At 28.2% G+C, this 132073-nt stretch overlaps 3 protein-coding genes across 9 annotated transcripts; all 3 read left to right on the top strand.

The window, feature by feature from the left end:
- Positions 1–9097: 9097 nt before the first annotated feature.
- On the top strand, positions 9098–90084 carry lilli (lilliputian). 6 transcript variants are annotated; one of them, XM_065502386.1, is made up of 12 exons: positions 9100–9550; positions 57373–57435; positions 73254–73922; positions 79140–79884; positions 79970–82681; positions 82749–84290; positions 84352–84959; positions 85142–85336; positions 87699–87779; positions 87891–88056; positions 88139–88289; positions 89494–90084. In XM_065502386.1, the coding sequence occupies exons 4-12, from the start codon at positions 79141–79143 to the stop codon at positions 89613–89615; spliced, it is 6321 nt and encodes a 2106-aa protein (XP_065358458.1). In that variant the 5' UTR covers positions 9100–9550; positions 57373–57435; positions 73254–73922; position 79140; the 3' UTR covers positions 89616–90084. The 6 variants fall into 6 exon arrangements, with proteins under 6 accessions (XP_065358454.1, XP_065358453.1, XP_065358458.1 ...); XM_065502383.1 differs by lacking the exon at positions 57373–57435; XM_065502382.1 differs by lacking the exons at positions 57373–57435; positions 73254–73922 and having other exon boundaries at positions 9098–9550; positions 87891–88044.
- Positions 90085–108456: 18372 nt separating this feature from the next.
- LOC135952446 (ELAV-like protein 2) lies at positions 108457–114817 on the top strand. Of its 2 annotated transcripts, XM_065502389.1 has the most exons (9): positions 108457–108620; positions 110354–110523; positions 110610–111162; positions 111235–111338; positions 111581–111734; positions 112099–112116; positions 112381–112654; positions 114267–114444; positions 114518–114817. In XM_065502389.1, the coding sequence occupies exons 3-9, from the start codon at positions 110907–110909 to the stop codon at positions 114677–114679; spliced, it is 1146 nt and encodes a 381-aa protein (XP_065358461.1). In that variant the 5' UTR covers positions 108457–108620; positions 110354–110523; positions 110610–110906; the 3' UTR covers positions 114680–114817. The 2 variants fall into 2 exon arrangements, with proteins under 2 accessions (XP_065358461.1, XP_065358462.1); XM_065502390.1 differs by lacking the exon at positions 112099–112116.
- On the top strand, positions 114767–115492 carry LOC135950915 (putative uncharacterized protein DDB_G0277255). Its single transcript, XM_065500439.1, has one exon. The coding sequence runs from the start codon at positions 114767–114769 to the stop codon at positions 115490–115492; it is 726 nt and encodes a 241-aa protein (XP_065356511.1).
- The last annotated feature ends 16581 nt before the right edge of the window (positions 115493–132073 follow it).

The following is a 132073-nucleotide window of genomic DNA, read 5'->3' on the forward strand; positions in this document are numbered from 1 at the left end:
CCACCATAGTGGGGAGAGTATAATGCGTTTGTGCAGATGTTTGTAACGCCCAAAAATATTAGTCTAACACCCACCTTAAAGTATACCGATCGACTTATAATCACTTTCTGAGTCGATTTAACGATGCCCGTCCGTCTGGCTGGCTGGTTGTCTGCCCATGTAAACCTTGTGCGCAAAGTACAGGTCGCAATTTTGAAGATATTTCGATAAAATTTGGTACATATAGTTTTTTCGGCCCAAGAACCAAGCCTATTGAAAATGGCCATTTAATCGGTCCATTATTTCACATACAAATGGCCTCCCGAAATTGGACTTTATCGCTCATAAATGTTTAATTTATATATGTATCTACACAAATTTCGCTACAAATATGTTTTATACATACGAAATTCATGTCACTAAATTTTGTTATGATCGGTACATAATTAGTCGTAGCTCTCATATGACCCGTTTCCGATAATCACTTTAACGTGCATAAATCTCTTAAAAATGTTGGTATACACACAAAATTCAACATAAATAACTTCCATATAGATATAAATCAGGTCCCATATAAGGCCCACTTCCGAAAATCAGTCTCGAATATAAATTATTGATATTTTAAAAGAAAAATGTTTTTGCGCAATTACTTAGTGTAGGGTATTATATGGCCGGGCTTGACCGACCATACTTTCTTACTTTTTTTTCTGTTAAGGGAAGGGACTTTAAATTCTGGGGTGTATAGGTCACCAGCTTCGCTAAAATCACTTTTTCTGTACCTATATCAACATTTTCTGAAGTGCTGTCATATAAATTCAAAAAGGAATTTTTGGTTCACAATATTAATAAACATTTCCATATTATATACCATATTAAAGGTATTTTGAAGCACTATTCAATGATACCCATATTGATCAGATTATTTTCCAAATACATGAGAAATTTACTATTATATATATTGACTTTAAATGCCTATAACTCTTAAACTAGCTGTCGACGTCTTGTTACTTGTTAATGGGTCTGTGCGCGAGCAAAATCACAAGTAATTGAAAATTTGCAATCACAAATCAGACGAACAAATCATTTAAAAATGATTTATAAGCACAACAATTTTAACATTTTTGTGCTTATAATTATGAGAGCTATAAACAAAAAAAAATTATTAAAATGCAATCTGTTTCGATGATCTTGATTTATGCCAAAAATAATAATAAACAATTGCCATTTAAGAAAAGAAATGATTAATTTCATATATTATTTCATATTTCTTATATCACTCAGTTTTATGGCAGAGAAGCAAGCCGTCTTATTTTTTCGGCGGCGGCTGAAGGGGTAAAAATTGTCGACGGCGGCGGCTTGTCGGCTTAACGCCGAGTTTTTACCGGCTTAAATTTTTTTTCGGCAGCGCCGAATTTAATGAAATATTTTTTTTAATTAGCATGTATTGCTTTTATATAGCAATGCCTATTTTTTACTATTTTATAAATCGGAATTGTTTTCAATATATAATTCGGTTGTATACCGAAATTTAGGGATATTTATCAGAGGAAATGTTCAATATTAAATCCTGCATATTAATACGTTTGAAAAATAAAACAATATTAAAATCATTCGGCATATCCAGAAATCATCTTAAAAAATATATTTCTACACAGTTTAATAACATTTTTATTTTTGCTTTATAAAAATGCAAAGTGTTACAGGAATTTTAATTTGTTCCAAAAATATATTTTGTATTATTTCCAGTATTATATATACGAGGTGCGGGTGTAAATAGGATATTACCCCCACCGAAATGTTTTCATATAAATATGGAAAAAATGTAAAATAAATTCTACTTTATTTTCTTTTCCTATAGTATTATATACTAGGTATGTATGGATAATTAAAACCTAATGTGACGAAAAGTTAATTTGTTTAGAAGTTGTTTCGGTAAATAAAATAAATAGCCTGTTTATAGAGTACAATTTTCCTCCATATTACACGATTCTGCTCTATAAACATTCTGAATGTCTTTCTAAGCTAATACTATAAATGAACCAAATAAATAATAAAAATCCATCAACTTCTAGAAACTATTTCCAAGACTGACAATTTCAAAGAAAAATATCTGATGAAAAAACTAATGCTAGTTCCTAAGGTGTGTTTGCTAAAGTTTTAGAAGAACTGTTTTCAGAACCATTCCAAGTAAAGCTTCTTAAGAACGAGTTCTCAATGTTTTAAAACAAAAATCGTTGGCCCCAACATCTAACTAGAACGAGTACTGGCTATAATCATGCATTTTAGAACTAATCAATTTTTCCTGGGATATATAATTCTTCCTGTTAATAGCCTGGTAAAATTTAAAATAATTGAAAAAAAATATTTTAGTATTTAAATACTAGTTGTATTTAGTGATATTATAAAACAGTGTGAAATACTGTAAAGATGCTGAGTATACATAGTTAAATTTACAAAAAAGTACTTAAAAATCGAAATCAGCTAGAAAATAAGCCGCCGATGAGCCGGTAGTTTCGGCGCGGCTCTTAAAAATTATCGGCTGCTCGGCTAGCCGCCGGTCGCGCCGTTACGGCTTGCTACTCTGTTTTATAGCCATGTACTATTTTGACTGTGTTTACAATTAGTAGTAGAAATAAATTTGTTCGTTTTTAAGGTAAATGCAACTATGAAGTAAAATACAACCCTTCACTTAATATAACAACAACAAATTCTAGTTAGTGGTGTAACAACGACCTTTTTCGCCATACGAATTAAAGCACAAAGAGGAGACATCCAAAAAATAGAAAATGGCGAACTTCGGTTTGATTTTCATTTCGGAATTTCACGTTAATTTTTTTGTTAAATAAAAATTCTACAAATGAAAATTTATTGCAAATTATAAAAATCAAACAATTAACAATAAACTAATGGACGCGAACTGAAAATACTGAAAAATTGGTGAAAGTGAAACTATCAAAATTGATTAAGCAAAAAGTGAACAAAAAGGAAATTTTTTTTGGCAAAAAATTTCAAGACGAAAAATTGTCATGAAGTGAACGAACCTCAAAAAGGAGGAATAAGATCAAAAGAAAAAAATTAAAAGGCCAAATTAAAGTCTTGTGTTTTGCAATTATAAAATAAATTAATTTTTTTCTTAAAAATAATAAGTATTTCAATTGACTGTGTGTACAATAGTGTTTAAATAGCCTTCTAGAAACGAATAGGCAAAAATTAACATTTGTTGCTTTTTTCTATATGTTAAAAAGGAAATTTCATGACGAATTGTACATAAAGATTCAGTCTACTACAGTAAGTATATTCTTTTGGACTTTTTCATGTATTTTTTAGTTTTTAAAAATTAAGTATTTTTAATTTTGGTTAAACAGAAAAGAAAGATTTAAATTTTTTCAATTCCTTTTATTTTCTCATTCACGGCGAAATTTCTTTTTTGTTCGTTTTAGTTGTTTTTGTTTTGCTTAAAAATGGGAAATTCACACGAAAACATAATTTTTGACACTGATGAGATGAAGAGAGAAAAAGAGAGTGCATGATATATATTTTTCTTTTTACTGCTGTTTTTGTTAATATATGGAATAGTTAGAAATACTGTAATCTTCGAGTCAGATAAGAGGTTTATAGTTCAGAAAGAGATAGTTATAATGATGAGACACAATGTTTTGATTTTTTGCAATACATCCAGTGTTGCATTTTCTGAAAAAATATATAATATATAAATTGTGATTAATATATTTATATTAATAATACACATTGAAGAAATGAGTTTAAGTTAAATATTCACTTCAGTTTTAAAAGTTTAATTTTTCCTTTTTTAGACAGATAATATATCTGAAAATATGTATATCTATGTATAAAAATGTTTTTTTTATGGACTGAGTAAAATCATTTTCTAATTTACTTTAACTAAATGTCATATTTGTGTTGTGTTAATTTCATTTAATTTAAATTAATGGTGTAATTTAACAAATGATGTTTTTTTTATTCGCATATTTTTACTATAATTTATTTATTATTTTTTTTTTGACATCACTTCATTTCTCTCGTTCACTGACAGTTCGTGAGAGAGCGCAGAAGAAATTTTTCGATAGACTTCAAAGTCGTCGAAAGAAGTAGTTGTAGTTTTCGTACATGAAGTGGCTCGTCTTACGCGTTGTTTAACATAAATTAAAAAAAGAAAAATATATTACAGTAATAGTAATATATGGTTTAAAAAAATAAAGTGATAAGAAAAATATGCAAAATATAATTTATATTGCTAAATTTATATTATACCTCTTTATAAGTGCAATTGTGATTTTAATACCTATAATTGCTTCAAATTAAATAAATTTAGAGGCGAGCACCATATAAAGTAAAATAATCAAACAAACAAAAAATACCTATAACATCTAAATTCCTAGTACGCGAAAAAATAAACATACTTATCTTGTTTCAATTTAATTATTTTTGTACTTCTATATGATATTTTACTTTTGTTATAATACTTAACTTTTAATTTACTGCCCCCTCTTCGGACAGATTGTAGTAAAAAATCGTCATCATCTACTTGAAAAAACATTGTCGTCGTTTGTTTTTTGTAGTGTCGTGTATTTTTCGGTTGTTGCTGTATTATTTCTTTTCTTTTTTTCTATATTTCCTACCCGTGTGTGTGCCGGGCTCTTTTATATGTATTTTTTCCACTACTCTTCTAATACTATTTTGCAATAAAAAATCATTTTTATTCAGTTTTTCTGCTCCCTGACTTACCCCCCTTTAAACGCCTTAAAATAATAATAGAAGCAACAATAACAACAACGCCTTCGTTATCATTCGTGTATATGCAGCAAGCAGCAGATTTTTATTAAGCACCATTAGTTTAGCAGAGAGAGCATACAGAGTCTCCAATAAAAAAAAAAATGAAAATAAAATGAATAAGAAAAAATATCTGTATATTTGGCGCTCAGCAACAAATCTAAAAAAAACCAATCAATTAAAATAAGCACACAAGAATTACAGCAACAACAAAATAACAAAAGCAAATAATATAAAATAAATTGTTAATTTTTATTAACGCCATCATATTAAATAACACAAAAACACAAGGTATTGTCACTTTTATTAAATCTAATTCACATTTAGTATTTCTTTTTTCCATTAGCTTCTTGTTTACTTTCCTTTCTTTATAATTCTCTCGCTCTCCTATTTATGAATAATCTATTGTCATTTTTAGTTTTTAAAGTGAAATGTATTTCAACAAATTTATTTTCATTGACGTCGTTGGGACAAAGTTCAAAATAAATAGTAAATTCATATGTACATAGGTATTTGTAATCAATAAAATAGTTACACCAAGCTTGATTTTGAAAATGTCGTAAAATAATTGTCTAGGCGTTGAATGTTGTATTCGCACTTGATCACATTTGCCAAACAGTTTCTTATCTTTTGTGCGAATAATCCTTGTGTATTATGAAATTTCTGCACACAATTACACTTGTAATATTATCAAAATAGTTCAGATACATTTTATTATTTTTTTTTTCCTAGAATACGAAATATGTATATCGCAAATCAAATCGCTTATTATTAAAAACTGTGTTTGACTTTTCAAACTACATACATACATACTTTTCTAGCTCAAAAGTGGTCTAAGCTTCAGACAGGAATTATGAAAATAATGGGGGTTTGTAATTCTATGAATTTTAGATCACTGTACGTGACATTATTTTATATGTATTTGACTTTAGTTGCAATGTTATCTGATGATTCGTGAAACAAGAGGTTGACCGGTTTTGTATTCAATTTTAGCAAGTTTTAAATAATTTGTCGTAGATAAGTCAGGTTATGAAAAATATAGTGTTAGCCCACTTTTGCGCTTAGGGCCTAATATATCGTTACCTTAATATAGAAATGCCTTAACTCGTGTTTTTTAAGTACATACATATATGTATATTTTTTGGCTAAATATGATATATGAGAAAATCTGGACTGGAAAAAAAAACACGAGTTAGTGCCTTTCTATATTAAGGTAAAGATATATTATATATTATCTACCTATACATACCTATAAAACCAACTGATCAAGAGAGAAGAATCGAATAATATCAGTACTTTAATTACACATCAACAGAACACAAAACTCGGAATAAATTAAATTTTTTATTGTAGTCAGCCTAGAACCATATGTCCTTATGTCAACGCTCTTTCTCTATCGACTTTCCTTTAAGCATGAGTAGAGATAACTGTTCTAGTGTATTTCTGGTGATATTGTCAACGAACGTGTCAATAGTTTGGTTTTCTTTTTATTAAGCTGTGTAGTCAATTGGTATAGAAAATAACTACCTAGTCAGTAGTGCTACAGTCTATAGAATATTACATTGGATGGGGTACATCTTTGGAATAAAACGCAAAAATATTTTTAATTTTCTGTATTAAAAAAATAAAATATAAGGGCCTCATTTTGTAAAACGAAGCGTTCAGAAACGTAAGCAATTTTTATGAAGAATACTGGGAAAATGGTTTGAAACTTGAATATTTTCCATACAAAATGTCTTTAACGTTTGTCGTTTCGTTTTACAAAATGAGGCCCAAAATTTGTTTAACGTTTGTCGTTTCGTTTTATAAATTCGTTTATTAAAATTCAAAAAAAAATTTAAAAAAAATTCAGGTTTTCAAAAATTTAGTTTGTCCTGGTTTTTCCTCATATCTCAGCCATTTGTGGACCGATTGTGCTAATTTTAAATAGCAAACTTCTCGAAAGCATGTCTGAGAGAATTATTGAAGATTTGGATCCCGAAGATATCTGCGGTCTTCAGAAAATTAATTTCAACAGACAGACAGACGGACATGGCTTAATCGACTCCGCTATCTATAAGGATCCAGAATATGACAAACTTATATATGTATACCCTTATCACGAAGGTGAAGGGTACATACAAATTTATTAACAAAACCACAAACTTTCTTTATTGTTTTTAAGTTGAAATAGCATACTATTGAAAATCTTTATTTCAAAGTTAACAAATAATTACAATAATGGTCTAACTACTTATAGTCCACCAATTTTGGATCTTTTTTTTTTATTAAATATTAAAATTTGAAAACACTAATACATACTTAGCTAACTAACTACGGAATAAGTAAAAAACTTATAAGTTTTGAAATATCGCATAGTGATGTATAATTTAATATATTTTTGCCTAATACCAGTTATTATGTCGAAAGCTTTATTTTTAACATTCAATTAAGTGCCACTTTGGACACATTTCAAGCCAATGTGCATCGAATAAGATAGAACATGCAATTCCATATTTTCGATTTTACAGTTTATTACAGTTGTGGATATAAATTTGTAACTATGTATTGTTAAAAAAGTTACATTTTTTTAAGTTTTTCTAAAATTAAAAAAAAAAATATTTTTTTAATTTTTGTGCTGTTTCTGCCTTTTGTATTTAAAATGCTGAATCATTTTAGAAATTTGTACTTAAATAAATATATGTATGTACTTACTAATAACTTCATATATTAAACATTTTCTTATTTTTCATCGTGTTAAAAAATCAGCAGGTGTTTGTTGTCAGCATGTGTGTGCTAATGGAGAGTTTTTGAACTTGAATGAACTTCAGGCTGTAATGATCTCCAACCAATTAAACAGTTTTTATTTTACACAATCAGTGTTTCTTTTCCAGCAGATGTGTGTGTAAAATATGTAAAATGAAAACAAAGTAAAAAATCAATTCAATAAAGTGTAGTGTGTGCGTGTCTGTGAAATAAAAATAATGTTTTTAAAAGCAAAGTACATACTTTGTGTTACTTATTATTTATAGTGTATATGGGCATTTCCACTCTTCCGATCTCGAATTTTGTTTTTCTAATTTACATTTTTTGATATCATATTTGTGGCATTGTTTTAGTGCAATATATAGATTTTGTCGATTAGTTGTTTCCAATATATTAGCAATAAACAATGTATCCGGAACGAGGACAGAAATATAACTCGCGAATCGGATTATAATTTGTTAAAGAAAATACTAAACTAATAACTGGTGGTTGACATAAAGATTTTATGGAATAATTGCAGGAAATGTTATTAATAGCAACAGAAAATACATTTGCAGTGTTCAGTACATTTTTCTCATATCAACAAAGATTATCTAAAAATACTCTATTATAAAAAATTTTTCATTTTGTTAATATGTATGTTTGAAAATATCATTTGTTTATGAACATTTCTATTTTAGGTGACGTTAGACCTTTCTGTAGAAATGCCCATATGTATTTCTTATTTTGATACCCTAATTATAATAATATATTTCTTTTGAAATGACGACAGAAAAGTTCATTGGCTTGTAATGTGCTTTATTATCCACTGTTGTTTAATAAATAACTCACAAAATGTCAACCAACAATAGCATTTTTTTATATTGTAAACATTTGTTTGTTTTGAAATTATTCTTTTACTTTTATTTTATTCTTTATATAAAACATAAATATGAAAATATATGTCATATATTCGTTTATTCCATTTAAAAATAATCATCATAAATTACTTTTCATTTCAGCTGGAATATTAAAACCAAAATTTAATTAAAAACTAAATTACTGTAAAAATTTAAACAAACATAAATAATTAATTAAATGCCAATTTCCAAAATTATAAACTCCAAAACAACACAACAGTAAATAGTTGCCTAAAAATAAGCAATAATATAAATATGATACAAAATAATACTATTAATATTAACATAAACATAAAGAAGCCTGCATTCTAAAAAAAAAACTAAAAAATATGTTTTTCATTAAAAAGAAAGTCGAAAAAATATATTAAATATAAATAATATAATATTAACCAAGTGCTTACTTATGTAAAATTTAACTAAAAAAGTTATTAATTATAAAATATTTAAAAAAAAAAATCAGTTATCACTGAGCAATTTTTCTTTTAAACGCTTTTGTAGCATTATTTATAAATACATACTATAATATTTACAATAAATATTAATTTCAATATAATAACATACATAAATAAATAAATAATTATAAAAAAACAAACAAAATCAACTTAATAATTAATTAAGAAAAATATATGAAATTAAAAAATATATATATATATTATTACTTTAAAACAACGGAAATTAAAATAACAACAACAAAAAAATTCAATTACTAATTAAGCATATACATATACATACTTATAATTAAAAGAAATACTATAAATACAAAATTAATATAGCAAAAATATTTAAATCTATCAAAACCACAAAAACATTGTGGCTATTCAAACAATTTTCTACTTTTACTAATTAAACAAAAACATACAAACTTCAAATCCCTTTTGAAGAAAAACCGTTAAGCAAATTAAAGTGTCTTCGACAAAAACATACCCCGTTATTCATGTGAAATCATACAATTATTTATATAAAACGGCAGAGGCAGCTTTAGAGAAGAACGAAGATCCCAAACAGCAAACAACCAAAGTCTACTGCAACTTTTCTCTAAATCAAACAACCTAACAACATGTCTACTTGTTATGCGAGATATTAGTAAAACGTTTACTAAAACCAAATGCCATGGATATGAAGAAAATATCAAAACCACGGTAAGTATTATTTATTAAAATACTACAATACAATTTTACTGATATGCTAAATTCATATCGAAATCATATGAGACAGTATTGCGCATGGTCTCATATTCATTAGATTTAACATGCATTGTTTTATTTCTATTGCCTTCTCCATAAGTGATAACGCTATAAATAAATTTGTCAATTCGTTTGTAATTTTTACAATATTCATTTCCGACTCCATTTACAAAAAATGATTTTATATATCTATTATAGGCATTTCAAAGACCTTTCCAATCTTCTATATATATAAAAATGAAATGGTCCATGTATGTAACGGCTGGAGCGAGTTGGCTGATTTTTTTTATTCGATTCGAAATTTTCAGGAGAATACTCGGAAATTCTTTTTTTGTGAGTCCAGTCAACTGTAATAAAAAAGCTCCCTAAAGTATGCAGCACAAATTTAGATATTTTATTTTCAAATAAATAAGAACAGGGTGGTGTGCGTGGGTTGGAGAAACTTGAAGAACTAACATTAGTAAATGCTACCGGGCGAAGCCGGTGCGATCAACTAGTAACATATAAAGGCCATAGATTCGGACCGGCAAATTTTTTTCACAAAAAATGATACATTCTATAAATTATAATAAAACATGATTTTCAATTAACCGCTTCGAAATTGCGGAAAAACACTGGCGCATATTCATAAACGATCACCAAGTGTTGACTTTTTTAAGTACCTATTTAAGTTATTCACAATTGGTTACTTTCAGCACAATTAGTTAGCACTTAATCATGGGTAAAGTTGTAACTAAATGCCAACTACTAATACATTCAGCAAAACAGCTGATTGATTTCATTTTAATACATGTATACAAAAAGAAAATAATCTAGAGATGTGTTTTTTTTTTTGTCAACAACATTCTATTGAAAAATTTAATTTTACATGCTCTTATTTTAATTGATTTACATACAAACTATAACTATAAATATTGTATGTACTTTTTAGAGAACAAAAATAGTTTTTTAATAGCTTTATAAGCATTTTAATTTATTACAGTATATATCGATCAAAATATTATCGACATTTTGTTTTCTCTACATGTCAAAGCAGTAACTAAGCTAGTTATGAATTGTGAATAAGATCTACAACTATCTATGAACTATTTTTTAGTTTCTGTTTTACTGGTTCCGACTTTAGTTATGATTTATGAATATGCGCCACTGTTTTTCGGTTAATAGATTTATAAATACCAGTTAAAAAATGTTTAGTTGCTTTAAAGATAGAAATATTTATGTTTACGGCATTAATATGAATTATTAAACTAATTAATAAAATTTAATCAAAGCAGCGTCCTCGATTACTAATTCTAATTTTTTTCCCAATAATTTATAACAAAGTAATATCTAGTTGAATCACACAGAAGTCAAGTCTAAGCAAACAAAAGCGAAGACATACATAAAATTTCCTTCCGCATATCCTTTTTATCCTTCCGTATACACTTAACATAACATCCGCTATTACTTTGGGTGGCTACAATTGAGGGTGTTATTGGAGAGTAACAGCCAAGAAATGATATTGTAAAGCAATAGTGTAACTAGAAAAAGAAAAAAAAACACAGAGTAAACAAAGGCCATAAGATGAATGAATATATGTATGTATGTACCTTGTATGTATATTTCAACAGCAAAGAAGTAAAGTGCTTGTCAAGGAGAAGAGGGAGTAGAATAAAGTATGAATTAGAAAAACAAAAACAAAGTTAAGTCTATCTGTTCAATGGTTTATTCGAAAGTTGTTTTTGTAACAAGCGCAAATAAACAAAAGTCAGAATATAGAGTAGTGTTGTCAATTTAATTAAGACTAAATAAATGATGGACGATAGAAACTCATGCTGTGCTGGAAGAAGGCAAAATCCATTTATATCCCTTCACCATGGGCGGTAAGTTTGTCATTCATATTGTTATTCCTATAATTTCCATTTTGTTCCATAAGGATTAAGACAGCGCGGACGAGGTATATCTTCAGATGATCTCAAATTACTTTGGAACATGAATGGATATGGTGTTTATAACCATAAACAATTTCAATTTCGAACATAAAATAAAAATTTAAATAAAATGTACTATATTTTTATTTATTTTTTTTCATACAAATTTATATTATTGAGCTTGATACGTTAGTTTGGTTTCAGAAAATAACAAGTCCAAATAATGCAATACACATATAGTCAATGCACAGGGTCTCCTATCCTGTCATATTGTCATAATGTCCTAATATTTCACAATGGTTTGAAAACATGACATGATATGATATTACGTTAATTTTAATTGTTAAACAAATAATTTTAACTTAAGTCTTCTTTGTTCTAAAAATAATTTCACCGATTACCCTAGTTTACAAAGTTTTTGCTCATGAATTGAAACATATGGGGATTTGTGAATTTTGGTCTTCTAACTTCGGAAAAAATATTAAAAAAATGCTGGACGTCAAACTTTTGAGATATTTATTAAAAACGAGACATATAAAAATGTACATTAAATTAGAACAAAAAAATTAAAAGTGAAGTCCTCTTTTTATAATTATTTTCATTTGTCTCCCTCACGACACTCCAACAGTATTCTCCTAGCATATTATGATCCCATAAACCTTAATAATTCCTCTCGAAAAACTTCAAAGCTTGATGGAAACGCTCTTCATGTTCATCACTCATGTGTCCGAGGTTTTCCGGGAAAAAATCCACATGAGAATGTAAAAAGTGAATTTTGAGCGACATATTTACACTCATCAGTTCAAAATTATGTAATAAATTCGAAACATTGGCCCATAATCAAGTCTAACACTAAAGTCGGTTCTTTTTAAAAACAACTTTAAAATAAAAACCTGCCTTTTATTAATTTGCAACCATAGTCAAAATTAAAGTATGTTTTAAATTGAACCGACTTTAACTGGGTACCACCGCAAATGTAGAAAATGTTTTACATTTATACAACAAAATATACAACAAAAAACAGACAAGTGGCAACGCTGAACAGCTGACATACAAAATTAAAAAAAAATCCAAAAAACGTAAACAATAAAAGTAACCGGGACATCTAAAGAAAGAAAGTTGTTTGTTGTGGAAAAATGGAAAAGATTAATATCATAATTAGGATATTTTGGTACTAATTTTATTGATAACTGTTCAATAATTGCAAAATCTCTACCAATATTTTGTAACTTAAACATTTTTTACTTTGTGACGAACTTTTTTACTCGGCGAAGAACAGCTGATGCTGTTGTTAAACATTCTCTCATTCTTTAGGACACATTCTATCAAATCTATCATTCCCATTAACAAAATTCAAAGGCTTTGATTACAATAATACATTTTATTTTAAATAATTAGTTTTAAGTTTTGTATTTTAGGTGAAAAATGTAAATTTTATTATCTTGTAACTGTTTTTTTTTAATAAAATAATAAGACATATGGATATGCAATTATTATTGTAGAGTCCTTTATTTTAATACTATTGTTCATCTTTATAACGAATCAAAATAAACATTTTATGAAAAAAAAAGAACGAAAGGCTAACAAATATTATAAATGCAAAACTGTAACAAATATTGTGACACTACAAACACTATAAATTTTTAATAAACAAAATATTGTAATATACAGTCGTATTCATAAATATATACATATGTACACAGTAATACTGACTGATATAAATATGTATGGATGCATATTCGTGTCTGTATATAGACAAAACTAAATACACACAGTTGAACAAAACACTCATCTACAACCGCACTTTACACTCCATATAATGTGGCTACAAAAGGTGAATTCCTACAATAAACTTACCTGGTACATACCACTGTTTATATTTGTTTATACACATGAAAATATATTATGGCGGCCCTTATTTTACGATTCTCGATTCTCCCAAGGTATAAATTGTTTTCCGTTATGTAAAAATCAATTGCTAAGAATTTGAGCAAAATCGGATAAAGTGTAGAGTTTAAATAACCCACTAAAAATTAATTCATACATTTTTAACATTTATAATGGGGAAAACAAATTTGATTGCTTGAAAAAAAGAAGAAATATATGATACGAAAAGTCATAACCCCGATTTAACTAAAAAACACGTCAGCTTCTTGAGTAATAGATTCTCTCAATTTAGAGTTATGTACAAAAAAGAGCAGTTTCAGCTTCGAGAAACCATTTATATAGCAGAAACATCGTAAAGCTCACCTTAAATTTGCTGGAGAACAATTATAGACCTTGAGAGTATCGAAAATTGAAAAAGTTTACAATTAGGGCCACCCTAATGTACATAATATGTACATTAGGGTGGCAGAGACGAAATGCGCAATATAGGATTTGATTTCAGACCTATGGTTTCTTGGGGAAAATTTCTTAGAATGCGTTTCTGCTATACGATTTTTCGTAAAAAAATCGACTCACCCTAATGAACATACATACATACATATATATGTATGAGTGTATATGTATGTACTTTAGGAAAAAAGTATATGTATCCCAGCAGTTCTAGGAGACAGTACCGGACTAGTGATTTTACCTATCATTTAGGGTGGGAGCCAGTTACTTCAATAACCACGTGACTAGTCATTTTAACACGGACATGTCCTAAGCAGGGGCACGCAGGCAACGCATTGGATTCACATACTGGTTACATAACGTCAGTTACCTCAACAGCTTTGTAACTGGTTACTTGATAAGCTACGTGACTAGTTATTTTAATACGTGCATGTCCTAAGCAGGGGTCAATTGACCATTTTGATTACAATGTTACTATCTGATAGCTGATCAAAAGTAGTCAACGCTTCTGGTGTGTAAAATAAAGTGCAGTGCAATAAAAGTTTGAACTGACTTCACCATAGTTTACTAAGAGACACTAAAGTGACTATTGACTTCATGCTATGTTACATGGGATATCAGTATATTTAATAGGGTAATCGAATTATTCCATTTTTCTTTTGTTCGAATAAAACGAATAATTCGAATAAGAGATTTTAACTTGTTCGAATAATTCGATCAGACGTTTAAAATTAATCGAATTATTCGAATAATTTAATTTTTTTTAAAAAAGTAAAGAATGTAGTTTTTTAATATTTTATTGTTAAAAAAAAACAAAAAAATAACGTTAAAGTTAACAATTCAGGTATTGATAATGTTAAAAAACATTCGAAAACAAAGTTCATCATTAAATTTTCATCAGAAATATTCTGATCAGATTAACTCCCGAACAATCTACAAAACAATTGACTAGCAAAACCTTTAGTTTCCGATTTGGAGCTATGCTTTAAAAAAAATTGAGCTAGTTGGACATGGTCCTGAATTCAAATACAATATAAACGTATTAAGAACTTTTTATGTCGTTCATTAATTCGGGTTTTAAATTGAGGAACTAATTCTTTAGTAAATTAATTATTCACTATTTCTAAATTATTTATAACAAATTGTATTATACATCAAGCTCTATCAACGTTGCCGAATCTTTGCTTAATAAAGTTGTCTTGGGGAATTACACAATAAAGTGAATCTGTCCAAAGTTTGATATCATTGTCAGTGAACGTGGCTAATTTGAAGACACGCAGTGCATGATTGACGCATTTAGAAATATGCAAACATTTTATTACCATATTAGACAAAGATCTTCAACGATGTTCAAAATCATGTATAAGACGAACTCCATGCTTTTCTTGCAACAAAGCGTTAATTCGCAATATTTGAGTTTATCATTCGATTTATTAAATATTTTGCAACACTTACGTACGCGGTTAATAACATCACTTATATACATACATATATTCTAAGATCATGGCCTTCATCTATTTCAATGTAATCATTATAAATACTCAATATCACTTTCGATGACCGTTTCTAAATCACATTCTCCATCACATTCAACTCCACTTTAATCTAAGTTAATATTTTGATTATTAATTGCGATTCTTCTAATATTTCGCCAGCTAAATAACAAATATTTTATTTCGTACCTTTTATTTTCATTGGTTCAAGTCCTAAGTTAAACATTTTGAAAGATTTGTTTTTATAATTGTAACTTCTTGCAATAATATTGATATATTTATAGAAGAAGCTATCGGATCATTAATCTACAGTGATCGAAAGTCCCTTTGTCTTTAGATATTTGTCGAATTTCAGAAATCATACAATTTTTGTGAGTCATTATTACTTATTTAAATTTGGAATTATGAAAAATTCCAAATAAATTTAAATTTATATGAACATTTATTCGTTTTATTCGATTATTCTACATAAAATTGTTCGAATTATTCGTTATTCGAAAATGGCCATTTTTAAATTGTTCGAATAATTATTCGTAAGAAATTCATTAGTCGAATGAATACCCTAATATTTAAGCAAAAATAAAAATAAACTGTATGAGAATTATATCAACACAATTGGTATAAAACCAGTTTGTACGAATTACTCACAAAACGTTTAAAGTGACTACACTCCAGATTACTTAGAGACACCTAAGTGGCAATTATCTCCACGCTTGGGATGTATAAAGTAACCAATTGTCTTCGCTATGCACTATAAAGTGCACACACGTGTCAAATGACAAAAATATATAAATTGGAGTCAGCCAAGTGATAAGACATTTGTGACAATTACTGTCTTTAAGGGATACATTGACTACTTGCTTAACTGCTGGGATATTACAAATAACGATAACAACTCTAACTACTCGTACTTCTTTCTACCCCAACCTATAAATAAAAATAAAAACAAGAACAACCTTCATCGTTTTGTTAGATACGACAATAAAGGATCCTGAAGTTCTTATATTTCTTTTTTCTTAAGTCAAATTCTATGTTTGTGTATGAGTGTGTCTGTAATTGTGTTACAAGTTAACTTTTCGGGATGTACATAGGTGTGGGGAGGATGTACAAGTAAGATATTGTGTGTGTATTTCTTATACATGTACAAGTTTGAGTTGTGTCAGTTATATTTTTTTTGTATGTACATATGTATGTATATTTTTTTTATTAAATTACGTGTTTGATACAACTTTGTTAAAGTCCTCGCTATATACATATAGATATGGGCAAATATATAATTTTGTTCAAATTTGCGTAAAAAGTAGTACTTTAGTCTAGTTTTCAATACTACATGCTTTTTAGAAAAGATGAACGAATTTAAAATTTTTTTTTTTTTTAAATTTTGCTGAATAATCATATTCAGCTAAATTTTATCGACTCACTAATCGGTTTAAGTTTTAATATAAATTATACAAAGACGACTTTTATACTACGAAATTATTTTTTGTCCTTTAAAACTGCAAATTTCGAAAATTTTTAGAGCAACCTCGATTTTAAGAAGAAGTGTATCAAGAGTCTACTATTGTGTTCAGCTTAGAAAACTTTCACAAATGAAAAAAATTGGTGGAACAAAATTGGTTGAAAATTTTGTTAAATTTTTTTTTCTGTAAATAATATTTTATAGACAAACAATATCTATTCACACAATAAACTAGTCTATTTTACTTATGCCTGTATCAGATCTGTTATACAACTCTATATCCAAAATGAAATTTTGTGGTTTCTTTGTTCGTTTCAATATTTTTTTTTTAATATTTTTGAAATTTAGGAGAATATAATAAAGATTAGACTTTCGATTTTAAAATTTTGTTGCTGGTAGTGTTATTGGCAAAAATTATTAGCTTTTTGTCAAAATCCTAAACACTTAAGAAATAATGAACAATTAAGGTGTGTTTCATTAATTTAAAAAGAAAAGTGTTTTTGCCCATATATTTGTTATTTGTTTTGGAATAGTTTCTATGTATATATTTGTTGTGGATCTGGAAAGCTTACACTTGAACACTAGCACATCCTTTGTAGCTGTTGCAATATTTCAACTTAATTTGAAATAATTTTTTTTCATAAAAATTTTATATTGCTATAGATAATATGTTGATTACTCTTAACGTTTTCACTCTCAAAGACGTAAAGTAACGGTACACATTTGTATTGTAGTTAATCGGAGAAAATTCAAAAAGTTTATATTTTTATTAAGAGTCCCGACTTAGTTCTATTAGGAAAAAATGTGTAATATGCTTCGACAGAAAACTTTTTAAAATCAGAACGTGTGTAAATAAATTTAAACCACTAATATTGGTCACTAAATATTATTTTCTCCAAATATTAATAAGCTTACAAGTTGTAATGTTAACCAGATTAATAAATCCTAATGCCCATTTGATTTTTGAATATTTAAAATATTTATTTTACCTTTATTCTTCAAATAATTGCTTTTCAACATACATACATATTTCGCTCCTTTTATTCGATTGAATTAATAAAATATATATATGTATATATTAAGTTGAAAGATTATTATAAAAGTTAATTTAATGATAATTTATTTGTAAACAGTTAGGAATATACTTTAACTTAAATTTATAATTAAACCTAGGTTCTTCTTCATATGTAATTGCAATACTTAATGTGCGATTACATTTACTATTAATCGCGATTACGATTAAAATCGATTTGGAATTCCTAGTGGCGGTGGTTGTCCCGCCAAAATTATATACTCCACAAATAATGCATTTCTTATGATAAAAAGCTTTTGCTAATCGTAGATATTAATTAATCCATGTTGACTTTTTTAAATCAAAATGAAATACCCGATATATTAGTTTTGGCTTATAATAAATACACATTGGCAATACGTCAGTTAAAATTTTTAACAATATTTTTTTAAAAAAAAAAACAAAACAAAACAAAAAGCTTTAACAATAAAAGATTTAAAGGCACAGCATATTTAAGTATGTAAATCGAAATATTATACACCAGAGAAAAGAAGAGAAAGTGATATATTGAGCTAAAACTAAGAATTGACTAGAGTGCTGTAGATATCGGAATAGGAGGTAAAGAGCAGACACTGAAAAAAACAAAATATTTCTTTTTCTTGTATATAATACTTAACACAAGTTGATACAAAGTATTTTGTTGGTACATAAATGAAAGTGTAGAAACATAGAAGAAATAAAATTATGCAAAGAAAATAAAAGCTCTATAGGTATTATATTAAAACTAATGAAACTTTTTTCTATTACTATTTTTTCTCTTCTATTATGTATGTATGTATGTATGTATGTATGTATGTATGTATGTATGTATGTATATGTTTTGATTAATGAAGAAAATTTTGTGAAGTATATAAATATTTTAAAATGCCTCGTTATTAGGACAACAAAACCTACAAAGGATTTAAGAATATTAAGTCATAACGAGTACCAATATGACGAGTATTATTCTTAAAATGGTCTGCCTGCTTTCATTTTACATTTCACATTATACTACATACATACATATTTCTTGGGAAATAATTTCTTATTGTTCAGTCTTATAACTGTGGGTAAGATACAACAATATATCTAAAATAGATTAAATTGTTTCAAGTCATTTCTTTCTTTTCACTATAATTTATTGTTTCTTTTTAATTTCTCTTTAACGTTTTAATGAAATCTGATGATTTTAATAACGACGGTCATGATGATGATTTTCTACATTTTTGCACGTATTATTCGCCAAATTTTTTTCTACGCATTTCTACAAGAATATTCGATAGTTTTATTTGCTTATAATCTGTTCACTTATGTATGAGAGCGGGTCAATAAGTTCGTGAATTTTTTAATTTCCCGCCCCTTAACTGAAAAGCCAACACTGCTCCTGGCAACAGGCATTGACTCCTGTCAAAATTTAACCAAGCTGCGTCATTTAGTTTGTGTTTCACTGTCACTATCAAGACTTGAGGAGAAATTGGAAAAAGTGAATTTCGTGTGTTTTTTACTTATTTTTTGTTTAAGTTTAAAAAAAAATTGTTTTTTGTGGAAATAAAATTCGTGTTAAAACAAATTTTTTCCGATTTTGAGCCATTGTAGAAAACTTACTATGGTATTATATACGTCGTTGCAAAGGTCTTTGAAATATCTATCATTAGATATCCATATTGTCTAAATTAATGACTTAGTAATGCAGATATAGGTCAAAAATCGAGGTTTTTTCCTCATATCTCAGCCATTTGTGGACCGAAGGTATAAAAAGAGCTGATCCCTCCTGAATATATTCTAAAACTAGCCAACTTAGAAACCCCTAAGAAACGTATTGCGACAGTTACTATGTTACTACATATATAATTTCAACAAAAAAATGTAAATCGTAAATATCGCCTCGACTTTCTTATATGAAACAGAAAATGTTCCTAGTCCCAAAAAAGTACCTATAAGGTGCAAACGCACTTCTTCTTAACTGTGATTATTTGTCATTATAAATCAAACCAAATCTATATACATATATAAAAATGAAATGGTCCATCTATGTAATGGCAGGTAAAACTAGGAAATTTCTTTTTGAGTCCAGTAAACTGTAATAAAAAATGCCCCCTAAAGTATACAGTACAAATTTACATATTTTATTTGCAAAGAAACTAGAACAGGCAGGTGTATGTGGGTTTGAGAAACTTGAAGAACTAACATTAGTAAATAGATACCGGGCGAAGCCGGGGCGGTCAACTAGTAAATAATAAAACTGCATTAACAGATTTTACTAATAAAGTCAAACTAAGTTTTTAGCCTAAACTTCTTGAATTAAGCGGAATTTAATTTTAATTATTAATAGTTTCATTATTATCGTTTTATGATCAATTCTAATAAGAATATAATAAGTGAAATGTTTTATAATACATTAAAAAATGGTTATATAACATAAACCGAATAATGAATTTTTAATCGAATATTCGGTTTTGCCAGAAAAACTGGTTTCGGTCGTACTCTATTAATGATGTGTGTGTGTGTTTGTTTGTTTTTGTTTGTTCGTTTGCATTTATTTGATATTTTACGTCATTTAACGTGTTTTGTTGGAATTTTTTGTAGTTTCTTTGTTTGTAACCGCGTTTTTTCCAATTTGTATGTAAAAAATTATTGTCTGTCTAAAAAGCAAACAAGCAAATAATAGAAATGCTAACTGACTGACTGACTGAGAATAAGAAACAGAACAGACCAGACCAGACCGACCGATACACATTTCACATATTTGTGTGCTTTGCTTTTATTTTTCTTATTATTATTATTATATCTCTGCCGTATTCTCATCTTCTTGGTCACCGTGTGCTTTTGCAGTTCATCGCAAAGTGAGTTAGTTAATACAGTAGTAGTAATAGTAGTAGTACGAGTAAGTTAACAAGTAAAAATGACAAAAATTCCGCAAAGGCATAGAAAATGTATGTCATTGCTCATTGGTTGAATTTTTTACAATGATTGATTAGGTTCCAGCTTATATGGATGACTGGCAGCCGTAATACGTACAATTCTTCTGTGATGAATAAATGAAAGCAGTTAATGTCATTGGAATTATTTTTTCTGTTCTTTTACTTTTTGTGTTCCATACAAATAAGCAAAAGAGTGTGTTATTATTCGGATTATTTTATGTGTTAATTTTTTTTTTATTATTTTAGTTTTGGATTACATTCTTTGCAATTAAACTGTTTTTATTTCACTTTGTGTTTGAGTTAATTTGCTGTCAAGGTTATTGAGTTTCGCATGATTTATTTTATTATTATTTAGTTTAAAGTAAAAATACTAATATTATTACATATAATCTTGTTGGTTAAAAGTGCGATTGAAAATCTCTAAATCTGGCGCAAAAAGCGTTAATATTGTAACTCTGAGTTTGGGTGTGTTTTGTTCTTCAGTGCTTCGAGAAGATGCTAAATTTTCAATATACTGATAAATATCGTTGAGATTCATATTGTCATATCCGCGGTCCCGAACTCGACATTCATACGCTTTTAAAGTGAAAAAAATAATGAAATCTTAATTTTTTTCTTTCTTATTTACATTTTTCAATAGCATAATGTTTAGTGCTAATAGATTTATTTTTAATCTATTGCCTGTAAAAATGATATCCCGAACAAGACAAAATATATAACTCTCGTTCGATTGTCTCTCGAAAGATTAAAAAGTCAGCGATCAGTTCCAAAATTTCTTAAAGCTTTTATTTTTTTTGTAAATTAAAATGCAAATGTAGAAACCTATTGAAAGTTGTAGTGTAGAAATGTTTGCATTGGTTTTATTTATTTGTAACGCGACATATTTTTCCGGTCCTTTTTATATATAAGTTTGTCATTCCGTTTGTAATTTTCACAATTTAATTTTCCGATCATATAAAGTATGTATATTCGTCTGTCTATCTGTTGAAATTAATTTTCTGAATACCCCAAATATCTTCGGGATCCAAATCGTAAATAATTCTGTCAGACATGCTTTCGAGAAGTATCCTTTTTAAAATCAGCAATATCGGTCCACAAATGGCGGGTATATAGATTCGGCACAGCCGAATACAGCTCTCTTACTTGTTATAATATGGATTGCATCAATTAATTTCAACAAAATCTTTATTAAATATGTACTGCAAATTTATTTATTATTTATTGGTTCGGCATAATTTTTAAATAGTAATTCAATAACTTCAGCTTTCAATCTTTAACTTCACTTTTTCTTTACCATAATTTTTCTTTCCATCCCGTATATTTTTCTAACTTATGCATCGAATTGTTATCGAAATATTATTTTTACATTAGTGGATATCTATTAATGTTTTCCAAGTAGTACCGCATCTTACGGAACACTGATAACAAGCGATGATTTAGGTACAGGAACCCGATATTTGAACATAAACAAAATCAAATGAAAAATGTACCGTTAATCGGGCTTTGTTCGGCCTCTTTTCATTTGTTTGCATTAGTTTGTTGTTGATGGAACGATTTCAAGATGAGTACATAGTACATATGTGAATAATAAATACTAAAGAAAATAAATTTTCAGTTTTCATGTAAATTTTCACATGATAACAATTAAGATTATCTGACAAAAAGATGATATTATAACAAATATGAATTTATTTTAATAGAATATTAGAAAAAATAATTGTCTGTTCTGGTGGACCTTTCTGTGAAAACGGCTATACATATGTGTTAGTTTAGGCAATTTTTATTTCTTAAAGAAAATTTAGTTGTACTTTCTAAGATTTACAAACGAAATTTGATATTACCATCACATTTACCATCACTAACAGCCAACCAAATAAATAATATAGAAAACATTTGTATAATTTGGCGTCAAAACTGCTCCAAGTTGAAGCAATAGCTTTGGTTGTTGTGACAGTATGAGCGAGAGTATGAATTTAAGACATTGCATACTTTAATAATCCATTAAATTGTTTCATATTTTAATCTCGAATATTATATTATGTCATATAAAGTGAGTGTATACCAAAAGTTGTTTTAAGTAGTTTTTAATTTCTTGTTTCTCCAGTTAGTATTTGTTTTTGGTGTTAATTTATACTTCCCTCTGCTTCTTTCTTTTCTCCACTTCCAACATATCATAATTACTGAGGTGTTAATAAATTACATTTTTACACAACACAAACAAACAGACATACAGTAAAAAAAACTGCAATTTACTTTTTGTGTACTTTTATGTAAAAATCTACAAAGAGAAGAGCAGAAAAAAAATTAAATAAAAAAGGGCCACAAATAAACAATGGAAAAATAAATAAACAACAAGAAAAATAAAATGCAACCCAAAACAAAATAAAACAAAACCAAATGGAAAAAGAAAAACTAATATCGATCGTTTTGTTCGTAATGTATGAGAGAGAGTATTTCCATACTTTGTATTTCTAGTTCGGTTGGATGTGGATGACGACAACAACATGGTCAGTTTAAAATGGTCATAATAGTAACAAAAACACTCTCAGTTGGACTATAGTAATAATGTAAATCGTATCGGTGGCATAAGCCAGTAATAGAAGTGTCGTCTGAAAATATGTACATATCTATGTATGTGGCAATGTCTGTCTAATGTACATATGTAGTATGTTGCTCCGTGTGAGAGGTAGTGTGAGTAAACACATGTGGGTTAAGGAAATGTGGTAATTTCCTGTAAAAAATATACATAACAGTAGTAAGGAGTAAAGTGATTCAAAGAAGAGGGAATAGAAGGGTAATATACATAGTAGGGCATTCATACGAATAATCTAACAATTAATTTCTTAAGAATAATTATTCGAATAAACTATTGACAGATTTTAAAATAGATTTCAAAGTTAAAGGAATCGTGTGGTCAACTTATGACGGGGCGACCGTAATGCGAAAATATTTTGGTGAAATATTGGCAGAATCGCAATTATGTATTGATAACGGTATATACATATACAGTAGAAGACAAAAAAAAAGTGTTATTCAATATGTATATGAAAATGATTAATTCATTTTAAAAGAGTATCAATTTACTAACTTATATAATACACAAAATCTAAATTTAATAATTGGATTAAATACAATATTCTACATTTAAAACAAAAGTCGGTGTGAACAGTTTTGTCCCTTGTTTCAAAAACAGTGTAATTTTAAAATTAATATTATGTTGAACACCACGTGATTTTTTGACAGCTTTGCTCCTTTCTGGCATACTATTTAAAAGATTTTCAGAAATGTTTGGGCTTATATTTTGCCTGCTAGAAGGGCTCGTGATGTTTTCGTACGGTTTAGCGAACTTTAATTGAGCCTTACGATGCACAGTGGGTTGAATGGTACCCAAAGTGGCGATTAATTCATAGAAGCCGTAGTTTTAAAATATTATATTTTTTTATTGATGAGTTATTATAAGCACATAAAAACACAGCATTTTAGAAAAAAAAGGTTAAACAAATTTTTTTTAACCCTTTAAGCGCATTATTGTTTTTTGGAAAAAATACCTTTTTTCACAATTTATGTTGTAACTTTGGAATGGAAAGCGATAAATTATTGAATAAAATTGGAAATTAAAGCATACTTCATGTGCTATTAAAAAATTCAAAATATAAATTTATTGTATGTATTTATATTAGTATAAATTTAATTTAAAATCCAATTTTTGTTTTACACAAAATTTTATAAATGTACAATTTTTTTAAAAAAGTCACAAAAGAGAATATTATAATTTTTTCGTAATGAATAATCATAAATACATAAAAACACAGCATTTAAAATAAAAAAATTAAAAAAAAAAAATTTTTACCCGTTAAGCGCATTATTGTTTTTTTTGGAAAAAGACCTTAGTTCACAATTTATGCTGTAACTTTGGAATGGAAAGCGATAAATTAATGAATTAAATTTGAAATAAAAGCATACTTAATATGCTATTAAAAAATTCAAAACATAAATTTATTATATGTATTTATATTAGCATACATTTAATTTAAAATCTAATTTTTGTTTTTCACAAAATTTTATAAATACAAATTTTTTTTAAAAAAAGCCACAAAAGACAATATTATAAATTTTTGTAATGAACAATCATAAATACATAAAAACACAACTTAAAAAAAATGTTTTAACCTATTTTGTATCAGAATATGTTTTTTAGCAAGAGGAGTTCTTTCGCTATAACTTAAATAAGTAAAAAACCTCAATAAACCCGCACGATTTTTTTTCTGTATGTAGAAGCTGAAAGTTCATATTTTAAGAGCATTTAAACCCCAATAATGGAGAACTTTAAAAAAAATCTAATCTTAAAAAATATTTTCAAAACATTTATCTAAACAAAAATTATTTATTTATGTTCTCAAATACCTGAAGTTGATGGTTCCATTTTAATATTTCTACTTTTAACAGATTTAACAAAAAATATAAGCTCTCGAAATATCACAATTTTCAATTTTAACCACAGCACGCAAAATTTGTAAAAATTATTTGATTTTGACCGCTCACTGCCAATAAAGTAAGTTACTCACAACTGTAAATTTAGCAGTTTGTGATGTATTATTTAATGCACTTTAACCCAATACCAAACATGACTGAAACAGATAAAGTTCAGCTTTTGAATTAATCGCCACTTTTGGTACATTTCAACCCTCTGTGCGATGCTTCGACTTAACAATGTTTTTTTTTATAATCGCTCTTGCTTTAAGTCCGTTATTTTTAAGACATCTTCGAATTGTTTTGTCACTGACGTTGACTCCATTGGCCTCTCTAAGCACTTAATTAATCTAATTGCAGTGGGAACTGCAGTATTTGTGGCTCCTAAAACGATTAAGCGCCTAAAAATTCGAGCATCAACAGAAGATAGCTTTATCAGTCCCACAATGTCGTGGGACTGATAAATTATTTTGTTTTTTTATTTTATTGTAAAGTCCGATAGAAACTTTGTATTTTTTTTTTTAGCAATTAATCGGAACGAAACCCAATTTTGTATATCTTCTAGGATGTTTTTCTTCAAAACTGAATTTATAGCTTTAAGATTTATTGAAGTGCTTTTTTTGTATTTTTTTAATAAAGAAATTAAAAGGATTATTATTTACTTAATTTTCTTCTTTTAATTTCAATATTTTATTTAATTTTTCACAAAATCTATTGGGTGATCAGTTGTTATGTGCAAGAAATAATGTGTAAACTAAAATTTCAACACTTTTGTCCCTTACTGTATGTCCTATGCATATGTTTATTGATATCATTTATGTTTAAACTAGTCAAAGTTTTAGCTCAGAAGATAGTGATGATGAATGTATATTGAAAATGTTGATGAACATGATTTGAGGATGATTACATTAAAATAGACGAAGAACATGGTCTTAAAAAAGTAAAAAATCGACTTTACATACGACTTGGCGAAGACAAAAACTTAATTTCTTACATTATTTAAATGTTTAAATGTCTTATCGAATTATACGTTTAATTCGAACAAAAGAAAAATATGATAATTTGGATACCCTAGTTGTATATAGTACGTGAAAAGGTTATAAAGTTGTACAAAGATATAAATTAAAACTAGAACAAATACAAAGATTCTGAAAAAGAAAAAAGGAAATGACATTAAAATTTTTTATAAATATGTATGTATTTTTTGTTATACATATAAATATAAATACATACAATTTTAAGGGAAAATTTGATAGAACTTTCTATAATAATAGATATGTATAATAAATACAGCATTTCAATTATTAAAGAAACATTTCAGTTAGCATTTTAAGAGCGTTAGTTTTAGTCGACTGGTAGTTTTTTATACATATGGGCAATTCCACGAGAATCGCTACCACGACTGAAAAAACAAAAACCCTTGAAACTTTTTTTGAAGATGATTTCAATAGAAAATAATAAAATGTTACTATGTGAAAGTATATGAAATCATATTACAACATTTTAAATACAAAAATAATAGTTCAAACTGATTATATTTAATTTCTTAATGTTTTAGGTATGTTTTAGGCTAAAATTACAGAATATATAATGTTTTGTTCAGGGACGTAACGGCAGAAAGTAAAAAATGTTTAAGTTACAAGATATTGGTAGAGATTTTGCAATTATTGAACAGTTATCAATAAAATTAGTACCAAAATATTCTAATTATGATATTCATCTTATATATTTAATTTTTCCACAACAAACAATTTTTATTCTTTAGTTGTCCAGGTTACTTTTATTGTTTACCTTTTTTGTATTTTTTTTTTTTAATTTTGTATGTCAGCTGTTCAGCGTTGCCACTTGTCTGTATTTTGTTGTATATTGTATGAAAACATTTTCTACAATTGCGGTGGCACCCAGTTAAAGTCGGTTCAATTTAAAACATACTTTAATTTTGACTATAGTTGCAAAATAATTAAAAGCAGGTTTTTATTTTAAAGTTGTTTCTAAAAAGAACCGACTTTAGTGTTTGACTATGATTATGGGCCATGATTTTTAACTCGAAATTGTTTTGGGATACATACATACATACATAATTGTTTGCTAGGTATTTTCAGTATTAAATTAAATTTAAAATATTTTCCCATATTTATTTGCCCACGTTTTGCGTTATTTATATGGAAATTTATTAGTGTTTATCACGTTTTCTAATCTATTAGACTCTTTATCTCTGCCAACATTGACAGTTCTACGTTTTTTGTATTTAGCTGTTTATTATTATCGCTGGGTATGTGTGTAATAATACCACAGCAACAACAACGAGTATAACAATAAACTATTATAAACCACACTATTACCACCCATTAAGCACGCAACATGTGTATTACATTATCAATTCAATATACAATAAAAGAACAAAAACAAGACAAATAAACTAAATATTACCACAAAATATGTGAGTATCATAGTATATGGGCAAAAACACGTTTCTTTTAAAATCTATGAAACCGAACTTTTGTGTCAATGGCACTACTAGCTCTAAAATTTCAGAATCCAAGGTCAATATCTTCATTAGTTATAGTTTTCTAAAATTTGCATCATTTGGCTTTTAGATGACGAAGAACAATTTTAGGCATATGCATATCATATCTTAGAAGTTTTTTCAATTTAAAAGGCAGTTTATTGTTTTATGATATTGAAATGACTAATTTATATACAGAAGTGTCTTTGTAATTTTGTTTAATATTTGTTTTTTTTTTTATTTCTTTACAGGTGAGTAATTTTCCTTGATGTTGTTTTTGTATTGTAATACATGTTATGGTGGTAAGATAGTGAAATGTTTAATGATTGCATAATTACTTATTGTAAAATAATATTCACAATCAAAATATTGTGTATGAAAAATTGCTACCATAATCTACTTTTTATACACTTCACAGCATATGTACACAGAAAAAAGTTTGATCACAGATACGATTAAAATAAATAATTAATGCAATTAATAAATTGTTTAGAAATTGAAAAAAAAACTAAATAAAATAAAATGCCAATAAAGTTTTCTGCTAATTGACATTACTGATCGCAGTGTCTGCTGGTATAATTTATTTTCGTCATGTTTAAACATCTTCACTGAGCGTACATTGAACAACATTTCAAATCACTCAATAAAGAGAGAATTAAACGAAGTGTATACAAATAAATAACTTAATCATTAATATAAGAATTATTAAAACACGAAGTGTAAAAAAGCAGCAATATCAGTGAACAAATGCACTTATAAACAAATGTGTGAGTAAACAAAAATAAGATCATTTCAGAAAAACATACTCTTTCATATAAATATATGTATGTACGTAATAAATGTATGAATAAATAAATACATCTGTATTTACATTAGGATAGACCAAAAAATTAGTCAATGTTCCCAACTAAAATTAACAATTTATTTGTTTTAAACAAGGACTATAACTATTATACAATTTTTATTTTTTACTTATTACTATTAATTGAAAATAACTTTTATCAAATATATTTCGTATCGACAAATATTAATTTTCAATAAAAAATTTAAAATTTTTTTTTAATAACTTGAATAAATTACAGATTAAGTTTCCAAAAAATTAATTAGATTCATAATAATAATTATGTTTAAATTATTAATAATAACACTATTCTACAACAAAAAAAAATATACAGATGTCCTCATATATCAATTCTGTTTCACTAGAGTCCATAGAGTTCGGAAATAGTTATAGTTTTTCTCATAAATTATGTTGGATTGAAATTGATTTTAATTTTTGTATGTTTAATATTCAAAAAACGCACTTTTTCATTTCCATTTTCTTCATGCTCTAAGTTGATCGTGAGTCAAGAAAATATTTTTGAAAAACACGTTATAAATAAAGTTAAAAAATTAATGAGGTTTTGTCTTTAAATTTTGTGATAATATGTTTTTGACTTTTTTTTTTTTAAACATAGCCGACTGTATTTTTCTTTAATTCGGAAACATCCTCACCCTATCCGTCACCCCTATTCCCTTTTTCCATTTTTCATTCATCAACTTTGTTCATGTTTTGAAATTTTTAGATGGAATTTTGTAAACAATAAACAGCTGTTATGAACAAAATCAACTATTGTGAATGAAAAGTCCATGGAAATATCACGATAACAATTTTCATGGGAACATAAATATTACATGTTTTGCCAATAGGGGTGCCAATTTTTAAACAACCGTAACTCAGCAATTTTACACTCGATTTTTACTTTAAGAATATCGTTATTTCACTAAATCGAAGTGATCGATAGAACTTATATATATATTTCAGTACTCTATAAACTACAACAAAACAGAATTGTTATATGAGAACTCCTGTATATTTTTTTTGTTCACTTTTGTGTCACTGAAAATCGGAAAATCTATAATAGCTTATGATATTTTTATATCAAACTAGTTTATATCGATTACAAATGGGGCATTCCTAATGTACATTGGTTTCTTAACATCACGTGCCATATTTTTTGTTCCATTCTCTTCCATATTATATTATATAGTATATTATACATACAAACAGTGCACCAACGATTTAATTGAGCACAAACAAATTATCAAGGTGTAAGTGGACATTATAAAGTACGTTGTTTATTCATTTTATAATTTATTGCAAAGAAAAGAAAATTATTTTTACATACATGTTGGTATCTCTTTATAAACCATATAAAAACCATTTAAAGTATTTTTTTTACATTTTCAATTTTAAATATTGAAGCCACCGTAAACTGTTTTAAACAAAATATACGTCACTGATTCTGTTGATAATTAATAATATCAAAATGTTTGATGTTTTTGTTTAAAGTAAAAAAAAAACAAAAAATTTTAAAAATTATAGAAAACCCAAAGTTTTTACAAAAAAGTGTTATAAAAAACTTTAATTTTTAAATCTGATACTTTTGTTATACTGTCAACTATTGATGATATGAATACGTTAAGAATTTGAGTTAAAAGTGTCAGGCGAGCTGGCTGGCTGGCTGGCTGGGTGGCTGGCTGACTGTCCATGTAAATATTCTCTTCAAAATTAATAATTTTTAGTCCGTATTTTTTTAATATTTTTTAGACTTCTGGTCCTCTTAGCTTACATTTGATAATCATCTCGGGATAATAGACAATTTGATATACCTCTTGTGTTTTTTCGTACCATCGTACCATTTTGTCTGCCCTTTTTAAATCCTATGAAATTCCCCACATTTTTCAGTAATTTTGAAATTTGTTCCTCCTTTTGGAAACATAAAAGTGGCAACCCTATTCATACAACGGAAACGAGAGAGTGTGAGAAAAGAGAGAATAAAATAAAAAAAATTATTTTCAAAATACCTATTTGTTTTTATAATATTGTAGTCAGGGATGGCAAAATTGGTACAATTGTATTTTTTTTGTTACAATTTGATCTCATACAATGACTCATTTGGTACAATTAGAAAATTTATTTCACATTTAATATATTAAAACCAATTATTAACAATAAACTTTTTAAAATTATACTTATGAGTTTTTGAAATAAAGAAGAAATAGCGGCATTTGACTAGTCTTGTCACACTCGTAATTTTAAGTGTTTTTCAAACCAAAAAGTATATAAACAAATTTAAGCCTTTATTATTTCCATTATTATCTGTTGAATATGAATATCCATAGAATTTGTAATTCTTAATGACAGAATTTTTATGCTGTGGCTAAAAAATGTTAGATGGGTTACAAAACTTCGATAATTTAAACTACGATGCACCATTATCAACTGAATATCTGTTACTAGAACCAAAAGAATGAATGGAATTAATGGTATCGATCCAAATTTATTCATTACAACTGTTCAATTGTTTATTGTAACTTTAAAAAAATCCCGAAATTTAAAAAAAAAATATTCCCGGTAAAATTTTGTCCGTGGAAGACCCTAGTTTTGGTACAATTACAGTCGAAAAAGTACAATTTCTGATGCTGATTGGTACAATTTTTAAATTCCATTTGCCATCCCTGATTGTATGAGTATGTATTTCACTCAGCTGTTTTTTGATTTAGTAGACTAAAAACACTGCTACACAATTTCTTGTTTATTTTTTTCAATTTAATTAGTTTATCTCTTTTGAATATTGTTTTCGTTTTTTATGATTATTATCTATGTCGTTTTTGTTATTGACTTTGGCTCGTGTTAAAAAGAACAAGGCGTGTTTTTGAATTGTGTTTTTGTTGCATTGGTGCCAATTGGAATACCAAGTGATAATACTTAAACTTAAATCTTCTTTCAACTTCTTTTTTTTTGTTGTAGAAATCATTATAAAATCTTTGAGGTTGTAAAGCTTTTTACTTAAAGTTTTGGATCGAAATAACAACAGGTTCTAGACGAAGTAGCGGATTTTCATGCTTTTATTTATTTGGAAAATTAAAAAACTATTTATAAGGAGATGCTTTATCTCCTACGACTGGCCTTTCTAGAACTAATCAGTGACAATTTTTCAGAAGCTGCGATTTTGCTGGAACAGCATTGGTTTGGCAATTTACTCATTAAATTATATAATTTACATGCATACATACACGTCGTTACCTTAGAGCTAATTTCGAAACACGAAATTAGCCTAGAATGAAAATCTAGGCTTACAAAATAAACAAGTAAGATAGCTATATTCGGCTGTGCCGAATCTTATATACCCTTTACCAAATTATACTTCAAAATAAAAATTTTAAATATTTTTAGGTAAACAAAATTTATTTTTTTTGCAGTTTTTTAATTTTTTGGGAAAAAAAATGTTTCGAATTGTTTTTTTTAAATTATTTTTTTAAATTTGAATTTTTTTTTGTTTTTTCAATTTTCTTTTTAATATTTAGAGAAAAACATTTTTGGTGAAAAAAAAATCGGGTTAAAAAATATTTTTCCGATTTTGACCCATTGTATGTCAAACTTACTATGGTTTTATATACGTCATTGCAAAGGTCTTTGAAATATCTATCATTAGATATCCATATTGTCTATATTAATGACTTAGTAATCTAGATATAGGTAAAAAATCGAGGTTGTCCTGGTTTATTCCTCAAATCTCAGACATTTGTGAACCGATTTTGATGATTTTAAATAGCAAACTTCTCGAAAGCATGTCTGACAGAATTATTGAAGATTTGGGGGTCTTCAGAAAATTGATTTCAACAGACAGACAGAAAGACGGACATGGCTTAATCGAGTCCGCTATCTATAAGGATCCAGAATATATATATATGTATACTTTATAGGGTCGGAAATGAAAAATGTAGAAATTACAAACGAAATGACAAACTTATATACATATACTAGAGTGACAGCCGATTTTTGGACGCGCATCGATTCAAAGTTCAGATATATGCAACATTTTACTATTTGTATGAAATAAATAGGTGAGATATAAATGATAAAATTTTAACAAATGTTATAGTTTGCTATTACAGCACTGTTATTTGAAAGCATTATGCTACTTTTAAATCAGCTCTTAAAATCGTTATATTTGAATTCAAGTACAATTTCGTAACAATATTTTCTTTTGTTTAATTAATTTAAATTTCACTGAAACCTATATTTTTTTTCATTATAAATAAATTTGTCTTTTATTCGCAAAAACCTGTTCTATGTGGGAGAAAGAAACGGCAGCAAGATATAATAAAAACACTGAAAATATTTTGGCACATTGTCAACAAATACGAGTATTATGAAAATACTTTACAGGTGTTGTTGTTTATAGACAGACTTTCTTTTTTTTTAATTTTTTATCGCTATTCTGTTTTGGTTGGTTGTCATTTATTTATGCCAAGCAGGCAGTCATCATCATCATGTGGTGGAGGCCTGCGATCAGTGTTGCCATAGTTATACGCAGCTAAATATACATTCGTTTTTGATATGAATATTCAAATTGAGTGTTTTATAATGAAAGGCGGATCGACTTATTGTAAAACTAAACTCAAATGTGCTGTTGTGGACAAAAGTTCCAGAGTTATTTTATGTCTAGTATCAGAGTTTTGAAACCAAAAAAAAAAAAAAATACTTTAATAAATAATTAAAAACCCAGAATTAGTAAATGTAACTTTTTACATTTAAATATTTATTTTTAGTGATAACTTTTTCAAATAAACCCCTGTCAACACTGCTACGATCTCGAAGTTTGTATTTTATTTGTTGTTTTTACAATTTTGTTTAATACAAGTATTATGAGTTTTTCTTTTTAAAACATAATTTTGTTGTTGTTGTTGTTAAAGTTTTCTTCTTTTTCTTTTACAGTATGTACTTTGAAATGTCTATGATACTGTATGTGTTGCACAGTGCGTAAATTACAAAAAAGTGGAAATAAATCTGTTACTTCTAAACTGTTAGTTCGATTTCAACAATAATTGAGAAGGTGTAGTTGAGTTTATGTTTTAAACGTGGACTTTAGGCACCAAATTGGGTTAGCTCGGGTATATAAAAAATTAAAAATTATGCTAAATTTGTTTGTGTCGATCCGATTTGAAAGATTTTTAAATATCAGGAATTCCTTCAGACATCATAAACAAACTGACATTAGGTATTGCTTTATTGATTATTCGATATATTTCCATTTTATTATTTTTTTTTTAATTTCGAAAAATTCGGTATTTTCTTTTTACAATGTGAAGCTGATGTTGGATTTTGGATATTGATTTATATTCCTCTTTACACTACCTAATTAAAATTTTTTTTTTAAAAGTATAATTTCATTAAAAAAGATTTATAGACAAAAATTGTATGACATTATAAAAATATAAATTAAAAAAATAAATCAGCAAAAACTCGTTTCCTTATTTTTCCATAATTCTAAGATTTGTTTATACATTTTTGAAAAGAAGATACAATTTCCTACTCGTTGATATAGATGTATATGTTTCAAATCGGATCGGGAACAAAAAATTGGCATCATTTTTAATTTTTATTATACTCGAGATACTTCAATTTGAGGCCTTCAGAGACTCCGCCACCTTGGTATTTAACTCACTTTTATATCTTTTGTTGAAATCGGACTATCCGTGTAGAAATTACATATTTAATTTCACTTTTTTTGTAATTCCTCCACTGTGCGTTGCATGATGTATGGTTTAAATGTTTGTATTATGTTGCTGCATACTACATGAAATTCTTTTTGTTTTGTTTTTATAGTATTTTCATTTTCTCTTTACAACCTTACGCTTAAGTACATACCAGAGCTGTAAATGAATCATTCTTTTTTGATTTTAATTCATTATGAATTAGCTAAATTTTGAATTAATTCATTGAATTGAAAAAATGAATTGAATGAAATTTGAATCAATTCAAACGAATTAGGCAGAAATGAATTTCAATTCATTTCTAATTCAAATGAATTTGTAAAAATGAGTTGCAATTCATTTACAATTCATTTGAATTGAATTGATTTTGAATTAATTCAAACGAATTAGAAAAAAGAATTAGCAATTCAAATGAATGACTCAAAAATGAGTTGCAGTCAATAAGATTCGAGAGCAGATCTCTAGGGGGAATGAAAGATTTCTCCTACCAAAATGAAAATATCCAGTACAAAAAATTAAAAGCCTTGTCCTGTATACGCGCATGAACAATGAAAACATGGTGTTTGTGGTTTATTTCTTCAAGAAGAACTGATTTTTATTTTTAAATACGCTGAACGACAAAAGATATTTAATATTCAAGAAGCAATTAATAATTTTTCAAATTTTGTGACCCACGACCACCCAACGACAAACTTTTTGCTAATATTTATATTATATTTATTTCAAAAAAACAAAACTATCTTCCAAAAATAATCAAAAATCAGGAAAAATAACAATGTATGAACAATGTTTTGAACTAACACAATTGAGTTTCATAAATAAGGCTAATTATATTTAATTAGAATGCATCATTCACCTTAAACAATAATAGCTTTTCAAAATTATCATCTGAAAGAGATCCACGTTTAGGGATGTTTAGAATAGAGGCGTACGAAAATAATCTTTCAACGCCAGCTGACGATGGTAACGGCGCATTATATTTAAAGAAAGATTTTTTAACCGTCGATTAATTATACTACATACTTGATGACTTTGAACAACCTGCTAAATATGCTGCGAATTTCGCGTCGGAGTTGGAAATGAATTGCTAATTTTTTTTCTAGTTCATTTGAATTAATTCAAAATCAATTCAATTCAAATGAATTGTAAATGAATTGAATTAATTCAACATCAATTCAATTCATTTGAATTGGAAACGAATTGCAATTCATTTTTACCAAATTCATTTGAATTAATTCAAAATCAATTCAATTCATTTGAATTAGAAACGAATTGCAATTCATTTTTACCAAATTCATTTGAATTAACTCAAATTTCATTCAATTCATTTTTTTGTGTGAATGATTCGTGAATTAATTCAAAAATGAGTGATTCATTTACAGCTCTGGTACATACATACAAATGTATGTATATGTACATATTTTTGTGTATGTTTATTTTTTTGTGCCAAAATAATAAAAGAAAAAATCAAAAAAAAAAAAATATGTATGTGAAAAACCTGCCTCAAGGTTAATGCCTTTTTGATTTTATTATTTTTATTTTGTGGGTTTGCCAGTGTGCGTTCTACTTTTCTCTCTTCATTGCTCTCATTTGTAATTTGTTTATTTTTTTTTTTGAGTCATGAAAAATTTCATTAGTTTCTTATTTCTTTGTTTAAGTAATAACTTTTACTGTTATTTTGTAGATACATTCGATATGTATTTGTCCATTTAGTTCTTTAGTTAAAAAAAAAATCATATTCGGCTTAATCCGAAAATTTTCCGAAACTATATTCATTACCAAAGCTCATTTTTAGGTGCCCTGCAGCACCTACTTTATGTTTTGTAATGCATTAATCTTATTTTTCATCTTCAACTGAAAAGTTTTTTGAGGGAACTATTTTTACAGAAAGCTTAGACATTTTATAATAAACTATAATTTTTTGTATTCTCCTTTAAAATTCCATAATCTTTGTTTTTCTTTACAAAAGTTTCGGTTCTATGGGAGACTCTACTATACATAGTATTAATAATACATACATATGTATATGGGGGATACCATGTCAAGTGAACCAATTTTTAAATTCGATGTCTTCCGATCGGGATGAAATTTGCACCAAGGTTAGACTTATTGGATAGTAATTCAGATACAATTTTTCAACAAGATCGGTCCCCTATAATAAGATTGACCCCCTATAACTCTCTGAATTATTACTACCTATTGTTCTTAGTAAAACGTGTCCCAAATAGTTTAGATAGCTATTTCTTCAATCTTTCGAAAAAAAATATTTAAAAAAAAAAAAAATTTTATTATTTTTTTTCCGAAATCAAAAACTTTTTTGACTTTTTTTCAAAATGAGCCCCTTTTTTTCTCAAAAGAAAGCTTAGATATTTTCCTTGAAGATATTTTCTATCAAAATAAATGTTTTGTAACTCAAAACAAGCTATTTTTGACTTTTTGTGCAAAATCAAAAACTTTATTGAATTTTTTTTTTCAAAATGGGCCTGTTTTATTTTTTTTTTTGCTCAAAAGAAAGCTTAGGTCTTTTCCTGAAGACCTTTTTAGTCGCTTAGTGGGATGCGATTGGGATATCTATCAAAATAAATATTTTGTAACTCAAAACATTTTGAAAAAAAGTCAAAAATAAAAAAGGACCCATTTTGAGAAAAAAGTCAAAAAAGTTTGTGATTTCGGAAAAAAAAATATTAATAATTTTTTATTTTTTTTAAATATTTATTTTCGAAAGAATGAAGAAATAGCTATCTAAACTATTTGGGACACGTTTTACTAAGAACAATAGGTAGTAATAATTTAGAGAGTTATAGGGGGTCAATCTTATTATAGGGGACCGATCTTGTTGAAAAATTGTATCTGAATTACTATCCATTTTTAAATCTCTTACAATTAAACGTGCTTTTAAATTTGAACCACTCTAATGTGTATCTTTCTCGTAGTCCCTTATTATAGTTACTTTTTTGTATCTTCTAATGAACAATGTTTTATGCAGAGTAATGAAATGCTCATCATTATTATCACCATTTTTTTTTGCTTACATTTGTATGAAAAACATTCATACACACAATGCGCACTGTGGTTCGAATTCCAAATCTAGTTGGATAAAATTCTAAAAAATTTTTGTCTTCAGAATAATGCAAAGTATATTTTTTATAATAGCTAACAACTCTTGCTTTCATACAGTATGAAGCATTGGTTTTCAAGAGAGAGAGAGAACAGCGAGAAGTTTAACAAATCTTTTTAAACTACATATTTTTTTTTGTTTAAAAATTTCGAATAAATTTATGCTTAACTAAATAACTTGTAGATTTTAGCACATAAAAACTCTTACTTCAAAGCTTCTTTAGACATTGAAATTAGCTTTTATTGAATTCATATTTCTACTTTAAAGTTTGATCTCAAATTTAGTCAAAAATAAAGAACGCCGAAGCCCTATGACTATGACTATGCTTATCAATTTATTTCCAAAACTGCTACTTAAATATTATGATAATTTATGTAACTCATTCCTGGAGATTTTTCACGTTTGTTGACTTTTTGTATACATATTAAAGATTAATATTTTCTCAATTTTTTCAAAGTCTGAATAAAACAAATCCATGTTTTTGCGTTTTTTGTCTTTTAAAGGGTTAAAGCAATCTATGTGTGGCATGTGTTGAATTTTTCAAGTTTAAGCTAAGATTATTTTCCTTTGAGTGTCTATTTAGTTGAATGGTCCATTTGGAAAATGTTCGTACTTTGTGTTTTGCTGCTGCTGTTGGCTCCTGAGTCAGAGGCGGCAGCAGCTGTATGCAAATAAACATTTCAACACAATAAAATAAAACAAAAATGGAACAATTTCGTATGCAAATTAGTTTTTGTCTATTTTAGCATTGTTTTTTTGTTTTTGTGATGACATTCAATAAAATAAATAAATAAATTTATTTTGAATAAACAAATGAATTTAGAAAATAATATGTATACAAAAGAAACAATATGTTTTATAAATTTAAATTTACAACACTGTTATTGAGGTCTAGTATTTTACTTTTGAGCAGATTAGCGAAAATCATATCTAATGGTGAAGTTATGCAGTCAATTTCTGGCAGGAAATAAACCTGTAACCATCAGACTGATAGGCTATTACACTGTTGATAAGATTATAGCTAGAATATCCTAAATTCTTTCAGTGGCATGTTATTATTCTTTAAATATGTTTAATATAAATATAAAGTATATGAATAAAACTGTTTTTATTTTTAATAGCAAAATAATGAATTAGTTGAAGATTGTTCTTAAAGGATTGAGAACATTTCAAAACAATTACATATGTATTTTAAAAACATTGTTGACGGTCGGTCGTTCGTTTCATTTTTAGGTTTTTCCTGATGAAATGTATTGGATGTTTAAAAGTAAGGAAAGCATAATTCGATAGAACCAGATAAACATTTTTATAAAAAAGTTCATGTATTATTTTGTTGGGTATAAGAGATTCGACACAGACGAATTTAACATTCTCACTTATTCTATTCTATAGTTTTTTTTTTAAATTTTCACTTTCAAAGCTGAACCAAATCGGCTTGTGTATAAAAAATAACTTTGTGTATGTTAATGAATAAATGAATTAATTGTTGAAAAGTTGAAATTTCATATTCATCACAACATTCATCAGCATAATATACAATTTGTATTGTAATTGTTGAAAACTTCCATTGCACGCACAATACAAACAACATTTGCTTTAAGCTCTTGTTTGAGCATTGAGTACTTAGGGTTTTGTTTGTCGTCTAATCCTTGTTGAATATATTGGTTTTATTGACGATGATGTTGATCGGACGGTTGATCGGCGGTTAAATGTTCTTCACAAATCCTGTTAACATTGGCATTCAATGAGGCATTTAATATCATAATATTATTGATTGTTATGCAAAAATTGCCTCCATTCCCAGAGTGTATGATATTAAGTGAATTATAAAGTATTTAGAGAAAAAATAGCATTTACCTTTAAATATCTTGATGCCAGAGTTGATTATTAAATAAAACACATTAAAAATAGTGTTATTCAAATACACACCTATTATAAGAATGTATGTAATAGCAGGCTGCAGTTAAAATAAATTGAGATATGCATATTAAAGAGAAAAAGAATTAGACATGTAAATGTCTGTTAATCATACTCTTAATTATTAAATTATTAGTCATTTAGAATATTTTTCCCCTCTAACCACAAACATTTTATCGGGATGCCTAATAATATAAACTGAATGAATATTCATACAACAAACTGAGGAATCATCATTATTACCGTCATTGTTTGATTAGTTACAGGTTTATTGTTGGTGTGTGGTGGTCGGACCAAAGGCACGGATATACAGCGACATACCGTTTATTTATCCGTCTGTTCGCCTCTCATCTTTACAGCCGTTTGGATTTCAGCTATTGCTGTTACATTAGCTACAGCTTATTCGTTTAATTTTTTGTAGGTCTTTGGCATTCTGGTTGCTGTGTAGCCATTTCAAATTCATTGAAAATCGTTCATATAGTTAAAGAGAATTCATGATGTGAAATTTTCACACACAACTCAAATCACGTATTCAGTAAAAATTTCTTGTGCTATTTATGTAGTTATTCTGTTGTTATTGTGTTTTGTGTTTTGCTTTTATATCACATTGATTGCATCGATATTAAAATGTACGTATGCACTTAGCCTGCGGGAAAAATATATGGTGTAAAGAGGCCCTACTGAATGCCTTATTTTGAAGACACCAAGCCATATTGCAAAAACGTTTAAATTGAGAGCCAATAACGATTTATAATAAAGAGAGATATAAAGATAGAGATACAACATACATATATGAATAACTAGTTGACCGCACCGGCTTCGCCCGGTAGCTATTTACTAATATTAGTTCTTCAATTTTCTCCAACCCACATACACCTGCCTGTTCTTATTTATTTGCAAATAAAATATCTAAATTTGTACTGCATACTTTAGTGGACTTTTTTTATTACAGTTGACTGGGCTCAAACAAAAATTTCCGGAATTTTTAATTTTTTTTCTTTACAAACCATCTCCTGAAAATTTCGAATCGAATAAAAAAAAATCAGCCAATTCGCTCCAGCTGTTCTCACCTGATGTCATTACATACATGGACCATTTCATTTTTATATATATAGATTACAAAACCAATGTTATTTGATTTTTAAATAAAGGTATTGTGCAATGTAAGGAGCAATGCAAATCCCTCCTTGAAGATCTTCTGCGAGACGGCATAGTGGAATAATAAGTATTGCATGTTATTGAATGTGTAAATATGTATGTCTTTTAGAAGGCCTACAAAGTGAAGCCCCAGCATTTTCTGCTGCTGTGTATATTTAATTTTAGTAGTGTGCATGAGTGAATGGATGTAGACAAAATATACACACGTATAAATAAGTATCTATGTCTGCTTGATTGTTTATTTGCCTGTCCGTCTGTCTGTCCATTTGTTTTTATTGGATTGTTAAACATGTGCTCTTATTAAGGTTGTTTGTATGCTTTGCAGCCACCAGAGTTGCCTTTTCAGCATTTCCTTTTCGTTCTTTTTTTTTTTTTTTTTAAATAGGCTTATAAGTACATGTAGGCATACTTAAAAATATAGGGAATTTCCCATAGAGACGAAACACTTTTTATAAAAAAAAACTAAAAAACTTTTTACTAATACATTCTCACTACTTGAATTGACCTGTGAACAGAAGGAACATTTTTACTTACTGGCAACACTCATTTATAGCAATTTAAACACTGTGTTTGTTGATGACTCTTGTAAGTCGTCTACATGGTTACACATTTTTATAACGTTTTTGCTGATTAACTTCCGTTTAGATTTAACGGTGTATTTTGAATTTTCTTTCACTCTTTTTTATTTTAAAACAAGTTGTTGTTGAATAGAGCCTTTTTAACTTTGACCATGCAAATCATACATTTTTTAGATTTTATTTACTGTTCTTTTCATAGGGTTGTGTTATATAAAATTTCCAATTGATAAATAACAAAATGCTTATGATATTAAAATTTCAAAACAATAAAGCTATTTGTGACATTTTTAAAGAATATATTGTAATAAAATAGGTTAAACTTGTAACGAACGGTTACTAAGTTTTAGGCGTACTAAGGTTTAAACTTTAAACTTTAAAGTCCCACTGAATATTTGGTTTCGGTTTAGGTCAAATATCGTCCAACATTTGGCTGAATACCGAATCTTTTTGAACAAACATAGTATATTAGGGACATTTAAAGGATAAACAACTATGAATATAATACATAAAATCTAAGTACTTATAGTTTATTGACAAATTAAAAAAGCATTCAGAAACACTGTTCGCTCAAAACCCAATTTACTTTTTATGATAAAAAAATTAATTAATAGAGTAAGTCTACAATGCAAAGTGGGTGCTGCAGGGCATCATTTAGCTTCGGATTAGGATGGATAATGATTTTTTGGCCGAATATTAGGTTCTGCTTCGGCTTTGATGTCTATTCTTGTTTTGTCACATTAAGAATTTAAGTAGTATCTTAAATACCTACCATATTTTATTTATTTTTCATTCATCTCTGAATAATTTATATGCATATATATACATATATATTTATGTACTTTAACTGGCCAACATTTTAGTATTTTTTCACTTTAATGGAAAGATTTAATAAAACAAAAAATATGTAAAAAAACAGTTTTCTTCACTCAATTTTAGTTGTAAGCACTTCGAAATTACTGTGGTAAATTAGGGGAATAAAAATTAATAAATGTACATACATACCTACATATATATGAAATATATATTATATGTATGTATATGTCTACGACTACAAATTCGTATTGTTAATTTGCGGCAAGACTGTCATAACTAAAAACTTGCGACATACGAATTGAGTCAACTCATTCAATCTATTTACTCTCTTGATATTTTCGATATGATACAGTTTTGTGAACATCAACACGAAAAAATACATTTTTTAAATTAAATTAAATTTTTGAGTTATAACGATTTTGTCGCACATGAGAGTCGATTTATACAATATGTTTCTTATTTTCTTTGGTATGGTAAAACTGTTTCCCATTATAATTATTTTTTATAACCGCATCATGTGCTAGTTATTATCCCTCCAAAAATCGAAATACATAAAATCTTAAAATATTATTTAATTTTAAAGGTTTTGCCCTATTGAAGACGTAAACTCAATTTGAACTTAAATGTCTGTTATTTAAACATTTTAATGCACAAATTTATCTCTATTCGCGAAAACGATTGTTTACTTTGAACTTAACTAAAAATATTTTAATATACATAACTGTAACGAAAATTATTATAGTTCGACCGAATATATTTTTACGGATTAGGACGAATATAGCCATAATAGCAATTTGCAATTAAGTAATAAATTGTAATATATAGTAAACAAATGTGTAGGATCGAAATGAAGTATTAAATAAAACACTTGTTTAAGAAAAAATATAAGAAACTGATTAAAAAATGGCAACTAGAAATATTCGTTCCATATAACGTAATAGTTTAAAAATGATTTTTTTTATATGCGAAACCCCAACATAAAATAAATACAAATAATTAATTGTTAAAAACACAAAGTAATAAAAAATATAAAATAAAACTCAGCGGATACACTCCACACAATAGACCTACAACAACCAGTGTTTAAAAAACTAGACTACAAGTAGCAGTAGCAACCAAAAAACACAAGTAGTCTAGTTAAAAAATTAATAAAAACTCGGAGTCAATTGTACTACTACTGCTTCACATTTTAGTAGCAGTAGTTGTAGTAGTAGCAATAAATGACAAATCTAAAAGTAGCAGAGTAATTTGTTTTGTATTGCTACCTTAAAAAAGAAAAAGTTTTAAAGTAGCAGTCATTTGTTTTCTATTCTGCTACTTTTAAAATTTAGTAGTAAAAGAAGTAGCAGTTAAGTAGCAATAGAATATTGCTATCTCGACTGCTACTTCTTCTACTAGGACAACTGCTACCTTATTGATAGCTTACTGCTACTTCTAAATAATATAAATCAAAACTCTATGTAGAGCAGTAGCAATGATTTTTATTTTAAGGCTACTACTCCATTTACGATTCATGTTTTATTACCAGAGTATGAACATAAACAAAACATTTTGCAAACGTTTGCAAAATGTACAAAACAAATCAAAATTTTTATATTGTATTGTACATGAGCAAAAACAAAACAAAAACTTTTCAAGTGACAAAGAGAGAAAACGAAACGATTAGCTTTTCACTCATCTGCATTATTTAATTTACCGTTACAATCGTACATTTGAGTACAAAACAGAGAGAGAAATGTATTTTTTATTTGTTTTGTTTTTTTTTTTGTACTGTATTCTCTATTATAATGAGTAAATCAATTACCAAACGTGTGTTAAACGTTTTTTATCATAATGTTGCAATATTGTTCTTACTCTTTTCTTTTCTAGCTGCGTACATTTATATTAATGTATAGTTTGCGCTCATGAGCAAAAACAATACAAAACATAATGGGACAATCATTATCATTGTATGTGTTTGGTTTACTCACTGTGTTTGGTTTACTCACTGAAAAGTACAAAACAAAACGATAGCAACCGTTTCGATTTGTTCATTTCCGTACTCTGTTTATTACTACTGCTCTGTTTAGAGCAGTAGTAATAGTAGTAGTACCGGGCTTCGCCCGGTAGCATTTACTAATGTTTAGTTCGTCAAGTTTCTCCAACCCTGCCTGTTCTTATTTATTTGCAAATAAAATATCTAAATTTGTACTGCATACTTTAGGGGCTTTTTTTTACAGTTGACTGGACTCAAAAAAGCCGGTTTTAGCCGTAATTTCTTAATTTTTTTTCTTTACAAACCATCTCCTGAAAATTTCGAATCGAATAAAAAACAAGTAAGAGTGCTATATTCGGCTGTGCCGAATCTTATATACCCTTCACCAAATTATACCTTAAAATTTTAAATATTTTTAGGTAAACAAAATTAATTTTTTTAATTTTTTGGAAAAAATTTTTTTTCGATTATTTAAATTTTTTTTTTTTAAATTTTTAATTTTTTTTTAAATTTTAAAAATTTTTTTTTTGTTTTTAATTTTTTTTTTGAAAAAAAAAAAAAAAATCGGGTTAAAAATTTTTTTTTTCCGATTTTGACCCATTGTAGGTCCAACTTACTATGGTCTTATATACGTTGCAAATGTCTTTGAAATATCTATCATTAGATATCTATATTGTCTATATTAATGCCTTAGTAATCCAGATATAGGTCAAAAATAGGTCAAAAATCGAGGTTGTTGTTGGATTTTTCCTCATATCTCAGCCATTTGTGTACCGATTTTGCTGATTTTAAATAGCAAAGTTCTCGAAAGCATGTCTGACAGAATTATTGAAGATTTGGATCCCGAAGATATCGGGATATCGGGATATCAGAAAATTGATTTCAACAGACAGACAGACGGACATGGCTTAATCGACTACGCTATCTATAAGGATCCAGAATATATATACTTTATAGGGTCGGAAATGAAAAATGTAGAAATTACAAACGGAATGACAAACTTATATATACCCTTCTCTCGAAGGTGAAGGGTATAAAAAATCAGCCAAATTGCTCCAGCCGTTCTCACGTGATGACATTACATACATGGACCATTTCATTTGTATATATATAGAAGGTAGCAGTAGTTTTAGAAAAAACAAGAAAACGAAAATAGATAAATGCTACTGCTACCGTTACTGAACATTTTTTGAAGCTGTAGTTTTAGCAATAGTTAAACATTTTTAGTTATCGTAGCTTTTTAAACACTGACAACAACAGCCATTATGAAAGTAAAGTCTTCATAAAACGAAATAAAATAAAATAGAAAAGAAACAATAACAACAACAAAAACTTCACAAAATTTAGGTTGTTAGATGAACGACCGCGTGCAGAATAAGGCAATGTTAACGTTAATATGTATTCGTATCAAAGTTGCTGTTGTTGTACTTTCGATGTTAGTTGCCGTAGTCTTCCTGCTAAAATTTTTATAGAACAAAAATGTACATATCGTCACCTAAAATGCAAAATTATCACTTTTTATAAGATTACAAGAGTAGTAAAAAATTACATACATACATACATACATACATATATATGGAAACTACTTGAGATATTGAATCAAAATTTTCAAATCTGGGTTAACACGAAATACATATATTTAAGATAAAAAACTTATTTTTTTAGTTGTTTTTCTGAAACCAAAATAACGTGAAGAAATTTGTTGGCGATTATTGAGGATATGTTGGGAATTTGAGTGGTGGACTGTATGTAGAGCCTGGTTTTATAGACCTTTAGGAAACACCAATTTCTCATCTTCATATATATAATTTTTCTGTACGTGTGTTAGTAACTAAACTCCTCCTTAACGGCTGGGCCGATTTCGATGAAATTTGTTGTGTGTGTTTGAGTGGGTCCCTGGATGGTTTAGATTCACAATTGACCCATATAGGAACAATGGGCATGGCACCTCCCATACAAAATAAAAATTTATTATTGCATATGTGGAGTACTATTATAGTGGGAGTTTTCAAACTTTGTGTGAGCTATGACAGAACAACGTTTGCCGGGACAGCTAGTAAAGTATATTTTTCTCAACGCATTGGGAAAATATACTATATCGACTTCGCTATCTATAAATTAAAAATGTAGAAATTACAAACGGAATGACAAACTTACAGTAGAAGACAAAAGTGTTCAGAAAAAGTCCCGAAATTTTTGTATTACAGAAGAATTTTATTATTCACTATGTATATGAAAAATATTAATTCATTTAAATTTGAAAATTGGATTAAATACAATATTCTACATTTAAAACAAAAGTCGGTGTGAACTGTTTTGTCCCTTGTTTCAAAAACAGTGTAATTTTAAAATTAATATTATGTATGAACACCACGTGATTTTTTTACAGCTTTGATTCTTTCTGGCATACTATTTAACATATTTTCTGAAATGTTTGGGCTTATATTTTGCCATGCTACGGGTCTCGGCAAAAATTTTCAGTTTCAAAATTGTCCAAAGGTACTCGATAGGGTTTAAATCTGTGGACTGGGAATGCCATTCGAGCAGTTTGATTTCGTTATCAACAAACCATTTTTTTTTTTTTTTTTTTTGCTATTTTTGCAGTGTTTTTAGGACCATTGTCCTGCATAAATATTTCTTGTTGACCACGTTCAACACCGAATATATCCAGACTCGGGAGTTAAGAGGCATCCAATATGGTAATACAGTCTGTGGCACTCATAATACCATTGATACGCCGAAGTATACCGGGCTCATTGTCACGAAAACATCCCCAAACCATGATTAATCCACCCCTAAAATTTCATAGTTTGACATATGTTGCGATCTAGTATCTCCACGCATTTAACAACCCATGTCAATGTGTGTCTATCTGATCCACCCAATTAATTTTAGTTTCATCAGACCAAGTAACTTCTTTCCAAACGTCAATGGTGAAGTTTTCGTACGATTTAGCGAACTTTAATCGAGCCTTACGATGCTTTGACTTAACAATGTTTTTTTTATAATCGCTCTTGCTTTAAGTCCGTTATTTTTAAGACATCTTCGAATTGTTTTGTCACTGATGTTGACTCCATGGGCCTCTTTAAGCACTTAATTAATTAATCTATTTGCTGTGGAAACTGCAGTATTTGTGGCTCCTAAAACGGATAAAGCGCCTTGAAAGTCGAGCACCAGCAGAAGATAGCTTCTGTAGACAACCACCACAATGTCGTGGGACTGATAAATTATTTTGTTTTTTTATTTTATTGTAAAGTCCGATAGAAACTTTGTATTTTTTTTTAGCAATTAATCGGTACGAAACCGAATTTTGTATATCTTCTAGGAGGTTTTGTATTTTTTTAAAATAAAGAAATTAAAATGATTATTTACTTAATTTTCTTCTTGTAATATCAAAATTTAATTTAATTTTTCACAATATCTATTGGTCACATGTGACAATACTGTTCACATGTGACTTCATTCAGATTGTGATTCAAAAAACGTATAAAAGTTCCGTTAGTTTCAGAGTGAGTTACCAGATAATAATAAATAGAGTGCTTAACAGTTAACAAAAGGAAAATGTTATCAGATCAGTTGTTAAGTGCAAGAAATAATGTGTAAACTAAAATTTCAACTATTCGTGAACACTTTTGTCCCTTACTGTATATACCCTTGCCACTCATGGTGAAGGGTATGCAAAATTAGGATTCTAAAGATTTTAGAAACTAAAGATTTTTTTGGATTTTTAGGTGATTTGCATTTTAAGTGACCATATATTCTGTATTTAGCCACCACCTTCTGTTTCCATTTCATGTAATACATATTCTAGTATGTGTACAAATAAAACTTTTTTGGAAGATCTGCCATATCATTTTGTATTGTGGGGATTGTGTGTGGTTAAATTCGAATGTGTAATGTTATACCCACCACCAAAAGGATGGGAAGTATATTGATTTTGTCATTCCGTTTGTAACACATCGAATTAGTCAACGCAGACCCACATACATAAGTATGTATTTGTATTCTAGGTCATTATAAAATTCTAAGACGATCAAGCTACATTGTATATCCGTCCGTCTGACCGTCTGTATGTTAAAGGCACGATATTGCCTAAATGAATTAATGAAATGTTCCTCAAATATTCATTGTTGATCTTTGAATGTTTGACATTGAAAATAGCCAAAATCGGTTAAGTGGAACCGGAGTTATAGATCAAACTCCAAACATTTTGAGTTTGACTCAAAAAGATATTATGTATGTACATTGAAATTTTGAACACGTTATTCCTATTATAAAAGAGCTATTTGTGTTGAAAATAGCAAGAATCTTCACGGAATATGGCTCTATGATATATAAATGTCTTTAGATTAGTTGTATCCATACAAAATTTGATATTGAAAAATAAAGACAAACTTTAGTAGTGTCTAATTAGCTCTAATTTGTTGGGAATATACAAGGGTATTAGAATTATTCGATTTTTCTCTTATTCGAATAAAACGAATAATTCGAATAAGAGATTTTAACTTGTTCTAATAATTCGATCACACGTTTAAAATTAATCGAATTATTCGAATAATTTAAAATTTTTTAAAAAAGTATAGAATGAAGTTTTGAGTCGGTTTTTTAATATTTTATTGTTAAAGAAAAACAAAAAATAACGTTAAAGTTATCAATTCAAGTATTGATAATGTTAAAAAACATTCAAAAACAAAGGCCATCATTAAATTTTCAACAGAAATATTCTGATCAGATTAACTCCCGAACAATCTACAAAACAATTGACTAGCAAACCCTTTAGTTTCCGTTTTGTACATGATCCTGAATTCAAATAACTACAATATAAACGTATTAAGAACTTTTTTATGTCGTTCATTAATTCGGGTTTTAAATTGAGTAACTAATTCTTTAGTAAATTAATTAATTATTCACTATTTCTAAATTATTTATAACAAATTGTACATCAAGCTCTATCAACGTTGCCGAATCTTCTTAATAAAGTGGTCTTGGGGAATTACACAATAAAGGGAATCAGACAGTGCATGATTGACGCATTTACAAATACGCAAAAAGTTTATTACCATGTTAGACAAAGATGTTCAACGATGTTTAAAATCATATGTACGACGAACTCCATGCTTTTCTTGCAACAAAACGATTGTTTGCAATATTTGTGTTTATCATTCGATTTATTAAATACTAGCTGACCCGGTGCGCTTCGCCACCCCAATTAGAAGAAAGAAATAGTACTATCAAGTCTCACTTTGTGAATCTATTTGTAAATGTCTAATTTCATATTTCTGGGTCCATTATTATAGAAAATGCAAAATGTGTTCCTAATATAAAATTTTTAGGTTTATTATTATAAAATATTCAAAAAGTACCATTGCAATAAGGAAATAGTACCATTGACTATCACTTTTAAATTCGCATTTACTACACCATAACCAGTCAAGTTTGAATTTTAGATTTGTATATCATTTCCTATATTATCAACTAATTTTGTTTCTATAATACTTAAGATTTAATAAATTATCACAAAACCGAAACCGATCGGTTTTTAATTTTTTAAAACCGAAACCGCGGTTTTGAAATTCTTCGATTTTTTGGAAACTCTAGGTCCATTATTATAGGAAATTCAAAAAAGTACCATTAGAATATATAAAAAGTACCAAAAATCCCCCACTTGTGGTTTCCCACTCACTCGGGTCCATATAAGCTTAATTTCATGGCTTTAGGTTCATTGGTGAAGAAATTACTAAAAGTACCATTCGAATAAAGAAAAAGTACCAAAAAGTCTCCCCCTAGAATTCTAACTCACTTAGGACCATGTATGCTTAATTTCATGTTTTTAAGTCCATTGCTATAGAAAATTAAAAAAAGTACCATTAGAGTATCCGCTTGAATTTTCAATCACCTAGGACCATATACGCTTAATTTCATATTTCTAGGTCCATTATGTTATAGAAAATTCAAAAAGTACCATTAGAATATAGAAAAAGTACCAAAAAGCACCCACTTGTAGTTGCCCACCCACTCGGGTCCATATAACCTTTATTTCATGTTTCTATGTTCATTGGTGAAGAAATTACAAAAAGTATCATTTGAATAAAGAAAAAGTACCAAAAAGTCTCCCCCTAGACTTCTCACTCACTTAGGACCATATATGTTTAATTTCGTGTTTCTAAGTCCATTGTTATAGAAATTTCAAAAAAGTACCATTAGAAGAACAAAAAAAGTCCCTATAGTTCACACATTTTGGTACCTAAATATTATCCCCTATTCCTAACACTAACTTCACTCAGATACATATCAGCTAACTTTAATGTCGATAACTGAATTCCCTTTTCTTCCTTGAACACCCCTCAAGTTTGAAATTTAAAAATATTCCATTTTGGTTCTATGTTTATTGGTTTTGGGGAGGGAGGAACCCACAGTTAAAATTTCATGATTCTAGCTTCAGTCGTTTGGGCTGTGCGATGATGAATCAGTCTGTCAGTCAGTCAGTCAGTCAGTGAGTCAGTAACGTTACTTTTTTATATATATATAGATTTTGCAACACTTACTTACGTACGCGGTGAATAACATAATTTATATACATATATTTGAAGGTCATGGCCTTCATCTATTTCAATGTAATCATTACAAATCAAACCGTTTCAAAATCACATTCTCCGTCACATTCAACTCCACTTTAATCTAAGTTAAAATTTTGATTATTAATTGCGATTCTTCTAATATTTCGCCAGCTAAATAACAAATATTGTATTCCGTACCTTTTATTTTCATCCTAAGTTAAACATTTTGAAAGATTTGTTTTTAGAATTGTAACTTCTTGCAGTAATATTTATATATTTATAGAAGGAGCTATCGGAACACTCATCTACAGTGATCGAAAGTTCTTTTGTCTTTAGTTATTTGGCGAATTTCAGAAACAATACAATTTTTGTGAGTCATTATTACTTATTTAAATTTGAAATTATGAAAATTTTTTAGCAATTTAATAAATTTAAATATTATTCGTTTTATTCGATTATTCTACATAAAATTGTTCGAATTATTCGTTATTCGAAAATGGCCATTTTTAAATTGTTCGAATAATTATTCGTAAGAAATTATTCGATTAATCGAACGACAATTAGTCGTATGAATACCTTAGAATATACATACACATATTTATAAATATTTACAAATACACTACCATGGGGGTTGCGCTTTTACAACCAAATAATACTACCCTCTGGTTAGTTCCACTGCTCGTGTTGGTATTTCATTTTACTACATAGAGATCTACAACAACCGGTTCCTACAACATTTGACCACATTATGTGGCAGCCATGAAATGGTGCTACGTTGGTTATGGTGGCGTATAGTTGATGTAGTTTAGAGTATTTTTATGAAACATGTGTGACATACTCCTCACTCATCAAATAGGTCCTGAAAAAAAAGAACAACAGTGTACAAGAATTACGAAAAAAGCAATCACATTGTGTGCCGCCAATTACAAAAATTCGAACTGCCTGTGTAGATACATATAACGATTTTTGAAAAATAATAAAATCTGCCTGACCAAATTTTTTTTTCGGATTAGGCGGCAAAATATCCATACTTTTATAAAGAAAAAATATAGATTATGGATTTTTAATAAATAAAAAATTAACATCTTATTGTTTCTTAAAGATACATTTTTTCAATTTGAATGTTTTAATTTTATATAGCTTAAGATATTTCTTATTCGCAAATCTCTAATATTCACACTTGACTAATTTTTAAACAAATTTTGATTACACACCAACAAAACCTCATAATCTCTAACATGAATTAAAATAAATTAAACAATATCAACATGTATCTTTCAATTTCCTATTAAAGCAGCATGTGTCTTTTCGTGTGTTTGGCTGTATGTGAACATCACTGAACGATACATTTTACTCAAACAACAACAACAAGAAATACAAGTGGGAACAGGGATGGCAAATGGATTTTAAACATTTTAGCAATCAGCATAAACATTTTACTGAAAATTGCGTGATTTTTTTATACTTAAAGTTATAATATCCAGATTTTGTTGTAATTTGTTGCTGTTCGAACGATTCTAATGGATTCTAGCAAGTTATAGTAAGTTAATAATGAAGTATTACAGTTAAAGTGTCAGAATGAATCATTCGATTCAAGATCGAATTGTACAATTGTCCCAACTTTGCCATCCCTGATTGGCAATGACAACATAACTGACCTAAAGAAGATTTAAACATACACAAATCTATACAAATATAAATTCATGCATTTGTGTACACATTCGACAATCACACAACAATAAATACGAATCTGAAGAAAACGAAAAACAAAATAATAAAAAAAACACTCAAATAATCATGAAAAAAGTCTCTGTTCAAAATAAAAAAAGATACGTATGCATTTATGTATTTATTTATAACAACAATAGAAAATATTTAGTATTCCCACAAACATTTTTTATAGCGAAAGTCAATAAAAAGTATCTTTTATGAAGAACTACTACTGTTCGCCGAAAGCCAGTCACATTAAATTAACTAAGAGTTTCTATATCACAAGCGAGTACTTTGAGTGCAAATGTAACATGTTAATTAATTCAATTTGAGCTTAATTCGGACTGAAAAATAGCCGCCATTCATTCCATTAATCAATTCCCAATATCTAATTATTTTGCTTCATTCAAAGGCTATTATTTAAAGAGAATTATTCATTCATCGTTGAATTAATTCATAATGGAATTAATTTATCACAGAATTCATTCAACCTTTTAATTCAAATCAAACACAAATTGAATTAAAATATTTGAATGATGAAATTCAGTTTTGATTTGATTTTTTCATTCAATACATTTTTAAAGCTATTTTGTATTTGATTTGAATTCAACAACATTTTAATGATTCAATGAGGAATTAATTCTATATATAATGAAGAAATAATTTAAAGTACAAAGGAATTAAGAATATGAATTCATTTATGATGAATGCATTAACGGAACGGTTAAGAGATGAAATTTATTTTGATTTCGAAAATGCAATTAAGAATTAATTCTTTCAAACCTTTTATACTAATTAATATATTTTGGTTTTGTATATTTCGAATTAGCTTTCGACTATCGTCCAGAAGTGACTAACACGTGAGATCTGTGACGATCGGCAACAATTTCATCTTTCATATGTTTGAAGGGACTACTGTATTAATAAATAAAAATAATAAAAAAAAAACAAACACATACTATTTGTTGTCTTAATATTGCATTGGTATTTTCCGCATGAGTGTATATTCAGCTGCGTAATATAATTTTTTTCAAATTGTTACCCAGTTTCTGTAACCTTTAATTATTTCGTACGTTAAGATATATAGCGAATCAGCTAATTTGATTCAAGTTTATGGAAAGTACAAGAATCTATTTTGTAACGTTTCAATAACGTTGTCATTTACCTTTTCAACATACGACAACAAAACGATATAGACATTTTTACTCAACTTAAACGTCCGTTTTACAGAAACTGCTAGTTAAAAATAATAAGAAAGATATGAACTAAAGAGAAAGCACATGATTTTGTTGAACTCAATTTAAATCGTGTAACAAATACATTGTTGCAAAAATAAGAAAAATAAAATGCAATGCATAACGTATTTAGATTATAAAGAACTAAAAAATATATTTTTTATTGAGACATTAGATTCCTTTGAAGATTATTTAAAAATATAAATTTTAAAATTACATACGTCGTTGCTGTAATTCTTAAAATCGTTCCACAAATATCTGAACATTCCGAATTTTTACCTAGTTTTCAACTAATATACTAGATTACATAGACATTGTAATCGAAAGCATTTCAATAACCTTTCCACAGTAAATCGGACCATTTCAATCTTTATATTTGGTGAAGGGTATCTAAGATTCGGCATTCTTAAAAATTTGTAAAAAAACCCACTTAAATATCATAGTGGTATGTATTTATTTTAAAATTAGTTTTAATGAAATTATTGTTAAAATAAACTAATTGCGGTTTTGAAATTGTACTGAAATTGATAACAAGTCACAAAGACATGCTTATTCAGTTTATTATTAATACCCTTTCAAACAGTGCGGTCGATCGAAAAATAGTCTGAATCTTTTAAACTACCAGGCCGATTGCAAAATGATGTACAAAAACTGTATGTATTTTAGAAAACAAGGTGAGGTTGATCAACTCTGGTTTGCAAAACTTTGTACAAATATGGACATATTTTAATGTATTATAAAGCAAATAGGAAAATAAATAAAATCCTGTTTATTTCTCTGCCCTTATGCTTTAACCCCCATTATCTCAATTTGTAGTTATTTTTTTAACCTAAAGTTATAGTGACAATTTTTATAAAAAAAATTATTGTGACCAACATTGAAATAATAAGGTCAAATATAACCAGACTTCCTGTTAATGGAATAGAAGATATTTAAGTTTCATTTTTAAAATTTTAATTTTTTACCTTGAATTAAATGTATGTATCCTATTTTATGTATAATAAACTCCCAAACAAAAACGTAAAATGGCTTTTTTTCAATACCTCAATCCACTAATTGTTAAATATAATCAAAGTCAAAATTTTGAAATTAGTGATAAATTTGATAAGAATATAACTGTCTTCATTACTCAAAAACGTGGGCAGGGGAGAAGATTAATTTTTTATTTTAAATTTTTTACTCGTTATTCGTTCGAATAATAAAAAAAAATATTGAATTTTTATTCGATTAAAATATAATGCGAATAATCATACTCACGTACAAAGTAGTTAAAAACAAACAAACAGCAACAACAACACATACATACATACGTACATAGATAGATATACACAAAATTATAAAGAGAACTAATATAAAATGAATGAATGAATGACTAACCAACGCTCTTTCCGACTGCTCCAAGTCAAAACTCGATAAATGCGATTTAGCCTTATATTGAAAGTGAACAGCAAATACAATGCGATACGCGTTAATAAGTGCTACATCAGATACAGATACAGACGGTAAGATAGAGAGATAGTTAGAACACACTATAAACGTAAATAATAAAGTATGTACCTTGGATTCGCCAAGTATTAGAGGGATGAATAAGTAAGTAAAACAAAAACAAAGTTTTCATACGTATTCTGGCTCTCGCAAAGACAAAAACATCATCAACAACAACAACAATAACAATACGTATAAAAATATTAAGTAAACAGACTGAAAAAAAAAACTAAATCGTAAATATGATACATAATTGGAATAACAAAGTTTCTAGGAAAGCCGTAGACGAAATTGGAAAATTGAAAACAAACTTAAAAAATAAAATAAAAAAATTTTAATGTGAAATATCACTGATTCAAAATGAACGAACTATTTTTAACATTTTTTCACCAATTTTTGTGTTTTATATCTTATTAGAACGACAATTACGTACACATATCGATTCTTTTAAACTAAATTGCAAAAGTAATTATTTAATGGCAAAATTTTTAAAAAAACTGAAAAAATTGCATTTTTTCCCCTTGTAAATGCACCACAAAACTAAATCGCAAGTCGGCACGGGTTGCAATCATGATAGAAAGACAAAATTTCATATTTAACTATAGTTTTATATACAGTGACGGACATTACAATAGAATCACTATCAATATTTCATTTAAAACTAGGAGCAATCATAAGGATTAGTGTGGGCAAGAAAATATAAAGAAGTGGCAAAATGTGTTGTGGACGGACGAAACGACCATTAATTTAATTGGTAGTGATGATAAGACATGGGTTAGACGTCCAAAAAATGGCAAAAACCAAAAACGTTTAAACATGGTTGGGGAAATATTATTATATGGGGATGCTTTTCTTGGTATTGCGTTGGTCTAATTTATTGGATTAAAGAAAATATGGATAAGCACTTGTATGTAAATATTTTGGAGAATGTTATAAAGCCACATGCAGAATGGAATATGCCCTTAAAATGGCTCTTCCAGCAAGATAATGACCCAAAGCACACATCAGGTCTTGCCAAAAAATGGTTTTTATATAACAAAATTCATGTTATGGAATGGCCGTCTCAATAACCAGACTTAAATCCTATGGAAAATAGTAAAAGACAAACTCGGACCTGAAAAATTGAAAAACAAGGAAGAACTTTGGCAGAAAATTCAGGAAATATGGTATGCAATTTCCCGATCTACATGCGAAAGTTTGTTAAATTCAATCCCCAAAAGATTTGATGATGTTATTAGAAATAATTGATATGCAACAAAATATTAAGAAAACAAAGAATTCTTATGATGATTTTTTATTGATTCTATTTGATTGTCGCATATTTTATTTAGTCTTTTAGATTTGACATCGTTTTTAACATAAGAATGTGTTATTTTTTTATTTTATTTTTTTCAATTTATTGTTTACGTTATGAGCATTAATATATAATGAACAAATTTTATATTTTGAAATCAAATTTTGTAGTTTTACCGCTTTAATCGAATTCATATGTAGTGATTGTATTGTATTGTCCATCACTGTATATAAAAAAATTAGAGGGTATGCGTTCCAAAATACTAATATACATACATGTTTTTTAACACAATCAGGCAAAAAATCAGACTCGGTTGTATGATTAATATTGAACTTATGTACGTACTTTTGTCGAACAAGGGAGCGTATAATTAATGTTTAATTTTTTTCATTTATTTTATTTTCGAATCACTTTTTTTTATTGTAATGTTGTGTTTCTATTGATTTTTTTGAATATGTAGCCGGTTCGATTTGTATGGAGGATCAAAAAGTAAAAAATCGTATAGCAGAAACGCAATCTACGGAAAATTCTAAGAAAGTATCCTCAAGAAACCATAGGTCTAAAATCAAATCCTATCTTGCGCATTTCGTCTTTTATCCAATAAAAAAAAACTATAAATAGACCTACTATTTTTCGTGAAAAAATCGACACACCCTAATGTATATCCCGATTAATTTTCATCTACTAAGAGGGAAAACATAACATCAGAGCATTTGATTGTTCTTCTATCTATCTATATTATGTATATAAAAATTAAATGGTCCATGTATGTAATGGCATCACGTGAGAACGGCTGTAGCGATTTTGTTGAATTTTTTTTATTCGATTCGAAATTTTCAGGACATGGTTTGTAAAGAAAAAAATAAAAAAAATTCCGGGTAAAACTCGACAGTTTTTTTTTTAGTCCAGTCAAGAATAAAAAAAGTCCCCTAAAGTATGCAGTACAAATATATATATAATTTATTTGCAAATAATTAAGAACATTCAGGTGTATGTGGGTTAGAGAAACTTGAATAAGTAACATTAGTAAATAGCTACCGGGCGAAGCCGGGGCGATCAACTAGTTTTTAATAAAGCGCTGTTAAAATAAATTTATGTAACGTGTAGTTATATTTTTATTTTTTATAATTATTAAGTAAGAGAATAATTTAATGTTTTGTATTGCTTATATTATTTATTTCTTATTTCTTATATTTTTTATTTTTTCATTAATAATAATACAAACAATTTTTCTTGTATCTTTATAGGTAAGACCTTGGACTCAATATTTTGTTTCTCAGTTATAAAACTCTTTAACAAAATAAATTACTGTAAGTTATAATTTGCGACTATATTTTTAATAATAAATTTCAAATCTAGTGTTTTTGTTTTTTCTAATACAATATTTTTAATTTGCCTCCTGTTTTTGTATGTTTGTATTTAATTATGATACGATGGTACAGTTCATTGCATCATATAAATATTTCATTGAAACTTATTCATGTTAATAAAATAATTGCATACAAAGCAAAAAATATTTACTACTATATTTAGTAGTATTTACATACGTTAGGATGGCCCTCGTTTGTATTGACACAAAAAAAAATGTCTTTAAGTTTATTTAATTTTAAGATGACAACATTTTTTTCTAGTGATAGCTGTTTTTAAATGAAACGATGAAGTTTTTTTTTTGAATGAAAAAGTATATTGAAATATTAGATTCGATTTTGGTCTGAAAATACTGGTTTCGGTTGGACTACAAAATATTTATATACCGAATACCACGAACTGAATCTTAATAAAGTCATCTTAATTTTTTTTTCTTGGGGCAATCCTAATTTTGATTTTTATGTATGTAGCATACAATAAAAAAGTCTGCATATTATAAATGTTTTATTTTATTTTTTTCAGTGCTTGTAATTTTTATGTATGCTACTCAAAAGATTCATAATAATCTTGTTTGCCATTAGTTTGTTGGATTTAAATAAATAAAATCAACATTTAGATTAGTGCATAAGCGTCCAATATTGAAATGATGTATTATTAAGCATAGGAACTAGCATATTCCCCAACAATAAATTTCAGTGAATTTATCCAATAATATTTCGTTTTCAACAACAAAGGGCATACAATAGTCTACTATTGCCTAATAAGTTACTCTTATTTTTAATACATTGATTTTTATTATTTGAAACTACAGTGTGTGTCGTGGAGGAGGGATGAGGGAGTAGGGTATTGTTGAGAAGTTATAGTATGTAACAGAATAATAACATGGGTAGTAATCGTATACATACATACATTTACACAACAATAGTATTAAACTCAGCAGGGTGTATTTGTATGTTCAAACAACAGCGGCTACAAAAACAACAAAAATTTGCAATTGCAATTTGATTGCCATTGTAGAGAATGATGAGAATAAAAAGAATAATAAAATAAAATAAAATAAAAAAACGAAACGAAAACAAAATTTGCAAAAAAAAAGGTATAGATTGTGTACAATATACATATGTGTTGATTGTAATTTATAGTGATTTGTTTTGAAAAATAAACAAATAAGTAATAATTCCCGAGTTTTTTTTTTTTTTTTTTGAAGACTGAGATTGCTCGAAATTGTGAACAGGAAACACATTATAACTTTTGAAATTATAAATCAATTTTAATTTAAATCACGCTTAATTTTTAAACTATAGTTAATACATACATATTTAAGGTACGAATGACAAACAAACAAAATTAATGAAGAAACTGAATGACAATAAATATTTAAACAGCAAGAGAATAGAAAAAATATTAAGTATTTCGCATACATACACACAAATTTCAAATAATAACACATTCGTCCTGCAGAAATGCTTATTATTTTTTGTTTTCCGCAACAGTTTTATTTCTATATGTCATTTGGAATCCCCAGCCACGAAATTTATTTACAAACGGAAAAGCTCTCTCACGACTTTCAAAATGCACATAAAAAATAAAAATCCCCAAAAATATGTTTTATAAAACTCACACATAAATACACATACACACACAAATGCAACAAATGGACAATAACCCAAAATAAAAAGTGGAAGTGGAAACTGTAGCACATGCTACTAATAACAGAGTTTGTATTGTAAGAATGATTTTGACAGACATCAGAAAGAATATAGTAATATATTCCGTTTTTGTTGTTGTCTTTTTTTATATTTAAAATTTTACACACAGAGTCGTACAAAGCTCAAACACATAGTCACAAACAGGATATCAGCAAACAATACATACGATACACACACATGCACAAAACAAATAGATTGCTACATAGCATACTTTTAGGTGTGTGGCAAATAATTTACGATTTTTTGTATCCAAGAATGTTCATCTAAAATGCTATATATTGTATGTACATTATAGATATATACATATGAACATATAGTCACCTTTAATGAAAAAAGACCTTTATCACTTTTCCCTTTTTTACAAGAGAAGAGAATTTTTTACAAGAGAAGAATTTTATACATTTCAAAATTAGAGCTTGAAATTTTGCAATTACTTTTTAAAATAAAAAGACATTTATTTCTGAAGGAAAAAAATTACAAATACATTTTTTTCTAAACCAAAAAAGCGGAAACAACTATTAATTTTGTATTATTCTATTTAACTGTAAAATGTTACTTTTTGAATTTAGCCGTTCTTGCAGCCGATGAGCGATATGTAAATTTTTCACATTTACTGCATCCAAATAGACAATACTACTACATTTAGAGCAAGTACAATACAATCGAAACAAACATCAAAATATAAAAAAAAAATCTCAGGAAATTTATAGGCGCGTTTTTTTATTCTACACTTTTTATTTTACTATATATGTACTATTTTTTTACTACCATTTCCCTTAACATTTTTACTGTCTGACAATGTAATTTCGAGTAGAAATTGTGAACGAGTCATATACATATATGTATGTGTGTACATTAGGGTGGCCCTGTTTGTATGGAGGAAGTATAAGGTGTCGATGCTTTAACTATTAATAGTAATTAGTTTAAATTAATATGTTAATACGTTTTTTCTCCGTTTTTCGAAATTCAATCTATTTTATGCCATAATTCAAAAACTGTGGTTATTACTAGGGTGATCGATTCTTCGACATTTTTTAGAAACCGGTTTTCGGTTTCTTCGAAAACTTTAAATTTAATATAAACCGGTTTCGATTTCGGTTTTTTAATAATAACCGGTTAACCGGTTTTTTTCACAAAAGAAGAAAAAAAGTTTTATTTATTAAAATACATAATAGTTATTAAAATGAAAATAGTTCATGGAAAAACCTACAAGAAAAAAGAGATATAATATATATGTAATTATATATATAAAACTAGCTGTCTCGGCAAATGTTGTTCTGCCATACAAATTAGTTCTCGTGAATATTTTGGTTCCACCGGTATGAAATATCATACTTACCAATTATACATACATACATAATTTCATATAAATCGGTAGAGCCGTTTCGGTCTGTTTGAATTATTTGGATATTTTGCTAATATAAAAATAATTAAATCGCGATTAAAAAATATGTAAATTTGGGGTTATATGTATTTTTTGATGCCAAATAAAACAAATGCGAAAAAAAGTTTTTGGCAAAAAAATGGAAACAATTTTTCTGGATAGGGACCCCCTAATGACCTAGCAGTATGAAATATACTTTACGACCTATTCTCATATCTACCAAACATACATACAAAATTTCATAAAAATCGGTTAAGCCGTTTCGGAGGAGTTCAAACACTAACATTGTGACACGAGATTTTTATATATTAGAAGATATAATTATGATAAAGAATAAGCAGGTATTTTAATAACAAAAAATTATTTTTGGAAAATTATTTAATTTTGATTACTTTTTTAACCTTTAAGATCTTCGGGTCAAATTTGACCCATTTTGGAATTAAAATTTATTTTTTTCTATATTTTATGAATTTTATTTAATTTCAAATATCAACAACTACGTTAGGTTTTTAGAAAAACAAATTAGAAGCACAAATCTTGAATTTTTGTTACGCACAATTAAGTTAAATGTTTTCAGAGCTTTAACTAATATATATCTGTCTCTTTCCATAACACCTGCTGAACATTATACTTTTATGCGATTCCCCAGTTAGATACCAATGCTGTGTTTTCTTATCATAAGGTATTCGGGTCCAATTTGACCCATTTTGAAATTAAAATTGATTTTTTTCTAAAAGTGAGTGGTTGACATTTTTCATATTTTTTGACTTTTATTAAATTTCCAATGTCAAAAATTACGTTAGGTTTAAAAAAAAATTGGAAAAAAATTTGGAAGATCGTTACTTCAGTAAATTTGAGCATCTTATGGAGGTTAAAATAATCTCTTAAGAATAAAACACAGTTTAAACAATTTGGAGAATATCGATTTTTTAAAGTTAAAGTTTTTATTAATACACTAAAACTCATAAAAACACACTTTTAGAAAAAACCGGCTATTCGAGAAAAAAAACCGGTTTCTTCGATATTCGAAATGTGGGCTTTTCAAAAAAACCGGTTATTAAAATCCGAGATTTATTGATGTTAGTCCCAAATTTTAAAAACCGGTTAACCGAGTGGTAAAAGCGAGATAAACGAGATAAACCAGTTAACCGAAAATCAACATTTTAAATTAACCGGTTCGCAAAAAATCGAGATTTTGAAGAAAAAGCGGTTTTTCGGTAAACCGGTTAATAAACACTACACGTTTTAAAGAATTTGGTGTGTGTTTATAAATTATAAACACTATTATCTATAAATTTTCAGAAAAAAACTGAAAAAAATTTAACAAGTTGTCACGTGTCTCACAAACAAAAACCCTTACATATTTCATTCATGGATCCCTTCCTTTTCATTTTAATGTAATTCCCTTTAAATCATTTATACGTTCCTTCACACAATTCTAAATTTTTGAGATTTGTCTGAAATTATGGTTGGGTGTTTAAATTTGGTCATCATATTACGTACGCAGTGCATAAAAAGTGAATTTGATCTACTCTATTGTACATAGGTTAGGTTATGAAGGCAGCTAGTATCAACCAGCTCACTTGGGCCCATGAATGCTCTATTGTACATATAAATAAACAAATTAAATTAAAGAAACGAGAGAACAACTAATAACAAAAACAAAACCATTGCAGTGCAGTGCACATTAGTGATCACGTAAACAAATTGATAATAGATCTACATACATAAATATTTATATGAATGTACATATGTATTAAAGTCCTGCACAAGACAACATTTTGTAGAAAAATGTCTTACTTCAAAATTTGATGCTTTGTTTTGTTGTGTCGACGCGCACATCATGTTGTTCAATGTCATCGCGCCGCAAAAACCATGTTGTACCATGTCATTGCGCCGCGAAAACCGTGTTGTGCCATGTCATGTCTATAACTATTGATGATGCTGTTGTTATGTGTGGTAGCTTGAATTGAATTGATGTTAACAAGTGTCGCATTGTTAGGCAGAATAAAATTGCATAGCAGAATGAAATTGTACATAACTGCTGAACTGTGAAAATCTGAGAAATATTATTATTTAGCATTATATATTTTTTTTTAAATATTTAGAACAAATAATATAAGGATTTTTAAAAATATAAATAATAAAGTGTAACACAGGAAAAAGAAATTCATAATTGGAATGAATTTTTTAATAAATATTATTAATCGAACATGAATTTTTTCCAAACTTTTTTCATTCAGAATAAGAACATGTTCATAAATATTATTAATTTGTACATGAAGGAAATTTTTAATTTTTTTACACAAATTTGTTGCTATTTTATAATAAATTGCATTATGTAGTTCAAATATTTTTGTATAATATCCCAATATTGGCCAATATTTCTAAATGTATAGAAAAGTCTGAAACGTATACATATTTTCTCATTGTATAGCTGAAAATCATAAAAAAATTAAATATTTTCCAAGAAAAATTTCAAACATTTTTGAATAACATAAAAATATACTAGAAAATTTAAATAATTTTGTTCAAGCCTTCTAGATTTTATTTGAAAACAAAAAATAAAGAAAAAAATTCTGTGAAGTTACGCAATAAATGCCCTACACTTTTTCTTCAAATCGTTGGGCAGTTGCTTTTGTTCCATTGGATCATTTTCGTAGATTTATATTTTTGTAGCAATTATGCCGCGAACGATTCAGAGACACTTCATTAAATTTAAACATTAAATATATTATAAACTTCACCGTTAAGGATTTATACATTAATTTAATTTTCTTTAATTAAACACCGTCTAATAGGCCAATTGGCTTTGTTCATGAAGTTTTATTTTATTTAGCAATGTAATTATTAAATGTCCCGTTAATAATATTCGAGCGGTTGTACCTAAGTCAGGTAGTATTTAAAATATGTATGTGAAACACATTACATTTTTAATTCCATGAAAATTATTGGCATTTTATGGCTTATATTCCACGTATTCCTTTTTAAGTAATAATACCTATAACAGGTAATATTACTAAATATTGTAAAATTTTCCAAAACAACATTGAAAAACCCATTGGTGTACTTTCGTATTTTTATTTTGACCTACTATATAATATAAATTTCAGTTGTATTTTTATAGTCAACTAGCTTGACTCGGTGCGCTTCGCTAGCCCTGTCGTAGTAAAAAAATATATAGCCTATTGACGCTTCCCAGTAAGGATCTATCTACGTTCCAAATATCAATAAAATCGGTTCAGCCGTTTAGGCGTGATGCTCAAACAAATAAACAAACCAACAAACTTACAAAGACATTTATATATTAATATAGATTTTTTCTTATTGCACACAATAAATACTACAAGTGAATTGAAATCATATCATACAAAAAAGGCCTCATACATGATTTAAATGACTTGAAATTATTTTCCATGTCATCCATGCATCTGTTAATTTTTTTAATGTTGTGTGTGTTATGATGTTGTTAAAATGATGCTGCGTTTGTTTTTTGTTTTGATATACATTGCCTTTGCGTGTTGCTGTTAAGTAGGTAAAAGAACATAACATGACATGACAAAAGCATCATGTGGCAATTGTCTTCGTGTTAAACAATGCAGCTTGTGCAGGTCTTTAATATGTATGTACTTACATATGTAGACGTAGACGTATGAGCAATATTAATTGTATGCTACCAGAACCATTAACCTAACTTACCCCTCTTCAAACGATTATATTAACGGATTGCTCTACTTATTTTGTTTATCTAAATTAACAATAAATTAAAAAATGTGACCTTGTTTTTTGTCTTTTCGTTTTTTTTTTCTACTTTGTTTACGAATTTACATCGTATTTTTTTACACATACTGAAAACTAACAACAGCAATAAAACCAAAAAAAAACTGGACATTAAAACAATTAATTAGAAAATGTTAATTTTGGTTTTGTATAAATAATTTTTATTAAAATATATTTTTATCCATTGTAATCAACATATATTTGTATTACACGGTGCTACAGTGAGAAAAAAACTTGGAAAACGACAAGGTGGGGTTATAGGTCTTGTTGAGTACATTACAAATTGTGTCAAAAACTTTTTCGAACTTTTTCGAAAAAATTTATAAACTTTTGCAAATTTAAACCGATTTACAAAGTAATGTCTCGTTTTTTATATATACAATTTTCTTAAAAACATTTTATGAAAGCTTAATTCGTTGGCTTTCCATAACCATAACTGTTTTTTTTTTCGTTCTAAAAATGTGTGAGTTAGAGGTTTATATTAAATTTTTATTTAATGGAAATTTAGCATTTTTGAATTCTTTATGCTATTATTTTATATCTTTTACGAAATGTTGTCAAATGCTAAAATTTTCTATAAAATAAATCAATATTTTTAAAAATGGTATCAAAGTTTTTCATAAATATGTTTGAATGAGCTTTAGAAAATATATTTCATTAAAACCGGTTAAACGTCATACAAAAACTGGTTTGTCAAAAAACCGAAAAGTTAAAAAACTGAAACCGGTGGAGTTTACAAAGATGAAAAAACCGGTTGACCGGTTTCGGTTTTGGATACTCTAGTTAGAGGTACTAAAGAACTACTACCTGTCGTAAAACAGTTTTTTCAAAATAACTCTAAATTTTGAGGGTGTTTCAAAATCTTTGAAAACGGGGATATACAACCCCCACTTGGTCGCTTTTCAAGTTTTTACAAAAAGTGTTTTTTTTAGCAGTTATTTAAAAATTTAGATTCACAATAAAATATTTAGATTCACAATAAAATAATTTATTTAACTATGCTTAAATTGTTCAATTCAGTCCGTCATATACATATTTATATTATTAAATACTAAAAACACTACCACTTTATTTCGTTTTTGAACTTACGGATTTTGGAAAATTCCAAACCTAGAGGTTTGTAACCATTTTGAAAATTAATATTTCAGCTCTAATCAGATCGAATGACATAGACATATGTATATTCTGGATTACAGGTTACAGCTAGCGGAGTCGATATATACATATATATATATTAGAGTTCGTTTGTGATCAGGTCACTTCATTTGTTTTTCGGGTTTCATCATTTTTCTGAAGGTTTTTGCGTAAATAAAATAGTTTTTCATCGGCCAAAACTCTGTAACTTTTGAACCGATAGAGATATTTTAGAATTTTTTTTTTGTTGGAATCTTGAATTTTTCTCCAGTTTTAATTTCATTAAAATCGGTTTAGCAGTTGTTGAGCAATTTAAGGTTAAAGTTGAACTTTTAATTTTTGTATAGCATTTAGTATGAAAATCCAAATTTTTAGTTTTTTGAATCAGCTATAATTATTAAAAAAGTTATCAGCAGATAAAATGATTCGTGAATGATTTTCGGAAGAGGGCATTATATGGGAGCTATATCTAATTATGGACCTATCGCCATAAAATTCGATCGTGTGATTTATGTCTGTATGGAAGTTATTTCTGTTGAATTTTATGTTTATACCAAAATTTTTAAGAGATTTATGCTCGTTAAAGTGATTTTCGGAAGCTGGTCTTATATGGGAGCTATGACTATATGTTTATACCAACATTTTTAAGAGATTAATGCTCGATAAATAGATTTTCGGAACAGGGCATTAAATGGGAGCTATGACTAATTATGGACCGATCGCCATGAAATTAGGTCGTGTGATTTATGTCTATATGAAAGTTATTTCTGTTGAATTTTGTTTTTATACCAAAATTTTTAAGAGATTTATGCTCGTTAAAGTGATTTTTGGAAGCGGGCCTAATATGGGAGCTATGACTAATTATGGACCGATCATCAAAAAATTAGGTGACATTAATTCTGTTTATATAAAATTTATTTGGAGCAAAATTTGTGTAGATACCTACCTACATAAATTAACCATTTACGACCGATAAAGTATAATTTCGGAAGAAAATTTTCTAAAAAAGCATTTTTATTCCACTGAAATTCAAATTTGATTAAAATATATCACCTGAGAAAAAAATTAACACATCAGGTATAAACGGTACAGTGACAAATCTATCAGTTCCTATTATCCTACCAACATAACAAAAAAAATCATCCCATTATCGATAATAGTTTTCGAGTAATGATAATTTACTTCTAATCAAATAAAAAAATCTCATAAAAAAATAAAAAAAGGATTTTTGATCGAGGTATACCTTGAATATTGTTTAATGCATATTGACAACATGGATATTAAATTAATGGCATTTGAAAGACCGACGTTTATAACCTCAAAGAAATTCGAACAGATAATGAGTGAAAATTGGTAAAAATATCTGTTAACTCAATACAACTTAGAACTTTTTCAATATTTTGATTTTGTGGCTTATCGACTTATTCACTAAATAATAGGTTCTAACTGTAATTATTTTAAATGGATATTTATAACTAATTTAAAATACATAATTACTAAATATTATTATACACTTATAAATAAAAACAATATAGGAATATTAGAGCAAACCTATCAAATGTCAGATAACATAAATTCATTTTTATTATGCATTTAAAGGTAAATCTAAAACAGTTGATTTGTTTAAGATTTGGAAAAATAACATGAAATTTTAATTAAGTGTTTTTTTTTTCAAATTTGCATCCTTTTACTCTGCTCTAACCAAAAACATTCCGTCTTCAAGAGATTTTCTTTTTATTACATACTTTTAGTTGTTTTAAAGAACTTTTAGTTTTGAATTCAAAATATATATAAATAAAGAAAGTAAACGTTGTTGTTTCATTTCCATCTTTCGTAACATGCAAGAGGAAAGTTGTTTCTACATTCAAATTAAAAATTTAAACACACAAATTCCATTTAAAACTATACACACGTACAATCAAAGGAGCAAAAAGTGTTGCTAGAAAATCCCCTCTAGAAACATAAGGAACAAACCTACAAACAACATTGAATAAAGTCTACTGTGCTGTGTACATATAAATCTATGTACTTGTTCTATCTTTATGTGAATACTTGTATGTTTGTTTGTTTATTTGTTGACTATGTTGCTCTAGAATGAACCTTAAAAAAAGTAGAAACTCTTTAACTTTTAAAAACACAACTCTAAGTCATAACGACTTTTAACTAGAAAACCAAACTCCTCCTAGGAATAAAAAAACAAAACATATATGTATAAATAACGAAACCAACAATGTACTAAATAAATCTATAATATTTTAAAAAATGTTTTCATATGTAGCAAATTCCAAGTTGTTTACCACCAACAAATTTTCTTATTTTTTTAGGGTCATATTTTCTATAACGAAAATTTAAAATGCCTTTTAAGTTTTGCTATTTTATTTATTAGTTAGAAATTCATAATTGGTTGCGTTTTAAGCTAACAATGTAATCCATATAGACATAATCGATGGAGATATTTGACACCTTCACCCTTAAAATACCATTTCAGCTACAGTTACCGCTTAGCAACCCCTAAATACCGTTACCGATTTTTATAAATAATTTGAAAATATAAAAATCAAAATATTTGATTTTAATCAACCTAATTTAAAATATAATATAATACCAACGTTGTCAACTTATTTTTAACTTTTGTAAATTTCATTAATAACACTGCACGAAATTGACACATTTTTTCTGTCAAGAAGGACTTAAACTAATGCGGATACTCTGGATTCAGTGGTGCTAACCGTTTTTTTAAGTTAGCTCGTATTTTCGAGATATTCCGTTATTTCGAAAATGGAGGAGGTTGCACAACATACATTCGCGTAACTCAAAAACGGTTTAGTTTCTTGAATAAACTGATTACCCCGAAATTCCGCAATAAAATTACCTTTGAGTAAGGCAGAAATATACATTTTTGTTTGGCAAAAAAAAATATTTGTATGACATTTTTGACCATGGTAGAGAACATAAGAGACTGATTTTAAAAACAGTGGACCTAGCATGTTACAATTAAAGGCGTTATAGTCGTTTCGCAACATTAATATTTGATATTTTTAATGGAACACAATGTCTTAATACCCTTTTTTATTTTCTATAAATATTTTTATTCTGAATTCAGGCACTTCTGTGTCCAGAAATCATAATTTTTTAAAACTAGAGCTCACTTAAGACATTATTTCGTACACCACTGTTTTGTAACTAAAAAAATAGGATAATTTTTCTAAACTTTGCTCAAAATTCGATATAATTAGATTAAAATTATAATTTTGCAGCATTTTTTTTTTTAAACAAATAAAATAAAATATTCTACAATACATATTATTAACAATTTCTTACGTTGGTGTACATCTGGGTAATTTTATTTTTTTATTCTATTTATTATTGTGACCGGCACTGTATTTATGTTGGTTGGAATATACCTCAACTGAATGTTAATGGCAACAAATTGTAAACAAGTGCACTTCACTGCAGTACTGCGACAATAAAACATCTGGTTAAAATAAGCAAATCCTACTCTCCTTTGTACAGGGATAATTACAATTTATTACTTGATGTTAGAAAATGAAGATGCAAGGTTTACAAACAAAAACCAGTGTATCATTAAAGATACAAATATATGTAGATGATCTTTATAACCAGAAATATACAAAATAATATGTCTAACTATCCTATCCTATCATATATTTTGTAAATCGTCACATTTTAAAGTACACTCTCGATCAGATGATTAGAACCACTGGAATTTCTGTTTTTAGTAGGTCATATACATATTTTCAAATATTTTGTCGACAACTAAAATTGCACTACCATCGGAAAGGGAACTTTCTTAAGATTACAAAAATAACAAAAATACCATTAAAGTTTAATGCAACAGTGGTTTAAGAGTCCTTTTCCAAAAAAAGACAAAATAAATTTTTTTCCGTTCATATGATTAGAACCATTAAATTAATTCTAATTAAAAATGCACTATTTTATAATCTATGTATGTGGGTATGTATGTATGTTCCGAATGAACTCAAAAACGGCTAGACCGATTAAGATAAAGTAAAGTCTGATTTTTGATATTCGGTCTGTGGGCGGAGGGTGTGTAAAAATCTAATTTTTACATTATACCGCCAATGCTTTTGGCACCAAAAAATTATGATGTTAACAGCTCAATTTTTGAATTCATTGGAACTAGCCGGAATGCTACCACATGTATTAACATTGAAGGTTGGATCACCGACTTTGTCCGACACTGTATATTAAAATTGAGATCGTGATGCAATATAAAACATATGTTATCTTAATTAATTAAGTTTATTGATAATATTTTAGACATTTTAATAGTTAATTAATAGAAAATTAACGTTTTGGTATGAAATAAATTCTTTTACAACTCTGGCATTATTAATAGGTGCTTTATTTTGTTGCAGAACCCATGGAATTGGTTCAAAAATACAGAGTCTTGTAGGTTTCTCCAGTCATTTTTGTACTTTGAAATTCTAAATAAATTGTGCCGTAATATGTTATAGCACCCCAGGCCATAACCCCGCCCTCTCTGCTGTAATGGCGATTTAAAAATAGCTCCTCTTTTCTCGTATCGTGAAAATAATAATTGTAGCCATCTGGATCATTCATATTAAATTTGTTTTCGTCACTAAATATCACCAGAATACGCCAATCATTAACATGACCTCTTATTAGAATGCCCTATGTCATATTCTCTCTAGCTAATTGCAGTCGACTTTCTTTGCGCACATTATTTATCGGAGGTTTTTTCTTAATTTTTTTTTATATCAGGTATTTATAGCTCGCAATGCCTCTTTTTATCGTTGAGATACTTGGCTGGGTACCGGCTTGATTTTTGGTGCTGAAAGAGACGAGTTTAATGCATTCCTCAAATATTTTTCTTTTCTGTTGGAGTTAAAGCGATTGGAATCCTCCCTTTGTAATTCTTTTAAGTATCCCATCACAGTTTTGTGACTTCTCCCATTTTCCATCGCAATGGCCCTAAAGGAATATCCTTGCGAACGGTAAACATCGATTTTGGCTCTCTCCGCTATGTTCAGAATACTTTTTCTTCTACAAATAGTTAAATGCATAAATCAAAGACGACTATTTGCAAAAAAAATTAAAAATTCAAAGTGGTTCCAATCATATGAACGGAAAAAATTTAATTTTATTTTGTCTTTTTTTGGAAAAGGACTTTTAAACTACGGTTGAAATTAACCTTTAATGGTGGTGTTTTTGTTATTTTTGGAATCTTAAGAAAGTTCCCCGATGGTAGTGAAATTTTAGTTGTCGACAAAAAATTTTAAAAGAAATTCCAGTGGTTCTAATCTTCTGATCGAGAGTGTACAATATTTCTAAATATTAATCGAATATTTACCTTAATTCAGTTTGCAAATACCATCTGTATGTGTTGTAACTTTCTTTTTGGTTTGACGATGTGCGTGACCATACATTCCTAACTTTTACTATGTGCATTCGTTTATTTACCATTTAAGGTAATAAATCAAGGTCTTGTTCTCATACAAATCCATTTTCCATAGTCTTTCCTTCAACATTTTATTCCAAGAACAAAACCTTGATTCTTTTATTTCTATTCCCTCATGCTCCGCCAGCCAGTAGTCAGCAGTCCTCAACAACATCGTGAGTTGTGTTAAGGAAACATGTTGGGCAACAAGCAATGCCACCCAAATAAAAATTGGAAACTCAATTTTTTGTGTTGTTTGTTTAAGTTTTCAAATTATTTTTCTGATAGGTCACGCATTTAACTACTACTCGTTATTGTTTTTCAAGACAAGGTTTTCCTTGTGTACATTTATAAGTTGAAAGATTATTTTTTTCATTCGTACTCGTACAACACAAATTTTGATTATTATTATTAGTTTTTAGTAGAGTTTCCAAAAAACCGATGAATTTCAAAACCACGGTTTCGGTTTTAAAAAATTGAAAACCGATCGGTTTAAATTAGTTAGCTTATATACATTAAAGTTGGCTAATATGCATCTCAGTAAAGAAATAATCAAGAATAAGGGGCTAAATGGTATTATGATACCAAAAAAAGAGAAATAAACCAAACTAATTATGTAGTACTTTTTCGTTCTTCAAAATGGTACTTCTTGAATTTTCTATAATTTCTATAATCAGGAAATTACTTTAATTTCCAACTTGACGGGGATTCAATTGTGGAAAATTGGTACTTTATCTTCTAATTGTACTTTTTATTATATTAAATTATTTTTCTTATGTACATAATAGTTGGCTATAGTACTATTTCTTTATTGTAATCAGCGTTACCATATGTCAAGTTTTCCCTTTTTTTGCAAGGTTTTTGAGATGCAAAAAGTTTTATTTTTTTAAAAAAAAGTTTTTTGGAAAATTGTAAATTTATGATATCAATAAGTTGAACCGTTCATTTCAAAATGATGTTCTCAAATTCATTTACTAAATATGGTAATTGATTTGAAGTGTCTTCATCACTAAATTCACATAAATTATCTCAGTCTAATTATATGTACGAATTGGGTTTTGTAATTTTAGTATGTATGTAGTTAAAAAAAAGTTTTTTTGTTGAAAAAAAGTTTTTTTTTTAGAAATAAAAAGTTTTCTTCAAAAAATGTATGGCAACACTGATTGTAATATGTATTACTTATGGAATATTTTATAATAATAGACATAAAAATTGGACACACATAATTCTGAATGAGTTAGAATTCGTAAAAGATGACTTTAGTGGTACATTTCTTTTGCATTTTTAATAATAATGGGCCCAGAAATATGAAATTAGGCATTCATGATGCTGAGTGGGAATACAAAATGTGGGTCTTTATGGTACTTTTTCAATTCTAATAATACGTTTCGAATGAGCTAGAATCCAGTAGTAACAAAAATATAGTGAAAATAAAAACATAGGTAAACATTTAAAATTAAAATTAAATTTTGTTTAATCAAAACATGAATAACCCCAATTAACACGAATTCTGGTTATCTGTTAACTAATAGTTATACTGACAGCTTTCATACATTATAACTATTAGTTAACACATAACCAGACTTTGTGTTAATGGTGGTAAGTAGTATAAAATCAAAATGAAAACTAACTAAACATTTAAAATCCCCAAAAATTTGGTAAATTTTGTTTTATTATTTCATTCAATCTTATTCAATTCATCAAAAAATATTTAAAAAATATAATAAATATTTTTTTTAGGATGACCTTTTTTTTAAAATTTTTGTATTTACTCTCAAAACAACACATATAATATCGGGTATCTTTTGAAAGTGCACTTCCAACCGCAAACAAGCCTATATTTGTCATGTCCATGTTTAACCTTTAACAATGATCCATCCAACTCACGAACGGTTATCACTAGAAAAAAAAATATTTTATATCCTAAAACAAATCATAGTTTATTTTGAGGTGTAACAAAATCAAATTTTTATGTCAGTCGGCCTAATTTACATAAATAAAGTACATTGTATGGAATATTACTGGCAGTAACTAGCACCGATAGTTCCGATTATTCCTTGGATTGTGGAAACTTTTTGGAAAATGTTTGATGAATATGTTACTAATAAACAGAAACCTGGTATCATGAATGCTCTTTTTTAAAAGAAATCGATCGGTTCATAATTTAATTATTATAATTACATGCTTACATATGTATGAAAATAAATTTCGTATTCTATTATTCATCTCATTTGATTTTACATACTTTAAACATATTTCTCTTTTGAATCCAACCTAATTTATTTTTGTATTTTCTTTGCCTCCTTTCAGGTTTAACACCAATATTTGTTATAAATCGTAAACCAAACAAAAAAAAAATAAATTTTTTTTTAATTTTCGCACTTTTTCACTATTTTATTATCAAAACAAACAATAATATAAGCAATAAAAATAATGAAAGCAACAAATAATATAACAAAAATAAATGTTGATATCAAAAAAAAGACATACGAAGAAATTCCAATGATATTGTAGTTTTAAAGTAAATATTTAAAAATATTAATGATACAAATCAATTTTAATCATATAAAAAACAATGATAATAAATTCAAAAATTCACTTTAAATATCTGGAAATGAAATTTTCTTATAAATGCTGTAATCATTATAAAAATAATAAATTATTGCACTTTTTCTATCTACAACGAAAAAATGATAAAGTTTAAAAAATATCCAGTCGAAAGAACGCATGTAAACATTTTAAACTTTCCAATAAATCTTCTTTTTACCTTTTACTGGATCAAATCATAAGTTTGCGATTTTTTTTTGTTCCGCTTCTATGTCTGACAATTGTTTTGCACCAAAAACAATATTAACTCTACAAACACAACTCTATTAATAATAATAATAATAATAACAACAATATTATTAATAAAAACAACTGCGTCTCTTTGTATATCCCAACTACAAAGATAAAGTTTTTATAGATTTTATTTTGCAAGTAAGTTTTTTTTTGTTTAATTTTTTTTAATTTTTGTTTATGTGTTTTCATTTGTTTTGTTTTATTTGTGTATGTCTATGTTGTTGTTTCGTTGACGTTTACTTACACAGAGAAAACAGATTCGTGATAGCAACCGAATTTGTTGACAATCGAATGATTCGATTGTACACACAGAATTTTTCGGTTCTATCAACCGAATGTCAGTTGATAAAGAAGAATTTCGGTTGAAGCAACCAATCTTTTGTTATCACTTCCAAAATTTCGTAGCCACAACTTTAAAATTCGATCACTAAGGTAGAATCATTCGTTTGGCAACAAATTCAGTTGCTATCACGAATCTGTTTTCTCTGTGTACATATGTATATGCATACATATGTACTCGGAAATATGTACATATGTATGTATGTATATGTACTAGAGTGCTCCAAGATTGTATGGACGAAAAAAACTTTCTAGGTACAGGCCGTTCCCCCCTCTAGAATTGTTCTATGTATTGTAGAAACACATTGTGTAAAATATTAGGATGATAGGATAACGTTAACTGGTGGCGCAACGACGCTGAAGTTTTGAGGTGCATTTACAAGGGGAAAATATGCAATTTTTTCAGTTTTTGTAAAAATTTTGCCATTAAATAATGACTTTTACAATTTAATTTAAAAGAATCGAAATGTGTACGTAATTGTCATTATAATAAGATATAAAAGACAAAAATTGGTGAAAAAATGTTAAAGTTATTAAAAAATCGCCAGGCCATTAACGTGTCTCAGGCCACTAGAACAAGAAATTTATGAACAAAATTAACATATTTTGAGAAATATTAAAATAAAAGCTTATTTTTACTTAAAATATATCCATATTTACTTGTATATGAGTTTTTGTCCTCGTAGGATACAGTTAACCTATTCGCAGGTATGACCAAAAAAATTAAATTTTTTTAACGGCAGTTTCAAAACTCCAATTTCAAATTTTTAAAAATTTTGTTAAACAAATTTCAGAATTTTTTGATCATCACATGGGGATTTATTGACAACATAATAGGGAATAAAAATGTGAAAAAAGTATGTCAATACCTCCTATAGTTTTTCCGTACCTGCGATATAAATTTTGCGATTTTCGAGAAAAACTAATTTTTTGGCCATATTTTGGGGAATGACCAGAATTTCCTTACTGTAATTATTTTTAAATAAAAGCTATTCAGAATAATATAGTCCAGGTAATTTTATATATAGTCTGAAAGTTTTACTAAAATCGGAAAACGTTAACCCTTAAATCGTGAAGGTCAAAGGTCAATTTTTTCAATATTTGGAATTTCTCATGGAATGATAGCGAAATATTATATATTTTTGGGCCGATTTTGATGAAACTTAAAAAAAATATAAAATGAAGCCTAGTATTCACAATAACAGTACAAAAATGGAAATTAACCCTTAATAGCACTTGGGGTCCAAATGACCCTCAACTTTTAAAATCACGAAAAACACATTAATTTTGACCCCAAGTACTCTTAAGGGTTAATTTCAATTTTTGTACTGTTATTGTGGATACTAGACTTCATTTTATATTTTTTTTAAGTTTCATCAAAATCGGCCCAAAAATATATAATATTTCGCTATCTTTCCATGAGAAATTCCAAATATTGAAAAAATTGACCTTTGACCTTCACGATTTAAGGGTTAACGTTTTCCGATTTTAGTAAAACTTTCAGACTATATATAAAATTACCTGGACTATATTATTCTGAATAGCTTTTACTTAAAAATAATTACAGTAAGGAAATTCTGGTCATTCCCCAAAATATGGCCAAAAAATTAGTTTTTCTCGAAAATCGCAAAATTTATATCGCAGGTACGGAAAAACTATAGGAGGTATTGACATACTTTTTCACATTTTTATTCCCTATTATGTTGTCAATAAATCCCCATATGATGATCAAAAAATTCTGAAATTTGTTTAACAAAATTTTTAAAAATTTGAAATTGGAGTTTTGAAACTGCCGTTAAAAAAATTTAATTTTTTTGGTCATACCTGCGAATAGGTTAACGGTATCCTACGAGGACAAAAACTCATATACAAGTAAATATGGATATATTTTAAGTAAAAATAAGCTTTTATTTTAATATTTCTCAAAATATGTTAATTTTGTTCATAAATTTCTTGTTCTAGTGGCCTGAGACACGTTAATGGCCTGGCGATTTTTTAATAACTTTAACATTTTTTCACCAATTTTTGTCTTTTATATCTTATTATAACGACAATTATGTACACATTTCGATTCTTTTAAATTAAATTGTAAAAGTCATTAGTTAATGGCAAAATTTTTACAAAAACTGAAAAAATTGCATATTTTCCCCTTGTAAATGCACCTCAAAACTTCAGCGTCGTTGCGCCACCAGTTAACGTTATCTTATCATCCTAATATTTTACACAATGTGTTTCTACAATACATAGAACAATTCTAGAGGGGGGGACGGTCAAAATTCGCAATTTTATTTTTTTGGAGCACTCTAATATGTACAATGCAATTATAATTCAAATATTCCTTAAGTACAAGTTCAAAATACGCAAGTTTACAAAAAAATATTTGTTTGTTCATTGAATGGAACATATATTTTTGTGAAAGCCTAGTTACGGTAGTTTATTAAAGCCCGTAATTTTAAAAAATAGATATCTATGGTGTAACAAAAATATCCAGCTGATAAATTTACCTAAACGGTAACTTCACATCAATCTCAAATCAATATCTACGATTAAAAATATTTTTAATCCATAACAACTAATAAATGATAGTTATCTAATTGTTGAAATTACTGGTATATGTATGTTTTGTTTCCAACCTATAAGTCCAAATTTTAAGAATAATTGGTTTTTAATTTTCCACGTTTCTGAGCGGTCGTTTAACAATTAAATGGCAGACCTATTCCAATAAAACATTTATTAAAATTTGTAAAGAAATTTGAAAAACTTGAATTTTTTTCGACCATTACCTAAAGCAATGCACATTTACATAAATCATTTTGTAAAAAAACTCTATTTTCGACCATTGCCTAAAGCAGTTATTAGTAACTTTTAAGGTAGTTAAAAGATTTAAATTTTTCAAAAAAAAAAAAAAAACACTCCAAATTCGGAAAATGATGAAAAATTAAATAAAATATATGTAGTATATGTATGCTGGTGATGCTGTTCAAATACACACAGACTTAAATCATTCGTAAGCTCTCAGTCCCTTCTTTTATGAGAAACATAAAATCAGATGATATTCAACTAAGTTACTTGCTAATAAGTGCATAAAGGTACGAAACCCCGTTTTTTTTACCCGCAACTCAAAATTGTGGTGGTGTTTGGGAAATTTCAAAAAAACAGATTCTGGTTTTCTTCCCTGGTATTTTTTTTTTGTCGCACAGTGTTATTATTCACGAGTCTCTTACCAAAATATGTTGATTTTTATTTATGTGTAAAAAACAGTTGCTAACGCATACAAAAATAACTTGGTCCTAGTGTAGCGAGTAAGACGCTGAAATGTATTATAATAAAAAGTGTCCTATTTATATGACCATGGCTGTGTATGACCGCTATTATTGTACTTAATATATTGGATTATTTGAATGCATTACGAACGGTATTTCATTTAATTATAAGATATTATTTACACATTTATGTATATTTATGTTCGTATGTATGTTTCTATGTATAATTAAATATATATTTGTTTTTCAATGTATGTATTAGGGTGGGTCAATTTGTTCGGGTGAGAAAAAAAACGGGACAGGCGTATAGCAAAATTGGGATTTACACAAAATTCTAAAATTTCCAAAAGAAAGTATGGGTCTAAAATTAAAACCTAGCTCCCGCCGAGATACATAATGATTTAAGATTTCACTCTGCTACAGATAACACTTTTTTAATAAAATCGGTTTATATTTGCAAAAGTTATTAAACTTTTTCGAAAAAAGGTCGACAAAATTTACCTACACAGAAAAAACTATTTCTTAAACCGTTTCAATTCAAATATTTGTCACATATTGAACTGGTTTCAATTATTTCATAATTAAATCAAGTATTCATTTGCTCAAAAACAAAATTTTTTGATATTTTCCAAGGTGTATTCAATAAGGTGAAGAAACTAAATTTCCTTTATATGTACATTAGTATACATTTTTATAAACTTTCATATCAAAATAAGCAATAAAATCAAAATTTCTTAACTGTGTATTTTGAAGCCTCTCACTGGGAGCTAGGTTTTGATTTTAGAGCATTGTTAACCAAACTCTCACAACAATAGATTTGCTTCGTATTCCAGTGTTACGATGTGTAACAAAATTTATTATGAATTATTATACTGGCAACACTTGTAAAATAACTCATATTCGTTTTTTAATTTCGGTTTCACATACATAGTATATAAGAAACTCACACATAGACGGTGCCCGCGGCCGTACTGGATACCAATGTGTTAGACCCATAGTTTCTTGGGGAAATTTTCTTAGAATTTTTCGTAGATATCGTTTTTGCTATACGCCTGTTGACCAACAAATTTACCCACCCTAGTATGTATATAGTATATGCAAGGTTCACACCGGAAGTTTTTTGAAAATAAATGTCTATATTTTCTATATTCTTTTTTAAACAATTAATTTTTTATTTTTTATATAAGGGAGAGTGAGTTATTTTGGAAAGTTTGATGTTGCTAGCAGTATATTGAATATATTTTTAAAGTATTTTTTTTGTTGTTTTTTCTAGGATAATAACACTCTGCTACAAAATGACACTTTTTGTCAGAACTTGAAAAGCCACCTAATGGAGTTTGTAGGCCTAGGTGAGGACATACTAAAAACGTTTTCAAAGATTTTGAAACACCCTCAAAATTTTGAGATATTTTGAAAAAACTGTTTTAGGGTAGGTCGTAGTACTTTAGTACCTCTGACTCCCACATTTTTAGATCGATCTAAAAATTTTAAACAATTAAAGTTCGGTACAGAATTAAGCATTCGGCAAGACCTATAACCCACGCTAGGTCATTTTCCAAGTTTTTTTTCCATCAATATACATACATATATTTCGACATCCCAAAATACACACTCTCTCATATGTATTTTTAATTATAAAAATTATGAGAGCCATTGGTGTGATCCTCGTTTTTTGTATTTATTTACTAATTTGTATTTAATGCGTTTTGTATTTATTTATTTATAATTTATTCTGTACTTTCCATTTATTTAGCATGGATGACTATGAATATGAGAGGAAACAAAGAAGAGAACGTGAAAAATCTGAAAGGCAACAAGTTCAAACATCGTCATCAAATCGGGAGGTAGCACTATTTTCTGAACCTCGTCGTGTAAATCCATCCGAAGATGATGATAAAATTTCAGCAAAATTGGGTGACTATTCCAAGGCTAGGGATTTTATTAATCTATATACAGTGGGCATATCGAATTCTGGCCATAGACATATGCCTAATGCAGTTTTACCAGGTATAGTGCCAACGAGTTCTCCGCTACCAAATGTTACTGCTGGTGTGGCAACATCGGCGTCTTCAACTGGTTCCTCCTCATCATCAACATCGCAGCGTTTGCTTCCACCTCCGCCACCGCAAACTCAACCACAATCACAGCAGCCGCCACATCACTATCAACAGCAACAGCAACAATTACGACAAACGCCTTATGTTAAACAGGCTGATAATAAACCGCCTTATAATGGTCGAGGAGGATATCCAGGTCAACCAGTAAATCGTTTAAGTAGTGGAATGGCACCGCCTAAGGGACCTCCATCCGGCTCATTACTGCCACCCGCCACAACACATATGCCAAATGGGCGCCAAGCATCGTCGTCGGCCTCTTCTGTTGAAAAATCATATCTAGGACCACCTACAGCATCTTCCTCTTCGTCATCGGCGACCCATAATGGTCGCTTTTCACAACCATCAATACCAAAACAACGCCAAAAACCATTACCACCAGAGGTAAGTCTACGTTTCTGATAGCTTGTATACAATATCCCTGAGGAGAAGTTTTTAGTTTAATTTATTTTTTCTTTTTTTTTTATAGAACGACATCAAAGAAATAATTAATCATGTTACCAATACATTTTGTCCACCAAAGATGTTAACTGGCATTGATGCAACACCGCACAACACTTTAATGGAGAATTATAATCTCAGCGATAAGAATAAACACAAGTATTCCTTTGATATTTCAGCCAAAACAAGTATCGTGGAACCTTTGGATTCTCCGCCTCGTATGCAAATGCCAGCACCTAGATTTGTGCCTCCTTTATCAGCTACATCAGTAACAGCAACACAGATGCCTTCTTCTAAATCAGTCTCCAATAACTCCTCCTCCGCCCCCACCTCATCCTCTTCCACTTATATAGCCCCTGCAATCAACACCACCGCTTCTGTCGGTCATCTTACATCATCTACCTCTTCCTCCTCTGGGCAGTCTTCGTCGGTAATAAGCAATGCTGCCATAACATCACCTACAGTGCCACATTCTCCAGTCTTATCACGATCGTCGAAAGAGACACTGATAAAACCAATGAAAACGGAAAAGCCAACTCCACCGCCAGTAGAGAAACAGAGTTCAACTCTAGAAAATGATTTAGAACTCTCTGACTCGGACGATGATCGCAAGAAACAGAATCGTTCCACAGTGAACTCAAGTGACAGTTCACCTTCAGATTCAAGTGAATCGGGAAGTGACTCTTCAAGGAGTGAACCACAGCAACCAGCTACAATACCCGCCCCCCATCAGCTCATCAGCCAGCAACAACAAATGACTGCGGTATTACCAACCAAAAAGAAATTAGGACCAGCCTCGTCGGGTTCTATAGCTGGTAGCGGTAGTAGTTGTAGCTCGGGGTTAGGCTCTTCGGCACCTCCTTCAGGAGGTTCTTCATCGTCGTCCTCCAATAAGACACCTTCACCTTCGAATACTACCAAATGGCAGCTAAGCAGATACTTCAATAAGGCTCCATTACATCAAACGCCCACACAAGACGTAGTATCTCCAACCACTACTTCAATGGTAAATTCCGTGAATTCTATGAATGTTGCCAATCTCAATATGACTATTACACTTCGAGGAGGAGCTCAAATTATACCCGAACCGCCCCAGCATGTGGCGAATATTAAAAACGAATCGATGATAGAAGATGTAGATGACGATGAAGAAGATGTTAACGAGATCGAAGATGAAAGCCTACGTAGAAGAAGTAGAGGTTCCAATAAAAGCGAAACATTCCCCCATCCGGCTTTTCCATCGCGGAAAGCACCAGCTGGTCTCTCAGTAACACCTCTTTCTCCTATGTTGAGCGATATTAAGAAAGAAATGTCTACGCCTCATGTAGGTATGGGAGTCAACCAACAACAAGTGCCCATTTTAAATGCCTCCGAATTTGTATCGATACCTTCGTCGCAGATAAAACACGAGGCGATGTCCATAGCTGGAGGTCATACTACTGTTACTTCATATGGCGGCGACGTAATAGAAGGTTTGTCAAATCTTTCCTCCGATTCGAATACAAGCGATGACGAACGATTGCCCGTTAGGGGACCCGGGGGTACACTACAAATTCCTGGTGTTCCAGCAGCTATAACAGCTTTGCCTCGCTCCCCACCCATGGTGCAAAAGACTCAAATGTTAAACTCTGTTACAATGATACGGTTAGATCCTATTAATTCCTCTCCAACTACACATTTAAGTCGACCACCTCCTCCACAATCACGAGCTAAAAAACCTAGAAAAAAACTGAAACAACAAACTTGTGCTACGGTAGCAACTGATACCAGTGATGAGGAACAAGAGGACTTAACAAAACGTTTAGTTAGTCCGGTAGTTAATGTCACAACGAGTGGAACTGCAAGTGGAGTTGCGGCTGGTCCAAAAAAAGGTCGAGGAAGACCACGTAAAACTACCCCTAACCAAAGTGGAAACATAAGTTCTGCATCTTCAGCCTCGGCTTCTGCCAAAGGACCAACGTTAACCGCCAAAAAGGATATCAATAAAAAACCCGCCTCAACTACGAATGCAGCCGCAGCAACCGCTCGAAGAAGAGCTTCTAGGCTAAACTCTACAAATTCTTCTGCTCAAGATGTTACTTCTACCACACCTACTAAACAAAAGCAGGTGCAAGCACCTGTGGAATTAATACAAACAACACAGGTAAAAACGCCGGTTCCCGTTAAGGAACAAATAGTTACTGCAAACGCAACTAGTGATGATTCTTCTTCGTCAAGTGAGTCCTCAACGTGTTCTATATCAAAATCCTCCTCATCAGCTTCAGATTCGGATGTAGAAGAAACAACCAAAAAACCAATTGTAGTAACTTATAATAACTCGTCATCATCGGATGATGAAGAAACAAAAAATTGCAATGCAAGTACTAAGATGTCGGGCGGTGGAGAACAGAAGCCTGTACCACCCAAACGAATAGTAAAAAAGCTGAATACCCGAAAATCGTCGCTTGAAGATTTATCAGCTCCATTGACAGCCTCCAATAAGCCTCATGATATGTCAATGTCCTCTTCGTCTTCATCGTCATCATCTGAATCATCTGCAGAAGATTTCAGCCACCTTCCTAATGCCTCAAATTTAATTGGAGGATCATCACAACAGCCTCCTGTATCTGTTGCTGCTGGTAGTTCTTCTCAACATTCGGCAAATCATCAATCACCGCATAAAGCGTCTGGTGTCTTTTTTTCAGAATCGAGTGGTGAGGAACGTTCGGATTCAGATTCAGGAGAGCCTCGAAAAGAAAAGGTAACATTTTAAGTGAAATTGTTTAATATTCAGCCTATTTATTTATGTTTGTATTTCATATTTCTAGAAATTTAAACGTGATAAACCAAAAAGTGATAAAAATAAAATAAATACGCTGACCCGTATTTTTAAATCATCGAATGAGGGAGGTGCTAAAAAACAGGGTCAAGTTCTTATAGTTGACCAATCTGAAGATCAACAGCAACAGCAAATGCACCAACAGCAAAAGCATATATCTCCAGCTTTAAGACTATCTCAAGAAAATCTGTCCGCAGTACACAATTCCTCACAAAATACTCCAACTGCACAATCTCCACGTTTAACACCTGGTGGTCATATGAGATCACCACGTTCCTTGAACATGACACCTCTTGCGTCTCAGGTTTTAGCAGCTGGTGCAATTGCGTCACATCGTACACCGGATCGTAGTACAACGAGTGCCGAAAGGAAATTGCAACAACGTATAAAGACACCGACTAGAACGCCAACTCGCACACCACCCACCACAAGGACGCCAACTCCGACACCTGCTGTTGCGGCTGCAGCTGCTTTACACCATCTAAATCCATTTCCCTTGCAATCATCGACGAACCCATCTCATCTTCATCAACAACATTTAGCTCTGCTACAACCTCCGCCGCCTACTTCCTTAATATGTAAAATTGATCTCTCTAGATTGTTGAATGTACCCATCGATTGGCATACAAACACTTATCGTTTGTATGGTCATGCTCCTGGCCATCAACAAAACCATTTAACACCTAGCGCTGGACGCACTCCAAAATATGATTATGAAACAATACTCAACGCTGACCTGCAATCTTGCAACAACCAAATGCGCCTGAAATCCACCTCAAGTGGCAACTTTAGTGGTGGTGGCAGTGGTAGTGCGACACCTAGAAGTACTGGCAATCGCACACCCATACAAATTGCCTCCACTATATCATCGGCCTCCGAAAGAGAACTATCTCATTCAAGAGAAAATCTCCACGAATTTGCCAAAGAAAATGGCAATTCTGGTCGCTTGAGTAGTCGTTCAACGGATAGTAGTATATGTGGTGGTGGTTCGACTCCTAAGGAACATTTGCTTCCACCCAATGGTTATAGTTCAGCCGCATCAATGATAAGAGGTTATAATTCCCCCAATGCTTCAATTGGTGGTGTAAAGCTGTTGACCGGTGTTAAACATGAACAAATTATAAAACATGAACCTGATTCGGAATATTCCTGCAATGAAACTAAATTTAAAAGTGACTCTTCTACAGATCCTGCTCTCATAAAGCAAGAACTCTTTATACTCAAGCAAGATTATAAACCCAGTGATTTGTCAGAAAAATCATCACTATGCTCACCTAACGACTTACCTTTGGATCCCAAACCTCGGCGCAAACGCAGCACCAGCTCTAGTTCCAGTCCTTATAAAGAAAAAAAGCGGAAAAAGGAAAAAGATTCAAGTACGACTGTTTCAATAGAAAAAGATAAAATTATTATCGGTAGTGATGATATTGTTAAAGAAAAGGAAATTGTGAATGATTCTTTAAAGTCCGCAAAGGAATCCACTACGATGGATGATTGTTTAACAAGTCCAAATGAACAGCAACAAACACAGGTAGGGAAAATACATTTTCCCATAAACTATGAACACTTTTAATTCTATATTTTTCTTTTAGAAGGATCAATCGATTTTGGATCAACAATTTCCGCCTACAAATCATGATCGGTTATTAATGGAGAATAAACTTCAACAACAGCAAAGCACGGATAAATCAAATAGTCTTAATAACAACAACAACAGCAACAAAGTAACAAATAATGTCTCAAACACTGCCAGTCCTGCGCATTTACAAATTACAAACAACCATTCAACCACAGTCGCCTCAACCAATATGCCGCCACCAGCCAATGTAGGACTGATACCAACTGTTACACAAACTCCTCCACAAGGAGTTGCATGCACAAAGAACGATCATGTCTCAGGGCCTGCAACATCTATGCCTTCAGTAGCTTCGTCATCATCGTCGCCCGCAGCATTTCCAACAGCATCAAATTCAACTGCACCAACAACAACAGTGGAAGCGGTGGCAGGATCAGCTTCAACCACTCAACCTCAAGTTATCTACCGTTCCTATTTCGAACGTGATGATGACGCTTTGAGTGATGAATTCAGGTTTGTTGCGGAATCATTTATTGAATATTCGAACTCCTCTACCTACTCCTCCAACAACAACAACACTACCAACTCCTCCGTTACGGCCAAATTTCAAAATTTATTGCAAATGTAAACCAACTGTTTTATGTTCATTTTTCACTTTTTTATTTGACAACTTTTAATTTCATTTTAACAAAGAAATTGTTAACAGAAAATGTGTATATATGTTAAATTATTTACTATTCACATTAAATAAGGAATTGTTTAATAACACTAATAAATTTTTTTTCGAAATTGCTTCCCAATTCCAGCAAAGATGGCAAGTTTTTGCAAGAGGCTGTTCATCGCAAGCATGCGGCAGATCGCGAGCAGAACACTTTCAATCAAGTAACTTTATATTTAGAGGCTGTGGTTTACTTTCTTTTGTCTGGCGCTGCCATGGAACAACATAGTCGTTCTGAAGATGCAGCTTGGACTATGTACAAGGATACCTTGTCATTAATTAAGTGAGTAAAGTGCAAAGATTTTTCTAAATTTAACACGTTGACGCTCACCTCAAAATTGACGAATCCACCCAAAAACACACTTAACTTTTTTTGGTTATTATTTAATTTTAAAGGTGTTAGATGAAGATTTCATAATTTTATGATAAAATTTTGCATTTTCTAAAATTTTTTTATAAAAAAAGTTAGACGTCTATAGCCGTCATTTGTTTTTCATAATAACCATTTCTCTGATATACAAATTACGGCTTTAGACGTCCTGGTATTCAAAAATATTTTTTTGAAATAACTGAAAAAATTCATGATTTTTATTAATTTTAATTAAAGTTATTTCATCTTTACATAAAAAATAAAAAGTTCAGTTCTATATCTTTCTATTCATATTTAAATTTAATAAACTAACAAGTTTAATATGATTATGATAGTATTTATGTATATTTTATACAGATATGTGTTTACTAACAATAAAGTAAGTGATACGGCTCAAAGCTTTCGGGACATAAAGCTGGTTTTTCAGGACATGTTTTACACCTGTATTTTGTCTCTTTTCGGAATTTGTTTTTTGTGCAGTTCCTGCAACGGCAAAATGTGTTAGTTCTTTTATAGTTTTCTGGTGTCAGAATCTTCTCAATGTAATGTTGTTCAGATAATTTTAAAAAAGATGTGTTGGATGTCCTTTGTGGTCTGCCATATGACACATCAGCTGGTTACCATCTAAAATATGTTTTGGTAATCTTATAAGGGATTTTACAAGAGATTCCCTAAACTCAAGGAACTTTACATTTTTATGAAATTTTTTATACAAGTAATACGAATTCCAAACACATAAGTCTAAAATGTGAAAAATTATTACCAACGGATACTCTTTTTTGGAGAAGAATAATACGAGATAATTCGATCGCATCTATCAATGCCCAAATATGTATATCGTCACAAATAGGTAATAACTAAAACCTTCACTGATATTTAAAAAAATACAGTTAGAATTATCAACAAAACCATAAACAAACATTTACATTGTCCAAAAGTAAGTCAGACTCAAAGAGAGGCTAAAAATAATAAATAAATTATTGACGTCTATGCACGTCATTAAAATTTTCAAGTACTCTTATAGCAACAAAATCATAAATCTAAAAATAAATGAAATAATATAACTGTAATATTTTCCTTTTAAAATAGTATTGAAGGAATTGGTAGAAAGCTAAATCACACAGATTTATAATTAAAATATTGTTTTATAACTTTAAATATTTATAACGGTTATAGACGTCGTTTGCATATATTTGCACTCGGACACGACGTCTATAGACGTCATTTACGTCAACGTGTTAAACAAATTGCACACTTGTGTAAATTATACCCTGCTCTCAAAAAATAACATTGGGTGCGTTCGTAATGCAGTAAGTAGTATTGCATTGTTGGCATCTCTGATTTAGGACAAACGTTTTTGAATGCAAATTGTTGGCAATGATGCAACAATTTGCACAAATCGTGTCAGTGATGCACACATTTACTGCTTTTTCAAATGCACCCCATTGTCTTGGATGGACCTTATATTGTTCTTTGGTATCTAACCAACTGATTGATGTAAACAATGTAAAATGTCTATTTCGAATTATTTTATGCAGAATACTAGATTTTTTCAAATTGACATCTTTAAAACTGTTTCTAGCATAGGTTCGTTACCATTAAGCGATAGACATCAACTTATTTGTCAATTTGTTTTAGATACTAACAGCTATTAGACCCATCAAAGACACATTGGCGCATATTCAGAAATCATAACTAAAGTCGGAACTAGTAAAACAGAAACTAAAAAATAGTTCATAGATAGTTGTAGATCTTATTCACAATTCATAACTAGCTTAGTTACTGCTTTGACATATAGAGAAAACAAAATATCGATAATATTTTCATCGATATATAATGTAATTAATTAAAAGGCTTATAAAGCTATTAAGAGACTATTTTTATTCTCTAAAAGTACATAAAAAATTTATAGTTATAGTTTGTATGTAAATATATTAAAATAAGGGTATGTAGAATGAAATTTTTCAATAGAATGTTGTTGACAAAAAAAAAAACACATCTCTAGATTATTTTCTTTTTGTATACATGTATTAAAATGAAATCAATCAGCTGTTTTTTTGAATGTATTAGTAGTTGGCATTTAGTTACAACTTTACCCATGATTAAGTGCTAACTAATTGTGCTGAAAGTAACCAATTGTGAATAACTTAAATAGGTACTTAAAAAAGTCAACACTTGGTGATCGTTTATGAATATGCGTCATTATTTTTTAAGGTTGTGTTTAAAGTATATAGATCTAAAATTGAACTATTTCTTTGTTTAATTTTATTTTCAGATTCATATCTTCTAAATTTAGACATTTACAAGTATCTTCAGCGAATCAACATGAGACTCATAATAAGGTTGCTATACTAAGGTACGCATAAATCATTCATTATAATAACAAATTACATATGTAGTTATAATTACTATCCAACACAGAGTCTTAATATAATTATCTTCTTTTATCTTACCTCACATTGTTCAGTCTGCGTTGCCAGTCTTTGATCTCTTTGAAGTTGTTTAAACTCAAAAGAAACTTTTGTCGCCAGATCAACACCATCTGTTCGGATTTCTTCAAATCGGGTAAAGGCGATATTATCAATGGTAATACGCCTTCATCAATTTCGCCTTCAAATTCGGTAGGTTCACAGGTGTGTTGTATCTATATATATATATGAGAACAATTTTCCTGACTGATTTACAATGTGTTGTTATATTTATTTTTAACTTTAGGGTTCTGGTTCCAATACTCCACCCGGTAAAATAGTGCCTCAAGATATACACTCAGCTTTATGTCAGCAAAACCAATATTTCGCTTATCTATCCAGTAGTCATGAATTATGGGATCAAGCCGACCGTTTAGTTAGGCAAGGCAATCATACCGGTAAGTTAAATAACAAAGCTCTCAGAAATATGATTAAATACAACCTCTAACTCGAGATGATTACATTTGAGATTTTTATATGTTCCAAGAGATTAACTTAGTGGCTTTAGAGCTAGTTTCTTACTTGTCGGTTAAATGTAGCTTAACACGCTGTTATATTAAACCTGAAACATATTTAGACGGGATTTAACCAATGATTGTGTTTCTCACTAATAGATTAATTTTGTTAGCATTGCCATACTTTTCAATCAAATCACATGTGCTTTCCTCAAAATTTTTCATATAAATATGCCAATACTTCAAACTATATAAGAAAAAGCAACCGAGTACATAATTTTCTTTTGTAAATTTTAACTGTGCAAAAGAAATAGTGCCATTAAATTATATAAAATGTATATTAAAAATTATATTGATGTTAATAAACCAAATCAAAACAACGAGCTGCTGTGCTGAATAATTTATTTAATTTTCAGCTGTTTGTGCTTTGACATTTCATACTTAGGTTTAACTCACCAATGATGCTCAGTTAAACCAAAGAATATAAATCGTTAAACCTAGATTTTATACTAAACTAGTTGTCCCAGCAAACGTTGTTCTGCCATAGCTCATACAAAGTTTGTAGACTCCCACTATAATAGTACCCCAGATATGCAATAATAAATTTTTACTTTGTATGGCAAGTGCCATGCCCATTGTTCCCATATAGGTCAATTGTGAATCTAAACCATCCAGGGACAATCTCAAACACACACAACAAATTTCATCGAAATCGGACCAGCCGTTAAGGAGGAGTTCAGTTACTAACACACGTACAGAAGAATTATACATATAAAGATAAACAATAAGTGAGAAACACAATTTTTAGTTTAATCTAGGTTTAAACGAAGAATGTAGATTATCTTTTTCCCAGAAACTAGCTCTTAGTCATTCTATTATTCATTAAATAAATTTTTTCAAATGACTTTAGTCGACCTTATAACAATAAAATAATTGAATTATCTGATAGTTATTTTTTGTTGTATATCATCAGTTCAATAATTACAATTTTTTTTGAAACTTTATTTCATTAATGTTCGCGTATGCCATATGTTTTGTAAAAACATATGGCAAAGAAGAAGCCATAGCGTTTGTAGTTGTTATTAATACGATTATATATATTTTTTAAATTTAAAAAATATTTCTAACTTGATATTTTCTATTTCAGATTTCTTTATTGCTTTAGATCATGAGAATGGTCCATTGACTTTGCACAGCAATGTTTATGAAGTCTTTCGTTATGTCCAGGCTGGTTTGAAAAAATTGAAAGATGAAATGCTTATACAATAATAAAAAACGTTTGCAAATATTTCTTGCAAGTTTTTACAAAATCTAAACAAAAAATATAATTTTTTTTATGTACACAAAGAAACACGAATTAACATCACTACTCAACTTATTATTGAGTTTTTAAACTATTATTTAATAAACCAAACAATAAGTAAATAAATATATAAACAGAAAATGTTTAATGTTTATTTTATTTTTTAGAATATCTAAAAATAAAACTCAGTGCTTTTTGTTAATGTTAAACAAAAAAGAAAAATAAATTTTCTTGATAAGTCATTATTATTGTTACAACATATAATTAAATACATACATACACTGCAAGAAACTTATCTTCAATAAAATTAAAGAGTTATTTATGTAATTTCATTGAAAACAATTTTAGTGCATACACATTTCAAACTTTAATTATGCTAAATATAATGTTAAATATTTCATTTCAAAATTAAAATAAACAAATCTTATTTATAAAGTCATAATTATTTTTTTATAAATTGAACCATTAAATAAAACTCTGCTTTTTAAAGAAAATATATGCTCAAAACTATGTTATACATACATATATATTTTTTATTTTAATTTTTAAGTTTTCTTTTTATTGAATTGTTAATTTCTTTTTTAATTATTAAATTAAATATTATATTTACTGGGTTTTTTCTTTGAATTTAGTTAATTTTTAAAAATTTAGTTAAATCTTACAAAAAGAAATGAAAGCTTTTAGAAAATTCCTTTGTTAATAAGTTTTTTTTTTATAAATGAGGTTTTTTAAGTTTGTATTGAAATTAAGTCAATATATATAATGTACACATAATTATTATTTGTACAATTAATATCATTAATCCGTAAATTATTATAACTTTAAAATAATTATTTATAATTTTATTTTCTTAATGTGTAATTAATTTTTCATATGGCAATCTATACTATAAATTGTTTTATAAATAACAAGAGCAACACCAAATGATTTTCTAAATTCTCATTTTATTCGTTCATTCGTATATTTACGAATTTCCTTCCATTGGCTTTTAAATTTTAATAAAAAAAAACTAACAAAAAAAATACATATTATGTACTTTCAATCTTCTTCCTTAAACAATCTTCTTGAAATGTTGAATTAAAAAATATTAGAAATATACATATGCATGAATGTGTATGCGTTAGATCAGATTATGTAATACTTTCAAGTTTATTTAAATCAAAGACAAATTATTTCACAAGTAATCAACGATTAAACTTTTTGCTAATTTGAGATGTACACTGATGGACAAAAGTCACCGCCATTTCCCTTTAGAATGTTTAAAGGACTACCACGTTATAAATATAATTGAATCACAAAATTTAATTTTTTCAACAAAAACAATAATTCATTTTAATTATACCTAATTTACAAATACGTAGCGTGGCGGTCCTTTACACATCCTAAAGGGGAAATGGCGGTGAATTTTGTCCATCAGTGCATGTATATGGAAATGCTTCTCATATATTTATACATGTATACTAAAGTTTCTTTTTTTAATTTCTTCACATAATATCTATCTTCTGTTAAGGCCAGGTATTTAATTATTTAAAAGATTTGTAGCTTAAGTTGAAACCGATTAATCCAATATCTAATTGTTTTATAAGCATGTTACTCTATCTTAGTCTATCATTAAATTTATTTGTGAATTTTTTTATTATTAAATAATATTGAAAATTGTTTAATTATTATTATTATACATAATTATTTCTGTTTTATTAATTATTAGCTATGATTTTTCCTTTTCCCATAATATATTTTTTAGTTTTAAAAAGATAAATGGTTACATTCTTTTTAGTTTATTATTTTAACTAAAACATCTATTAAAAAAATCACACACAATAATTATTACAAAAAATTAAAAAAAATTTAAATATTTATTTCTTGAGTTTTATTTTTTTATAACAAGCAATTTGTCAATGTCTGAGGGGCATTAGCCCGTGTCTATACTTGACAAATATTTATCATAACAATAAATGACATTTGTTGTCAAGACAAATTTGTCTAAGCAAAAGCACTAACAATTTTATCATAACGAAGCAATAATACTAAAAAATGAAGACTATACCTGATAATTTTTTATCTAGACAACCATTTTGAAGTTTATCATGATAGTCGAAATGTAGTTCAATATATGTCCTTATACATACTAAGAAGGATTCTATCGCAAATACTGAGTGAATTATATGGTTAATAAAATGGGCAGGTAGGTAGTATTTAGAGCTAATTTTAAAGCACAGACATGTTACTTGGTGAGGACAGAAATACAGAACTTCATATCAGATTATTTTGACAATTGGTTATAATAATAAGAAATCGTAAGATGAAAATATTCATGTACATACGTACGAAAGTGAAGTCTAATGTTTTTAAGTGAAGAGTTTTCAAGCGCTAAAATAAAAGTTTAATTTTCCAAATAAACACACGAATAAATTATTAATAAACTTTTCCATTGTTAGTTACTTGTGGGTTATTGTGGTAGGTAATTCGATTCGAAATATGTATAAAGCATACAAATTCGAATGATATTCTTTTCGAAACGAATTACAAAATAACCTGGTCCTAGTTAATCCTCCAAAAATTATTTTTATAACCTAATATATTTATGGACATAAATATTAGTTTGTCGTTCTGTTTGTAATTTAAAATTTTTTCATTTGCGACCTCATATATTCAGGATCATTATAGATGGCGGAGTCATTCACCCTTATCGTGGTTGGCGTAAACGTCTTACGCCTACGACTGTTTCGTACTAGATTAAAGATAAAATGCAAACTGTTACTTTAATCTAGTACGAAACTTAATATTTCGCTGACTTAACATGCAAAGGCTCTAAGTACAAACTAGTCTTTCATTTCTTTATTACTATATCACTTTTTATACCCTTCACCATGAGTGGGAAGGGTACATATATATAAGTTTGTCATTCTGTTTGTAATTTCCACATTTTTCATTTGTATATATTATATAAAGTATATATTATATTCTGGATCGTTATAGATAGCGAAGTCGATATAGCTATGTCCGTCTGTTCGTCTGTCTGTCAGTCTGTATGTTGAAATAAACTTTCCGTATCCCCCAAATAACTTACATAAATGGTTTATACATCAATATATCATCTATAGTCTCGCTTAGGTTGCTACATATGTAATTTTTTAGATATTTTTTGAAAGAAGTATGGTCCGAAAGAATATTGATATGCAAATACATACATATTTTTGAAACGATAAAAAAGTCAGGGAATTACCGCATTCTATATCGAGTAAAACTATTCGTAATTTTTCTTATTCTAGATTATGGCATTCGATATCGAGCAAGAAATTTAGTACCATAGAGAAATATACATAGAGCGGAAACTCTGTTGTCAAAGACCTAACTCAGTTGTCAAAATCCTAAGTGGTGAGAATGTATTAATAAAATAAACTATGTGAAAACAAAAACACTTTTTTGAGTAATATTTTTGTTTGAGTTTTTTTCGAGTTTCCGCTCTATATTATCTATGTTAAGTACATTCTATGATACGAAATATTAATTTGTCGCTCGTAAAAGTAAGCATACAATTTTTCTTTTATTGACATATTTTTATTTCCACTTTTTTATTTGAAGGTACAATTTTATATTTTTCTAGAGATGCACACATGCGAAAACGAGGTATCGTGTATATATACTTTAGATTATTTACATACATATATTTAATAAGAAAAATTTGTTAATATTTGTAATTATAAGTAATTTTAATTCATAGTTCCAAATACGAACTTTATTACGAAACAAACAATAAACAAAATAAACTGAATGAAGTGTGAAATATACATAAGTAACTTAAAATGTATTTAACTCTTATATCGAACTTTAGATCTCTCACCTGTCAGTATTTTGTTTCTTCAGAATAAGTAAACTTTTTTCGATTTTTTCTAAGTGGAATTGAAATTTTGTCTTTATCTACTACATGTTTCTTTATCAAAAACTTGACTTCTGTTTTAATATAGCAAACTAAAATCAGAATTATTAAATTGTTTGGGTATTAACAAAATCAAACAGTATCTGAAGAAGCTAAAAAGAAATTGTTCGGAATAATCAGGGACCGAATTACCGCATTCGATATCGAGTAAAATTGATCGTAATTTTATTATTTGAGATTACGTCATTCGATATCGAACATGAAATTTAGTACATTTTGATATAATTACGATATCGAAATTATTTTTGGATACGATAGTTCATTCGATCACGAATGCGGTAATTCGACCCCAGGTCTGTCACTGGATTTGTACGAAAGTGAAAATAATCATACATACATATATTCCAATTCGTAATGTTTTGCCACAAAGTATACTTTGTGGTTTTGCTTTCGCTTCTCAAGCTTTCATAAAAATGTTTTGCTAAAAAACATCACATGCCTTAAGGCGTAACGTAAATGGATTTTATTACACTAAACTTATGAAATATTTATCAATCATAAAAGTACATACATAAAATATTTTAAAATGTTTCATATTTGAATTTTACACATTTTTAATTTTTTACTTTCAGATTTTTGGTAATTATTCGAATTATTACAAATAATTTTCATTTGAAAGTGTATTTTTTGTTTTTTCTGTAGAAACTAAATACATGTTCTGAAAAGAGCATATAGCTTAAAATTTGCGTTTTCGATTTGAATACGTCAAACAGGTGTTCTGACAAACGAAAAAGCTAAAAATTTGGCGTTTTCAAACCGCTAGTGTAACTGAAACCAAAACGCTGCGTTTTCCAGAACATGGGCGTTTAGTTTTCACTTTCGTGATTATGTAATTCGAAACGAAATACTTTCGAAATACAGTGTATAAAGCATACAAATTCGAACGAATTTCTTTTCGAAAGGAATTACATAATAACCCCCCTGGTATAAATAGTTCATAAAAACGGTATTACTACTAAAAAACTTCTTTACTCGACAGCACTTTATAAATGTTCTGCAATTGATAATATCGTTTGTGAAACAAGCATCGTGAATCAGTTTGGAACAAGTTTTTCAATATTGTTCCACAGAACAGGATCTAGAGGTCATTGCGGTATCATTGATTCTAGTAGATAATGCTTCACACAATGTAATAAAGAATGCAAATTGATATTGTTTGTATTATATGCTTATAACTGAAGTTATTAGCATAAGCAATGCATTCGTATTTTGAGATGAATTTATTTTTTTCAAAATCAAGGTATTTCTTCCCGAATCTTGCAAAACCTAATGTTAATTCATATTAAGGTTCTTTAAGTTGACTGTTCTTCGACTATTCAAAAAGTCGTATAGTCGACTATAAAAATATAAAAGTCATTACTTATGTGGCGTTCAGAAGCCGCGTTTTGTGTTTTGAAATAAAAAACAAGTTCACAATATCTTTGATATTTATCGGGTTTGCTCATTGTATTTCTGTAGTGTGCTGTGACTGTCAATATGTATATAAAAATAATTTGAGCTATGCTACTGATTATATCTTATTAAATCTGCCTTGACATGAATGAATAAATAAACACTACAGGGTGTCACAAAACCATTTATTTGAATGTGTTTTCGAGATAAATAGGTTTTTGGCGCTCTTTATTGAAAAATTTTCTGGGAAGCAATAATGAAAAATAAGCGTTAATTGGTCCAAAACGAATCGTTTTGGCCTGTTGTGAACGCTACATATTACTTACATATTTTGTAAAAAGCTTTTCTTCTCCTTTCACCACCTTTTCTTCTACTCTCTATCCCCTTTCCAAAGAAAGTAACACAATTATATATAGGCATATTAATTGCCTGAGTGTTACTTCTCTTTTTTAAAAAAAAAAAAAAAAATTACAGCTATTTATGAATACTGTTTACTTAAACTTAGTACTTTAAAAAATTCAAAATTCTAACCTAGAGTTTACACATGCAAGTAACAGTTGCAAAAACTCAACATATTTTTGCACTAACACAATTGTGTAAATTTACACATGCATAGTGATTGTGTATATTAATATTTATATGTGTTCAATCACTTGCATGTGTAAAGGCCAGGTAAACCACAGGTAAAGGAAATAAAATATTGTTAAAATAACTAGTTTACTTAAGTTTTGTAAAAATATAAATAAAAAGATAAAAATTAAATTATATTTATGTACATATACTATTGAAATATTAAATAAACGAATAAAGAAAAAAAACAATTAAAATATTAAATTTACTTTAAAATTGATGAAATCAAATTTAAGAGTAAAAAACAATTATTTCAATATTAACAATTATATTAAGCGAACAAATAAAATCAAATTTTGAACTTAACTAAAAAATTAAATTAATAAAAAACAAACAAACAAACAAAAAGGAGAAAACTCAGTCATTTAAATATACATACATTTATTATTAAAAAGGCATATTGTTAAGTGTGTATTAATTAACATTTTTAGGGTAATTGTATTAAAGACGATGAATAGCAGACACATATATTTTTATATTACTTGATATAAAAATTGAAAATAAAATAAATTATACTAAATTTAAATAGCAAAAATTTTTTGTTAAATTTTTGTTTGTTATAAATTTAAGTCATAATTATAAAAGTATAATTCACAACTTGCTTCAAAAACTCCTTGATCTCCTCTCCTCCTCCAAAAAATAATATAACTTATTTTGTACAAAAATATAATATATATAATATATTAACAACACAAAATTCCCATTTAAAACAATTATTATATTAAAAATCTACTATAATTAAACAAAATTATGATTAAATCTTATATTTAATTTTGTAAAAAAAACAAGATAAGAAATAATACTTAACAAACAAAACTCAATGATTTACTCGAAAAAATAATGTAGTTGTTTAATCAAAACAAAAATAAATTCAAGAATTATATAAATTGTAAAAAAAAATATTACATCTACATATGTATACAGTTAAAGAAACCTTAATAAATGGAGTGTGTAATCAATTTTTGTTCTCAATACATAGTTGGCTGACATAGTCTCCTTTTACAATGCAGAAATTGAAAGACAGACATTTTTCTCATTCTCATTTGAACTAACCTAAACATCACTATCACATCGACGGGACAATGAAATCCAAGGTTGACTAACGTTATTCCCAAGCTATCATTACCCCTAAAATACCCTTTTATCTCAACTATCGTTACCCCTAAAATACCCTTTTAGCCCAACTATCGTTACCGCTCAGTTGTCATTGCCGAAATACATAACTGCAATTACCGTTAACGCCAAAATACCATTACCAATATAATCGTAATCCGTAAAAATACAATAGTTTTTTGAAATCTATAGAACTTAAAATATCACAAGACTTACGACATTATTAACAATTTAAGATATTGATATAACAGCAAATACCGCGATTGAAATAAGCCAAAATACCGTTACCGAAATAATCCAAATTAGCGTTAATGTTTTGAAGCGTAACCCACCTTTATTAAATCACTATATAAAAAATTATTTATGATCTCAAAATGTATAGATAATTATAAAATAATTTAATTTAAAAAATTTAAGTTTTTCTTAAAAAAATATTCAGCGCTTTTTTGGACATCTTTCTTACCGTTTTGCTTACAAAATGTTGACATCACTGTTGTGCTGTCAATTTGACACCTGTTTGACGTCGTTATTGAACATATGTTTTCAATATGGCAATGCTACAAAATACGTTAGTAATTTCACTCATTTTCGTAAAATTCTACTCGTTTATTAAACTAAAGTGTAAAAAGGACTAATAAAAAAATTGGAATAATAATTGATAAATAATAATAAAAAAACAATCCCGAGAATCAAAATCTATTTTAACAATAATCTATTTTTATAGTAAACTAGGCAAATATGAGTTTTTGATTGCATATGTTATTATATTGCGATTACAAGAAAAATATTATTTTTTGTATACTAATACTATTTCAGGCATTATCGTTAGTTTATTAAGAAGCAGAATCTACATTATCGATACTAAAATTTGCATTCCCAATATTATAGCAGTTGGCTCCCCTGATCATCCGCTTCCTTCCATTATTCCTACCGCTTCGTTGCTAGTTGTGTGATCTTATCTGGTCATGCATACATTTGAATTATATAGCCCAAAAGCAAAGTCTACTTTAAATATTCGATCGCACATTACTTTGGAATCTGTCGAAGCGCTACATAGTTTATTACCAGATAATATAAATACTTCGAATCATCCAGGAGTATATTTGTGTTCTAGTTATAAAACTTTAATGTACGCCATGGATCGATATGATAGGAATCAAACACCTCAACAGCGTTATCCACGTTTTCTTGCCATGGAAGCTGAGGAATGGTAAGGTAAGTATTTTTACTTATTGAGGTTATATTGGATTGGGCTTGCACTACGCAACGTATGAGTTTTTTTTTTATGTATATTAGAGTGTACCAACTTACAAGCAAACAAAAAGTTCGCCGTACACCCCCTAATATGAAGTATTTCAGCAATGCAGTTAGACATTTTTTTTATTTTAACCTTAAAGTATGATATATCATTGTTTTTGTCTCGAGAAGACAAAAACGGTCTCTGAATAACAGTTAAAAATAACCAATATTATTTTGGTATCTTCTGTACACATTATGAGTACCAATAAGTTTTTTGGTCGCATGGACCTTGTTTTCTTGTATTTTCAAATAGACGGAGAAAGATAAATCGGTTTAGAATTTCATAAGAATCAAGGATATTTATGATTATAAACAGTTTTCTTTTAAAATGTGTAATATGTGGGAGCTATGACTAATTATGGACCAATCGGCATAAAATTAGGTAACATGTCTTCTGTATATATGAAACTTATTTGTGTTAAATTTTATTTGAATACTTTTTTAAGAAATCTATACTCGGTAAAATGGTTTTCGGAAGTGGGCCTTGTATGGGAGCTATGACTAATTATGGACGATTGTTATAAAATTTGGAGACATGACTTTTGTATACATATACATATATAACTTATTTGTGTTAAAATTTATTTGAATGACTACTTTTTTAAGAGATTTATGCTAGTTAAAGTGATTTTCGAAAGTGGGCCTTATATGGGAGCTACGACTAATTATGAACCAATCGTCACAAAATTTAGTAGTGAGAGTTCGACTTATATAAAAGTTATTGGTGCTGAATTTGTTTTCGATATCTATATAACTATGATATTTATGAGAGATTATCCATTTTCAGATAGGACAATCGTTTGGGGGCTAATAGAAATAATTTAAAATTTTTTTGAGTTATTTATAATTGTTATTACGGGGCCTATTTGTTTACAGTTATTTTGTCTATAACCAATTGCTTACGTAAAAAAAATAACAGTTATTACGGGTCTCTGAGTTTAGGAGTTATATGGCCTAGTGACCGAAATTCGACCACTTTTATGGAAAGAATTTTTAAATAATTTTTTATATTGTGCATATCTAGAGATAGAAACCTTTTAAACCATATATGTTTCATCAATATTGGTGGTCAATAACATACTTAAAAGTGTACCACAAAAAAACGTGTGTCCTATTTATATATAAGATATACCTAGTACATAGTAAATAATTTAACAAATTATCTGAACAATATTGGTTTCATTGAATAGTGCTTTTAAATGCGTTTCATATGATATGATATACCTATAATATCAAAGAACAAAAATAAGGGAAGGCTCTCAAGTTTTGTACAACAACAATATTACATACAAGTACTATGGGAATTAAACTCACTTGACACAGATGAACATACAACGAAAATTCAAAACTTTTTCAACAAATTTCCACTAAAATAGCAATTGTAACACAGTATTTCACAAACACACCATAGTTGTTATTTTTTGCACACATTAAAAGAGTTCGCGTACTTGATAATTTGTAATAATTTGTACAAATTATCACTGGAAGTTACTGGATTCTGTTCGTTTACTTTTAAAAACTTGTAACGAGAGAGCAAGAGAGTGTTAAAAGTGACAGTTCATAGATAGAGAACATGATACTTTTTACTGGACATTTTTTGTCCAGTAAAAAATATCAAAATAAAAATATGTTTAAAACATATGTTTGCAAATATAAACAAAACTAAAAAGTTGAAAATTAATACAATTTACAAGTTTGTAAAGTAAAGATGTAAAATAACACAATACAAACGTTTTGAAGTGATTTATAATAAAATACAACTTATTTTAAAATAAAGTTACTGGATATAGTACGCGAACACATCTATTTATTTTATTTTAATCGATCAAGGTATAGACGGGGTAATAAAATTGTGTTATAATTAAAAAAAAAATCACTTTTTATGTTCACTGCATATGAAAAACAAGTAAGAGAGCTATATTCGGCTGTGTCGAATCTTATATACCCTTCACCAAATAAATTATACTTCAAAATACAAATTTTAAATATGTTTAGGTAAACAAATTTTTTTTCCAAAGTTTTTTCATTTTTTGTTACAAATGTTTTTTTTGAATTGTTATTCAAAATTTTTTTTTTTTTATGAAAAATAATTCGGGTTAAAAAATTATTTTTTCCATTTTGACCCATTGTAGGCCCAATTTACTATGGTCTTATATACGTCGTTGCCATAGATGGGGGTAGTGCACTAATTTTGCAGTTTGCACTAATACTTAGTGATAGTGCAAAATTAGTGCAATCATTTTGTTCATATTTAGTGCTGAGTTGAAAATTAGCAGCCTCACTAAATATTAGTGATAGTGAGTTAAATCAGTTTATTGCAACTTTTTTGTATGCACTAATTTGAGTGCAACTTCAAATTGTGCACTAAATTTTCAAATTTTAAAAGTTCAAAATGGTTTAAGTTTATTCCTGTACACTAATTTAAAACATAAGTCTAATATTTCATTAAAAATAACAAAAAATATTTAAAATTTTTATTTTTCGAATTTGGAATTGTTGAATCCAATTCATGACTACTCATTTTTGAAAATTTAGTGTAGTATGTTTAATGCAGCCTTTTTTTGATTGCAGGTTAAAATTTTGCACTAATTAATTGTAGTGCAGATTTTTGCACTAAATCTTCGTTTAGTGATAGTTAAAAAAATATCACTATCACTATTTTTTTTAGTACTAGTTAAGAAATAAGCATTATCACTAAAGCTGATAAAAAATAGTGCAAACTATTTTTTTTGGCAATTTTAGTGAGGTATAGTGCAATGCTGATTTCAATCAACATTTAGTGCACTACCCCCAACTATGGTCACAGACAGACAGACGGACATGGCTTAATCGACTCCGCTATCTATAAGGATCCAGAATATATATACTTTATAGGGTCGGAAATGAAAAATGTAGAAATTACAAACGGAATGACAAACTTATGTATACCCTTCTCACGAAGGTGAAGGGTATAAAAATTACTAATACATTCTTAAAGTTAGGATTTTCTGCAAGTTTTTTCTGACAGTAGAGTTAGGTTTTGTTGGCATTTAATTATTATAAGACAATTATGAATGTTCAAGTCATTTTCTAATGGGGACTAGGGACAAATGTTGCCCGAATTTCGCCATACTTTGCAGTATAATTTCAGAGTTCATATAACTAATTTGTGCAAAATTGGCGCATAATCAACATATCTATTAATGGCTGCTCAAACAGTATTCCGGGGGACATTTGTATTTGTATTTTTTGGTTGTGCATATTAAAATTACGATAAATTCGCTAAATATTTGCTAATTCCAAATTAGCCGTCGCCGTTACTGGTTAGACCGGAATATATAATTATAAAATCGATTATTAAACATAACATATTTTTGGATTTAAACGCAAAAGGTTAAGATAATTTTCAATTGATCATAATAAAGAAAATTATTGCAGATTTGATTAGCGAGCCTATAGTAATACAAGTATGTAATTCAATTAAACATTGAATAGTACTAGTCATAAATAAGGACCATTCTAATGTACGTACGAAATATAGTTTTACTTACAATTTTGCTGTTATTTTGCAGACATAACAGACCAAACAATTTTATATAAAAACATAAAGTTCAACGGTCTTTTGACACAAATGAAGATGTCAAGTTAAGCACATACAAAGGAGCATACCATACACAATCTCCAAAACAAATACTTGTATACGTAAACTTATCATATCATGTGTGTTTGCCTATATGCATACTTTACTACAAGCTGTTGATGATTTAAAAAAAAAAAAAACAAACAAAATAAACCAAGAATTGCGTTAGGTTAAGATTCACATGTACATACATACATTATAATGTTTTACCCCTATAATAATGTTGGGACTTTGACTTGTTAGAAAAAGAGATTTTCACGAAGAGCAGAGAAAACGTTAAATGCTACCGCTAACCTACCACAATAATGGCGTGTGTGTGTGTTTGAAATAATTGCTGGGGCTGGTGTAGTTAATATGCATTTCCTGTAAGAATGCAGCTTTTTCTCTCTGCCACCTGTGTTCTCCGCATTCCTCTCCCTTATGAATATTATACGTTGATGCATATATATGATTGTATATGAAAAAGGAAACATTTGTTAATAAATCTTTTACAAAATTCGAGCTAGGGAAATCTTTATAGCAAATTTTATATTTCCCGTTTATTTATTCTTAGTTCATTCGATCGCTGATTTGCGAAAACAGGATCACAATTCGAAATTTGCGATTTTTGAATTAAGTAATATAAATATAAGTTTTTTCAGATAATTCAATCGTGTTACGAAAAGATCCCATGGCCGAGTGAACTCGGGTCATTCCGGTTCTGGAATAGTGCCAGCTGTCGAGGGAATGCTATGTTTTTGAGTTATGACTACCAATGGTTTTAACCCCCAGTAACACGAAGTCTGGTTATGTTTTAACTAATAGTTATACTGACAGTTTTCATACAAAAATAATTTTAACCGACAGTATAACTATTAGTTAAGGCATAACTAGACTTCGTGTTAATGGGGGTAAGTAGATTTAAAACTAAAACATATTATGATGATGCATCAGTAATATATTCCATAGAGTTCGCAAAAAACTAAAACATATTATGATGATGCATCAGTAATATATTCCATAGAGTTCGGAAATACTTATAATTTTTATCGATCACATCGTTTAGTTCGTTTTTTATTAGCAAATGTAGTGAAATAACAATATTCTTAAAGTTACAACTTAAAAAAATCATAAGTTGATTTAAATTTTTTTCTTACAAATCGTTTACAATAACAATTTTAAAATTAGATTCTAAAGAACATATTTATGATGTTTTGAAATTGTACCTATAAGAATACCGTTATTTGACTATAACGAGTGTCCGAGAAAAACTAAAAGTATTTATGTATGTACTCTAAGGACTCCAACAAAACAGAATAGCTACTTTTGTATCACTGTGTTGTTATAACTTATAAGTACATATTTTGAATTATGATCAAATTTTATTTTAATATTTTTTTTAAATAAATGCACATTACAATAAATATACATACATTGTAATGTATATAAACGCGATTAAATATTTTTATAATTTTAACAATAATTTATTAAGACATCATATTCTCATCTCTCGCCCTTTTTTAATTTTACAGTTTGCTCTCAAATTACCGTCTATTTCTTTCTTCCCTATAAATGTATATGGCCCAGTGAAAAAACTAAAAAATATCCGTATAGTATGTTATATTTGTTTTGAAATCCTTTTTGTACAGAACCGTGAGGGACAAAATGTTGCAGCTTTTGTAAAAATGCAATCATTTAGTTCTTGCACTCTTCAGCAGCAAGTTGTGTTTTTTCAATTCTCTACGTATTTTATCAAATACACTTAGATTTTCTGATACCAAAAATATATACACACATACATACATATATAGAATATGAGTTAAAATTCAAATGGATTAAATAAAAGAAAATTCAAAAAGGAAGAAATTGATATAAAGTTGTAATAAAGTTTAAAAGTGCATAATAATTTTCAAAAAAAGGTGAATAACAAACATTGATATAAAAGCAAGTGAAATTTAAATTGAATTGAAAGAAATTCAATATTTTTTATTATGTTATTGTATGTAATAATATATGTATAATAATACCAATTTATTTAAGTTCTTAGTTCGACAGCAATAATAGAAATATGTATGTATATTAATTAAAATATAAAAGTTTCAATAATTTATGTGTATATACTACCATCATACGTACGTTCATATACATATTTATATGCATATGAATGTATGTATGTAGGTATATTTTTCTATTATAATTTGCCCACACCCATATTTTTGAGTAATAAAAAGCAATGTAGTAAAATTGTTTTATATTAATTGTATTTGCTTTTGAAATTTGTAGTTTATTGTATACATATCCTTTGGCAGTTTCCTAGATTCCCATATCTTAATTCTTGCCTCCTGTTCTCCTTTTTACACCCATTATTCATACATATGTATGCATATATATGTATTCAGAATTTTCTATATTCCATACATATTCACAAACATACATACGTCTTTATGTTTATGTGTATATTGTATTTATATGTATGTACTTGTTGTTTTTGCATCAACACCATTCAATGACTATAATTACAAAAAGCTGCATCTCTTTTCTGTTTCCTGGCCTCTTTTTCATTTGCTTCTATATTAAACACACTTACACTAGCAGTAGCATCCTTATTGAACGCCCCCACATAAAATCTACTGTGTATAGAATAAATATCTACATATACATACATACATACATACATACATAATCTATAGCATCATCATCATCGTCAGTGCAAAGTTTGTTGTACTATTTCTCATCAGAAATTGCAGTATTTTCATTCTTGAATTGTAAACGAATATAAACAAATAATAACACAAAAGCCGCTCTACTTTCTGAAGAAGATAAATAGAAAAATAAACGAATACTGGCCCGCTTCGCTCTTTTAAACCCCAGTTGCCTATATTTTTATAAAGCATACTTTCAGGTTAGTTATGTTTGTCATCTCTCGATTGTTCACATGGATAAATATTTCCAGAGCATAAACGCAGGGTTCTCCCGCGTTCAAAACTTGCTATAGAAGAGTTTGTTTTTCGGTAAGAATTACTGTTACGCTCTATGCAAAGTAATGAATTTTCTCTTAAATTGCTTGAAATACGCTCAAATAGTGGTTTTCATTTTTTATTTTTTCAATCATCATTTTCGTTGCAATTTTCTTGTGAATTATTCGTCTTTTCTGCATATAATTCTCTTTTCCATATGAAAACGTAACATTGCGGTCTTCTATGGATTTTAAAATAAGTTTTTTTTTTCATTTTAGCCGCACCCTAAATTGTTTACCAATCTTTGTATTTCTCTGATTATTTCCTGCAACTACTGAAAGTTGTACTCTGCCTCTCTCTCTGTTTTGTGTACGTTTCTGCAAGGTGTGTCTATAAAAATGCTACAATGGTAACAGATTTAAAACTATACTACATTTTATGAATGAAAATTGCTTTCTGCAGATTATGTTTACCGGATTATGGATTTTGTTTACATACAATTGCTTAATATGAACTCGGACAAAAATTTAAATGAATTAAATTTGTAAGAGTATGTAGTTGTACATATATTTAAAATCTTAACTGTTATCACCTTCTTCGGGTTTTGTTACCCTACCACTCCAATCAACTATTTGTATTGTTATGACTATGTATTGATTGGACCAACGAACCAAATTATGAGGAAAAGTAAATATGAGATGAATAAAATGTCATTAGCTCATTGAGCTACATAATTTTTGACAAATGAAGAGAAATATTTGACAAACTTAAAATAAATAAATACATATATACAGTGGTCGACATAAGTCTACGTACGACCACAATTTTTGCCACTTTATGAGAGAAAACCCGGTAAATAAAAAAATAATGCAGTTTTGTTTTAAATCTATTTTTATTGCTATGTCCCAAAAAAAAAGTTGTTGCAATGTAAACTTTCAAAATTATTCATAAAAAAACATTGACAAATGTCTACATACGACCACAGCATGTCCTGTTTTTTTAGAATACTAACAGATAAGCAATGCAATTTATTAAGTCTACAGATCAAGAAATATTCAGTTACTTTGAAAACAAGCCGCGAAGTGGTCGCCCAAAGAAACTACATCGTCGAGATGTAATCTTCATTTTAAAAGAAGTCAACAAAAACCCAAAAGTAAATATCACAAAATTGGCCGAAGAACTCGTAACAAGATCAGAAGATATTGTTTATTCACGAACAATTCAAAGAACCTTAAATAATAATGATAATTAATGCAGAAATCCTCGTAAATTAGCGAACGGATCGGAAACTTAGTTTGGAATTCGCCCAAAAGCACTTTGAAAGGACATGGAATTCTGGAAGCGAGTTTTGTTCACTGATGAGTTGAAGTATAACATATTTGGAAGTGTTGGAGAGAGATAAAGTATGGCGCAAAACAAATACAGCAATGGATCCGAAAAACTTACTTGCTACAGTTAAGCATGGTGGTGGCAGTGTGATGGTTTAGGGTACTGTCGCTGTTTCTGGAGTGGGAAAGTTTGTGATTATTGAGGGTAATATGGATCGTTATCAGTACAAATCCATTTTGGAACAAAATTTGAGAGCACCAGTTGATATTTTAACTCTTGGTTAAAGTTGGATATTTCAGCAAGATGACGATCCGAAACATACGTCTCAAACTGTCAAAGATTGGCTACTCTTCCATGCCCACGACACTTGTACACACCACCTCAAAGCCCGGACTTAAATGTTATTGAGCGCGTGTGGGAAATTCTACAACAGAAGATCGGAAAATATCTTATTACTTGTGAACCAATGTTAAAGGAGAAGCTTCCAGAAGAATGGCAAAACTGGAAAATTTAGTTACTTCGATGCCCAGACGCTTGTATATGCCTGTGGTGGCCCAACGAAATATTGAATTTAATGAAAATTTGTATTCGCTGAAAAATGTTTATTTAGTGTACAGATCGTATGTAGACTTTTGTCAACATATTTTTTTAATTTTTTTGTGAATAACAGTTTAAATTAATTATAAATTTAGCGATATTTTTTGTTATATTAATAAAAATGCATTTGAAATAAAACTTCATCATTACTTTTACTTATTATGGTTTAGAAGTCCGCGAGTTACGAAAATAATGGTCGTTCATAGACTTTTGTCGGTCACTGTATGTAAATAAAATATACAAAACAAAAAAATACTCAAGCATAGAGTGCGATATTTTAAGTGGTATTAAAGTTATTACATTGGGCCTTATATGGGAGCTATAACTAATTATGGACCAATCGTCATAAAATTTGGTGGGATGCATATTTGTGTTGAATTTTGTTTGGATACTGACATATTTCTGAGATTTATGTATATTAATGATATTTTTGAGAATGTTTGCTTATATGGGAGCTATGGAACATTGTTGACCGATCGTCACAAAATTTGGTCGTGAGAGTTCGGCTTATATAAAACGTAATTGTACTGAATTTGATTTAAATATGTTTATATTAAGATATTTATAAGAGCTTAACTATTTTCAAATAGGGCAATCGTCGAATTATCTTTAAACTTGCGACCTGTAGTTTGATTACAAGGTTTACATGAACGGACGGACAGACGGACGGACATCGCTTAGTCGACTCAGAAAATGATCCTGAGCAGTTTGGTTGCTTTAAGGTGGGTGTTTTCACAATATTTTTGTATGTTGCAATCAACAGCCCTAACCCATTATACCTCCCCCACTATTGTGGTGTAGGTTATAAACATGCACTTTTCTTAATAAAACTTTTTTTTGTATACATACTTATACATTTTTTTTATTTTAATTTGAACTTTATATATGTATACATATAAAGGATCAAATTTTGACATTTAGTGTAGAATATTTGGGTCTTTAACGCACTATTTTTTTAAAAGGAATTTGTTGGCAAGGATATTAAAGGATAAAAATTTTAATGGACATTTTTGACATCTTTTTATCCTTACAGGATAAAATAAAGATAATACAAAATATTTTTCAACTCTTCTTGTTCTTTTGACATAAAATTTGTTATTGTTGGATCAACAGGAGTATTTTTAAATATTTTTTGAAAAATGTACTTCTTTGAAAATTTGAAGTCCTTTAAAACTGCAAACGCAGTTTTCCTCCATTTAATTTATAGTTTCATGCGTATATTATCTGGTTCGTGTCTAACGAATTTTTTCTCTTTTTCTAGTACGGTGTTATATGTACATATATAAAAATGCTTTTTATTACTAATTGAATGAAATTAGTTATGAATTGATCCATACAATTTTTGTTCTATCACTTATAAAATACCACTTTATATCGTCAATAACAGAACATTTTTATATTATTTTACATAATATGTATTTCAAATAAAATATTGTAAAATACAAAAATTAAATAATTTATGTTATCAACGTTAACAGAACCAGCGTTTTGATTATAGAATAAAGGCCTAATTTATTAAACAGATTTTGTATGGAATTTATGTGTTCAATTCCCTATTAGCGTATAAAAGGTGTCAAAAGTTTCTTAGTTTAAAGTTTATTTTGCTGACATTTGGACCATACTGAATTTACGGACTGAAATTTTTGTGAAACAATTTATAAAATAATTATAAGTCACACGAAATTACTGCGCAAATAATAATAAATAGGAAAGCTGAAATAAGCTCGAAATGCAAAAAATCTATTCATTGGGACAGACTAATGTACATGTACAAAGAAATATATGAATTTAGATATTCTCCTGTGTGGTGAATTTTATCAACTTTCCTCTGTGTTTACACCACACTTTTCTATTTTCTCTTTAGTTTCGTAGACATGTTCCGTCGTTCATTATTTTGTGGTTTTCATGCATTTTTTCGTAAAATACATTTAGTTTATTTCGGTTCTGTTGAGTTGAAGAAACGTCTTCAGTTTTTAATTAATTTTCGGCTTTACGTTTGATTTTATTTTTGTTTCGTTTATTTCGTTTTAATTCTGAGTTTTTATTCATTTTCCAAAATAAAACGTTATAAATTTTGTTTGCTTTGATGTCTTTTTCAATTTTCGTTATCTAAAAAGTAATGCTGTAAAAAAGAATCTACCAAATTAAGATTTTTTTTTAAAATTATTTCGTTGGTTTATTTATAATTTCTTTTATTGAAACTTTTAAGACAAATCGTGTGTTTCGTAATCAAATGCATACAAATAAAAAATAATTTAATAATATTATTAACACATAAAAAAAATTAAAAACAACAATGAAAATGCAAAAGCTTCTTAGTTAGGACATTTGAATAAATTTATTTTAAATCAAATAAGAATAATTAAAAAAATTTCAATAGGTCAAGACGGTTCCTAACCTCAATTTCGAAAAACTTTTAATAGTTATTCAAAATTCTTGTTTCATTCTGGAAAGTACATAGTAGTATCTTAAAAAATTCAAAGTACTGAACTATGTACCATATGGACATTCAAATACAAAACAATTCTATAAAAACAACTAAAATTCAATTTGTCTCTTATTGGACGACTCTTCGTATAAATAAACTGTATATTTAGATTTCCACTTAATCTCAATTAATTGTCTTCTATTTTTTAACATTAATATACGAGTATGTATTTATTTTTGTCACAATCATAAATCAGCTGCTTGTAATAATGAAAATGTGCATCTATAGAAAAGAAAATCATAATAATATTTTCTTTATGTTGATTTGAAAATAACGCATGCGCCCTAATGTTTACTACATGAAATTTCCATCAGCACCTATTGATACATGTGTAAAATTCGTTTGAATATTTCTAAAAATATTTTAATATATGTATGTACATAAATACACACATACAAACATTTGTACGTATGTTTGGATGTATAATCTCCTGCATTTTTCTATTGCTTGTGAACGAAATCGCACATTATCACATCATAATGTGGTCTTGTTCGAATTATAGAAAGTAAATATTTAATTATACATTATCAAATTTTCTTCAAAAATGTATTTCTCAATAGAATTTCCACAAAATAATTCATTGCACAGATACATACATAAATGCATCTAATAGTACAATAGAGCTGATTGGATTATTTCACAGAAAGGTTTACAATAATCTATTCGGTAATATTCACACATATCCATATGAACATAAATAATTCAATTGCAAATATGTACATATGTACGTACATACGTACGGATTTTGTGTTTTCGACAACCTCACTTGTTTCTTCTCTAAACATCTAACGTCGAATCTCGATTTAAAACTTAATTAATATCAAGAAAATGATTTAATCTTATATACATATGTATATGTAGATAATAACTTATTTATATATGTAAATGAATCTAAATAATTAATTTATAAATTGTTTGCAGTAGTATTGGTTAAAATTCAATCATCTATCTATATGTCTATCTAGATACTATCTTAACCTTTGTGAAAGCATAGACAAACAACATATTGACCTGTTGTATGGCTTCATTTCTGTTAGCTGACATTTATTTGCTTTTGTGCTGGTAATGCATATTTGTAGCAACTTATGACACTTAATAAGATCTTAAGAAATACAAACAAACAAACAAACAAACAAAGACACAACTAATGTGGAAGCAACAATAATGATAACAATTAGCAATGACCTCAATTTAATTTAACACGGTTTATTGGCAAAAACATTATCCCTCTTTAGAATAATACACGCACATTTAATTAATTACAAACTTATGTACATACATACATACATACATACATACATACATACATACATACTTACATATTTATCTAATATTATGTTTTTTCTTCTTTCTCATTGCAGTAGTTTTTTGTAACAAATTGTGATCGATTTTCCTTTAGAAGAAATAAAAAGAAAAATCAAACAAACTTTTCCAAATTGCTTCTGTTAATAAAAAAAATAATAAAACGGAAAACAATACTTCTGCAAGAAGTAGCAACAGTTGCTTTAAAGGGTCTTCAAATTTGAGAAAGGTATTTATTTAAATACATTAAAAATATGTTTGTTTCTTAAAAAACATTCTGTATAATTTTCGTTATTATTTTCTGTTTAATTACAGCTCATTTTATTTTAAAACTTTTTTTTTATATATTTGTATAAAGAAATAAATAACACGAAAGTAAACAGACAGTATTATCTTTGAATTAATTTTTTAATTAAGTGTTTTAAGATCCAAAAAGTAAATTTATATTTTCGTTCATAGAACTTAAAGACAATCGAATATTTCTTTTATTAAATTGTGTTCTTTTACCCTTAAACAACAGTTAGTTTGTTTTAAATTACTTTGACAGTTTAAATCGAATTCAAAATATTTGTTATTCCAATTTCTCTTAATTTAACATCAATTAATTTCTAAATGATGACTACCAGCTCATCAACGGGCAACACAATGGTTGAGGGTCAACAACAACAAAATGGAGGAGCTGCTACCGCTCAAAATACACAAAATAACAATAATCCCAATGCGAATAACAACAACAATGACACTGACCCAAAAACTAATTTAATTGTCAACTATTTGCCACAAACCATGTCTCAAGAGGACATTCGTGCTCTCTTTGTTACTTTCGGCGAAGTAGAATCTTGTAAATTAATTAGGGACAAAGTAACAGGTTAGTACTTGTCTCAACCAATTTTGTACATTTCATTTCATTTCACTTCATTTAATTTCATTCATGCTCTAGGTCAAAGTCTTGGATATGGATTTGTCAACTATGTTAAACAGGAAGACGCAGAAAAGGCCATCAGTTCATTAAACGGTTTACGTTTGCAAAATAAAACGATTAAGGTAAGTAGCCCCAAATGAAACGCACACATTATTTATGACCATATGCGCATATGGTCGTTGCGAAAACAAAAACTCTCATATCGAATGTTTCAAACTATTCTCAAATATGTCCATTGGTTCTGAAACCATCAAAGAGATTTGTATATGGCTTTCACAAGACTTCTTTCTTGTAGTTGCAATGACAATATGTGTCTAGTACATGCTAGCATCAATATATCTTTTAAATATTATTTAATGTTTAGGTGTCTATTGCCCGTCCCAGTTCTGAATCAATTAAAGGTGCTAATTTATATGTATCTGGTCTTCCCAAAAACATGACACAACCAGATTTGGAGCAATTATTTAGTCCATATGGAAAAATAATTACCTCAAGAATATTATGTGACAATATAACGGGTAAGTAGTAGAATATAATTGAAAAATACAATAATAATAATCATTAAATGCGATTATATACAATAAATGTCGGTTTGATTTCTTAAATTTTAATTTATTCATTAACGTTGAATTGTTTTTGAAAAGACAATAAAGAAAATCACTAATATACATATGTGTAATATAAGAAAATACCTTTAAATATATAAATATAAATTCGCTCCTGTAAACTTAATTAATTGATAATTCAAAAAAATTTTCTTCTTGAAGACTTTATAAATAAATACCGAACATTTTTCTTATTTTTGTAAATATTATTTTTTCATAAATTAATTTATTTTTTATTTATTTATTTTATTTACACAAAACGTTTTGTTCCGTTAAGCCGGACCTATTGATCAGGGTATGTTTTATTGTTTTAATTTATTAATAATTATTTATTTACTTTCACTTTTTCAATGCATACATTTCTTTCGAAACTTTTCATTGCCAAATTAACTACAATAAAAAAAATCAAATCAAAGAAAAATTAATTTAATACTTAATACCAATCATGTCATTTATCAATCTATCAAGAATTTGTTTGTTAAATATTTTGCATTGCATATTCATAATTAATACACAAACAGTTGTTAAATACATTCACAGTTCTTATTTATTATTTTAGGTCTTTCAAAGGGGGTTGGTTTTATACGGTTTGACCAACGCCATGAAGCCGATCAAGCTATTAAAGCTTTAAATGGTACTATACCAAAAAATGCCACCGAACCGATTGTGGTGAAATTTGCGAATAATCCTAGCAATAATAAAGCCTTCCAACCATTGACGGCATATTTAACACCACAGAATCCCAGAACTCGAGGATTTCCAACTGGTGCAGCTGGAGCGGCAGCAGCTGCTGCAGCAGCAGCCATACATCCAACAGCGGCTGGAAGATATAGGTAAGAAAAATAACATTCATAAAATGTTTTGATTAGCTCCAACCTTATTTATGTACATACTAATCAACACAAAAAAAGTTTTAGTTGAGATGGAAAATTTTTTATTAGTAAAAAAATGTTTGGATCTCTCACTTTTGTAAATTTTTTTCTACTTCTACATTTCCATACGAGACTCCTCTAAAACCTCTAAATGAAATGCCAAGAAAAAAACTATTTATTTTAATGTTGATCACGATTTCAAAAATGGCAACAAATATATTATTATTAAAAAATTATAATATGATTTAGATTTATCTCTTTTTGATCTTAGCCGTTTATAAGCTGATTTTCTCGATAATAAATACCAACCTAAGTTGGACATAGCGGATATAATGATATGTTATTTGTGGGCTTGTGAAATTTGATTTCAACATACAGACTGTTATGGATATATCAACTCTGCTTTCTATAATGATTCATTTGTGGTCGCAACTAGGTTTTTTTTATGCCGGGAATTTTGCCAATTTTTCACTACCCGATTCCCGGGATTTATAGTCGGGAAACCCGAGAATTAAAAACTGACGAAACTACAAAGAAAACAAGTTAGAAAATTGTGGAAATACGCTTATCGGCCATTCATACGTAAATTTTTTATTTATTTATCTTCAATTTATATAACCAAGTCTTAGGGGCCATTAATGGCAAATAAAAGCTCTAAATTTAATAATTAAATATATTAACTTTTAACAAAAATAGTAAAAACAAGTACTAATTACAAAATTATTAAATTTTTTTCTTTTAAGCAAACATTTAAATAAATATAAATGTATATACATATACATATATAATTTAATTTTTATTCATAAACTGTTTGAATGTAACGCACGGAAAAACTTTTGAATATGAAAAATTGTATAGATATTAAGAAATTATTCATGCCATATTTTTGGTTGTTTTAATTTCGTGCGAAAGAAGTGCTGCATATGATATTTCGTGTGGAAAAATAAGGTTGCCAGATGTATTTCACATGTTTTCCACAATAAAAACAGAGTACTGCTTTTGCGAAATTATTTCGCATATATTTCATTCCAAATATTTAGCGGTGTCGATATAGCCATATCCGTCTGTCTGTTAAAATAAACTTTCCGAAGCCCCATTTTATATAATTTTTTTTTTTTTTTGATTTTTTAACCAAATGCTTGTTTTCACCAAAATTTTTTTAACGACTTTTTTAAACACTTTTGTTTAACAGAAACGAAAAAAATGTGTTATTTTATAAAAGCAAACAAGTATGCATTAGCTAATTTAGATGTCGTTTATAAAGTATGGGTTTCATTATTTTTTGCTTGATTGCTTGACAAAAGCACTTGGGTTTTTGCGTTTGATAGAGTTAACTCTTCACAACCTAGTGTATGAGTTATAAGTATGTATATGCTTTTACAGCATACACATCAGTACCAGATTATCTAATATATAAAATTAAAATAAAATATACATGAAAAGAAGCAATATTGTTTAATTGAAATTTAATTTAATTACTAAATAATAAATCTTTAATATTTCACTTGATTAACAAATGACTATATTTTTCCACTATTTCGATTATTAAACCAATAATTATTCTCATTTCAAGTTCTGTTATTTCCCGATATTCACCGTTAACCGGTGATATTTTGGCGAATACCATGTTGCCAGGTAATCCCATCAATGGCTCTGGTTGGTGTATTTTCGTGTATAATTTGGCTCAAGAAACTGAAGAAAATGTTTTATGGCAATTGTTCGGACCCTTTGGTGCCGTGCAATCCGTTAAGGTGAGTGATAATAAATATAGATATGTATGTTAAAATGTCAGAGCAATGCTAAAAAAAAATCTATTTGTTCTAGGTCATACGTGATTTGCAGACGAATAAATGTAAGGGTTTTGGTTTTGTCACTATGACCAATTATGAAGAAGCTGTTCTTGCAATACAATCATTGAATGGTTATACGTTGGGCAATCGTGTATTACAAGTTAGTTTTAAGACAAACAAAACTAAACAAACGTAATTATTAACAAAATTGACTGCTGTTGTTACCCACACGACCACTACCTTGGCATCAACATTTAATAAAACCCTAAATAATAAAATAAATATGACAACCTCCTCCTCTACTAACCTGACCACCGCAAAAAGTAATGATTTGAAAACGGCCTCTCCAACCACCACAACGACTGTAGCAAATTCTTCTTCGACCAACACTTCGACGTCAACGATTACTACTACTTCTACTACCACACAATCAAACACTACATCCAACACGTCCTCCACGGCTATAATAAACTCGAAATATTCCTTAATTAATAATCACAACAACAACAACAACGGCAATCAATGTCAGCAACAACAACAAAATAAAAAAACCAAAACTACAACCACTATTATACAACAATCACAACAAAGACAGCAACAACAAGAACAGCAACAATCATTGATACAACAACGTTCAAATAATTTAATTAATTCCTCACTTTCCTCCAACACGAATAATTCCTCATCGAATCCGCATTCTTCCACCATGATAAAAACATCTTCAAAATTTGTCTACAACAAACCTCAAAATCATTATGAATTGCTTCAACAACGTCTGCACATGCAACAAGAATTTGCTCAACTTTTAACAAGTTTGGCCCAACAACATCAACAACCATTTTCGGCCGCCTCCGCTTCTTCACAAGCCGCTGCAGCAGCCGCATTCAATAATCCATCGTTGGGTGCATCTACTTCAGCTGCAGCTGCTGCAGCAGCGGCGGCCGCCACCACAAACGCAGCCAAAAATTCCTTATCATCTTTTTTACCATTTTCAAATTGGTTTTTCTAATTTTTGTTTTTATACATATATATATGTATATGTATCGACTATAGACTATAGTACCCTATATGCGTATGTATATAATGTATTTGAGGGTTTGCAAACATAAATTCCATCAAAAAATCACTTTCAAATATCCGATTGACTACTTCAAATCGTGCTACTAGTATTTGATTAGAATAGTATTGTATTAAATGGATAAAACTAAAAGTTTTTACAGAAATACGGGGGAGAGTTTTTGTTCTGAATTTAAATTAAGGAATTGAGAAAAAAAACACAATGAAGGTTCGAGTTTAGTAGGTGTTTTGTTTAATGAGTTTAGTCCCCTGTTTTTAAAGCAAACCCTTTTATAGGGCTTTTATAAATACACATACATACATATAGTTTAAGAAAGCATCTGAACATCTCTAAAAGTTTTAAATGCTAATTCAAATGCGGCACCCCTTTGAAAATCTTTATTACAAATTTTACTGCTAACTTATGATTTTGAATTTAATTATTTAATTTTGCCTTTTTAAACTTTTAAACCTATTTTATATACATAGTACAGACATATAAATAATTATTATTGCTCAAACAACCCATTTTGTAAAATAATTGTGAACAAACATAAAATATTGTGTAATTAAAAAACATTAAACTCTATTTAGTAAATAGCAAATATGTATACTTACTATACACATTGAAAGCGAAATTTACACATAAGATCTTTATAGTATTTAACTATGGTAAAACATTGAAACTCAATTTTTGGTTGGATAAAAATAATTTCAATGATGATTGTGTTGATCGATATTTTTCATTCATGAACATATTTTTCCGTTTGTTTTATGATTAAAATATTATGTACTTCATCTTAATTTTATGTATTGAATTTACTGCTTTACTAACTCAAAGAAAAAACAACTTTATTGTGTTTAAGTATAAAAATTATTATAAAAAAAAATCCAATAAAAACCATATATTTTTAAAATACATAGTTTTAAGTAAATCAAATTGTTTGTTTTTGTATTCTTAGTTTTATCATTTTTGTTTGTGTGAATTTCATTTTAATTTAAATTATTATTTAATGATTTTGTTTGTACCTTATAATAGTGAACATTATTTTTATTTTCATTATATTGCGTTTCTTTCAAAACATATTTAATTAATTTCATAATAAATTAATAACTTTAGTTTTAAGTTTAAAATTATTTTTAAAACGAACTATGTTCTTGTTGATTTGCTGTTTCCTTTTTGTTAAATTGTTTTTTTTTTCTTCTCATATTTTAAGTTTACAAGTTTCTTTTGTAAAAACAAACTTAACAATAAAATTTTTTAAACGAGCTTTATTGTTTTAATTAGTATTTGAGATCCGTTACTTAAAACAACTATACATATCGCACATTAGCGATAAGAGGGTCATATGATATTCTTGATTGTTTGGAAAACTAAAATATGGTATGTAAAGAGAATTTTATGTTTTTCTATTGATTTCTTACCCAATGAAGGAAGGTGTTTATCACTTTGACCGCAAATGAGCGATATGAATATCATTATATTCACCCTTATTCTATTTGGCGTCGTCGTCAATATTGAGTCAAAAAATGGTATATGTTTTGTCGATATCGAGTTAATTCTCTGGTTACTATTGACAGAATTTTATACTCAAAAGTTACCATTTGTTATCGATATCGGCGAAACATATACCATTTTTTGACTCTATATTGACTACGCCAAATAGAATAAGGGTGATCATTAATGATCACTTTTAGTTAAAAATTACAAAAATTACAATTTGAATGACGAAGAGAATAAGTATAGCCCAAAAATATAATGGTAATGGAAAAAATATAGAATTTTTTCGAATACAACGAATATTTTTCATAAGAACTATTATTTTATTTTTCAAATGTAATCTTAAGTTTTCAAAACTTATTCACAATACCTTTGAACAATTAGAGGAGGTTTTTTTTACAAAAACAAATGTGAAATGTTTGATAGTATTGCGAAAAGTTAGAATTAAAAACATAATTTTTCCCATAATAAATCGAAACAAAAGAGTTTCAATATTATAAACAATTTATATGAATACACTTACTTTTTATCAAAAAAAAAAAAATTAAATGAATTAAAATTAAAAAGTACATATATATTTATAAATAAGGAATCTGCCAAAATATTGAAAAAGAAATCTTAAAAACATACATATGAAATACAAAAGAAAAATCTTTATATATACATACATATAAAAAGTAAATGAAATCAATTAATATTAGCAAAATAATATGTATTATTCATCACATATAAGTTATCCTTTTACGAGTAAAATCGAATAACTTCTATCAAATAAATATTAAATAAATGGTGCTTTATTACCTAAAATTAAAAAAAAACTCTTATTAATTTAAATTAAACTCAAATTTAATTAGAACCCATAAATGTTAAAATATGTTACTATTGGAAATTTCTATAAAAGTATTAAACAATATAAATACATAGGAAATAAATTGAAAAAAAAATAAAATAAATTATATTCAGCCTTATCATGTAAGGCATAGGCGTTTTACGACAACGACAGTTTCGTACTAGATTAATGAAACAGGTTGAATAATTTCTTTAATCTAGTACGAAACTGTCATTGTCGTAAAACGACTACGCCTTATATGATAAGGCTGATTATATTGTACATACATATTAGTTTACAACCTAGTACGTATGTGGTTGGACAGAAAAATTGCACTCTTAAATGAATGGTGAAATATAATTGAATGATTTAATTTGTAAACTAGGCTTCATAGATTTTTATGTGTTGTTAACATTACTAATTCTTGTTTCTACTCAATACTTAAACTACCGTAACAAGTTATATTTTTTTTTGTGTATTCTCTAATAAATTATGTAGTAGTACATAAAATAATCAATCCCCTATTCTAATTTATAACAAAAGTTTTATTAATATGTTTAATGGTATTTATAATGCTATACAACGCTAGCTATAAATTATTTTTAATTCAAATCTTTACTCTATTATACCATATATTGATGTTGTGTATTCAAATGGCGTAAATACATAAATATTTAAAACAATTTAATCATATACATAAATAATAATAAAAAAAAAATAATTAAAAAAAATTTTAAATTGAAGAGTATATGTGTGTTTTATACCATTATTATCTAGTATTTTATAAAAAAAAGTCAAGACTTACTATTTTTTCGATATTTCTTAAATACACATACACACTCAAAAGCAAAACGATTAATAACCTCCAACAATTAATTGCACATTATCAAAATTTAATTTTATTTAGCTTGATTCAAGTTAGAAGTTAATATAATGTCGGAAATCAATTAAAAATTATAATATTTGTTAAAAAAATTATCCATTATATATAATTATATAAAATGTATGAATTGAACATGAACATTTATTCCCAAACATTTCATTTTTATTATGAATTTATTGTTGAATGTTCTTCTTTTAAAATTTGCCTTCATTAGAAATGTGTAAACGATTTTAGCAAAATAAAATGTGTTCAATGAAAATTTAAATTGTTTTTCAGCATCCCTTAAATTTTAAAAAAATTCAAATAATTTTCATTATGAGAAATTAAAAAACAAATTAACAGATTCAAAAAATATATAGATTTTTTATGCTTATTATGAATTGAATTCATTTATGTACAACATTTTTTCTGTGTTGGCCCTTTTTGAATATTATTTGTTAATAACTAAAAATAGAATGTTTTTGTAAAATTCGAAATACTATAATTTACAACAAATTTAAAAACTTTTAATCGATTTCTGGCACAAATTATAATCACCCCATTGACTCCAAATTTTGTATTAATTTGTTTTCGACACTAAAGAAAAAAATTAGGCCATATTAAGACATATTTATTTTAAGGGCAGATCAAATAAACATGTGTGACTAAAGTTGAATTACTTAAGCTTTAATACAATTCTTTATGATAAAGAGAAGCTTGGCTGATTTAATTTCAGCTAAAACAGAACTCTCATTATCAAAGTCTAAGTTCTAAATTATTAAAAATAAATTATTTAAAGATAACCCATCAATATTATAAATTTAAAACGAAGAATATAAGATATGAAAAATACTTAAAATACACTATATTACAACCAAAGCAATCGATTTATATAAAAATATATATTGAATACAATTTTGATATAAAATTTTATATTTGTAAAAACCTAAAAAAAATATAAACGTATTGAAATTCAACACCGCACAATAATATACAACAAATACGTACGTAAATCGTTTTTTTTTTTAATAATAAAATATTAAAAATAAAAGATGCTAAATTATTAATAACGCATAATATTGAAATAGATGTTATACAAACAAATAGTGAATGAACTAAAATAAGGAAAAATATTTATTTAAAAAAAATAATAAAACATGAAACGTTAACATAGCAAAATGCGCATATCTTTGATATAATAAATATTAAAAACACACGGCAAAGAACATTTAAACGTTTTTATGTGAAATCAACGTATATTCACTTTTATACTTTTACACTGAGATAAAAAAGAACAAATATAATATTTATATACTATAAATAAGATATGAAAAGTATAATTTTTCACATTACTGAATTAAAAAAATAAATAAGAAATTTTACTATAGAAATGTTGATTTTTTAGTGACCTCAGTAGATTTTTCACAACTATTTTATAATTATAGTTTGAAACTACACTTGTGTAACTTTTTTCTGAGAGCCACTGGTTCATCGACTAGTATTATTAAAATAGTTGTATAAATTATTCAAATATACTAAACAGGTATATATTAATTTTAGAATTCCCTTATTAGAATCTTCGTAGTTTAAAAGTTTTTAATTTGGGAATTCCGAAAAAAATAATCACGATTCTATTGTGTTGAGACGTGTTGAGTCTTTTCGTGTTTCGGAATGTTTTCTAAACTAGAAAAACAAATGTTTAGCATTTGTTCAATAATTTGTAACAGTTTATAGTGAGGATAATTTTCAAGCATGACAAGTTGTTTAGAACGAACTATAGGTACATATGTTCATGCAAATCCAGTGTACAGTGTAGTTTTTTATTTGTCTTCTTCTCATTATATTTTTCTATTTCAATTTCATATACATATGTAATATGGTTGTGTAAGACGCTCTTGGATATATAAAAGAGATAAATAATAAATTCAAGAAGTCACTGAATATTATTAATTAATTATGTATTTATAATTGATTTGTGTGTTTTAAATCATAAGTAACAAAAATTTGCAATTATATTAAAAAAAATAATAAGTCATTAAAAATTTATACTTAAATATCAATTTATATGTTTAAACTAAATAAATGTTAGTGAAAATCAATAAATAATATTTGTTATTCGTAAAATTCTTAAATTTTAAGTAGTCAAATGCATTAACATTAAAACCAAATAATTATTTAATATCTTCAAAAGTCCCCATTTAAATTTCCAAAAATATTACTGCATATAAATTACTATAAATATGCATTATGAAAATCCAACATTTTGTGTCTATTATTATTATAATTATTATGTATTGTATTAAAAATCATACACATAAATATATTTAAACTTATTTGAAATAAAATTATTTGGAATCCAATAAGTATTAAAAAATAACACCACCTAATCTTTAGAGTTTTTTAAGAAAAATATACATTTTAATTACAAATAAATTTCTTTAACTATGGCGAACAGTTTTAATTAGACAACAAAAAGAAAATTACAATTAAATGCAATTATGGAAAAAAAATCACACCAAACAAAACTCCTCTATAACAAATAAATTATTTACTTATGTATTATCTCAAAACAATTACTGAAAAAAACAAACAATTTAATATAAAATTCATATTGATCAATAAAAAATTAAAATTTAGTAAATTTCAACATTTTGTTTTAAATTTTATTAAATCTGAACTACAGAGTTCTATCGTACATCTTCTATACGAGAACATCAACGTTACAAATTTTAAATAAAAACCGCTCAAAATTGCCAAACTTAACAAAAATAAAGCTGATATGGCAACATTGCCGCTATTGCAAAAAATGCAACAGTGCGTTTTTCATTTTCATCATTTTCATTTGTCATTCTAATAAGAAGTGTGTGGCGGTCGTTATTGTTCATAATAAAAAGTTAAAAAGATATATTTTGTAACGCTCAAATTAGAGAAATATGTTTAAAAGTGCCTTGTTAATTTGAAAAGTGTTGATTCTATTACGTATTGTGATGTTAATAGTGTACGCGTGTGAAATAATATATAATCCTCATTAACTCTCAACATTATTTGCAAGCTCATGGTAAGTATGTAAGACTTAATAGGAAAGTGAACAAAAGTGGCGGGATAGAATTTTACAATCTTCATTTACAACTTTATTACAAATTAAAAAACCTTGTGCTAAGAAGTTTGTTGCTATTTGTGCACATCTGTCCATATTTCAGAACAAACCTAGTTTATGGTCTGCAAGGAATATTAAAATATCGAAAATATTTTCGTCGCCACACTGTGGAGCATTTTACCAGAAAACCTAGCCAAAATTTTAAGAAGTGTTTACATATCGAAGTTTTTAAATTTCTATAAATTAAATATTGCCTTTATGGTCGGGATTTCTGGTTGAATTGACCTTATTGCCCGGGCCACATTTTCCGAGTTATGGGCCTCTTAATCGCTAGCTTTATCATATCTCAGATATTTGTTATCTGATCGAAACATTGTATATATCGTTTTAAGGTTTTTCGAAATATGTTACTTAAGAATGGAATTTATATAGGTATATTATCCAAAATTATTAACACATTTGGACTAATGTTCCTACGCTGAAAAAATTTCCCGGGAATATTTTTTAAGAAATTTTCGGAATTTTTCGTTTTTTTTTGTTTTTTTGGTTCAAGCAACATTAGGGTCGATTAAGAATGTATCAAATTAAATAGTATGTTCTTAATGAAAATATTAAGAGATTTTCTTCACATCCAGAACTTTCGTCATCTTTCGTGCGTCTACGACCACAACGAAATTAAGTAAACCACTTTTTTACCATTGAAAATTATGGTGCAGAGTTCCCATAGAAGCATAGCTCTTATTTGAGTGATGGTTTTATCCGAAAAAAATAACGCTTAATAAGCAGACAAAATAAACTTTTTTCCAATATCTCCTCAAGTCATGAGGCAGTCGGCTTTCAATTGCTGTCAAACACAAACCAAATGACGCAGCAGTACCAAAAATATTGACATGAGTCAAATGGCAGATGCCTGTTGACAGGAGCAGTCTTGTCCTTTCACTTAAGAGCCGGGAAATTCAAAAAGTCGTTGGAGAATATTTTTATAAAAATATTTGGATATCCATTACCGAAGATATTGGTAATAAATAAAATAAAATAAAGCTAAAGAAAAAACGAAAATGTCAAAATTTAAACATTAACAACTTTTAAACTATAAGAGATAACTTAGTAATGGAATATAAACAGGAATATATTTACCTTCCCACTTGCTTTATAACAAAGTTTCACTCGTTGAAATATCTCCATATTTGTACAAGTTAAAAGCTATGCAAATTTTCCTAACTATACGTGATCGACTTTTACACCTTGTATCTCATCTCATCTTCTATTCAAAAAGGGTTGTTAAAGGCTTTTATAGACGGCAATACTGAGTATTAATATTTTTAAAATCTAAAATATTATTAAAATCATCCAGTTTGTCTAGAAATCATTTCGAAAATATATTTCATGTTTACACGGCAGTATAAAAAATATTTTTGTATTGATTTTTGTTGTTTTTCTGCAAATTTTATTTATATTTTATATTTTCTTCACGTTAATTGTTTGTCTTATTTGTATTTATAAATACCAGAGATCGAAAATAACTCGTCCATATATCAAAAAACCCAAATTGTGATTTATATTTTTGTGATAAAAATAAATCACTGAAAATAACAGTTATAAAATAATTTTTATTGAAATGGTTTGATATGATCTTTATTCGTTTTTGTTGTTTTTTAATGGTTTGGTGTGAGATAAACAATTCATTTGTTCTTGTTCTTAATAACTGTTACTTTCACTTTTATTTACATACAATAACATTGTTAGTAATTTTTAACAAATTATGGAAATAATACCTATGATAAGTATGAAGTAATGAAGTCTGAGTAACAGAAATGAGAATTTTTTTTAAATTGTTATTAATCTTTTGATAAATTTTATTTATTTATTTTAAATAAAAGTCCCAAGCTGACCTTTACGAAAAAAATAAATTATAAATCACTCATTCAGATTATTTGTGTTTGCTTCTTTTCTGTTTCTCTCAACCCCAAACCTAAAATGTTCTCGAATAAATCATTCTCTCAGTGATATATCACAAAAAATTGTTTTTAAATGGTTACGAATGAGAATTTACCATTGAAATGAAAGTGAACCCGTTATTTTCGGTCTCTGATAAATACATACGCAACACATATGGAAATAAAAACTTTTTGAATTGTTTTAACATACAGTGACGGACATTACAATAGAATCACTATCAATATTTCATTTAAAACTAAGAGCAATCATAAGGATTGGGGTGGGCCAGAAAATATAAAGAAGTGGCAAAATGTGTTGTGGACGGACGAAACGACCATTAATTTAATTGGTAGTGATGATAAGACATGGGTTAGACGTCCAAAAAATGGCAAAAACCAAAAACGTTTAAAAATGGTTGGGTAAATATTATTATATGGGGATGCTTTTCTTGGTATTGCGTTGGTCCAATTTATTGGATTAAAGAATAAGCACTTGTATGTAAATATTTTGGAGAATGTTATAAAGCCACATGCAGAATGGAATATGCCCTTAAAATGGCTCTTCCAGCAAGATAATGACCCAAAGCACACATCAGGTTTTGCCAAAAAATGGTTTTTATTTAACAAAATTCATATTATGGAATGGCCGTCTCAATAACCATACTTAAATCCTATGGAAAATAGTAAAAGACAAACTCGGACCTGAAAAATTTAAAAACAAGGAAGAACTTTGGCAGAAAATTCAGGAAATATGGAATGCAATTTCCCGATCTACATGCGAAAGTTTGCTAAATTCAATCCCCATAAGATTTAATGCTGTTATTAGAAATAATTGATATGCAACAAAATATTAAGAAAACAACGAATTCTTATGATGATTTTTTATTTTTAATCATTTTAAGACTGATTGATTATATTTGAATGTCGCATATTTTATTTAGTCTTTTAGATTTGACATCGTTTTTAACATAAGAATGTGTTATTTTTTATTTTATTTTTTTCTATTTATTGTTTACGTTATGAGCAATAATATATAATGAACAAATTTAAAATTTTGAAATCAAATTTTGTAGTTTTACCGCTTTAATTCATATGTAGTGATTCTATTGTATTGTCCGTCACTGTATTTATAAATACCGATCGTAAATAAAAAAATCATTTGTATTATTTGAAAATCGAATACGATTTTTCTTTAGACTATGAAATTGTATTATGATACATAAGTTTTTGACAAATATTAATACTCAGTATTGACGTCTATAAAAGCCTTAACCAGCACTTTAGCATTCGTACAAGTAGTAATGTTGCTGATGTTAGGTTGCCAATAGACACTTTTTATATTGCAGGGATATTATAAAGCTTTTAGAAAACACAAGAGTTAAATAAAGCTATCATTTTTGTAAAGCTTTTATTGATGTTTATTTATTTATCCTTTCCACATTCGTACATCCATGCATAAGCATGGATGTAAGTGTTTTATACAATGATTTTATGCAGCTTCTCTTCATATACATTCTCATCATTTCGGTTTATTGAACATTTACATAGATAGGAATTTCATAATTTCGTATCTCGTTATTGGTAGGTAACCCACGAACTTCAAAAGAACTGTTTTATGTTAACTATTTTATTTGACAATTTTCTAAAGTAAAAACATTTTTAAGTTTGATTATGTTTGCTAGATTCATTCATTTGAATCGGATTTTTTCAAAACATAATTTTTTTGATAAAAAATGCTTTTTTGAATTCTGATTTGTATATATTTTATTAACTTATATTATTAATGTTCATACAACATTCATTTAGTAAAAGATAATTTTATGAACAATTAATTTAAAATGATAAATCATATAAAAACACAAAACGCAACAGACAAAACAAAAGCACCCCCTTATAAGATGTTTAAAAATTTGACTACGTTACTGTATATTTGCATTGTGAATTGACGGGACTGACAACGAATGGATTTAAAAATTCCAGAAGATAAAAATAAAGGAAGGCGTAGTGTGTATAATTTAAGTTTTATACAGTTTATTGTAATAAAAACAATGGCATGGAAAAAGTACTCCAGTGAATTTAAAATTAAAGTTATTGAAGACGGGTTTATCACGACATGAGTTGAGTAAATAATTTTCAATTAACAGATCAGTTTTTTTCAGGCTCATTTCAAAGTTTTTTCAGACTGGTCGCATATCAACGGTGCATTCTGGAGGACGTCCGCGAAAAAAAACACGATATTATGATTCCTTGATAAAAAGAGCAATTCAAAAATATCCTATAGCATAATCTAGTCAAGTATGAACAAGTTTAAGATTATACGTTAGCGAAAGAACAATCCGTTGAAGAGCAGTAGAAGTCGGATTATTCAGTTGACGACCAGCAAAAAAAACCATTATATCAGCTAAGAACAAGAAAGCTAGACTGGAGTTTGCCAAAGCGCACATCGACTAGAGAATCAAAAAATGGAAGACACTACTATTCACTAAGAGATGCCACTTAAAGGGAGCTTCCAACATGATAAAGATCCTAAGCACACCACCAAAATTTGTAAGACTTGGCTACAGAGCAATAAAATTCAAGTTATTCATTGGACTCTTCAATCTCCCAATATCAATCCTATTGAGAACTTGAGGGATATTGTTAATATGAAAATAAAACATGAAAATTGCCGAAATAAGGATCGGGAATTTTCACGATTTATTCCAAGCCGTTAAAATAGCCTGGGAAGGAATATTGCAAGACAAGATAAAAAACGTAATATTTGCTATGCCTAAGTGATGTGCTCGTGTCATCCAATGCAAAGGATTTGCAACAAAATAGTAATTAAAATTAGTGTTATATTATATCCATCAAGGGGTGCTTTAGTTTTGTCCGTTTAATTTTCTACTTTAAAATATTTTTTGATTTTATGTTACCACTTATGGAAAGATTAACTTTAAAAGTATTTGTTTATCAATAATAAAAATATTAACAAATGAAAATAATACATAATCGATATTTAAAACTTTGTTTTTATAAAAGAAAATATAATATGAAAAAAATTCACTGAGGGGGTGCTTTAGTTATGGCCGATACTGTATATTTGTAACATGATTTTCTATAATATGTCTAATTGGTAAATTAATTGATTTAACAAGGTAAAGTCTAAAAAATTCCAAACTTGGATATAATATATTTTGTTCGTCTTCCACAATCAAGTATGTAATTGGAAGGGAGGGTAGGAGAGTAAGTGGTAAACGAAAATAAAGCAATTTTAATATGCCATTCAAAAACTAAATTGGTCTTGAATCATGAAGTAATTGTGCCATGTCATGTATGAGAGTAGAGATCGTGACTTCCAAAGTAGTTTACATTCGTATTTTTTGAAGCGTTTGAGTAATATAAACTAATTATAACACGTAGAAAGAAGCTATTCTAAAATTCATCTCCTAGTACTCAACCCAACCAAATACCATCTGCAAAGAGATAGTATAATACATATTTTGTTCTTAATAGACATCTCAGTATCAGGGAACTCACGCATTAGTGGCTATATTCATTACAATGCATATACACACAGTTACAAAATTATACGTACGATCGACTTATTGGGTTTTTTTTGTAAAAATCTACATGTGTATGTATTAGGGCAAATAATTAATCGAGGTTTAGATTTATTCGGTTAATTTAAAATTATTCGATTAACCGAATAATTTCTATTTTAATTTTAAATTGAAAATACAACAACGAATTTTGTGTACAAAAAACATAAAAAAACAACCAAATAAGGTATTTGAGATCATTTTTGTAAACATATCGCCTTTTTGCTGCAACATCATCATAACTCAAAATCCGTATTTTTTGAACTGAGTAATACAAAATATGCGCCGCTCTTTAGTTAATCTTTCATATAGTTTTATCAGTTTTCAAAAAAGTCAATTATTTTTTGTGTGAGAGAGTTTTTTTGTTGTAAACATTAAAATTCATGTTTTCTCGTATATTTGATAAATTTGGGTTAAATACAGATTAGAAAGATATTAACATCTACTATTTATGTATATTTCTGAAATCGCATGATTTGTTGAAAATTTATTTAAGATATAGTAAAATGTCATAAAACATTCAAAGACGTTTTTCTCGAAACGACTTTTATTTGTTATTTGAAAATTGGCAATTTTTAATTATTCGAACAGTTAACCGTCCAAAATGAATCGGTTAATCGATTGAATACCCTAGTATGTATATAAAAATACAAGACCTGACTCATTCATTCATTCACTCACTCATTCCCTGATTCATCAGTATTTTTATATACATATGTATATATATAGATTTTTACAAAAAAGCCAATAAGTCGGTTGTACATATACTTTAGTAACTGTGTGTAAAATTAGCTCAAGTAATTCGTCATTCAAGTAATTAGAAAATATACATGTACCTTAATGCAAACTCATTATCTAAAATGTTATTCACTTAATTAATTTATAATTATTATTTTAATTTTTGTACTGTTTGTAATAATATCATCTATTTGTTTCATTTTTCAGGTAAGCCACTTTGTAAATTTCGTTTGTTAGTAATTAATTAACCGTAAGTATGTATTGTACATTATAGTTATTCATTCAATTATTTTTTAACATAAACATGTATTTTTAATAATTTAATAAAATTTTAAATTCCTGTTTACTTACTAATTTAATTTCTGTTGATTTTTATATTTTTATATTTTTCATCTTTTTATTAATTCATTTTCCTTCCACATATTTGTGCTGTGTTATTGGTTGCTTACTTTAAGTCTTATTTGCACAAAATTGAACTTGTTCATTTTAACGTGGAATTTTAGCGGATTTTTCTGTTGAAGGGAAAGTTTTTCTTTATTTATTTTTTTTTACAGCAACCACAAAGTAGTACAGTACATAATATAAAACTGGGATATTTGTTAGACAAGGGTTTTTAAAAAATATGTGTATGTATTGTACATACATATATAGTATGAACCACTAACAAACAATAATTTTTTATATGATATTAGCTGACCCGGCTCGCTTCATATACTACATTATTAATTGTGAAGTCATTTAAGATTCTCGGCGGTTACATTTGAATTTATTACCATAAATATATGTAAATACTTCTTAAATAACCAAATTAATTACACATGGTTTGTAACGGTAACGGTTATCGTAATACCAGCTATGTCAGCTTATTTTTATACTAGGGTTAACAAAAAATTTCTGAACAAAAATTAATTTTTATATGAAAATCTTAGATCGTCTATAGCTTTGTAAATAACCGTTTAATATATCGATTTTTATATGAAAATTTTATTTGAAAAAGACTTTAAAATTGCAATCTGTACTTTGTGTAAAGCTTTTCATGGGCATTGGTATACTTTAAGGTGGATGTTGGACTAATTTTTTTGGGCGTTACTAACTCTTGAATTTCAAATAACATCCTGTTAGTTAATTTTTGAATGACTGTAGGAACCAATGTTTAAGATTTTATCAAAATTGACTTATGGCGTTTTCTTTTCTGACACAAAATGATGCCAACATATTATTAAAGGTCACTCATATCCTCATAAAGACCAAAAATCATTGCCATTGCCATATCAATTACGATAAATCTATTTTCAATAACTTTTTTATTAAATAAATAATAATCATTTCCATTTAAAATCCTTGAAAAAACATAAATTTTGGTACATCACAACATTAACGTACTCTTAGTGTTGTGATATAACTAAAATTAGCATGACGAATATATCGTTGTATGTAAATTGTGTTGTTGTCATTTGTGCCATGCTTTATTCTATAACGAACGTTACGTCTGTTATAATGTAGGGTCATATCTCTAAAGTTTAGAGTCTAAACATTTAAGTGTCGCTTTGTGGTCGATAGTGTTAATTAAATTAATACACTCCAGTGAGCCTAAATGTATGAAACATTATATTATTCTCGTACAAGCGAACACATTTCCATGTCAAAAAAGTATGTATTAGGGTATTCAAATTATTCGATTTTTATCTTGTTCGAATAAAACGAATAATTCGAATAAGAGATTTTAACTTGTTCAAATAATTCGATCACACGTTTAAAATTAATCGAATTATTCGAATAATTAAATTTTTTTAAAAAAAAACATTCTTTAGGTTTGATAAAGGTTTTTTAATATTTTATTGTTAAAGAAAAACAAAAAATAACGTTAAAGCTAACAATTCAAGTATTGATAATGATAAAAAAAACATTCTAAAACAAAGTCCATAATTAAATATTCATCAGAAATATTCTGATCAGATTCCCTCCCGAACAATCTACAAAACAATTGACTGGCAAACTCTATAGTTTCCGTTTTGGAGCTATGCTTTAAAAAATGTGAGTTAGTTGGACATGATCCTGAATTTAAGTACAATATAAACGTATTAAGAACTTTTTTTTAAAATGTGTAACTTATTCTTTACTAAATGAATTATTAGCTTTTTCTAAATTATTTATAACAAATTGTATTATACCCTTAAGCTCTATCAACGTTGCCGAATCTTTGCTTAATAAAGTGGTCTTAGGGAATTACACAAATCTGTCCAAAGTTTGATATAATTGTCAGTGAACGTGGCTAATTTGAAGTCAGACAGTGCATGATTGACGTATTTATAAATACACAAAAAGTTTAGTACCATGTTAGACAAGATGTCCGACGATGTTTATCTTGCAAGAAAATGTATGTTTGCAATACTTTGTGTTTATCATTAGATTTATTAAATATTTTGCAACACTTATATGAGGGGCTTAGAGCACAAGGGATTCAAGTGACTAATGTTTAATAATGAGAAAAATGAGGATAAAGTTAATTTACAATAAAAAATGTTAGATGCTATATGGAATATTGCTTTTTAATTAATAGAGATCCTGAGATATATTTTAATCTAACACGATAAAAAAATACCATATTTTACATATACAAATACCCAAAAATTACCTTTGAAGTGAGGAAAGTCGCACTTATACCCCTTGTGCTTTAATTTTTTCAAAGTTCTGAATTACCTGATAAGAAAACCACATAGACTCAATTAGGGCACAACGGGTTTAAGTGCTCATGTACCCCTTGTGCTCCAACCGAAACAGGTATTTTAATGACAAGTGCTAGAATTGGTCGTCATATCTCGCTAACGGATGAGAATCCCACGTTCAACTCTTGTGCTATGAACTTCTCTGAACTTCACCTACTAACTCCATATGTTAACTCAATTTGAGAAAAAAGGCACTTGAACCCCTTGTGCGCTAAACCCCTCATATATGTATATTTTAAGACCATGGCCTTCGTCTATTTCAACATAATCATTATAAATGTCATCCTCAATATCACTTTCGACGACCGTTTCAAAATCACATTCGTCATCACATTCAACACCACTTTAATCTAAGCTAATATTTTGATTATTAATTGAGACTCTGCTAATATTTCGCCAGCATATGTTCATGTTTAGACGCTAAAATTTCTGCTTCGAAATTAATTTTAAAATCATTCAGCCTTTTTTTTACTAAATAACAAATATTTGTTTCCGTACCTTTTATTTTCATTGGTTTAAGTCCCAAATTAAACATTTTGAAAGACTTGTTTTTAGAATTGTAATTTCTTGCAGTAATATTTATATATTTATAGAAGGAGCTATCGGACCACTCATCTACAACGATTGAAAGACTCTCTTTATCTTTAGTTATTTGTCGAATTTCAGAAACAATAAAATTTTTCTTAATCATAATTATTTAAACTTAGAATTATGATAAATTTTAAGCAATTTGATAAATTCTAATATATGGGGCATTTCATGTCAAGTGAACCAACTTTAGAAATCGATGTCTTAATTCCGATCGGGATGAAATTTGCAGATAGTAATTCAGACACAATTTTTCAACAAGATCGGTCGAGAACTCTCTGAGTTAGAGGGGGCAAAGTTTGACATTTTGGTCAAACAGGTGTTTTTTCTTATCCATGTAACTTATTACCTATTATTCTTAGCAAAATGTGTCCCAAATAGTTTAGATAGCTCTTTCTTCAATCTTTCAAAAAAAATATTTAAAAAAAAAAATAAAAAATTTTTAATATTTTTTTTCCGAAATCAAAAACTTTTTTTGACTTTTTTTAAAATGGGCCCTTTTTTCTTTTTTTTCTTAAAATAAAGCTTAGATATATTTCTTGAACACCTATTTGGTCGATTAGTGGGATGCGAGTGGGATATCTATCAAAATAAATATTTTGTAACTCAAAACATACAATTTTTGACTTTTTTCGCAAAATCAAAAACTTTGTTGACTTTTTTTTTCAAAATGGA

The sequence above is a fragment of the Calliphora vicina genome, chromosome 2, assembly GCF_958450345.1.
Source record: "Calliphora vicina chromosome 2, idCalVici1.1, whole genome shotgun sequence".
NCBI classification, from domain to species: domain Eukaryota; kingdom Metazoa; phylum Arthropoda; class Insecta; order Diptera; family Calliphoridae; genus Calliphora; species Calliphora vicina.

Excerpts from the sequence above, each read along its gene's own strand:
- LOC135952446 (XM_065502389.1), top strand. The coding sequence starts at position 110,907 with ATGATGACTACCAGCTCATCAACGGGCAACACAATGGTTGAGGGTCAA. Across the intron at positions 111,163-111,234 it reads AATTAGGGACAAAGTAACAG|GTCAAAGTCTTGGATATGGA; the intron begins GTTAGTACTTGT and ends TTCATGCTCTAG. Across the intron at positions 112,655-114,266 it reads ACAGCGGCTGGAAGATATAG|TTCTGTTATTTCCCGATATT; the intron begins GTAAGAAAAATA and ends TCTCATTTCAAG.
- LOC135950915 (XM_065500439.1), top strand. The coding sequence starts at position 114,767 with ATGACAACCTCCTCCTCTACTAACCTGACCACCGCAAAAAGTAATGAT.
- lilli (XM_065502380.1), top strand. The coding sequence starts at position 9,522 with ATGGATATGAAGAAAATATCAAAACCACG. Across the intron at positions 84,291-84,351 it reads ATGAACAGCAACAAACACAG|AAGGATCAATCGATTTTGGA; the intron begins GTAGGGAAAATA and ends TTTTTCTTTTAG. Across the intron at positions 88,290-89,493 it reads TAGGCAAGGCAATCATACCG|ATTTCTTTATTGCTTTAGAT; the intron begins GTAAGTTAAATA and ends TTTCTATTTCAG.